Source organism: Leguminivora glycinivorella, chromosome 2 (genome assembly GCF_023078275.1).
Source record: "Leguminivora glycinivorella isolate SPB_JAAS2020 chromosome 2, LegGlyc_1.1, whole genome shotgun sequence".
NCBI lineage: Eukaryota > Metazoa > Arthropoda > Insecta > Lepidoptera > Tortricidae > Leguminivora > Leguminivora glycinivorella.
Window position 1 is genome coordinate 28,127,274 of NC_062972.1, and position 144,179 is coordinate 28,271,452.

Sequence of the window (144,179 nt, forward strand, 5' to 3'; positions counted from 1 at the left end):
CGGTTAGTACAGAGTTGCACAGTAATATCTCGTCCACCGAGATACACTCCCCGTCTTTCTTAAACCGTATGAATTGAAGAGAGATAGGTATAGTGAGTTGTGGGCGGGATTCTATAGTCTGGTAGGTACCGGTCGCTCGTCCGGTCCGACGACGCCGGCGCAACGGAAGCGGAAGCAGGTGCGCGCATGCGCGAACGGTATACCATCAGATCCCTTTGCTTTTCTATTTAAAACCTTGTAGGAATATTATATTTGGGTTGGATATTGTATTTTGTGCACGCTCGAAAGCTGTAAGCCAAGGTATTAAATATAGATGCGGACAAAGTGCCAGAAATATGTATCCACAACCTTAACATACCTATACACTATGTAACATAATTGCCGAAGATAAATCCTACGGCTTATACATTACCTTCTATAGTACCTTTAATTTTCATGGTGTTTATTTTAAAAAAAGGAAGTGGTATTCGTAACCGCTATTCGATACCGGTTATGCTCTTAAATGGATCACCAGCATTAATGTTACATCCTGTATAATAAAATAAAAAAATATTGCCATAACTAAGAAGACTGTACAACTTATCTGAACATAAGATAAGAGCTCCATCAGAACATAAGATTGGTAGCAACAGTCAGCGCCAAAAGTAGTGGATCAAAAAACGCTTCAGAAGTTACTACCATTCTGTAACCGCTAAATAAAAAGAGATGTTTTTTAACTTTGTACTATACAAGGTGCTCGCGAGGAACCCATATAACTTTAACGGCATATTCTTGGTCACATTTTAAGACTAAAATGTCATATAAACTTTTCTAGATTTCGTCTAGTTTCAGAGTTATTGCCAATTTAAAAAAAACATTTCCGTATTCTCAGTAGAAAAGGTTTCTTAACGGCGCTGATGCGCAATTGTGGAGCATAGTCTCACAGTAGTCATTGATAGATGTCAAAATGTGACAAGAAAAACTTTCAAATAATTTGGTTTTTAGAAAAATAAATGAAGGAACTCATTTTAATTGCCAACTTTATGGATAAAAATTTTTTTTTATGTGAAAATACGTCCAAAAAAGTAAAAAAAAAACAAAAAAATTTTTTTTTTTGGCGAAAAATTTTAAAATTCATATAACATTTTTTCTTTCTTTTTGCCTCAGAAACGCGTGGTTCCAGTTATGCGGGTTCCTCGCGAGCACCTTGTATATAGTTATATCTGGAGTTACAGAAAACGAATAACAGGTATATTTATTCAAATTACCTTATTTTATTGTAAGTACAAAGTTCCATTAGAAACGTAGTAAATAATAAAGTGATTTCAAATTTGTAGGTTGTGCTGCCATCTAGTGTTGAGTAGACTAAACAGAGACTGTAGCACATTCTTTGTTGACATTGTTTGTTGATAGTTCCGCTACTGTTCAACAGATGGCGCTTATAACAATATATATTTTTATTGTACGTCTAACATTATTATTTGGTTTATGATAGAAAATGGTGTAATAATTGTACACCATAAAAATTAATAATAATAAACACGATGAAGGACAAGCTTGTGCTGGAAAAACTAGAAGAAATTAGATAGGGAAAAGTGCCTGCTGTTAGCCAAAAAGTAGGTATTAGGAAGGGGTGGGAAAGGTAAGTAAAAAACTGCGTTTTATTACATAAGTAGGTATCAGATGTAGTTAGATTGCCTTCGTATTGTTACGGAAACGTACGAACGTGTAATGCTATTTCAGTCAGTCTCAGTACAAGATGTACTGACATTGACTGAACTAGCAAGACAAATGCGAACGTTTCCGAAGGAGACCCTTTATGCACCCACATAATAAACACCGTTAGAACCACATAGGTAACTAGTATATATTATTAAACTAACCGGGTTCTCCATATTGTACGTGAATCTCTGTTTATAAAATAATATTATACCATTACCCTACGCTACAATTTATAGCTTGGTTTGATTCAGAAACATTCGCTTGTGACTTGAAAAAAAATTGTAGGCAGCAAGTTTATGAAAGCGAATGCCGCGTGCCGTCTCACTTCTTCTTAAAACAGTTTCAGCAAAGCAGACTCTCCAATATTGAATGGGAAGGAAATATAAAGAAAACAAACAGTACCGTTCCGTATATGAAGATATTATATTTTCAAAGAACATGTATTTAATATTTTTCCCAGCAAATGTTCGGTCAATACAACGTGTGAAACAATACCAATGTTATTTATACCATTATATTCATGTAACAAGTAACTAATATAATTTAATTATTCTGGCTCTTCGGAGCCCAAACTACACACTTGATCGATATAAAATAGATCGCTCAAGCTGCAAAATTGCGTCGAATATTTAAAATAGAATCTTAAAATAACAATAACATATCTGTCTTAAAATCAACTCGCCGGTATTGCGACTAGTTTATATTAAGACACATTATTGAGTATTGTCTTAAAACATTTGAAACTTTTTCAACGAAACTTTGCAGCCAGCTATACAACCCACCTACCATACGATACGCACTACTCAGCGACTGTGTATAAAAAGCCAATATGTTGCAACACTATAATAGATCTGTGATGTAAATTAACAAGATAGTGTATACTTAGGTTAAGGAAGAAACGACAGCCTAGTCTTGAAACAGTCTTGGACCCAGTAAATTAAAATGGTTGATCGGAAAAATACTGCTCTTCTGTCTTAAGGCATTTGAATTCGAGCAAATTTATAGGAAATGGGGCGAAACAATTTAGTCAGATTTTCATTGAACTTCATGCTATATTTGTGTAAACACTGGGTTCAACAATACTTGTCAAGTGTATCACGTCACGCACCCGCTAAAGGTAATATTTTAAAAACTGAAACTTTGCTACTGATGAAAAGTTTCACCCGATGCCCTTTATTTTACCTGTAAATTACAACAAATAACTAGGGAAAAATAGCTATCATTTTAAAGAACAGTCAGTGTAGGTAGTTAATGTTTGGCGCAAATGCACAATGTTTTTGAATATGCCTTTCAATATAAAAATCATGACATTCATAGCATTTATTTTAATCAAAAGGCGCGTTGCGTGTAATGTGAATTGACAGACGTTAATATATTATTTTAGATTACTTTTATTTTAATGCTTAAAACTTCGATGTTTCAACTGGTGTCCGATATTCCAATATACGAGATCATAAAAACAATTGCTTAAAACAGCAATAAGCTCAATAAAGCAACAGTTTAACAAAGTTATATTTGAAGATGGTACAACGTTGAACATCTTCTAATTTTTTTTTACCACCTTCAAAAAAACTTTGCCTCGCGACATCAATTGATATAATAATTAATAAAAACAATTCACAAATTTGTTATCGTGTTCTGGTTTTTATATCACAAATACAATACTGTAAAGATATTATAAAAGCTCATAATAATTAATATTATAGGTAATTTAGGGTCCTTGGTGCATTTTGAGGGAGGGAGCGGAAAGTGCACTTTTCCAAGTGACATGTGATAAGAGAAACTTGTTTTCTATACAATGAGTTATGTTTCTTCAATTGCATATAGTATCTACAGATGGAGTGCGAAAAGGGTTTCCTTCGTATTATTCCGAAAACGTTCGTAGGTATTTGTCATGCTAATTCAGTCAATGTCAGTACAACTTCTACTGACACTGATAGAAATAGCATGACACGTTCGTATGTTTCCGTAACAATACGAAGCCAATTCTTTCCGCACTTCATCTCTGTATTCATAACCGAATATGTAATCCTTTTTAGGCCAGTTTTCACACGCATTATGCATTTTTTGGCCCATCAGAAGAAAATTCTTAGTAAAGTTACTGTTGCGATCTTCACCGGAGCACGAAGGACCATATTTCACCAAGTCGACTTATAAATACTGCAATTGGTGTATTAGCTGCCGTGTTCATCTTTGAACATCAAATTTATAACATTATTTTATATTTCACGCCTGCAATATTGATTGATTCTTTTCAAGCAACGTTAATACAATTTTTGGGATAGGTACTTACTCCAAATTACAAATTTGACTTTTTAATATAGAAGGGGTTTTTTTGAATTTACAACCAATTTTGACCAACCGATAGAACTCGTATTTTAGGCGATTCTAGGCCAAACTTAGGACTCTGAACTGAAACAAGGTAGGAACCAGACGTGACATTACCAACACTTTGCGTCTTACTCACTCTCCTAGTGAATTAGCGTGAACAGAGGTCTTCCCGCGAAATACGAACATCCAAATTTCGTTATCTACCATCCTACTATCCTTGAATATTCGAACAATGAAAAGGTAGATAATTAAATTTAAATTTCGCGGTAGAAACTCAGGGCAGAGTAGTTTATTGCTTACCTCGCTTAACGAAAAACATTTTTACACTTAGAATAAGGCAGTGCTTTGATTGACTTATCAGCGTGTGGCGATAGCATGTTGTTTGTCTCTCTCGCATTAGTTACAAACATATGTGAGTGAGAGGGATGCAGCATGCTATCGTCCCAGGTTTTCACAAAAATATTTTCAACATTCTCCCTAAGAGATTACATAATAATAAGAAGCTACGATCCGTCGTTAACGCAAATGTCAAAGATAATAATTTTGGTTGTCTGTAAAGTCTAACCAAAAAGAGTAGAAATTGAAAAGTGGCAACATTGTAGAGTCATCCCTTTCAAATCTATAGATGTGAGAAAACGGGACGACACTACGATGTTGCCACTTTTTAATTTCTTACTCTTTTTCGTCAGACTGTAATGGTTGCCAGCCAACGATGTCACTAAAACATGCTTGGTATCCTAAAATATAAGATGAGGTCATATCGCTAGGCCGATTCAAGTCTTGTCGTATCTTGCCCGAAGTAACCCATGTGCTAGATTATTTAGAAATCCAGTCATCTTCTTCTTACGCTAGAAAAATCATCTCTAAAGAAAGAGAACGAACGTTTAGTAGATTTTTTTGCTAATGGCATCGTTGGCTAGACACACACAATTTAGAATAAAATCAGTCAGTGGACATTATTTTCGAACAATTCTTTGACATTTCCGAAAACTATTGGAGTCTAATTTTGTATATTTATGATATGCAGACTGTCAGCATTTTGTCTTCAATTTGTGCATGATATGTTTTTATTTGTAAACCATTATTAAACCAAATCGTTGTTCAGTTGTATTGCAATATTTGATAACATTCTTCGGCACCGTCGCACTGTCGTTAATAATACACAATTTCGCTATAATTAAATAAAACCAGTTATTAACTATCCTAAGTTTTGAAAGTCTTCGATTCGCCTACATAATGCATTTAAATAGGTAAATAATTTGAACTATTATATTTGGAAACCATTGTACCTAATAAATACTATGGAGGCAGTAAAAACGGTAATATATTTTACTAATTAATAGGATAAAAATAGACACCGAGTGTGAAAATTTTACTAGAATAGGTACTGGTAAGATTTAAAATTATTGCTCTAAAGGTATACAATTCGTTAACAAGTGCATTAGGTAATTAATTATATAATTGTAAAATGATTTGGTTCGATTTATTAAAAAAATATCGTATATTTACTTTGAGACCTTGTGAAAGAAACCGTCAGACTATGAATAAAAAAAAAGAAATATTAAAAACTTATTTATTTACAGAAACAAAAACAGTTGGTCAGTTCAAGATTTAAACGCGTTCTGAGCAAGCGTTTTTGGGGCGTTTTTCAGGCTGAAGTGAAAAGCATGGTAAGGTAGCGGATGAGATGGGTGCGTGTGACTACGTTTGAAAACGTCTTTGAAAACTTAGCTTTGTGACGTCACAGCACGGTCGCCGGGATGTCCTCCTCCTGAAACACACACTGTCAAATTAATGGAACTAAAAATTTATTGATTGGTCTAAAGGCCCAATTCGAACTTTAATATCAGTCAAATTAGTTGTGTCAAAAATCACATATCGTTTCGTTTCGTTCGTATGTTTGAAGGAACTTTTTGACACTGACAGGAGGATATCATATCTTATTCACTTCTTAGAAGCTTTGTGATCCATTGAAATCTTATCAATTAAGGGTTGTCGCCTTGCATCAAATGAGGTAGTTCTAATTTGTATTATATATTATTAGAGATGAAATAGTAATGTCAAATCCAAGTTTTCCACCTCGAAAGCCCATGGGGTCATAATTAAATTCATGAAAATCCGTAAAATTTTATGACTTTTTCTGACTTTTGTTAAATTTTACCACCAAGAACTTTTTTAACGGCAAAAGTGGCTATGAACAATTTGATGTCTACTAAATTATCGTTATTATGAATATAATTTTGTCTTGGTAAGACATATATTTACTAAGATACGGCCATTCAAAGTTTTGCACAATTTCGACAAAAGGGAAAAGTAGTTAGAGCTGTTCGGAGGTGTATAATCTTTTTTAATCCATACTGAAGATGAATTTTTACGGAGTCCACAAGGCTTCATTTCTCGACCAAAGCTGGAACCACCAACTCCTCAGGTTCTGCTTAAAATTAACAATTTTCTGTACTTACAAAGAAGGTTGTACCAGCAGTTATGGTTGCGAGAAAGTAAGTGTCAACAGCTCACCTGTTTGCACCTACTGCAGTGGATAACTTTGCGGTAATGTACCAGGTCTGGTGTGTACCAATGTTGATAAACCACTCGTTGATGATCCACCGTCAGATGACGATTTTGACCTTCCTGATCAGTTGACAGAGACATACTACCTTGGTAAGATTTCTCTTAAAGGAGTGCTGTGGATTCGAAGGTCCAGTCTAGTTTATTTATCGTTAACTAAAAAAAAAAAAAAAAAAACTATGCTTATTTCACTAACTAACCCTACTTCATATTGCGAACCTTTGAGAAGCCGAATCTTCGAAACTATTTGGCGTACCAAGACCAAATTAGTCTCATTTAATTACAAATTTTGTCTACTTTAAATTGTGTACAGTGACTTTTGCCGTACCATGGGTACTTTGTTGAAAAAAATCACAAATGCTGAAATTTTTTAAGGTTTTTCGTGTATTTAATAATGACCCCATTGGCTTTCGAGGTGGAAAACTTAGATGCCGCATCACTATTGCATATACAACAATATGAAACACCAAATAGAACTACCTCATTTGATGCAAGGCTGAATGTACGATTTCAATGGATCATTGACCGAAGACGGCAGTAAGAAAATTTGTATCTAGAATTAATAGTCTAAATGGGTAATACTCGTATGTATGACAAGTTATGTTGCGCAGTGATTACCTGTATTGTATGCTATTTTTGTCATAAAACAAAAGATAACTTTTTTAAACGTTAAATTAGGTAGGTAAACAGCAGTTCCCGAAAAGTTTGTACATTTGGATCACGTCTTTGATTTTGATAAAAATTGGTAGGCTGATAGAGTCCATGATGCTGAGCAAGATCCACTAGGTTTCCCAAAATGTCCTAGGTAGTTTGTATGAAACTTTCCTTTTTTGTTACAGAAAATGAATAGAAATCTGGTAACAAAAAAGGAAGGTTTGAACACTTTGAACCAATTTTATCAAAATCAAAGACGTGTTTAAAATTGCAAACGGGACTTAATCGCGTATTTACTATGTTTTAAACACTATGTTTTAAACACTAACCTCCGACGTTTCAAGGACGGCATTGTCCCCGTGGTCTCGGAGCAGACTGGCTGAAGTTGACATCAACATCTTCTAGCTATACGAGTTTTTCGAACTACCCGCACCTGGTCCTGACTACCCACTTGAACAGTTTGTGCACTAGGGATGTCAGCTTGTCGACACACAACACTCACGATATTCGGATTTTCAACCCGCGATATTTGTTTCTTCTTGCATTTACTAATGACCGGGTTCCATGTGGATGAGATATTAAAACCTTCGTCTTGATTGAAATTTTTATACTTCTTAATTTCAATGGCTTCACGTATTTTTCTACTATAATACCCACGATCTGTAGAGAGAATTTTAGGGTTATGAAGCTCAATCCAATGGTTAGGCCCTGACTGTAGCAAGTGTTCAGCAACGTCAGACTTGTTCACCTGGCGATTTTTGACAGCTGCGATATGTTCCTTGACCCTTTCCGCTATGGTACGTTTCGTCTCACCAATGTAGGAACTACCACAACTGCAATCAATCCACCAGCCAGCATCTGCCAGCATTTTTACCTTATGTCAAAGGAGTAACGGATAAGGTTGGCACGGTACTAGACAGATACTCTATAAAAACGGTCTACACCCCTTTATCCAAAATTGCAGGGAGCCTGAGGTCCCCGAAGGACGTTATTCCGTACCAGTCACCGGGCGTTTATAAGATTGATTGCAGTTGTGGTAGTTCCTACATTGGTGAGACGAAACGTACCATAGCGGAAAGGGTCAAGGAACATATCGCAGCTGTCAAAAATCGCCAGGTGAACAAGTCTGCCGTTGCTGAACACTTGCTACAGTCAGGGCCTAACCATTGGATTGAGCTTCACAACCCTAAAATTCTCTCTACAGATCGTGGGTATTATAGTAGAAAAATACGTGAAGCCATTGAAATTAAGAAGTATAAAAATTTCAATCAAGACGAAGGTTTTAATATCTCATCCACATGGAACCCGGTCATTAGTAAATGCAAGAAGAAACAAATATCGCGGGTTGAAAATCCGAATATCGTGAGTGTTGTGTGTCGACAAGGTGACATCCCTAGTGCACAAACTGTTCAAGTGGGTAGTCAGGACCAGGTGCGGGTAGTTCGAAAAACTCGTACAGCTAGAAGATGTTGATGTCAACTTCAGCCAGTCTGCTCCGAGACCACGGGGACAATGCCGTCCTTGAAACGTCGGAGGTTAGTGTTTAAAACATAGTAAATACGCGATTAAGTCCCGTTTACAATTTTAAATATGTGTAAAAATCGTGAAAGTTTGAATCAGTGTTTATCAAAGACGTGATCCAAATGTACAAACTTTTTGGGAATTGCTATGGTAATTACTATGGTAAACAAAATGGGTATAATGTAGAGTCGGTCGCAATGAGTAGTCTAAAGCGTGTAAAATGATGATTATGATGGCGTTGATTATGATAACATTAATAACAGATTTGCTGATGGAACTTTCACAAAATTGCGTCAAAATTCTCAATATTTTTCAACTTGCACTTCTGTAATTCCAACACACAACACACACACAAACACACAAACTCCAAAATCAAGTATCACTGCAACTTGTCTAATCGTAGCACTTACCTTCGTAACGTTCATGGAAACTTTGGACGGACAGACAATCCCTGATATTAAAAATTTATAAATTACTGCCTGACGCTTCTCTGAGCTGTTTTGCCTGTCACTCTAATTACCGATTTATTTAAAGATATTCAAATGGTTTGAACCATTTCAGAGAGTATCAGTTCCACTCTCTGGTGTGCCTTAAGGCGTCTTGCGTAACTCATTTGCTCGCTAATTTTTTGAGCGTATTTTGAATACGTCATCAGTGTTATGGCATTTGCTAACTTATTAAAATGACGGGTTATGTGTTCGGTCTTATATCCGGAAGAATTATCAGCTGTTGTCGCTTTAATGTCAATAACTATAGAGACTAAGATAGAGAAAGGTGTGACATCGACCCTTGGCAAGGCGAGATGGTAAAAGGAAGCCAGGTAAATCCATCCCATTCTCAATCCTAAACCGTTTTTTAAACCGTGGACCCAAAGCACACCCAAAGTAACTATTACATTCTCGACGGGAATGAGTTCGTCAGCCAGCGCGAGGTCTGGCAGTACCTCGGCAACTAAGGTCGCCTGGTACATTGAGCCGTATACCTCCACTATAATCGGTCATATACCCCGAAGAATAGGAGAATTATAGTCAAGACCACAGATAGAGAAACACTGTGTATATCCTTGACAAGATGAAGAGACAGTTGAAAAGCCTTTCAATATGTCAGCGTCTGTCTGTCTCTGATTGCCTGTGTTCCGTAGTGGAAAGCCTAGAAGCTACTAAAACCCACTCGGCAAGCCAAACCGTTCTCTATACCGTGGAGCTAGTACCCAAAATATTACATTGTCGACGGCGATGAGCTCGTCGGCCAGCGCGAGGTCCGGCAGCGCGCTCTCCTCGGCGACTATGGGCGCCTGGTACATCGAACGCTTGCACCTCCACTATGCGTTCATTCTGAAAGAACCAAGAGAATTTTATAAGAACATGACTGACATGAGACAATCTTTTACACGGCATTTGTAAAATTACTAAGGTGTGAAATGTAATTATTAATGTCAAAGTATGACGTTCAATAATGATAATGATCCCGACATACAGATGGATGGATATGGTGAATCCAGGTAAAAGTAACGTGAGTTACGACTTCATTGGGTGTTTATTTGAACTACAGCTGCAAATGAAGGGATCTATGCATATAGGCATCAGGAAAGTAACACTTATTTAGAGATAGATTATCACTTGTACTTGCATCGTGACTAAATGGAACATGCCCTAAAATCGTGACTCTCGCCGCGGATTGACCCGATAGATTTACACCATCAGCTACATTTTAGCTTTTTTGGTATCAAATCCAAAAATGAATAAATTTAATGGATGTTGCCTTAATTTCAGAAAGAATAAGTCCTTTGAAAATGTGCTACTTTAACAGCCAGGTTGAGCTGGAGCGAGGTCAGAATGGTCCTCTGCACATTTGGGGTGCCTTATCACAAGCCAACAACTATTTATCAAATTCTTCTGTAACTTAAATTATGTGAACGAAATTACCTCAATCTTCAGCCTTTCCAGCAGCCTGTCTCGCTCGCTCTTGAGAGCATCGCATCGCTCCGTCTCGGCCTCGTTCAGCACCCCTTTCATCTCCATCTCCGCGATCTGGGAGTCTTTCTCACTTATTGCTCCTTTCAAAATGTCTTGACTGACAAAAAAAAATATTTCATTAACTTTACTTATTTATTTCGAATTCTCTGGTATTTGTTATATTACAGTGCACATTGTCAAACAAAGAAATGGAATTGGTAGAATAGGGATGATGACTACATAAAAAAATTGCATTCTGTTTAGTCCGTCACTTAGATCGTCCAAAAATACTGAACACATATTTTTCGCTTTTTCGAATTAATGAAAAAATACAAAGATATAGAGCATCAAAGTTCCGGAGTGGGGGCTTGTGACGTCACTTCTAAGTAAAAATTGTACCTAGGCGTGACGTCACGCGAAACTTCAAGGCACTGTACCGTCGTCATTTTTCGTTTACGAGAATAAAGAAAAAATACTTGTCTAAAATTCTTTGATAATCTAACTGACGGACTAATTCGTTTTTTTTAGTCGTCTCGCCTATTCACTTGTTTATCTAAATAAGTGTCTGGGAGAAGTAAAATATTTGCCATTGTCAGCAGCTGCAGCCGCAGTTGTGTGCATCTACTGCAGTGGTAGTTTTTGTCTAGGCTAGATATCCTCAGTTACATATTCTAGTTCTTTGTTTTAATTGCTTAAAAATATTTCAACCCCTTTGACAGAAAGTACGGAAGCCCGTGAAATGAAAATGTTCCAGGAATATAACAGTATTAATAATTTAAAAAAAATACAAAAAGGGTTTTGTATGATATTTTAAGACACTACTAAATTATGTGGTAAGGCATTGTAATGATACTTTTAACTTTGTTCCCTTACATGATATGTGCCAATTCACCAACAGCCACGTCCCGTCTCCTCTCGCAGTCTTGTAGGGAGTCCTCTAACTGCTTCAGCCTCCTCAGGACAGAGGAACACGTTCCACAGTTCATGACTGACGCGTTCTGGAGAGAGCGGATACGCTGTTCCATCTTTCTCATCTGAAATGATAGAAAATTTGGGTCATGCGAAGTTTCCATAAAATTCTAACGAAACTCGATTACTAAATATTATCAATTTCTTGGAAGGGAAGATTGTTTTCTCATTGGACAAAGCAGTGCAAGGTTTCATTATAAAGTTTTTGTTTTATTCAAAGAAAAATCATAAATTTGTTCAAAGGAAAGTTATGAGAATGGGAACGTTCAAAACTATAGTACTTACTTATCAAAAGATTTTTCTTCTTCACTTCTGTTATGAAAACTAAAACAAAAATGATTATTTCTTACCTTGTGTAAAGTTGCTATTCTCCTTTGTTCTTCCTCGTAGAAAACCTTTTCTCTTTCCGCTGCTATTGTAAAAGACTCCTTTAAAGCGTCTTCTAACTCCAATATTCTCTTATCTTTGAAATCAGCTGTCATTGTGCCAGATTTCTTATTTATAATCTTCTCTAGTTCAGTTATTCTTTCATCTTTGCTTCTCACTACGGCTAGGAGTTGTTCAAATTCGGCTATATTATTGTTTTCTCGAAGTGCTTCTTCTAGTATAGATATGCAACGTTGTTGTTCAATAATCTTCGAATTCTTCACAGCGATTTCCTTGGACAGGCTGCTGATTTTCCTGGCCAACTTAGGCATGCTCGGCTTCTCACTCGTTTCATCGTGAAGTATGTTTAAATCATTAAAACTCCTACTAAATCTGCACTTGTCTAGCCTATCCACTACCTTACCACTTTTCTGGAGCTCGAAAAAGCTTTTGCTCTTTTTAATTTTCGTTAGCTCCTGGCTATCTGATATTTTGAGTATCTCGGACAGAATAAGCGACGACTCGTTAAGCTCGATCTCTAGGTCGATTATTTTCATTTTGCCCTCTTCTATCTTAGAGCGCAGCTCGTCGGTGCTGGCGAGCGCATGCGCGAGCTCGCTCATGGCCGCCAGCTCGCTCTGCTTCGACCGGCTCAGTTCCTACCGTGTTTGGGGAAACGTCAGATGAAAAAAACAAAAAGAAATCAATAAACAGACCGTTTTTACTTCAACAACAAAATTCAACAATATAAACTCAAAAATAACTCGAGAAAAGTCAACATAGATTTTTTTATTTAAAGTTATTGATATTCCGCATAACAAGATTGAAAGCTGGGTAACATCGACTAGTGGACAACTTACTCGATCTATCTAAATACATGATTACTTAACAGTTTTACAATTGTTTTTTTTTTATCAATACTTAAAAAATAATTCCCGCTGAACACGATTATTAGATTTTCTTTAAACATCACTTAAAAATTATCGCTAAACTAATAATTATCTTATTTGTGTGCTGTTATTAGCCGCGCCGAGGGTACGGACTCGGCGTCGACCACGAGAGAGGAATATTATTATCTGAACACTTCATTATATACTCAATACCGATATCGATAACATTACTTAACACGAAATTGCGAGTGTAAAGCTTACTTGTGTTACTCGTTACCGAAAGACGTGGGTCGCTAACGGAACCGTCGGCGTCAAACAAATGAAACGAAAGAGCAAATAAATGAATGACAGTCTTGGTGCGAAGGACTAACTTAGAAAAAGCTTTTGAGGAAGCCAGCGGGTCCAGCCTGCATGAAACAAAGTTAGTCGGGTTAGTGGTTAGATTTGTTAGTACAGGGTTTGAGTCTGAGGCGGCATCCAAACTCAATGCTGGTAATGCCCTTAGAGTACAGAAGGGCATCTCGCTACTTATTTAGAACCAACATCTGAGTTCGAATTCCGCTCCTTCCTTTAGCCGTTTCACATAAATATTATAGAATAGTTTCATAACTTGTGATGTTTTTTCTGAGACCGAATGTAGAATGTTAAAGGGCTTGCAGGACTAGAGTTTCTTAAGTTGTAACATTGGCAAATATAGAAATGTTAATTAGTGTCAACAATTATGTTAGCACTTATGTTACTTATATTTTAATTGATTCTGAATGTAGACATTGAACAACAAAAGGACAAAGATTATAATTAAGACAATTGGACATGTAAAGATAGGAAAAAAAAATCAAAACACAACCTACCTCTTCTCTTTGTGCTTGCGCTTGCTGCTGACTTTTCAGTTTGGCTTGGAGGTTTCTTATAGACCTGGAATGTGATCAAATTCATTTTAGTAAATCAGAATACTTTCAGTGATATGAAGATTCGGTCATAGGCGTAGATAGTTTTTGGCATTGAAAAACCACAGTTAACAACGAATGCAGACAATAATTCTAAACATAAGGCAGGTGGAGAAACGGGCCGCCTTCTCTTTGCTCTGTTCGAGCTATTACTAAATAGTCTTCGCTATCTTTTATGTGTTTGTCGCATACGCTAAAACTTCCACTGAGTGTTTTTCATGGAATCCTTTTCATTTAATTACTGTTGCATTAAGAGTTTTAAATGATTCACGGTTAGTTTCATTAGACTTATATTCACCGGGATATGGACCGAGATTACCTATTTGATTTTTATTGAGGTCTCGATATTTCGATGCAGTTGCATGCATCATGATCAATTTATGGCGGAAAACTCCCCGTGATCATGATGCGGTCTATATCCTGGTCAATACAATTCTTACTGTTGCATGTCCATCATTTGCTTCTCCTTCTGCGCCTGCTTCTCCTAAGACATCTACACGAGCTGCAGCAGGCGCTCCGTCTCCGCGGAGAGCCGGTCCGTCTCCTCCTTGCTCTGTTCGAGCTGCTGTTTTATCGTCTCCACTTCCTACTGCAAGTTTGTCACTTAAGATAAAACTTACTGTTGCATCTCCATCATTTGCTTTTCCTTCTGCGACTCCTACACGAGCTGCAGCAGGCGCTCCGTCCCCGCGGAGAGAGGGGCCGCCTTCTACTTGCGCTCTTCTAGCTGCTTTTTAATTGTCTCCGCTTTCTACTGCAAGTTTGTCATGGAAGATAGGACTTACTGTTGCATCTCCATCATCTGCTTCTCCTTCTGTGCCTGCTTCTTCTGGGACATCTGCACGAGCTGCTGCAGGCGCTCCGTCTCCGCGGAGAGACGGTCCGTCTCCTCCTTGCTCTGTTTGAGCTGCTGTTTCATTGTCACTGCTTTCTACTGCAAGTTTGTCACTTAAGATAAAACTTACTGTTGCATTCCCATCATTTACTTCTCCTTCTGCGCCTGCTTCTCCTGAGACATCTGCACAAGCTGTAGCAGGCGCTCCGTCTCTGAGACAGGCCGCCTTCTCCTTGCTCTCTTTTAGCTGTTGTTTCATTGTCTCCGCTTCTACCTGCTAGCTTGTCATGGAAGATAAGACTTACTGTTGCATCTCCATCATTTGCTTCTCCTTCTGCGCCTGCTCCTCCTGCGACATCTGCACGAGCTGTAGCAGGCGCTCCGTCTCTGCAGAGAGACGGGCTGCCTCCTCCTTGCTTTGTTCGAGCTGTTGTTTCGCCATCTCCGCTTCCTTCTGAGTGTCTGTCAGCTTGCGGTTCAAGTCAGTTACCGCTGCCGTGCTGCCGCCAGCCTGAAATATTGTGTTGAAATTTTAGATTTGTAGTGTATGATTTCATTCTTACAGAAACAAGTTAAAAGGTATTTGCTGTAATATAATATAATTTATTTAATGTATGTACAATCAAAAGAGCTATTGTTCTAGTGTGGAATAGTTTGAAATTGTTTCTTGTTACAAGACTTCAACACTTTTTCTTGGCCATTTATAATTAAAAAAAAAACATATACTTGAGTAAATGTCTGAGTACAATTTTAGGCAATATTGCTTACCTTCCTCAAAGATGCTTCCATTTGGTCCATTTGCTCTTTCCTCTTCTTCAACTGCCGATCCAGTTCCGCCAACGACTTTTCTTTCTCTTCCACGTCTTTCCTCTTCGCTTCAACCGCTTTCCTGTGTTCTTCAAACTGTCTTCTCGCGTCTTCCAGCTTCTTAAATTCTTCTTGGAGCTGCCTCTTAGCTTGGGCTGTATCGTCCCCAGCTTTGGCGTTCTGAGCGCCAGCCGCCTGTAGCTTCTTGTTGGCTTCGTGGAGATCGAGCTGGAAATTTGAAGTTAAGGTGATTTTATGACTAACACTGAGTGCAAACCAAATGAGTGTTTGAACGTTAACAACTTTGAATTCATGATAACGCATTTATTATTAATGTGATGGTTCTTTAAAATATGCTCATTTAGTTTGTCTGCCAAATTACTCAACATAACAACACGAATTGCTTTAAAAACGGACACAATAAGTACATTTGATACTGCGTAGCAATTTCGTCACTTTCAAAAAGCTGTAAGAAAGTTCCAAAGTACAGTTGTAAATTTAAAGCCACACCTACAAGCAGAACTTTTTACAAATAATTGCAAAATATAAATTGTTCGCAGCAACAAAGTCAATGATAGAAATTAATTTTTAAAAATATCTTTAATTTGCAATGATGAACAATGATCGCATTTACACAAGACAGTAGCGAATGCTGAAAAAGAGAAAGATAACAATTTAGTTGTACACAAAGCTTTTGCGAATTGTTTGCACCCAACATAACAAGATTTTAAAATATAAACTAGAGTTCAAACATCTTCAATTGAGAGAATATTTACACAAGTTTGTCATACATAATCTACCAGTCTAGACTTCTAATTGTAATAATAATTCTAAAACGCTCAAATATGTTTAGTTGAGTGTTTTGAACCATGAAACTATTAGTGTTGAATGAATATTCTATTTCATTGCAAAGGTTTGTGCGCAATACTAGATAAAATGTAAGGTGCAACAATTTGCCAAACATTTACGATGTATCACCAACACTGCATGATATATCTAATAAAACATAAGTATGAGGAACATATAATGAGGAATGTTGGAGGATCCCAGCGGGCTGGGGCATGCTACTATACATACACATGACCGGCGATGATGAATTTAAAACAAAAATATGAAATCTACTCGAACTCCGGTGCAATGAAGCGACAACGCGACGCGAAACGGTTCAATCGAGTTTCTATTTATCTAAAACACGGTAAAAACACAGTCCATGAAATGTTACAAAATATTCTGCAGTACTACTTAGGTTTAGCGCCCATAATTTGTAGCACTTTTCTGTCATCAAAAGAGGTATCCAATTATTTTTTATAGACAAGTTAATCGTGTCACAAAACTGGTTAGGTACATATTTGTTTATTCTTAGACAAGAAAGAAGTAGAAAAGAAATTGAGAAATAGGTAATTAAAATGAACATTGTAACTAATGTGAAAATGTTCAAATCAGTAAAATTCTTACGTATTTATTCAACGCAGTAAGAGACGTGTCAAGTAAACAATAATATTTTAAGTTGTAACATGTAATGTTTTATCAAGGATTATTTATATAGGATTTACAATATTTACATACTTCATACTAAATATCGTACTTCGATTTTTTAGCGCCACCTATTAAATACCCACTATCATAATTACACTGATGATATCATGATTTTAAAATAAAGAAATATGTCATTTGTTCTTGTAAAATATAAAAGCACGCAAAAATATTTTGGGAAAATATGATTTTGGCCACTTCCAGGCTGCGAACAGCGCCATCTAGTTTTAAGCCTAAAAGGCCCATACATTTCAGGGGTACGCTTTTTTGTATGGGCTTTGTCAGTCCAGTATTAAATCGTTCTTGGTTTTACCAAATAGATCCTCCACGTTACGTTACGAAAAATATTTAAACAGTTCAAGGACTATGTATACCGTCATACTCATAGCTAAACTCTATAATTTTATTACAAATCCATCAAATTATCTTTTGTCGCCTTGGAAACTCGATTCAACCAGATGCCGTAACAGCCGCTCGTCGCCAGGCGATCCTCCAACTGACCTGCGTCTTCTCGAGCTCTTGGACCAGCATTTCAAGCTGCGCCTGACAGCGCTCGCGCTCGACGGCCACGGCGCGCGCCTCCGCCTGCGACGCCTCCAGCTGCGCGCGCACGTCGCCACCGCCGGCGCGCTGCAGCTGCGCGAGCTGCTGCTGCTGCGCCTGGAACTGTTTCTCTATCGACTGTAAACGCTGTTGACATTCCGCTAACGCCTTCTCCGCCGCGATAGCCTTGGTCTTCTCCTGTTCGACGGCAGCTCTCCACTTATCGACTTCTCCCGCCTTCTGAGCTTGTTTCTCGGCCGCTTCTGCTCGCTGTCTGATCGTATCCCTCTCTTTACTGACAGCCTGTACCTGCTGCTGTAGTTTAGCGATCTCACGCTCTCTGCCCTCTAGGACGGATTTGGTACCGCGCTCTTGGTCCTGCGCCATCTTTCTCTGTTCCTCCTTCAGTCTGCGGACTTCTTCGCGCTGCTTTTGTAGCTCCGCTTCCGAAGCATTTAGCTCGCGTTGGAAGTTTACGAGCATGTCTTGAGACTTTTCTAATTGGGCTACAAGTTGGTCGCGCTCGATAGTCAACTGCTTCGTGTCCGCTTCTAATTTAACTATCTGCTTTTCAATAGCGTCCGCCTGTTTATCTCTCTGCTCTAATATAGAGGCCATCTTTTCTCTGTCCCGGACAGACTGCGCTAATTCTTGCTGGAGTTTTACTAGAGTTTCTTGCGTTCGGTGATCCAGAGTTCGCTGTTGTTGTTCAACGTTACGCCTTGTGTTCTGGATCTCGACTCGAAGGGCATCCCTCTCTTGTTCGATCTGCCTCATCTCCAATATAGTTCGTTCGAGGCGTTCATGCATGCGGCCTAACTCATTTGTCATCCTCTCGTATTCAACTCTTGTAGACTCATTCGTTTCCTGATATTTCGCAAGATGTATCTGCGACTTTTCTAGTTCCTTCGCTAAACGACCGGCTTCCATTTCTGTGGAATCTCTTGCTTGGATGGCCTTTTCAAGTTTGTCTCGGAGACGTTCAATCTCGAGTCGGTCCTCAGTCCTAGCCTTGTCTCCAGCTACGGCCTGGAGCTTCATCCTTTCGATCTGCTGCAGTTCACCTTTGAGTCGCTCGTTATCTTTGTCGAGCTGATCCGATCGTAGCTTAAGTTTCTCACATCTATCCCGGAACTTTTCGCACTCAATATGAGCGCGTTCAAGTTCTGTCCTTTGCTTCTCTAACGCCGCACTTAGCTTCGTCACTTCGGTCTTGGATAGTTCTAGTTGTATATTCGACTCGTGCAACTTTGTCTCTGCTTGCTCCTTTTCGGCTTGTAGACGCTGGATTTCGACTTGAGCCGCGTCGAAACGTTCGCGTTGCTTATCCAACTCAGCTTGCACTCGCGTTAACTCGTTGGTCCACTTGTCCTGTTCGAATTGGTATTTACCTCGCATGCCTTCGGTGCGTTCGAGCTCCGAGCGAAGCCGGGTGACTTCCTCCTCGGCCTTGCGGGCGCGCTCCAGGTCTAGCGTGGTCTTCTCTAACCGCACGCGAAGCCGCTCCAGCTCCATCTTAGTTCTCTCATGTTCTTCCTTCGTGTCATGGTATTTCCCGTACCGTGCCGCATACCGCTCGGCCTCTTCTTTTGCGCCAGAAGCGTCCTGTTTGACTTTGTCTAATTCAGCCTGCACTCTTCGAAGTTCCGAGGACACTTTGTCATGCTTGTCGTACATCTTTTCGAGCTCTATTTGCACTCTTGCCATTTCTTCCTGCGTTTTCTCATTGGAAGCCTGCGCCTTGCCGCACTGAGTCATCGCGCGGTCGTATTCGAATTGCAAACGTTCACTATCACCGACAAGCTTCTCCTTTTCCGCTTGGAGCCTTCGGAGCTCTATCTGCGATTTCTCGTACCGCTCTCGTACCATTTCTATATCGACACTTAGCCTGTCCATGTCCTCCTTTGCCTTTTCTTCCTGTTCTTTGGTCCTGCCCAGTTGTAAAGAAGCTCGGTCGTACATTTCCTGTAATCTCGACAGCTCGTCTTGGAGCTTTCTCTGATCGTCCCTCGATTTGGTGGACATGTGTAAGTGTTTTTCCAGTTCGAGTTCCAATCTGTCTTTATCAGCTTCGAGAATGTCTATCTTGTTCTGGAGTCTGTAGATTTCGTTCTGTGATCTGAAATAGAACAGTTGGCATTATAAAGTGGTATTTGGGGTTGGGGTTGTTAGCACGGTCACAGGACAGACATCGCCACCAACACAAGACGACATTGAACAGATAGTACCTATCATACTTTTCTAGCATTTTCTCGTACTCCTTGTGGGCGGTCTCTTTCTCCTCGATGGTCTTCTGCGTGGAGTACAGCGCCTTGTCGAGCTTCTCCTTGAGGATCTCGGTCTCTGTGAGGGCACCGTCGCGCTCCATCTGAAACCGAGCAAATCAATATTATAATTCCAAAATGTTTATTATATGATAATCTTTTTAAATATCATGAGTCATGAGAGACTTACATGGATCTGAAACCTAACGTTTTTTGTACCTACTGTGAATGCAGCATCTTTTTTTTACGTTTCTATTAACATGTACAGTACTTTGGCAGAACTTTACTCTCTTGTCTTTCGACCTATATGTATACCCTTATAGGCCACCAGTTGTCGCTGTAAGCTGCCTACAGCGTCACAATTTATCAACCAAGATCTTTCAGGATTTAGACACCACTGGAAGCACGGGACAGTGAACTTTCCACCAAGCTTCAATATCCCTTACCGTAAGCTTCTGATGCTGCTGATGCGCCTTCTCCCATCTCTCTCTAAGTACATCCAGCTCAGTAGCAGCGCTATCTCTGTCCCTCGCGGCCCGATTGGCTGCGGCCGCGGCGGCCTCGGCGCGTTCTCGGCAGCTCGCCGCTTCTGCTAGTGCGGCGTCCCGCTCTTTCTGGATACGGGCTACTAGGGCCTGAAAGAGATGAAGGTATGTTTAGAATTATGCGGGAATTGGTGCTGTAGTATTGAAAGAGAAACTGAGTAGTAGGAACGAGAGGCGATACGCTACAGAACCAGATCTCGTACGTGTCTAGTTACAGTAGGTAGGTACATACAGAGATACCGTATGGGTTCAATAAAAGCGTACAAAAAGTACGAAGGCTGGCGTTTCGTGGCAATTACCTAAAAATCTAATATAAAAGAGCCGTAGGAAATTTAATCAAGGAAAACTGAAGCCGCGGCATAGCGCTTGGCAGCCTGCCACGGTATTGGACGAAATCAATGTAATGCCTGTATTTACTGACCATCGGTGCCATGAACAAAAAATAAGTTAGTAGCTAGATGCTAAATAAGTTTTTTTATGTAGATATAATTAATTTATAATCGATTTTAAGTGTTGCGAAATCTTATCCGGAACAAAATTAAGTTTAATATGTGTACCTATAGAAAGTTAATACTTTCTAATAGTACATTAAATGTATAAAAATATGAAAAAAATATCATAACCTTCCATTACGGATTGTGTAGGTATTAATAAGTACCCAAGGAAACTAGGATTTTTTTAAAGACACGACACACGTACACAGGTCGAACGCGATAAAATAACATTTTTACCTTTTATCCAACGTTTCGACGTTTTTATCGGGTTCGACCCGTGTGTGTCTTTAAAAAACGTGTACAAAACGCGAGAACTAACAATAAAGTGTTATATGAAACTAGGAAATGTTTGTTTTTAATCTCTTTATTTACATGAACATATTTACACCAGACGCTTCGCGATTTCTGTGAACAACTTGTTCGCGCTGGGACCCCATGGACCTAGAGTTTCTACGCCAAAGGGTACAAAAAGGTATTCTTTGCCAAAACTTTTGTATTTATTACGTTTCAAAATTTCGGCAATTTATGTTTTATGTCTAAGTATTTAGTTGGGAAAACGCTCTTACACTTTAACTCTAAATTAGAACTTGAAGCTGCAACTTTAAGGACCTCGAACTTTAGAGTTAGAACTTTTAATAGTTAGACATAGGCTCTTACTACTTTAGTACAATACAAACACTTCTGGCAGGCAAGTACGGTCGCACCTATAAGTACAAATAGTGCGATAGGGACGGCCATATTTTGTCATTTATCGCGCGACCATGCTTGCCTGCCTGCTGGACATATGTAGGTACCTAAACGTGAAGTACTTTCAGCTTTCAAGGTTCATCAGTGTCAATTTTATCAATGTTTTATCAGTCTTCATTGGCCGTTTTAAAGAAAATACGATTTAACTCGCACATTTTTACTGTGTCATAAAAAAATGTACACGTGGCTTTAGTAACACATAAAGTACATGAGTGTAGTGAAACCATTTTAATAATATAAGATGACTTAAGAAATAATAACATTATTGAACATTATTTTCCGACTCATTATAACACACAGAAGTAGGAAGCGTAAGCGACATAAGGTCTATTTCAAAAGCATGTCAAAAGCCTATTTTAGGTGTGTCAGTTTCGTCAGTTTCATGACTTTGACGTACCTGCTTGACGCTTTATTCCATAAAGATTATAGGTATTCTCTTTGTCATTTTTGGTATGTGGTATTATGCAAAACTCAAATTGTCCATGGCTAAGAAGTATACCGACTTTTTATAATTGCTGGTCACATACCAATAAAAATTAAAAACATTTAAAGAAAGCTGTCACTTGTATGTTTATAGTTCTTTAATATAGCTTTGTATAAATGTACGTGCAAAAAATACTCAATATTTTCGAGTCAATTTTTATATTTTAGTGCTAAATTATTATTATTTTTAGCAAATTAAAGTGTGGAAATGTCACAAAGACCGAAACGGCCCATGACAGCGTATTTATTGTTTCTGAAAAGTGTAAGAGAACAGATCAAAGCAGATAACCCTGGCATCAAAGTCACTGAAATCGCCAGGATCGGAGGGCGCATGTGGAAAAATCTGGAAGACAAAACTGTGTGGAAAGAGAGAGCTGCAGAAGTATGTATCTTGCTGTATTTTACTAACCGAACTAACAGTGCAATCTCGATAATCTGGGACATATCCGGGATATCGATACTAATATTATAAATTGTGGGCTGCAAGATACAGGCCTAGCCTAGTTTGCAGTCCACCGGATAATGCCTGCGTGTAAAACTTTGTGTTTTTATTTAATTAATAAATTTACTTTACTTTAAATGGGAAAATGTGTGTGTCTGTTCGTTTGTCCGTCTTTCACGGAAAAACGGAGCGACGAATTGACGTGATTTTTTAAGTGGAGATAGTTGAAGGGATGGAGGGTTCTCATAAATTTTACGAGCCGATCTCGTCAGCTCGACGGGCATGTTTTGGATTAAAAGCTATACTGCATGCCCCGCTTGATAAATTCGTACCTACCTATATACCTCTGCCACACACTCGACGAGCGGCGTGTGAAGTAGCGAGGGAAGTAGGCAGAGGCATAGTGTGGCCGCGCTACTCGTCATGCCGCTCGTCATGCTCCTCGTCATGCCCACCGCTCCCTAATTTGTCGGTTTCAGTCGGTCAGTTCGGTCAAAGGGCCGGCAACAACCTAGTGTGATAATCGCGCGAGTAGGGCAGTGTGTGGCCGGAGAGGGCAACATCGCGGCAGCGCGAGGAGCATAGTGTGGCAAAGGTAATACACATATAACATAGGGAAGAGTGGGCGGTACAAGATCGCGTGCGCCCCGAAATGCGATGGACATGAAGTAATTATGTATATGCATATGGGTGACCCTTAAATCTGCGCGTGAGGCATGCTCATGCTACAATATAAAGAAGCATGGCGGGAAACCATTCATCCTTTAACCGCGCCGTAGTCCAATATATAGGACTATCAATATCCAGTTTATTTAGTTATTTAAACTTAATTGCGCAATATAAAAAATCGAGTACAAATGGTGAACTTAATGCCTAAAGACATTCTCTACCAGTCAACCAACAGGCTAATCAGAAAGAGTAGCGGGTGCAGGCTTTAAACGGTCCAGCAGCCAGTTAATTTCGCCGAAGTCTGATAAATAAGACAAATATTCGTACGACTTCGTACTGACGGCAGCGACATTGATATGTTATGAGCACGGCTCGTCGAAAAATTCAAAGCGGGTAAAAGGGTCAGGCCCCTAATGACCACCACAACTCAAGATTATACGACTATGACAGCCTATATTTGGTGTGTCTTTTACAGTTGAGGGAGAAGTATCTAAGGGATTTAGAAGAATATCACGCCAGGCGCGGTTACGGCGAGTGTCGCGCACACCGCGCGCGATCATCGTCTTCATCATACGATGATGAGGACACGGAATGACGTCTTCATCATCCACTGACGGGGACACGGAGTCTTCATCGACGGATGATGAACGCTGAGTGACCAAGTAAGAAGCTTTATATCGTACCTGTATTTTCTAAAATTGTTCGTTTTTAATGTTATGTGAGTTTAATCGTAATTATTAATTTTTAAATATAATTCGATTATTTTGGAACTCGTCTTTTGTGTTTTCGCGTATTACAGGCAATCGCTTTGCACATTTACGTACATACCTACTTTTACACAAATAGGGGACCAGTGACCCATTTCTCTAAACTGAAAGTTACAAGTTACAAGCGGAAGTCTCTTTCCAACTTGTCATATTAGACATTGACAAGCACTTGTAACTTGTAACTTTCAGCTTTGAGAAATGGGCCCCTCGGACATTTTTTGCAGCTGAAACATAACGATACAAATACGAAAAACAGGTAATTGGCAACGATACATAATATAAATTGACTTGAACATTGAAATTTATCTGCTCGCATATCATACAATGATATTGTATGACCCTTTAAATGTGGTAATATACTTTTTTTTTTTAATTTATTTATATCATTGAGAAAATACAAAAACCTTAAGAACTAAGATGCGCCACAGAAACTTGTAAGAAGTTTATGCGTGGTGCAAATGCATCACTCCGCTCAACTGCACAGACAATTAGTAGGTACATATTATAAGTTACGGTAAGTAAGTAATTGGTACAATGCCCCAAGGGCTTATTTTAGAATTAGGCCAGCTATTAAGTGTAATGCTTAGATTTAGTTTCTATACGTGTTGCATTTGATAAATAATAAATAAGATGTGGGTATGTATTACAATTTCAATAAAGTAATTTCACTTATGTTCGCTTAGGAAAACTTATATGATGATCGCTTTAGGAAGCAGATTGATTTACGATACGAGGTTGAGTCATACACAGGGACCGCAACTTTGGTGCCGATGACAGACGTATGACGTCAAGCTAAATACAGAGTGTTGCTATCTAGATTATATACACTTAATCAAATAACAACTTATAAGCCTCTTTAGTTTACTGATATTCAAACTTGAGTTAAGAGTTTTTCCACGTACTGGCCACGTATAAAAACATAACTGTCTTTGTCATGTTAAAACCGAGATTGTGGGAAATGACAACCAATTTCTGTTTAACTATTTTTCATTGGTAAAATATAACCGAAATATTATTGTTTCGCTATGGAACCGTATTTGCAGAAATTTCCTTTTCTGATTTTACAAAATGAAAAAATATACTGCTCCTGCTGTGACCAATATTTAAGAGGAAAAGCAAGTAATATAGATAAACATTTGAAAACAAAAAAGCATATAGAACGAGAAGAAGGAAAAATAAAACAACCTTTTGTTAATATGTTGTTTTATTTAAGTACACGAAGAATAATATTTTTTGTTACAATTACATTACTGTAAAAAAAGCCAATAAAAATAATATTTGCATCGTTTTTTAATGTTAACATTATTTTTTTATGCAAATACCAAGCAGTTCTCAATATCTCATTATTAAGAATTGAGGTATTGCAATGTTATTAAAAGAACATCCTATATCGGACTAAACGTCATAATGACGTCACCGGCACCAAAGTTGCGGTCCCTGGTCATACAATTTCACTCAACTATAAGAGATTGAGTCACACAACCCTCGTCAGGCACTGGTCCCACCAAAAGCGAGTAAGCGATGAGCTATCGGCGATAGAAACGAACAAAATACAGTCGCTCCCGTGTAAATAGAAAACCGGTCCAAGAGCGTGTCGGGCCACGCTCAGTGTAGGGTTCCGTAGTTTCCCGTATTTTTTTCAAAAACTGTTCAGCCTATCAAGTTGAAAATAATTTTCCTAGAAAGTGTATATAAAGATTTACTTTTGTGATTTTTTTCATATTTTTTAAATTATGGTTCAAAAGTTAGAGGGGGGACACACATTTTTTTTTACTTTAGGAGCGATTATTTCCGAAAATATGAGCATTATCAAAAAATGGTTTTAGTAAACCCCTATTCATTTTTAAATACCTATCCAACAATATACCACACGTTAGGGTTGAAATGAAAAAAAAAAGTCACTCCCCACTTTACGTGAACCCTAATAAAAACATTTTTTTCCACTTTTTATTTTTGCACTTGGTCGGCGTGATTAATATACATATTGGTACTAAATTTCAGATTTCTAGTGCTAACGGATATTGAGATTATCCGCGGACGGACGGACGGACGGACGGACAGACAGACATGGCGAAACTATAAGGGTTCCTAGTTGACTACGGAACCCTAAAAAGACAGCGAGTGATTTATAGATCATCGCTCGGCGACGAACAATAACGCCGTGTCTTGCGTGGGCGACGGTCGCGCGACCGTCTCTGTCGCGTCTCATCGCATCGTCTACTTCCATATCGAAAAGGTTTGATTTCGTATGCGTCGCATCGCCGTCGCGCGACCATCGCGCGACCGTCGCCCACGCAAGCCACGGCGTAACTCGCTCGCGCTATCATCGCGTCTCGGGAACGACTATCTTTTATTCGTTTAACTATCGCTGATAGCACATGCCTTATTCGCTTTTGGTGGAACCACTGCCTCAATCTCGCTATGTCCTGTGAAAGCTATTTAAAACTAGCCGTTTCATTCACATCAATAATCCAGCAAACTGAAGGAAGGTTTTCAAACCGGAATCGTAACTATCTGGCTAGGAATCAAAAATAGCCGGAGCTCTTCCAGCCCGTTCAATATTCACGTAGATCAATGACCCAGATCCGTCTAACTTCGGTCTAGACCGCGCGCTGAATTTTACATCATCGTATTTGTACCTTTTTATGTATAGGGTTGTAAAAAAACGGTTTTTTTGACTTGCAAAAAACATGAAAAAAAACCGTGAAAAAAAAACAGTTTTTTTTCTGGATATGTTTTTTTAAAGTACCTCAAAAAAAGTAGTTAATACTTTTATACGGTTTTTTAGACTTAATGTTAACTATTAAACGAATTTAATCAAATAACTTTAATTTCTGGTCTTATAAATGAACATTTACGAAATCTGTAGTTTGTAGTTATCACTCCTTACTGTTGGCCACCACCGTTCCACGATACACGCTATCGATTCCCCAATAAACGTTTAGTGCGAATTAAAATGTACATTGGCAACTTGAAACACGTTACAACTCACGAAACGACGTAAGGCCTATGTAGACCTATGTAGTTACCAAATTTTTCTTCTTCTACATATGCAATAGGTACGCGTCTTTGTTGAAGATTGTATTGATTAATAGGTATGTAGTTAAAATTTTCAAACTCTTCTACATAAGACGTACGTCTTTGTTGAAGGTATTATTGCTTAATAATTAAATAAATATCTGGGTACAGATGCTAGTGCTCGGTTTCTATTCGTATTATATCACGTCTTTAGATAAAAATGCTCTTCAGTCAATATCAAAACTTAATTTCTGGCCGGGATTCGAAACCCTAACACCTGCGATGTTCGCTACTTTTTCGTAACATTAGACCGACTTTTTACGACTGAGCTACGCTCAGCCGATGCAACTATTCAAAATTAACGACCATATTTTGAGTTTACTAACGCGAAAGAAAAACGCATGAATCGGTATATATATATAAATAAATAAATAAATATACAAAGATTTGCTCGTTTAAAGGTATAAGATAATTTTAAAACTCTTGCTCTGTCTTATTGAACTATTCCGCTTACATACATACATACAATCACGCCTGTATCCCATAAAGGGGTAGGCAAAGCATATGAATCTATTCAAGTTACAGTGCCACCCTTGGCAATTAAGGGTTTGAAAGAAAACGAAAATATGACATGACTGAAAATGTGAACTATTCTATATAATAGAGTACCTAATCACATTTTTGTAAGCCGAACCTACTTAATTCATCGAGTAATAGTTTTTGATATGCCATATAATGGATAGACGAACATCGAAATATACGCTTTACTTTTTTCATTTTGGCTAAGGAAACCTAAAGACCTAACTCATACCAATAACTCAAAGTCTAGTCTTAGTCTAGCCACCGTCGGCTTCAGACAGCAAGTCGCCAGTCTATCTCAATACTAAAACGACCATCATACCTTACAACAGACGTCACATATGCCCTTTTAGTTGTGAAGATTGTGTTTATGTTGTCCTAAATACGCCGAAATAGGTCTCGAGTTTGGCAGAAGCAAGGACGTCGTTAATGTGGAAAAATAAAATTTATTGTAGTTATCCGGAAGAGAGAAATAAGTAAGAGATACCTAAAGTCGCCGTCAATAGAACTTGTGAACAATGTAAACAAATCTTGTAGTCAAAATGTCTTTAATTTTCATTCTAACTCATCAGATACTGGCTAAATCCATGTGTTATTTAATCAATTCATATCACATTATGATCCTCAACCTTTAAAGTAATAAAATTGTGATAGAATATTGATATTTTATAGAATGGTTTGTTTACATTGTTGACAATTTCTATTGACGGCGATTTTACGCTAGAGAGCGTGAACTATTGGCCACCACTTGTCTACGCCACTGCTCTGAACTGATTTATAGGCCAGTTGTCACTCATGCAGTGAGTGACCCCCACTCTGGACCTCTGGTTGGCCATAAAAAATGGCCACGTGACTCCCCCTGGGGCTTGGGATGACCCCCCCTGAGTACGAAACTGGATCCGTCCTTGCTTTCTCGTGACTGCTTGTAGCATGTGCGCCGATGCTTGAATGAATTCTTTCAGATATCGGTCTGATGTCTGTGTACGTTTGAATTTGATTGTTAGACGAAATCTAATACGTACAGTACACACTTCAAACGTTGTCGACGATTTGACCTGTAAAATTGAACCATGGGAGTAAAATTTTTAATACTTTTAGAAAGAGTCAGAGTTTTAAAGTAGTAAAAGGCCACAGTATTTAAGTAGCTTCAAACTACTTCAAAGAGTCTTCTACTCAGTCATAACTCCCGTGCGTGTGACACATTGGCGTCCATTCTGGCTTTTATTCCGCTATAAAGGAAGACACCCCTTTATGCTCTTAGTGCTTTTAGCGACGTGGTTATGTCTGTGTCACCAATTCGTGTGAATTTAATTTAAAGTGGGGCTCTGGTTTAAAATGTTACCTAACTAGGTTCTGCTGTAATATGGAGTTCCGAAAATGTTAAAACACGTAGCGTAGATGGGAAAAGTTTGTAAATACAAATAGACGCATTGTAGTTGAACAAACTGAACGGGAAATTTCTAACCGTGTAAACAGGATTCAGCGAAAAATTGTATCAGCAAAAATTGCTACGATTTTGCCGTCTGAAAAAGTTTCTTATCGAATAGCTGGCTTTTCTCTTTCTATTATTGAATCTGGAATACAGATTGAGACTCTGGCCTCATCGAGCTGGGACTGTAGGGATTGTTTCTCCCTGTCTACTTGTAGGTGAAAGACAGAGACAAAACAGACAAGACAGAGAGCTCAACAAGGGTGAGGTGTGCTGGTGACGGAAGGACTTACGGAACTAATTTGTTCCGTCTATTGTTCTTCGAGTCATCAGCAACCCGAACCCTCCTTAGAGCTTGTACACTCCTTTTTGCTGTGTAGGTACTTAACACAGAAAAAAGGAATGTAGGTACAAGTTTCTAATGGGTCGGCAACGCGCATGTGACACTCCTTGAGTTGCAGGCGTCCATAGGTTACGGTGACCGCTTTCCATCAGGCGGACCGTATGCTTGTTTGCCACTGACGTAGTATAAAAAAAACTTACTTGTGCCTTGTCATTCTTGTCTCTGAAGTGGTCGCAGTCTAGTTGTGCGATGTCTCGTTCCTTGTGCTACCACTTGTTTGCTTCTCTTTCTACCTGTAGGTGGAAGATAGAGACGGAACTTACTTGTGCCTTGTCGTTCTTGTCTCTGAAGCGCTCGCAGTCCAGTTGTGCGGTGTCTCGTTCCTTCTGCAGGCGAGCGGCCTGGCCAAGTGCCTTGTCCAGCTGGGATTGTAGGGACTCGAAGTCGTACGATTGCTTCTCTCTGTCCACTTGGAGCTGAAATAGAAGAATATATTTAGATTTTGGTTGATATGGTGAAAATATTTTTCTATTACGGTAGTTCCTGTGTGATTATGCAGTTCTAGGTTTAGTACCGATTTGTAATTCTTATGAAATGAACCATAAGACCCTACGACGCCAAAAACGTGCAAGAGTTCATGGCGTACGTCGTCAATATGCGCGTGGCGTTTGCTTGTAGGCACCGAAGATCTTAGCGTATGACTGAAGTTTTTGGCGTTGAAATACCTATTCTGAATTATTTACCTTAATCAATGTCAACAGTCGGTCTTAAGTTATGCTTTGTTGATTGTGCTTTCTTTGATAATGACTGATTTTGCGTTCTTAAGTTTAAAGATACCTTTCTGAGTTCAGCATTGGCCTTATCCAGCTTCTCCTGCAGCTTGTCGATCTCGGAGTGCGCGTTGTCCAGCGAGGCCTGCAGCTTATCCTGCTGCAGCTGCGCTTTGCCCAGGGTCGCCTGAGGGCGCTCCAGCTCTTCCCTGGCTTTATCCAGCTCTGCGATTGTCTTGAGTAGACAGCTGATGCTAAATAAAATAGGAAGAGTCAGGAGACAACGTTTGATACCTTTCTGAGCTCATTGGTATTATCCAGTTTCCATATCCAGGACCACAGTCGCTTGATTTTCGCTCCAGCTCTCTTCCCTGGCTTTGTCAAGTTATGCGATGTTTTCCTCTCTCAAAATGGAGAAAACAAAACAAGATTGCATGCTGGATGTGATAAGACAGTTTAAGAGATAATTGTTGATACCTTTCTGAGTTCAGCATTGGCCTTATCCAGCTTCTCTTGCAGCTTGTCGATCTCGGAGTGCGCATTGTCCAGCGAGGCCTGCAGCTTGTCCTGCTGCAGCTGCGCCTTGCCCAGGGTCGCCTGAGTGCGCTCCAGCTCTTCCCTGGCTTTATCTAGTTCTGCGACGGCCTTGTCTCGCTCGGAGTGCAGACGACTGATGCTGGATTGCACGCTGAATGAAACAAAATGGATTAGGAAACGAGTTGGTGGATTTTATCTTAAATTGGCGGATTTTTTCCAAATATATCCTTTTTCGATGTTGTTTAAGTCACTCCAGTCAATCAGATTTTTTGCACATTATAATAACAATCAACAATGAGTCCACCCTTTGAACGCCATGAATATTGTAGGTATGCACGCCATGTGCGTCATTTGACGTCTTTGGCGTACAAGGGTTTTAATAAGTTTGTGCATCGCTTCTTATCAGTAGATATTCTAACGATTGTCAAGAGTGATTTAAAAGAATATAAAGTGCTTATTAGAACTGAAGTGTTGAATTAAGTAACTACTTATGAAAAGGGAATGGTTTTGGAGTCTATTTTGTTACGTATTTACAAACTGCTGACTTTAAAATGACACCACTAGGAGTTACTATATAAATTACTAAATACAGGATGGTATCACAGTATATTTTCGCATGACGTGTAAAGCTGACGCTACACCATGGAGTGTAGATAATGTAAATGTGTTCCTCAGGCACTGGTCCCTCCGCGAACTAGTAAGCTATAAGCTATCGGCTATAAAAGCGAACAAAAGATAAGCACTCCCGTGCAAATAAAAGAGACACCGCTATATTAATTGCTCAGCGCTGGGCGAGTAACTATAAGTATAAATATCGCCGTGTCTCTTTTATTTACGCGGGAGTGATTACCTTTTGTTCGTTTTTATAGCCGATAGCTCATAGCTTACTAGCTGGCGGTGGGACCAGTGCCTCAATCTACCTACTGTGTTGAAAGCTATACTTATGTACTAAATAGATATTTCCTAAATAAATACTACTTAATATCTTCCCTTTGAGATGTCTACACGTCAGTTGTTTTTAAATGTAGGTATAATTTGTTTCGAGAGAAATCAATGTGATAACGTGATATTTTTGCTTTACCATGGTGGCGTATGGTAGTGACGTTATCGCATACACGACGTAAGGCGTTCAAAGGGTTACATTTTAAATGAGGAGTATCTTTCCAAAAGGCTTGTTTTGTATGAATTATATTATAAGTTCTTTTGAAAATATATTTCTCATATAATGTACATACTCGTAACTAACGCGTAGACGTATTTATATTATTCAAAAAATCAAATATTCGCGAGTGCTGAGTAGTAATTGTAAAAGTAAAGCTAGATGAAAACGGAACCTTAAACAGGTATTTGGTATAATATGTAGGAAATCAGGGATCGGATCTTTAAACTACCTACCGTAAAAAGTTTAGCGGATGGAGTCTACATTGTCTATAACTAAGTTACGTTGTATTTTATCTACGTGCCAAATAAAGTGAGCATTTTATTACTAATACCAAAAGCGTTAATTAAATACTTTAAATAAGCTAACCGTTTCGGTTGGATGATGGATATATATTTTGAAAACAGTCCTATAGTAAATACCTACGGTAAATATGATGATCATATTAATATCTACTAAATGTTGTCTCCAACACGCTTTATTAATCCTCAAGATAAGTAATTTAAAAAGTGCACACTCCTGTCTCCCCATTAAATCACTGCACATCGAATATAATACACGGAAAACGCAAAAATGCATTGTGTGTTTTCTTTGATGAAAAATTTATAAAAATGGGCGCTGTGGAAAGAAGCACATTTTAAATGACTTATCTCGTACTATGAAAAATTCGATCCTAAAGCATAAGCATAAAATAAATAAGGCTTTGGCGGAGACAAAGGCCTTACTAGTATTCGCTGCAGAGTGCTGGCTTAAACGGAGTGGTCCCACTACGATCAAATGCTTTGTTAGAATATTGATCCTAAGTCCTAACCCTCTAGAGGGATTTTGAACTAAAACTTTGGTGCTACGTATAGTAGTTCACCATTCGAACGCCAAGAACCGTGTGGCGTTACGCCTATGGCGTCAGGAACGCTTGAATGTTGTGGCGTATATTGTCAAAATATTATTTATGGTTATTAGGACGGTGTGTGCATGAAAATGTAGTCAGGGTGCATGGCGATCGAAGGGTTTATATTATAGTTAAATGAGCACATAAGTGTTAGTCTAATGTTATTGTAGATTAAAGGCAAAAAAAAACTATTATTTATTGTTAATTTTACTACAACTTTCTAATTATTATTTATTAATAATAATTAAGTAGTAATATCGTCTACTAATCCTACAAAATTTGTAAGCTAAAATGGAAAGAAAAAGCTAAAAATAGTAATAAATATTTTATCAATGATATCGCATAATTTGATTCGATTGAATTCAAAACGGTGTTTGGAATCGGCCTATAGTCTAAATGATTCTTATTGAGTAATAGGTATTAACTTTAACACCATTATAGGATTAACGAACAGCAGTCAAAGGTTAAAAATATAGGTGTTTAGAACGTTACGTTAGTCGGAATAATTAGCTAAAATAGATTCTGCAATTTTATTGTTGTTACTGTGTCCTCAAACCTAGTTTAACGTAGTTAAAGCAGAAAAAGTGTCAACAGGTTTAAGGAAAATCCACATATTCGTTGGTGAATCACATAAGGCGTAGTATTAAAAACCAAACTCGAACCCAAAATGAAACAATAGTTTCAAATAAAGGTAAAAGCTGACGGGAGGTGTTCGCACTCCATTACGAGTTGTAGGCGACATGAATTTCGGGATTCCCGCGGGGGTAGTGGGGGTAACCTACTATTAGTCACGTAAGCCTACACCCCTGTGTGGAGCTACTATTTGACTGGTTATTTGAGGAAGTCGGGTTGCGTTTGGGTAAACAATATTATTAACACTGCTATGTCGCATTTGATTCGTGCAAATAAAGTTATCTACCGATCTATTGTAATCATTCATAGAATACTGTATTTGAACAAGAGCCTAACTAGTTTTCTGCTATATAAACAAAAACTATTTGACTTTTTATTTGAGAATAGTCCGGTTCTATTTCGGTAAACAAAATTATTACACGAAGCGAAGTCACGTTTGATTTGTTTTGTTTTTGAAAATTACGTAACTAGTTTTCTATCTCATGAACAAAAAAACAAGATTAAACTAGACTCATGTGTAATCTCAAACTTCCGTAATATCGTAATTACAGACCATTCTTCTTAACAATACTACTGTTACTGTCTTATGTTTAGAAAATGAATACATTTGCTGAAATGAGCTCCCGCAAAACCGCCCATTTCCTCTACATGTACGCGCTAAATATTTATGCTGATCTACGCATAAAATAAGATGTGAAACGCTTAACTTAATAGCCTATTACAAAACGGCACGCAAAATTAAAATACAAATATAACTCACCGGTCATATTCCTCTTTCAAGCTGTCCTGTTCCGTTTGTGCATTTTCCAGCTTGGCTTTGAGACGGTACACTTCACCCTGACTCTTTTCAAGCTTATCTTGGAGCCCAGAAGCCTCTGAATGTGCTCTTTCAGCATCCGCTTGAGTCACTCTCAGTTCCGCAAGAGTACGCCTCAGCTCTGCGGCGTGCTTGTCAGCCTTCTCTTGCACTCTATCTAGCTCTTGAGATGTTGTCAGTGTGCTTCTGCCGAAAGTAGTCTGCGAGCGCTCGAGTTCGTGTTTCAGTCGTTCGTTTTCAAGCTCAAGTCTGGCCAGGCGTTGTTTCGCCGCTTCCCAGTCAGCCCCAGACCTTCCCACTTCACTGGCCGCTTTGTCCAGCTCAGCTTTAGACTTCCCTAGTTCTGACTGAGAGCTTTCTAGTTTAGCTTCGAGTCTGTCCTTCTCGGCTTGGGCTCTCTCGAGTCTGGCTCCTAACTTTTCGACCTCACTTTCTAGAGCGTGGAGTTTCATTTTGTAATCAGCTATCTCTCTCTCATGAAGCTCTCGCTCCTCGTTCTTCTCGTGTTCGGCTCTGTCTCGTTGCTCGCGAAGTTGTTGTATTTGTTTTTCTTTATCGCCTATGACTTCTTCGAGCGAGGAGAGGGCACCTTCGGAGGAGCAGTGATGCGCTTGCATTGCGTTAAGCCTAGCTCTGGCCATGTCTACTTGATTATCTTTTTCTTTCAGCAAGTCTTCAAGGTTTTCGATCTGAAAATATGTTTTATATGAAATTTGTGTCGAATATTTGATGCTCAGCGTAAATAGCCAATAAGAATAAGCACTGGTTGGGCCTTTGATGTGCCTCATATTGAGAATATCCTTTATAGTTAATATGCCTTTATATGACATTTTCATTGAAAAACATAAAGAACAACAAAAATTAAATACAATAAAAAAAACATACCTTCAAATAAAACAAGCACAGGACTTCACAGGATACAAAACTAAAAAAACCAACGTAAAAAGGAACTCTAGCATAAAATAAAAATTTGCTAAGTAAAGGAAATATCTTCAGAGAGATAATTTTTATGATAAAACCTAAAAATTGGTCTATTGGATAAAATACTTTCATAATTTGGACGATTACAATTGGTAAAAACTTCTTGAGATTGGTATTGTCTTATCAGAATAAGGAATCTCTGTCTATATTGATCTTGCGCAAAAGTTTATGAATCTAGAGGTATTTTAGCCTGAATGCCTGAGTATATAATATTACTGAGAGATGATAAGATACTCGTCAAGTAAAGTTACCGATAAATATAGATTTAAAAAACTTTTTGTTGAGCAACGATGTTGTAATCACGGTTTTGTTGAATGTATCTTGCACAATACAAACATACATCTCTTGTATCCCATAAAGGATAGGTACTTAGGTAGGCAGAGCATCCTACTTAATTTCCAGTGCAACGGTATTTTGCTCAATATTGTTTTGTTAAGGTAATTAGCATTTTTTTGTTTTTACCCAAGTAAAAGTTTTATATACTTAAATATTACTTCCCTCTTCTTTTTGTATATTAGCCGACAATATTTGTTCAAAAAGCGATCCCTAATTGCTAAAACGTTTACTTGGAGTTAGTTCCACAATGCTATTCGTCATCGTAATTGGACTTTAGACATGTTATGTATTGCTAATGAGGCACGATATACACAGTGCTCATGACTAAACCGCATGTTTTAATAGAGTAACTATTGTTCCTGACCCCATTATAAGAATATTTTATATAAACTTTTCTAGATTTCGTCTAGTTTCAGAGTTAATGTTGTCAAAAATATTTATTTTGTTTCTCAGTACAAAAGGTGTAGATGCCATTATTGACAATAGTCTCATTATTCTCATTAATTAATAGATGTCAAAAAGTAAGAATTAAAAAATGAGGTTTTTCTACTCGTCAACTTTAATCTGTCAATTAGGACACCACAGACTAAACTATAAGTGCTGACTTTTCAGAGTTGGATAGTCTTTCTTTGACACTTAGTCAACTATAATATTTCATTACAGTTCAGTTCACTTTAGTTAACTGTAATAATTTCAAAACTAGAACTTCATACAAGTTCTATACTAATTTGTGATACCTGGCAAATTTTTCTGCATCTGAAACACATTTCTTTATCTATCGCGTTGTCGACCAATCGGAGACAGTTATTACAAACAATTAGTTGCCAGGAAATTTTATGTTGCTACAACGGTGAACGACGCTATTAACATTCTTTTTAACTTGAATAATAAATACTTAAATAAATAAATAAAATATATATAATTAAATAAATAAGTAAATAAAATAAATAATGATAATAGAATGGTGATATTGTTCGTCCATTGATGATGAAGATGATGACTCATAGAAAAAGTATTGTATACAATAGTGATATAATTAAGATGTTCACTCTCGCACCGTACTAATTTAGGCCACTCAGCTGATGTGTGCTCAGCAAGCTTCATAGCCTAAACATGGTACTCGACTGAAAAGCTCTGTATTATATCACGATAGTATAAAATACTATTTTAGAAAAAAAAACGTTAAAACTCTTTTTAGGTGCTAATTTAACAACATTTACTTTAAATACATTCAACAATAGTAAAATAAAATACATTTTTTTTCTCACCATGTTCTATAACTAAACAATTATTCGGTTTCCTGATAAGTACCGTGTATATCGCGCGAGTAAACACCGTGAAAATTTGGCGTGTACAGTCGAGTTCATAAATATGTGTACGTTTCTTCACCTTAACTCGTTGCCATAAGGTGAAGAAATGTACACATAGTGTCCAGGGTTGCGATATATCGATAACGCACTGCGGCACCGACACGCTACATCAGAGTCAGAGGGCTTTGCGGGACTGGCCCCGTAGCCGAATGGCATTTCTCCGACGCCAAACGAAAGCGATACGCCGCTGGCTCTGTCGCGCCAATACGCAAGCGCGATAGAGATAGATATCTACTAGCGCTTCGTTTCGTGAGCGTTTCGTGAGCGATTGTGCCATTCGGCTAGCCACCCTGTTGTGGCTTGTGGCTGTTTATCGTTTGTCGTTTGTCGCTGTGGATAGTGGATAAGCCACTCGCGTATAAAATTTTACTATACATATAGGTACCTACATGCGCGCTATGCGCGCTGGTGGCCTAGTGGTAAGAGCGTGCGACTTTCGATTCGTAGGTCGCGGGTTCGAACCCCGGCTCGTACCAATGAGTTTTTCGGAACTTATGTGCGAAATGTCATTTGATATTTGCCAGTCGCTTTTCGGTGAAGGAAAACATCGTGAGGAAACCGGACTAATTCCAATAAGGCCTAGTTGCCCTTCGGGTTGGAAGGTCAGATGTCAGTTGCTTTCGTAAAATTAGTGCCTACGCCAAATCTTGGAATTAGTTGTTAGAGCGGACGCCAGGCTCCCATGAGCCGTGGAAAATGCCGGGATAACGCAAGGAGGATGATGATGACATATAGGTACCTAGTATTAAATATAGACACGTAATGTAAAATACGCTATAATGGACGGTGACGCCATTATGGACAAAAAAAATACAAATCCCTATAAATAATTTCCTAAAATTAGTTACTAAAAACTGACGGCATCCATACTAATATTATAAATGGGAAAGTGTGTGTCTGTTTGTCCGTCTTTCACGGAAAAACGGAGTGACGAATTGACGTGATTTTTTATGTGGAGATAGTAGAAGGGATGGAGAGTGACATAGGCTACCTTTTGTCTCTTTCTAACGAGAGCGAAGCCGCGTGCAAAAGCTAGTTGTACCATAAACAAGAGTCATAAAGCTGCTTAATTTTGAAGTTTCATTTAATTCGGTTATTTCTGAAGGATTTGGCGGCAAGATAAAAGTCATCTGTTTGCTGGAAAAAATATCAGGACATTCAGGACGAATTCTTAGCAATATATTGCTAAGAGAGTTGAAGTTGATATAAAAAAAATAAATAAATAAATCGGTGTAAACTTGAATGAGTTTTACTTACTGCATTTAACCATGAGATAAGGTATAAAACATACTAGTTTGTTACTCCAAAGATATAAAGAAATAGTACAGTGTTATTTTGCGAGTGTTCATAACTGGAACCGGAAAACTAATGATGAACAAGGAACAATTTACGAAACTAAAATTTACAAGAAACAACCCTATGTTAAAATAACGCAAACTAATTTTATTTGGGGTAGGGTAAAGGCACCCAGTAGTCAGCCTCAAATCGAAAATTCTATTTTCAAAGCCGTCTAATTTGATCTCCAATAGACCGATTTGAATGATTCATGTTTTTATAGTTCAAGAATTTAATTAAGTTTAATTTTTGAAAAGAATAAATAAACCTTAACTTATTGTTCGTTTTAGAAATATTTCGTTAAATATAATAAAAGGGCGTTTTTGCCAGTACTCAGCCCCCTGAGCACCAATATACAGCCTACTAAGTATCCAGTTCCCAGCCCTCGGCTGAATAGTGGGTTCTGTGTTCCGTGACCTCAGTACCCAGTGGTCAACCATGGGCTGACTACTGGATATTTTATGTATGTCAAGCAAATATAGTTAGAAGTGCATAAATATTTAAGGGTCTTTGATTTATACACTTACGTACCATTTGAAAACAAAAAGAAGTCTTAAATCCTATAGTCAGCCGGGGAGGCTGACTTCTGGAATTGTGACATATTTCCTTGAACCCAGAGGTCAGCCGCAGCCGCTCGGCTGACTATTAGATTTTGTGTAAAAAAGTAGTTCCCAATAACCAGCCCCCTTAAAAATCTGGTTTTCACATACATTTTTATTATTTTTTTACTTTATTCAGATAGTTTAAGTATTAATTAAGCGAAAAAGTTCTTCCTCTTTAACCAAGAAATCATAATTTGGCTGCTAACTTCTTAGCAAAATACCATGTGATGTGACATTCTAAAAAAAAAATGGCGAAAGCATATAATGCTTCATGTCAGAAGACTGCACCTCTTTGAAACTTTTTTGTGCTTAATTCTTGAAATCAATTGTAAATCTTGAGATATTTTTCAATTACCATTTAATCAATCTATGATTTTATCAAATTTTCATACGAATTTGACAAAAACTTTGATAATTACAGCCCGAAATGTACAAAAAAGGCTGACCACTGGCGCACGGCTGGGCACTGGTGCTTTTACCCTATATAAAATTGACTCATTGAGTATCAGTAGGCTTTAAAAGTAAAATTTTAAACTTATTTCACTGTCCATAACGGGGGATCCATTACTGGAGACCTGGTGTCCATGACTGGAGAATAAACACCTCGTTTTAATTTGTTAACTATGAGGAAACCAATAGTAGTATCTATTCTGCAATACGCTTGAAATATAAAAGAAGCATAGGACATTCAAGTTTTATTTTAACACGCTTAGCGGTAGACATTTTACATGAATCAGTGAAATATCAAAAATAGGCAAAATTTTATCTTAAACTGTCCATGATTGGGTCCGTTACCTTACAGAGTGCCAAAATTACCTATGTATACGCTACTTAGCGCGTGGCAATTAGACTTGCACCCTATTGCACGACCTGTACCCTTTTTAACATAAAGTCAGCCATGAAAGAAAGAAGATTAAATGTCAGACCACATTGAGCAAGCTTTTGTAATAATATCTGATTAGTGATTATCCACCTGATCAAACGCCTTTTGAAAATCAAAGTATGCTACGTCGACCTGTTATGCGATCCCAGACTATTTGAAATACGGTCAACTGGGGTGACTTTAAAACGCAGGGGCTACTTTGAAAATTTAGTTTTAAAGTCATACTGTAAGTAAATTCGGGATTTTCTATGGTACATTTTCAAGAATATTTATTGATCTAACTAGTTATATGAACAGTTTCAGTAAATAATGAATAATGTTAATTTTAAAGCCGTTCAAAGACCATCAAAGTAACCCAAAAATTTCCTAAAGTCACCCCGGTTGACGGTATACGTAGTGATTAGTCGACATGTTTATGCGATACCAGACGATTTGAAATAAACGTATCATCAGGATGATCGTGGTTGATTCTTGCGGTGACAAACCATGTTGTTCATCACAGAAATCTCCCTTCAGCTGATTGAATAGCCTTGCATATACACGGTGTAACATGTTACATGAGCAAACCGAATAATTTTAATAGAGTATTCCTCATCATATTAGAAGAGTAAAATGTCATATAAACTTTTCTGGATTTCCCCTACTTTCAGAGTTATACGCATTAAAAAAATAACAATTACTTTATTATTTCTCAGAACAAAGCGCTTCAGATACCTTACCAAATAAACATAATAGGGATGACGACTACATAAAAAAATGGCATTCTGTTTAGTCCGTCAGTTAGATCGTCTAAAAATACTTAACACATATTTTTCGCTTTTTCTAATTAATTAAAAATACAAAGATAGAGCATCAAAGTTCCGGAGTGGGGGCTTGTGACGTCACTTCTAAGTAAAATTTGTGCCTAGGCGTGACGTCACGCGAAACTTCAACGCACTGTACCGTCGTAATTTTTCGTTTACGAGAAAAAAGAATTAATACGTGTCTAAAATTATTTGATAATCTAACTGACGGACTAATTAGTTTTTTTTAGTCGTCTCGCCTATTGAAACAGGCACTTCATCTGTAAGCGCTCCCCATTGCTCCATAGAGGGAAACAGCCCTAATGAAACATATTAATCAAGGTCCGCTGACTGCAACCGCACTGCATAAGCATAATGTTATGCACCGTCGTTTGATGTCACTCGCCCGACACAGGGCATATGCATACGTACGCATATGCATATGGCGTCGGAGAGGCGGCGACGAACGATTAGTGATAAGTGTTTTTATCGCGGGCGAGGTTTTTAAATTGTCATTGGCAATACGAATTGCATGTGAATAACGATTATGTTATTAGCAACATGGTTTTTGTTCCCACGGTGTTATAAAACAAAATAGTCTAATTAAGTTCAAATAATTCTAATATCTATTGTTGAATGTTTTATTTTCTCTTTGTGTTGGTATCATCCTTTATGCCGAAATAATATCGATGTTAAAAACAAATAAGTATGAGCGTATATTTATTAAGTTAGTTCAAATATTAAAGAACAAAAATATGGTTTGCTAAACGTAAATAAGGGATAAAACAAAAAAAAACACAAATAAATATACGGAGCTGACGGCATCAATATACAAAATATAGATACATATAACGCCTTATTTTTATATATGATATTAAGCGCTGCTAACACCATGTACTAGCCATCATCCTCTCAAACACCAATCAGAACCATGTCATTCTTACATTGTGCAATTTAAAATTTTGGACGCGAATAGTCATAAAATTTAATATGGATTTCTAAATAAGTGTTTGGCTCAAATATATTGACAATATCACGGATCTCCAGGTCCTTAGTTAATTTAGGTACAATGAGCGCAAAAACATTGCACGTTATGATTGTCACAATCACAAGACAAATCATCTGCATCAAAACATCTGCATTTCACAAACAGATTTTCAATTAGTCAGAACTCAGAATTACTTTTCTAATAGGTACACTACTTTGAGATCCTTCAGATTACTTCATCACAGTCATCACACCATCACCCTTTCATTTCGCATTCCTATCACCGCAGCAGCACAGTATAATTAAGTACTTTTGTACAGTATGGCCACTCTCGTTCTCCCATCACCGGTTGCCAAAAACGCGACCAGTCGACCTGTCATATCTCACTCATACAAGAATGATACGCGTTCTCCTACACGAGCTTAGAGTGTGTGCGTAGGAACGCGCTTCTTTCATATATTTGATCGCCATTGTCTGAGGTGTGACAGCAGCAAAGTACCTTTCGCTGCAGTACGTTGATCTTCCTGTCCTTGATCTCGGAGTGATCGCGCAGCTCAGCCAGCTCATGCGCAGCGGACAACGCGGCTGCTGTCTTCTTTTCCACCAGGCGGCTCTTCTCGTCTAGGCGCGCTTTTAGCTCTTCTACCTATGAACACATTACGGGTTTCAATATACATATTTAGTAGTAGTAGTAGTAAAACACTTTATTGTACCAGAAAATAATACAACACACAAGAAAAAGAGCCTATCACTAGTACAAAGGCGAACTTATCCCTTTGAGGGATCTCTTCCAGATTTACAGATGGAAGAAGTTTTTATAGGTTCTATCTTGAATATTTCGAGATTAAGGAGAGTTGTTATGTTAGGGTTCCGCCGACCTAAAATGTCTTGTAAAAATCGCGTAACGCGTAATCGCGGTTTCATACTATTTAACGAGCGATTTTTGGTCGTCTAGAGCCCATCCCGCGTCGATAGGTTTGGGAAAGCCCTTATAGGCGCTCTGACTGACTATATACCTAGTTCGTCGGTGACTCGTCAGTTAAAAGAAACAGTGACAGTAGTCAGTAGGCTCTTTTAACTATTAGTCCAAAGGTATCGAAAGCAATGTTTATATTTTTTGAATCCACCCTTTTAATTTCCAACGAAAAAATATTAGTTACTGTTTTTTGCCATACCTTTGGCTTATATTCAGGACAGTTCGTATAATCTAACACTAAGGTAACTCTTATGGCTCTATGCGGGCAGTGCTCGTAGCTTACCTACTGCTAGACCATTCAATATGGAGATGTGTCGAATAATCTACTCGTAGATATTTTATGTAATAAATCCATTAGTGAACTAGGAACTTAGGCGTTCCTTTTTTCATCAAAAAGTGAATCACAACGATTTTATTTCTTTTAGTGATATTAAAAAATCTTTTTTTTTGTCGTTCGGTCACCTTAATTGCCACATATAAAGGTCATGTGACAGATAAGTGCACAAGTGGAGGACGGATTGCACAAGGAAATTTTAAGCCTATGTAACCGATATCACTTGAGTTCATATATAATATTAGTTCATTTTGCTCACAAGCACTACAAAGTCCGTCCAACATTATGTTAATTTAGCAACCTTGATGCCTTGGCAACTTTTCTCAAAATTTTCAACGCCTAGCCTCTAAGGCGTGACCTAACCTAATTTAACCTATTTTTTATAAAACTAAACTCTTATAGGGACTTCTTTATGTACTTAAACTACATGACTAATACTATTTGAGCGAAATACTTCATTCGTGCAAATATATGACCCTCCTCAAGATAACTTTTACGTCTCAAAATATATGCCCATATATTTTGACTCGGCAACACATCAGTTGCTTAGGAACAATTTGCGTTGCGGGTCAACTTTTGCCTTCTACCATATTAAAATTTGGAAGAAACTTGTCACATAGCGACACCTAGGTTGTGACAAAGTTTAGAAAAAAAGCTTGACAAGAGAGGTTTAAGACCGTTTGAAATAAAGTTTCTCGCTCTTGTCTGTACGACTTGGCTGTGACACATTTGGTACACACTTGCAGTGCATGACCAGGAGAAGGACTAGCCAAACTAATCGAACTGATCATAAAGTTACTTTGATACCCTATAAATACTCGATAAATGTTTGAAGATGTATTCTAGTAAACCGCAGTAAAATTTGTTTTAAAGCAATAATTCATAACGCCAGTTTTGCTAGTCCTTTTAAACTAAATAATTTTGGAACATGTGTTGTTTGGTGTCTCCAATCCTCGCAAAGTGCCTCGGCGTAAGCTAAAGTTCAACATTCTCACGTCAGTCTGCAACATGGTGTAGTGCTCCTCCTTGGCGCAGAGCGACTCCTTGAGGACGGCGATGTGGCGCTGGTAGTCCTGGTGCTGCTCCTCCAGCGCCTTCATCTTGGCCGCCATCGCCAGGATCTCCTGGTCGCGCCGCTGGATCTCCAGCCGGAACTCATCCAACTAGTTGATCATCCACCCCAAATTCGTCATAGAATCCATCAACAACATTAGTACATACAAAACAATAAAAATCTATCTACTGAGGCAAAAGTGATGGCAGAAATGATACTGATGTTAATCTACTAATACTGATCAGAAACGGTTAGTGATGTTAGATCGATGGTAAGCGGCGCAAGCTTCACGCGCGCGTGGAAGACTCGGATTAATAAAGTACCTCATACGCTCGTATCGACATGCATTACACTTTAACTCTAACATTGTAAATTTAATATCGCACCGGTCACTCGATTAGGAAGGCGGACTGCTGGAAAACTTTCTTTTCTAAAGTACAAATGGAACGCATGAAGGTAGAAAGCTTTCCAGGTCCTCAGGCGGAGGCCTGGAGGTAGATGCTCGGGCGCTTACGTTGTGATACATTTATCTACCGTGAGACACGATGACATGAGCTACATGAGATGTCGGGTCGTGAGAGGTTCTATTGCGGGTGGCCGGGACCAAGCGACGGACGATGACGCTCCAACACCGAAAGCACAACATGATTAAATGATAATCTCAGGGATCGCACAGAACATTTACTCGAAGGTCTCATTCGATGCATTCGACCACAACAGTCTTTATTTTTTAATAACAGTCTTTCACTAAATTGCCAAATTTGGTGTCAACGTAATCGATCTCACATTTTGCCTAACCATACATTACGTACATCTATAATATCAATATCGCATCTAAGGCCCTAGTCTTAACAAAAATAATTTTAATCGATTAGATTTTATTCAAGAATATAATTCGTCTTATTTTAATAAAAATAGCTTTAACAACGAACAAGTCTTTACATAAAAATATAACGGTTCAACACAGTCGTCGGCGGCGACTCGGCTAAGTTCGTTAAAGCGAGAAATTGACACGTTTCGATCGCAGTCACAGCGTAGTGGCGCTATAGTAGGGCGAGCGGCGCGCGAACGCCGACGCCGAGGAGGCGGCGCCGCCGAGGCGCGCGGCCAGGCCGAGCGCCGGCGGCGGCGCCGGGCGCAGGCGCGGCGTCAGCGCGGGCAGCGGCGCCGGCGGCGCGCTAGTACGCCCGTCCTTCATCACCCGCACGTCGTTCAGCAGAAAACTTACTTGGCGCTTGAACGGAGGCTCGACTTTATCGTACAGCGAGGCGTGCGAGGGCGCGAGCGAGGGCGGCGGCGGCGAGCCGAGCGCGGCCAGCTCGCTCTCGAGCAGCGCGACCTGTCGCTCGAGGGTGGCGATGCGCGCCTCTTTGGTCTCGAGCACGGCGGTGAGCGTGGCGCCGGCGCTGCCGCCGGGCAGCCCGGCCGCCGCCAGCGCGCGCTCCAGCTGCGCCTGCAGCGCCCGCAGCGTGTCCGCCGTCGCCTTGAGCTCCTGCCGGCAGCCGTAGACGGTCAGCCGCCGCCGCCGCGCTGCAAGCTCCGCGGCCCGCTGGGGCTGCGCCGGGCCGCCGAGCGATCCGGGACGCAGCCCCAACGGTAGGCGGCTCGGACACATTTTATCGCTTCTAATAATGATTGCTCAAACTGAATGCCCAATCAAAATTACACGAGACGGTCTTCTAAGGTTCATGTGGCGGGAACAATGAGCTGCTAAACATGCAATGTCGTGGTTCAGTTGTGTTCGTGTCGCTTTCTTTTGTGTTATGGCCGAATTCATAGGTAATTAAATTTTTCTGATTTTGAAAATTGTTTTTGTATCGTCGAGGTGTCTGGACGGGGTCGTGTGCACGGGGACAAGCTGGACAGTGTCACAGAAAGGCTTTGAAAAGTGGAGAGTGAAGAGAAAGCAAAGATTGAATGAAGCCACGGAGTGGACGAACTGAAAGGCGTCGCGACACATTGGCGAGTCAAATGAATGAAATGAAACTATCAAGAGCAATTCTAACAGAAACTGTGACGTTGATAAAGGTATCACAAAATAAAACGCCCATGTGATTTAAAATACTAACGTACACAAATAAGAAAGCAGAGTGACGTGCATAATTTACTTGGTAACTGACAAACGGTAATAGATTCTTAAAGTTAAAGAGCAACCTTCCCAAGGTACTGTATAAATGGAAGAAGAGAAATGAATCAAGGAACATTCACGGCGTCCTTCCAATGACTGAAAAAGTTCGTGTTGTAAAATTGTACTTATCATTCTCTGTTTTCCTTTTCAACCTTTGGAACACGGATCTCTAATCTCTACTGCTTGGCCAGGACTAATTGCAGGAAGGCGGCAGCAATCTCGGTTATGCTAGAATTTCGCATCTACTCAACTAAAGAACATCACGCATAATGTCATATTCCAATATCTACACAGTGACGCTTTACTTAGCGCACAATGTCAGAATAAGATAAAATAGTCTTTGTGGCATTTTGTCATATGAGAAAAAATACTGATCAACCAGTATTTGAGCACTTGAGATACTAAAGCCCACCATCTTGCTAAGTCCACGCCAAGCGGTCCCACCGTGAGATTTCCTGGACAACATTGGAAAGCTTACGAAGGCATGCTACATTCAGAAGGCTCTGATAATCACCTGCTTCTGTGCCATGGCCTGCATCTGTTGGAACATCTGCCGCTCTTCTTCTTTACCTGAAAGTTGGAGCGGGTTATATGCAGCTCGGTAAAGGAGACTACTGGCCTATTCACCACAGTGAAACTGACAATTCTGTGCCTATTTCTGGCTTGATAAGTAAGTAAATCAGCATCAATATGACTTTGTTGAACAGGCAATAAACGGTGAAGTGTCACTGTCGGGGACAACTGTTATTGTGGTAAAACAGGCCATAGGACGAAAAGCAAACGCACAAGGCAAGTTATGCGTCGTATTTAGTCTTTTAGCCAATAGTTCTTTAAACAAAGTAAGATCACAGTAAATATAAGATCCATGTTTATGGTTATTTTTAGCAAATATTACTTACAACAGTAATAAAAGACATCAAAATAGATTATACTTATAACAGCTTTGTTTGCGAACATTTGCATACCATAATATTCACCCTTGCCTCCTGGAACCAGTCCAATGAATTCCTTTAACCTCCCGTGCCAACAACTGCATACTTATCCCTTTTATTGTTGTTCGTTCGGGAATCTTTCATCCTGGCTTTTGTTCAGTAAAATTACTACATACTAGTGTGTGTAAATAAGAGCTACCTACATCAAGCCTGTGTTTTGTGTATCGTGAGCATTGAATCCAGTGAGATAACAAGAAAAAAACTGTTGAAGCATTTTGTGTTATTTTTTCTATAAATTTACAAAGGACGCATACATTATCAGAATGGCTGTGTCGATTATTTTAATTTAGGTACTCTATAGGATTTATTGTTCACCCAAAATTAACAATGCTGAAATATTTAGAGTGCATGTGAAAACATAAGCTTGAGCATGGGGATAAAATGTGTTGATTATAGTGTAATTCTACGAAGAACAATTGTTTCATCAATATTTACTTTACTAAGTTTTTTTCTTCAACTACACTTTTAAGAAACACTTCTACTACACGAGTATGTTCATGGTACATTTATGTATAAACATCGAAACTAAATACACAACTACACATAAATATCTAAGACCCATAAATCCCACTATGTACCAAATACTAGTTTGGGACTTCGTGCGTTTTAGCAGGGTGTAACTATAGTCCAGATTTTCATGGGGGTTCTAAAAATAGCGTTATGCATCGCCGTTGTGGCACGTGCAACACCCTAGCACAGACTGACAGAATAACAACTTCATACAACAGTCATAGAGGTTCCACTAACTACTAGTAATGTGAGTGGCATTTACATGGCGGCCCTGCCAAAATTAAAAAAAAATATAATAACTACAAATTGATTGACATTGTGTATAGTTCCCATATCGTGTATAGGCCGAAGTGCTCAAAAATATATAAGATACTAGATTTTTCCCGCGTCTTCGCTCGCGCTAGAAAGAGAAAAAAAGTAGCCTATGTCACTCTCCATCCCTTCAACTATCTCCACTTAAAAAATCACGACAATTTATCGCACCGGTTTGCCGTGAAAGGCGGTCAAACAAACAGACATACACACTTTCCTATTTATAATATTAGTAAGTGAGTACGTATTGATTTACGCAGTCTTAACGCCTTCACAATAAAGGCGTTTTTTTTTTAAATATTTAGCAGATCCCATATACCTGATGGTGATGTGAAAAACTTTTTTCAAAGGGAAATCGCCAGGCGAGTTTTTCAAACATTACTTACATTACTCAAAAACCCAACAGTGACGCAAGAGGCAGTTCCCGATATACCTAATACTTTAGCTTCGCACATAATGTAGTGGAATTCTCAAGAAAGTTATACAAATCTATTCTCTACTCAGTCAGTGACACGTGGCTACCCGTGCGTGCTAGTTACTCATTCCTTAGTAAACAAGGGCGTGTACCGTGTAAGAACGTACCCATCCCCTTGTTCTGCAGCATTTCTAGAAGCTTCTTTATGCTCTCGTCTCGCGCTTGGAGCGTTTGCTTCTGCGTTTCGATCCTTAGCTCGAGTTCCTGGTGAAGAAATTAGAATAATCATAAATGCATTTGAATGAATAATAATATATGGAAAATAAGAATTGGAACTGGTTAAGAGTTGAAGTTCAAATGATTTATTGGAAAAGCAAAACTGTAATGATTCAGTAATGTTTTAAGCGAAAAAGGTTATTATCAAAGCGCATAGAGGTAGTTCTAAACTCTAAACTACCTGATATCGATGTTTTTTTTTTAAATAAACAGGCAGTAATTGATCGATCTTTTCGTTGGATGCGTTCCATATTATTTTAAATGGCACAATGGCACATCCGAGAACGGAAACGCGATTGCTGGAGGGCCTTCTGCACCAACATCGAGACCAACTCTCAGGCTGCCAGGGTAAAAAACATTCTCTCCAGCGACCCCGCCAGAAATGTAGGCTCCCTGAGGAAAACTGATAACAGCTACACGACTACCGACAGTGAGACTTGCAAGCTGTTACTCGACACACACTTCCCCGACTGCTCCGTCACGGAGGAGACTTCATGGGAAGGGGCGGACAGGCAAAGGTTAGTACAACCAACTGCAGCCGCCATGGACACTGCCACTAGAGCCGTAACACTGGAAAAGGTACTATGGGCAATAAACAGTTTCTCTCCATACAAGGCGGCTGGGCTAGACGGCATCTTCCCGGGACTCCTCCAGTGGGGTAAGGACATCATCGCGCCGCACCTAATAGTAATCTACAGAGCCTGCCTAATTCAAGGTTACATCCCTGTGAAATGGAGAGAAGTAAAAGTGGTATTCATACCCAAACCAGGTAAGAACGATTATACGCAACCAAAGGCATATAGGCCAATAAGCCTGACATCCTTCCTACTAAAAACAATGGAAAGGCTCTGCGATCGCGATCTCAGAGACGGGGCACTGCTGCGTAATCCTCTTCACCACCAACAACACGCCTATTCCTCAGGCAAATCAACGGAATCTGCACTACATAGTGTGATATCACCAATAGAAGATGCTCTATCAACTAAATCATCAGCACTTGTAGCCTTCATCGACGTAGAAGGGGCTTTCGACAAGACGCAATTCAACAGCATAAGCCAAGCACTGCTAAACCATGGCGCTGACAAGACCATATCCTCATGGATTGACAGCATGCTAAGGAACAGAGCAGTGCAGGTAAACGTGAATAGCAACACAAGGGCCATTGTATCCAGAGGCTGCCCGCAGGGAGGGGTAATCTCGCCACTCTTGTGGAACCTCGTGGTTGACAGCCTCATTAGAGCGCTCAACGAGGCCGGCTATTATACCGTGGGCTATGCAGACGATGTAGCTATCCTCATTAGAGGGAAGTTCGAGCCAGTCCTATGCGACCTAATGCAGGGCGCGCTCAAAATCGTCGAACAATGGTGCTCGGAGCAGGGACTATCCGTAAATCCATCCAAGACTGAATTAGTACTGTTCACGAAAAAGCGTAGTATAAGGAACCTTCAGTTACCTAAGCTCCAGGGAGTGACACTAGCACTTACCAGAGAGGTAAAGTATTTAGGTGTCACACTGGATGACAAACTGCTATGGAATAAACATCTTGAAAATAAACTAGATAAAGCCCGCATCACATTCTGGCAGTGCAAGAGACTTCTGGGTAAGACCTGGGGCCTTCACCCAAGAATCACCATGTGGTTATATACTGCAGTGATACGGCCTATTCTTGCATACGGCGCTGTGGTTTGGTGGCCTAGAACCAAACTCACCACAGCGAGGAATAAACTGCAGCGTTTCCAAAGGCTAGCAAGCATTGCTACCACGGGCTGCATGCGAACTACACCCTCAGAGGCCCTGGAGGTCCTTTTAGGACTACCGCCCCTGGACCTATTCATACAGCAAGAGGCGGCCTCCGCGGCGGTGAGGCTTAAATCACTCAACCTCTGGGGTGCATCGAACGGGGCTCACACCATGATCCTTAGGAACGCCATTGACTACCAACCACTAATGATGGCTCCTAATGACAGGGTACCCAAAGTATACGTCTTCAACAGAAAATACAACATACAACTTGTTGAGGAGGAAAACGATTGGTCGAGAATACACGAACTACGCATATACACCGACGGTTCTAAAACCAAGACAGGGTCGGGTGCGGGCGTGTATTCTCCCGAAATAAACACGCATATCTCAACAGCCTTAGGCGAATATAGCTCCATCTACCAATGTGAATGCTTCGCCATTATACAGGCTGCCAACGCAGTGGCTAAGCGACGTATCACAAACCAAGAGATACGCATCGTGTCTGACAGCGCTGCAGTACTGCGAGCCCTAGATAGTAAGACCATTCAGTCCGGGCTCATACTAGAGTGCCACCGAGCATTGGAGGTGATAGGGTCAAACAACCTAGTCACGCTACAATGGATAAAGGGGCACAGCGGCTCTCTAGGGAACGACGCAGCAGACGAGCTGGCCAGAAAAGGTTCGGACCGGAAAGCGACTGGGCCAATCCCGATGCTTCCCTTACCGTTTGGTCAACTCAGGTCATGGATGCGTCAAAAAACCAGAACACAACACGCTGAACAATGGGCAAACACCAGTACCTGTAGACATTCCCGGGAAGTAGTGCCACACCCGGATACGCGCTTAACAAAGCGCCTACTAACTCTGAATAGAGCATCGCTACGAATAATCGTAGGCAACATTACTGGACACTGCCCACTTAACAAACATTTACATGTTATAGGTAAGACCGACAGCCCTCTATGTCGAGGATGCCTGTCGGCCGAAGAAACGGTCGCCCACGTCATCCTGGAATGCGAGGGAGTGAACACACAACGGGCTCAAATCCTCAAAACGACGAGGTCACTCCGAGAAGCCTGTGGAGACACCAGGAGGATCCTGCGCTTCTGGGCGGAGTTAGGCTGGCTAGACCCCTAGCTGGCAAATACAGCACGCACAATGGCCTCTATCTTTGAGGCTAAGTGCGGAAACCGGAGCCCATAACCATAACCATAACCATAACCATGGCACAGTCGGTAGGATTCAGAACAAATGTTATTGTTCTTGCTTTACTAATTTATAATAGTGCCGTTCATTCTCTGCTGCATACAGATCTTTCAGATGTTAGAGTTTTGACGGTTGAGTAGTTGAAATTGATAAAAAAAAATTGTCTTCTTCGCTTTGATGGTGTCCCGCAATATGGCTAATCTCCCTCTGCAGGTGTTCGTTCTCGGATAACAAGGCTTCCAGCTATTGTTGTACTTCAATCTCCAGCTGTAGCATCTAAAGCGAGAGCTACAGAACTATACTCATCCCGCTCACCTTGATAGTATCCCTCAGTATGGCTATTTCCCTCTGCAGGTGTTCGTTCTCGGCGAACAGGGCTTCCAGCTGTTGTTGCAGTTCTGGCGCCGGTTGACGCATGCGCAGTCGGAGCTCCTCTTCTAGTTGGCGGACTAGCATGGCTTGTTTCTGCAACAAAAACTACAGAGGTCAATATATGAAAGAAAAAGAACAATTTCATTCTTAAGTTATAACCTTCTTATGAGAAAGGAATAAGGCATTGGGAAGGTAAAGTCGTTTAATTTTAGTGATAAGAAGACTTTTCAGGCTCTAAAATAATTAATTATAAGCATTTCCCATGCTTGTAAATTATAAGTGGCCAAAACTAGAACGGTTTGAATAAAGAAACATACCATATAAACAAAAGTCAAACGAAAGTAAGTACTTGAAACTTGAGCCAGTATTGAAATAAAGTTAGAACCTAACTTAAACTAGTGGGCTTTCATGTGAAAAATAGTGAAATCGCAACTGAGCACTTAATCACATCGTGTGTGGTATCAAATTAAAGGGCTTATCGAGTAGTTTACAAATATATAACATATTATAGGACTTTTCCTACTTGGTCTAACAAAATATGAGAAAATGTCCAGATATGCTCGTTTTCAAAAAAATTCCAAAAATATATAATAGAAATTTATAATCACTAAAGCATAAGAGCAATTTTATTAAACGTTGCAGATTATTTTTGTACAAAAATAACTTCGATGTGATATAGATTTTCAAAGAAATTGTCACTTAATTTTAGGTATATTCTGAAAAAAAAAAAATTCGTCTTAGCCTTGTTTACTCTTTTTCAAAACCATACCTAATAAAAATGTAGTCTGAAAAGATTGTAGTACAGGATATACGTGATGATATAAATTTACTGGCTTCAGTATTCAAATTGTCCAAATTTTACAAATAAGATCGACTAATTCAACGCTATACGCGGGTTCTTCTAAACGTAAATTAGAGAAAAAATCATAATTAATTTAGTGATCTGGTTTTCATAAACCGTTGAATTGAAACTTCAATTAAATATCCTATCAGATAACGGAAAGTGTATTATTTCACCGACTAAAACTATCAATTTTACATTATTTGACGTTTTTTCTTGAAAGCACCCTTAATCCGAAGTTAAATGTTTTCCAATTGTGAATGAAATAGCGATATAATAGCGATATGGCTCTTTAAGAAACCTAATATTCCAAGACAACATCGATAGGGCAAAGATTGATGTCCACCATTAGCCAGGAGCGGCATTCCAAGTTTTAGAAATCTTAATTTGATTTGATATTGATTTTTCCCTTTGACCACCAAAAGGCATATTCGGATTTTTATTGTTGGATCCGTATTAGCAAAGAGGATCGAGTATTATAGAGAGTTACTGTCGAAGTAAAATGTGTAATCACAGTGCATATACTGCCGTCTCTTGACACAGGCTTAAAACTTTTGAAACTCAGTTTTGACAATTTGGTCCATATTCTTAGCTCGATATGTGTTAAAATGTCATATATTAATATTCGCGCCATCTAGCTGAACGTACACCAAAGGTGTAATGCCATCTAGGCCACCGTACCTTTTTCTGTATGGTACGTTTTTTTCTTAGACTTTATCTGTCTATACGGAGTTATATATATATCTTTGGTCGTACAGTCAACCAATTGGAACCCTAGGTCACTGTAGAACTATGTCATAGTGACGTTATAAATCAGATTGCAAGAAATCTCTTACTGCAGTCACTTCGACTCTTATTGCAGTCAATTGACTGTACCTGCCGAATCAAGTTGATATGCTTCTAAGTTGGTATGCCACTCCATATTGCCATTTGTATCGCATTAGGCCCGGAGCAATACCTATTGCCAGGACAAATATACTTTAAACGCCTTTAATGTTTAGATATTTAGGAGTTGAGGTCCGGGGGGCCGATTTTTTAATCTCGGCCATTCGATTTCGTGAAATTCGTTCTATAATATCTCCACTACTAGCGATTTAAATTCTACTAACAGAATCGAAAATGAGTGGTCATTACCAACTAGTTTTTAAATTACTAGCCATCCTTTTTCATTACGTCGTTTTTCACAGACTTTCGAACAGCGAATACGTGCGTTCGAAATTCAATAATCGATCCCCTGTACGAAAGAATGTCTTCATGACGATAGGAGGATACTCTTTTCGAAGGCCTAAGTAGTTTAAAAAAGTAAGATGAACAGTTTGCTAAACACATGGCGCTGATACGAATAAAAGAAGGTGAATTCGACGAATAAGAATTTCACCCCCTTTCTTCCCGTGGGTGTCGTGAAAGTCGACTGTGGGTTATGGGTTAAATTGTGGCGTAGGTGAGAGGCTGGCAACCTGTCACTGCAATGTCACAATTTGGATATCTTTCAACCCCTTTTTGCCAAGTGTGGCCCTGAAACTTAGTAGTTCATGTGCTCTGCCTACCCCTTTGTGGGATACAAGCGTGATTATGTGAATGTAATTATGTATGAATTAGACGACCGATCTGGATCAGTCGGTAGTGACCCTGCCTGCTGAGCCGCGGTCCTGGTTCGAATTCCGGTAAGGGCATTTTATTTGTGTGATGAGCACAGATATTTGTTCCTGAGTCATGGATGTTTTCTTTGTATATAAGTATGTATTTATCTAAGTATTTAAGTATGTATATCGTCGCTTAGCACCCATAGTATAAGATATGCTTAGTTTGGGGCTAAGTTGATCTGTGTAAGGTGTCCCCCCAATATTATTTATTCATTTAATTCGTTTGCATTGCATGCATGTTGTACTATTTTCACCAATTATTAACTACTAACTTTTGCCCACGGCTTCGCTCGCGTTAGAAAGAGACAAAAAGTAGCCTATATCACTTTCCATCCCTTTAGCTATACCCTCTTAAAAAATCACGTCATTTCGTCGCTCCGTTTTGACGTGAAAGATGGACAAACAAACAGACACACACACTTTCACATTTATAATATTAGTATGGATAGTATGGATTATTTTGATACAGGTGTGTACTTGTGTAGGTACATATGTGCCAACTTAATGTACTACTTTTGGTTGCTATTCATATTGAATATACATATACAATACACCTACTGATGTTGTAATTTTTACTCCACGCACAATGAAACGAGTTCATCTAAAATAATTCCAACTAGACTAGAGTTCTTTAAAAAACTTATAGAAAAAAATATATGGGTGAAGCTAAGATTATATCTATAAAAGTGGACCACTCATTGCATGTGACAGATGTTTAAATCGATTTTTAAAATAGATTGAACTCGATTCTAGTTCGAACGAACTATCAACGTAGTGAGACTGTCGTTGTGACATTGCGGACGTAGGTAGGTACAGTGAGCTGAAAAAGTGCATGGCAAAATATTCGCCACGCTCTTTTGCAGCGTACATTTACCTACTTACATGAAAATACTTGGATAAGTTTTGTATCTGTTCAGTTTTGCGTCAGTAGTTCAGTACATCTAGAAGTAGGTACAAACGAAATGCATAAGAACTTGATATGCAATATTATTTAAGTAGGTAGGTATTAATGAGCCATTAGGGTAGGGTAGGTAAATTAACGAATCGCGCTGTTAATAATCGCCCAATAGATGATAATATTATATGTCACCAATGTGATAAAGTTGCAGTCAATAAAATTTGTGAACAATGTAAACAAACCTTGTAGTCAAAATGTCTTTAATTTCCATTATAACTCATCAGATACTGGCTAAATCCATGTGTTATTTCATCAATTCATCTCACATTATGATCCTCAACCTTTAAAATAATAAAATTGTGCTAAGATATTGATATTTTATATAATGGTTTGTTTACATTGTTGACAATTTCTATTGACAGCTATTTTTTTTTAGATACCTACATCATTTCATTTAGGAAGCAATTAATTATTTTAATAATCGTTAATCACTTATTTTATTATCTACTTTTCACAGTTTCCAACCGACAAAAACAGGCTTTTCCACCATTCTAGTCATGAAGGAATTACAAAAGAGAGATTTAATTATTATCCATTTTTTTCTATTTTTCCCTGAAACCATCCAAAGAACATTAAAAGATAATCGAGTAATCCGAAACCAAGTCGATTGTTCTCATTCTCACCTTCAGCCACAACCTTTTGTTCAGAATGCTTCAAAAACAAGAAAGAAGCAAATACAAAGGATTACTCAGGGAGGGCTACCATGAAGTACAGTCAACAACAAAGCTGTGAATACAAAGTGCCAAAAATATGTATACTTTATTGCCTGTACATATTAATGTGTTTATACAGCTATGTTGTTGACTGTACTAACTTACCGCCGGTTTAAGTTGAGAGAGAGAGGGACGGAGTTATATGACTGGTATAGCTGTGTATTGTATGAACAATTTAGCAAAACACTTTTCAAATTACACATGTTTATGTACCTATTTATGAACATTTTTGTAACTGTTAAAAGTGAGCTTTGTTTTTAATTAATGATTGTTCTGTTTCTCACTGGTTACGAATTGTAATAAATAAAGCTTTATACCTAGGTTACAACTTTTTCACTACTTAATCACATTCACTCGTAAACTAGTTTACGGTATGTCTCTATTAGAAATAGCCGAACTATTGGTATGTATATCAAAATGTTAATTATAGTTGATTCGTTACTGCTAGCGCCATCTATGCTCCCAATGTATAAAACTTATTGAGTACCGTTACTTGTCAAATAAATCAGTCTGTTGCGAATATTCACGGTGTTTTATTAGGTTATGGGCGTTTCCTAGTTTTTATCAGTTATTTTAGTGTAAAATAGATAAAAAGTGAAAGTTTATTCGCGGTAACATGACTACGAACTATATTGCCAGTGTGCCTAAGTTGAAAGGCAGGGACAATTATGACGAGTGGAGTTTTGCGGCTGAGAACTTGTTGGTGCTAGAAGGGATGGAAGGTTACATCAAACCGTCAAAAACCTTCGAAGTTAAACCAGTTGAAGACGCAAAAACGAAGGCAAAGTTAATTTTAACTATTGATCCTGGATTGTACGTGCATATCAAGAACACACAGAGCTCAGCGGAATTATGGACTAAATTGAAGACCATGTTTGACGACTCTGGTTTCTCAAGAAAAATAACCTTGCTTCGACATTTGATAAATATCAGACTTGAAAACTGTGACTCGATGTCTACCTATGTCACACAAATGGTCGAAACAGCGCAAAGGTTAAACGGCACAGGATTTACGATCACCGATGAGTGGGTAGGATCATTACTATTAGCTGGTTTGTCCGACCGTTATTCACCCATGATTATGGCAATCGAACATTCGGGTATTTCGATAACTGCAGATGTCATCAAGTCAAAGTTACTTGACATGGAAGTAACGAAAGATTCTGAGGTTGGCAGCAGTGCGGCATTCGTAGCGAGAAGCAAATGTCACTCTGGCAACACTAAGCCAAAGAACTATGGCGGGAGTGGCGGCTTGTCAATGTCAAATAAGAAGACAGTGACAGATACAACAACAAAAGAAGTGATTTGCTACAAATGTAAGTCCAGCGGACATTATCGAAATCAGTGTCCTACGTTGAAGAAAAATGCTAGTAAATGCGTATTTAGTGTTGTTTTCCTTAGCGGGAAGTTCAGTAAGGAAGATTTTTACGTAGACTCCGGCGCGAGCGCGCATTTAGTGGTGAACAAAGACTGGGTGAAAAATGCAAACTTTACGCCTTGTTTACCAGAAATCATTGTTGCAAATGAAGAAACAGTGCCTGTTGTTTGTTCTGGAGACGTGGAAATTGTTTCCGATTTGAAATGTCAAATAACAGTGAAGGATGTGCTATGCGTGCCTAGTTTGACAACAAACTTGTTATCAGTGAGCGAGCTTATCAAAAATGGCAACAGAATTAATTTTGATGAGAAACATTGTTACATTAGTAACAGAAACGACGAGTTAGTTGCTATAGCCGATTTGATTAACGGTGTTTACAAGTTGCGACTTCAGAAACAGAGTTGTTTGTTGGCAGCACCAGCAGTTACTGGAGAGCTTTGGCACAAACGTTTGGCTCATATTAACAGCCAAGATTTAAATAAAATGAAAAACGGCATTGTTGATGGTGTGTCTTATGAAGGATCTTTAGACATAACCAAGGCACAATGTGAAACCTGTTGTGAAGGAAAGCAAACAAGGTTACCTTTTACACATGTTGGTACCAGAAGCACAGAGGCTTGTCATAGAATACATAGTGACCTGTGTGGACCCATGGAGGTTAATTCTTTAAATGGCAGTAGGTATTTTATGCTATTTATCGATGACTACAGTAGAATGACTTTTATATATTTTCTGAAGCAAAAAAGTGAAGCTTTTAGCAAATTCAAGGAATTTAAAGTACTAGTAGAGAACCAGCAAGGCAAGAAAATTAAGATATTTCACACGGATCAAGGTTTGGAGTACTGCAACCGTGAGTTTGGAACTTATCTCAAGAATGCGGGCATCATACATCAGACCACAAATAGCTACACACCAGAACAAAATTCAATTCCAGAACGGTCTAATCGCAGTATCGTAGAGAAAGCTAGATGTCTCTTATATGATGCAAAGCTCGACAAGAGATTTTGGGCAGAGGCGGCCAGCACCGCAGTTTATCTGAAAAACAGGTCCATTGTGTCGGGATTGGATAAAACTCCGTTTGAATTGTGGTATGGTTCAAAACCTGATTTAAGCCATATAAGACTGTTTGGTAGTAAGGCGATGGTTCATATCCCAAAAGAAAAGCGCTTGAAGTGGGACAAGAAAGCAGCAAAACACATATTAGTGGGATATGGAGAGACAGTGAAGGGTTACAGATTGTACAATCCCTCGAAGAAAACCATTATTACCAGCAGAGATGTCATTGTGATGGAAGGTGAAATGGATGGGAGCGACACTGGTGAGGACTTGGCTCTTTGGATACCTAATGAAGAGGCGCAGACAAGCAGTGTGGAGGAGAAGAGCAGCGTTTCAGTGGGGGATATGCATCCTAATGTTCCAGATGAGGAGCATTCTGAACTCTCTTCAGATTCTTCAGTATACGCTGATGGTAATGAGACTTTGACTGAGCCAACGTCAAGTGAGGAGCCAGAACCAACAGTCCAGTACATCGACACCAGAACCGAGAAGCAAGCGTGTCAGAAAGCAGCCTGATAGGTATGGCTTTGGCAACATGTGTCTTCCCAGTACTGTTCCAGCTTCAGAGGAGATCACATACTCAGAGGCTCTTGAGGGGCCAGAGAAGGAGCAGTGGAGACGCGCCATATCTGACGAACTGCAGTCGTTCGAGGACAATGATGCGTGGGAGCTTGTCGAGAACCCCGGTAATGTGTCGGTAGTGAAGTGTCGGTGGGTCTTTAATAAAAAAAGTGATGTGGACAATAATGTGCGTTATCGTGCAAGGCTCGTGGCCAAGGGCTTTACGCAAAAGCCTGGTGTTGACTATACAGACACTTTTTCTCCTGTTGTGCGTCATTCAACTTTGAGATTGTTATTTGCTCTTAGTGTAAAGTTAGGAATGAGTATAACGCATTTAGATGTTACTACAGCTTTCTTAAATGGTTTTCTCAAAGAAAACATATACATGTCAATTCCTGAAGGTTTTGCAAACAAAAGTGGGGGAAAAGTGTTAAAACTTAAGAGAGCTATTTACGGGTTAAAGCAGTCTTCTCTAGCCTGGTATGAGAGGGTTAAAGATTGTCTTTGTAAATTGGGCTTTAAAAACAGTCAGTATGAACCGTGTTTGTTTGCAAAAACTACTGGGAAAGTTAAGATAATTGTCGGGCTCTATGTAGATGATTTTCTGATTTTTTCAAACAGTGATAGTGAAACTGAAAAATTGAAAAATGTTTTAAGTTCACAGTTTAAGTTAAAGGACCTAGGCCCTGTAAGACAGTATCTTGGCATGAGAATAAATTTAAATAAAAATAAAGATGTAATAACTGTAGATCAAGAACATTATATTGAACAGTTAGTATGTAAATTTCAGATGTCAGAATGTAAACTGCAAACTACTCCTATTGAGCCTAAGTTAAATTTGGAAAAAGCTGAAGGAAGTTTACCTAATGTGCCTTACCAAAAGTTAATAGGAAGTTTGATGTACTTGCGGTCTTAACAAGGCCAGACATAGCATATGCGGTAAGCTATCTAAGCCAATTTAATAATTGTTATACCAGTGAACATTATAATTATGCAAAACGAATTTTAAGATACTTACAGTGTACAAAAACCTATTGTTTGAGGTACAGTAATAATAATTGTGATTTGCAAGGTTTTGTAGACAGTGACTGGGCAAGTGATGCTATAGACAGGAAGTCTTATACTGGTTTCTGTTTTGTTATGTCTGGATCAGCTGTTTCTTGGCAAAGCAGAAAGCAGAAGACTGTTAGCCTTTCAAGTACAGAATCGGAGTACACAGCTTTGTCAGAAGCTTCTAGAGAAGCTGTTTACTTAAGAAACTTATTACATGAAATTATAGGTGAATATCATATAATTAATTTAAATTGTGATAATCAGAGTGCTTTGAAATTAGCATCTAGTTGTCAAAGTCACAATAGATCAAAACATATAGATGTACGCTATCACTATATTAGAGATGTTGTTAAGTGTAACTATGTGAATATTAAGTATATACCTACAGAGGAAATGCCTGCTGACGTACTTACCAAAGGTTTGTGTTCTGTTAAACACTACAAGTTCATGAAAATGATTGGTATTGTTCCTTTGTAGATTTATTTCATTTACCCAATTATGTATGGGATTTTTGTAGTTGAGTTTTTTTTTGTTTGGATGTGTATCCATGTATAAGAATTTAGCTTATTTTGATAAGTGGGGGTATTGGTATGTATATCAAAATGTTAATTATAGTTGATTCGTTACTGCTAGCGCCATCTATGCTCCCAATGTATAAAACTTATTGAGTACCGTTACTTGTCAAATAAATCAGTCTGTTGCGAATATTCACGGTGTTTTATTACGAACAAATGTTACACAGAAAAGTGCACCCATTTGAGGGCAGCACCCGTCGTGCACCCAATAACAAGTCAAGAAGTTGACTGACCCCGCCGACCCGTCAACAAATATCACTAGTACAGTCGCCAACAAATATATCCGAGCTGCCAAAGCTCTCACAAATATCGGAAGACGCCCCTATAGGGAACTTCACACCAAATTTCAAGCTTTTGGATCCCCCCCTTCCTATGTCACGCATTTTTATATCTCTTTAACCCAGATAGTCAAGTTCGTTACTTCCTTTTTTCGCACTTGTATCGTAATGTATACGATAAAATATAAGAAAAACATGTTATTTTTAAGACTCATTTCTATTGAATAATTCGGATAGAAATATAATTATAAAGGAAATGAGTTGACCGTGACGTCACTCGACATGATTCCATATTAATTCCATATTAGCAAGTAGTTCAAATTCGTTTTGACAGTTCTTAAAAACAAGCTGATTTGACTATAAGGAAAGTCGCCTATTGTCAAGAAGTAGTGAGTGGATCGATATTTGTGAGAGTTTTGGCAGCTCCAATATAATTGATGGCGACTGTGCGAATACATTGTTTTAATTAGACCACAGACCACCTCAACTACTACACGGAGCATTCAAGCCAACTCTGTCTGCTTGTTTGTCCGTATTTCACGGCAAAATGGAGCAATGAATTGACGTGATTTTTTTTAGGGGAGATAGTTGAAGGCATGGAGAGTGACATAGGCTACTTTTTGTCTCTTTCTAACGCGAGCGAAGCCGCGGGCAAAAGCTAGTATCTTATATATTTTTGAGCACTTCGGCCTATACACGATATGGGAACTGTACACAATGTCAATAAATTTATAGTTATTACATTTTTTTAATTTTGGCAGGGTCGCCATGTAAATGCCACTCGCATTACTAGTAGTGGAACCTCTATGACTGTTGTATAAAGTTGTTACTCTGACAATTTTTGAATTTAACGCGAGCGAAGCCGCGGGCAAAACCTAGTAATATATATGTGTAGTCTGTGAGTTAGACGAAAGTAATGAGATCTCCTAGACAGGCGTTATATGAAACCTTGAACTAAAAGAAAATAAATAGCTTGCATTCTGACATCACCGAGACAGTACAGACGAGCGCAAAAGTGTTCATTAAACACTTTTATTACGGTTGACATGTTGTATCTGTACGAGACTAAACCATTTTTCATATAATTTATTATATGAGAGAATATGGAATAGATTTTGTGCGAAAATCTGGAATGGCGGAATCAAAATCGGGAGAGAGATTAGAATAGTGTGGTGACGGGTTAAGAATTTCACCACCTTCTTTCTTCCCGTGGGTGTCGTAGAAGTCGACTGTGGGATACGGGTTACATTGTGGCGTAGGCGAAAGGCTGGCATCCTGTCACTGCAATGTCACAATTTGGATTTCTTTCAACCCCTTATTTGCCAAGAGTGGCACTGAAACTTAGTAGTTCATGTGCTCTGCCTTCCCCTTTATGGGATACAGACGTGATTATATGTATGTATGTAGATTAGAATAGAACGAATAGAATAAAATGTACCGTAGGTACAACTCTAAATAAAATGGCCTTATGTCTCAAGTCTCAATCCAATACGAATTTTGTTGATTGCACAGCCTTAAGATAAATATAGGCACAAGGAAACATACATAATACATAAATACAATGTGAATTTCCTAGGGCAAATTACATATTTTCTTCGTATTACTTCGTTGACAGGAGCCGGATATCCTTATCCGCCTTTATATGGGTCATATATGTATAAAATAGGGAACTTGACTGTAGTTAAAATAAAATATTATTTTATACCATACACGAAGTAAAGCATCAGATAATTGTAAGAAAAACATGGACAGGAGTTATTTTTCAATCCAATTTCTATTTAATAAGTCTGGTAGAAATATATAAAGTAACTGAGTTGACCGTGACGTCACTCAATTCGATTTCATATAAAGTCCATATTAACAATTCGTTCAAATTCGTTTTGACAGTTCTTAAAAAGAAGCTGATTTGACTAGGAGGCAAATAGCCTATTAGCTTAGGCTGTAATGTTGGTGAAGTAGTTCTATGTACTGTAGAAAAAATAAAACTTAAATATTGTGTTAAAAAACGATACGAAAGTGTCAAAACACCTAACATGTGTGAGCAATGTTAAGTGCATGTTGATAATAGCGAGGTATTGTAAGTATTAATAAATTTACTCCTAAACTCTTTTAACTAGTTTTTTTCTTGTTTAAGGTGTAGCGGGGCAAATCTCGACTGGGGGGCAAATGTAACTGGTCCATTTTTTTCGATATTTTACAATGTTTGCATTATTAAATAGAGTGTCCACCGGTTATATGGTAGGCGTGTTCAGTGGATACATGTAGAACTCAACATCATAGTGTAGTAATGGAAAAAATAGATTAGTTACAATTGTCCCTCAGTCGAGATTTGCCCCGCTGTACCTTACTTTATTTTTATAATTTTATTAGACTTTTCTTCGCCACTGTACGTACAGCCACGCACGGCTACAATCTGCAGATGAGGTCATTCAAATAAACATATCAGCACTCAGCTGACAGTTTGACCATTCGTGAACCATATTACAACTGCATAAGGTCTACTGTGAACTGTGCTATAGTTGGTGTAAGTATGCGATATCAATTACGTTATCTGTTACAAGTGGTTGTTTAATGCTGATCCGGTTTCATGCTAAATGCAAGGTGGGATTATAATAATATGTATAATCATAGATTAAATATAAGAAGATGACTATCCCATAGATTAAAATGCGGCCGCCTAAGAAAGCGCATAAACTATACCACACATAGATGGCGCCACAAAAAAATGTTTTGCAGCTTACCTGATGTTTTGACTGTATCATCTGACCAGCGTTTATGTGGTTTCTTCTTGAGTCGTTTTCCTAGTGGTCCTGTCCATTCAGTCATAATTTTTGTCCACCTTTTGTCCGTACATCTTGACACATAATTATCCTGCCCATTTCCATTTTAGACGAAATGTTTGTTTTAGGGCATCCACAAGTGTGGTTTTATGTCACTATAAGGAACAATATACACCGTGTTTTTTGGTTTCCGTTAAATTCGATACGCAGTTAGGTTCATCATCAGGAACCACGCTGTATATAGCTTTTTGTTAAATTCGAAAAAAAAAATGTTTCTTGACATACATAATAAGTGTGGGGGGACCTTTATCATAACATTAAAGTAATTGTCAAGTGTTTGACGGCACATGTCAAAACAAATAACATTAGGAAGTGGTAAGGGATAATATGCCACACACGTGTTCAGTAATTAAATTTATTTTTTTAATAATTCGATAACCGTAAGAGATAAAACGCTAGTTTGTTAGAGAAATTGATTGTATTTGAACTAAATAATCTTCCCTTAAAGTTAACGGAATTCAATAAAAACACGGTGTATAAAATAGTAATGCCAACTACGCGCAACCCTATTGTTGGGCTAATGCTATAATCCGTCATGTCAGCCGCTTTGTTTATTGGTACCCTTTTGGACGCTTTCGGTTTACCACGTCAGATGAATCTTACTATTAAAGCTTTGTACTATTGTATGTAGCCGTATAGAAGCTGCATACAAAACGGTTTCCAACATGTTACACTAGATGGCGCTGCACCTAACGCAAACTGTACAATGAGCTGCGAAATTGGATGGAGAATTAATGAATTAATTGATTGATAAATTCGCCATGCACTTTTGTAGCTCACTGTACTTATAATATACTTATAGCACATTCTTTCTAGACGTTGACCTGGAATAATATTTTTATGTCTTGTATTTTTTTAATAAAGTTACCAACAGCATTCATAATGAAGAAGTAATTAATTATAAATTCTTTGAAAACAACCCCGTAAATTATAGTGAAAGAATGTCTTATTACTTGTTATGGAGCCAGTAAATTGCCCCTTCGTAGCGGGTGCTACGGTATGTCTACGGCGTAGCGTCGTAGCATGTTATCCAAGGTCTAAACATGCACAAAAAACCATAGCTAAAGTAAAATAAGATCCTAGACTACGGTTATTGCTGTCCCTTTCTTTTCACTGTGTTAGAAAGAAATGCAAATAGATTTGACAAGGCAATTATAAGATATAAGAATTAGGTAGGTAGGTAGACTAGGTAGGTAGGTAGAACTTAGTAGAAGTGACAGAGAAATAATATCTTTTTCCCCTCACTAGCTCGGAAACACGTGTTTTGTCCAGCGGGTAAAAACGCATTTTATCCACTAGTGGGTAAAGTAATTTGACCTTGAATAAAGTCAAATTAACTGCTTTAAAATTGATAAAAGTAGGTGAATCTAGTAATAATGATGATTTACCACCCGTAGACCTACTGGAAGCAGTGATAAACGCATTTTTTGCGTTGTAGTTTCCTCGCTATAGTGAGGGGAAAAGTTTCGTGTTACACTCGGGTGCAAATGTATTTTACTTCTCGTGTGTTAAAAAACTCGCAAGTTCAGGATTCTATTCTCGAACCACTCGCTTCGCTCGTGGTTCAACTATAGAATCCTTTCACTTGCTCGTTTTTCAATTCCACACTCGGCGTTAAAATACAACTTTGCCCCCTTGTATAACAAATAACTATTTCATCACACCCGCACTTTAAATGTGCTATTGCACGCAGGCGGAGCGTGAGTTATAGAAAAATCGTTCTCCCAAGGGAATAATGAAATTTCTTGTACCGTACTTAACTTTTTTACATCTATTTACATATTTTTTACATTGCGAGTGTGATGAAAAACATTGTGTGTAACTCGGGGAGTATGAATATTACTAATTCGAGTTTTTAAATCGCTCCGGCAAGCCGTCGCGATTTAACTTACTCTCGTTAGTAATATTCAACTTCCTCCCCTTGTTGCACAATGTACTATTGTACTATTTTGTTTTATGAAAATTACGGCTTTTCATTTCTTTACTGTGCAATAATGACATGGCGGTGATACTATTCAAGAATCGTGAAAAAATAAACACATAGGTATGTTCCTCTATCTACTATATCTATATCTACCTAAATCTTAACCCCCTCAGTCCTCGTGTACCTACAAAATTTTGTACAAATTTATTTTGAACTTTTATTGAGTAACAAAAGGTTTTCATATTCTAAAACAAAACAAACAAATACTTCCAGTTTATCAAAACTTACAAGTCTACAAGTTCACAAGTTACACATTACAAGCAAATTTTTACAAGTAATTACGTGTAAATTGTGTTTATCAAAAAGTAATTACAAGATTTGTAAAATTTTCTTTTCATTGACAGACTGTGACTGTGCACAGTCACAGACTCACAGTACGGTTCTCCTCCTGAGTCAAGTGTGTAATTTTACAAATGAGATTACTGTACGATGTACGATTCACTTACAAATCTTATTGCGTATTTATGTCTCAAACAGTGATAAGATAAGATAGAAACGGTGACTATTTATACAAAATGACCCATTTCACTGTAACCGTTTTGTACTAATAATCGTTTCATGAATAACCAATTACCATACCTACATTAAAAATCACAGTCCAATTTTCTCTTACATGGAGTCATGCCACATGCAATTAAATAATCGATGCGGGCGCGATCAAGCCGCGCGCTTACGGCATTTAATATGCATTACAAATTAGTCTGTGTAATGACTTCAGCAGTTAGGGGCAATCGGGAAATGGTGTAATGGGGACACTTATGGGGGGTTATTCAGACCTTATATTACTGCTGACTGCTTTTAATAGTTCTAAATAACTTCAGAAAAAAAAGATACTTAAGCTTAAGATGGCCCCGGTCAGCAATTTGTTTTATAAGGGGGCAAAGTTGGTTTTGAACCGCATGTGCCAGGCTAGTAGACTCGTATCGAATTTAGCACATCAAGTTATTGTTTTCTGTTCTGTAGTATTTGACTTAAGAAATCAATATTTATAGATTGCGGGCATTAAAAGTGCGTGATGACTGCGTATTTTTAATTAAAGATGTGTGTATGTTTTTTTTAAATTATGGACTCCGAAAACAGTGTTGGCCAATGGAGTGACGTCACATAATTCAGATCAACTATGGAAATTAGAGGTAGTAATCTGATCTCCATAAAAGCAACCTCTATTGTATTAAAATTCATAGTGGTTGACGGGTGTGACAATGTGAAATATTTTTTTCTAAATATACTGACGTCATGTCATAGATATTCTATAGATTAATATGGCTGATGTTGTTTTTGCCTGATCACGTAAAAGTAAACTTTAAATAATTTTTTTGCGGGTTTTTAATTCGTAATAAAATATGTTACTATTTTTTTTGGTTTAATTAGACAGTAATTAATAATATAAGACATACTTTGAAAAAGGGTCAAGTAGCCTATTGTACTATTGGACCGCAAACGAAGCGAGTGATCGGAGTGATTCAGAACGTGCAATTATGTCTTACTAGCTTTTGCCCGTGGCTTCGCTCGCGTTAGAAAGATACAAGTAGCCTATGTCACTCTCCATCCCTTCAACTATCTCCACATAAAAAATCATGTCAATTCGGCGCTCCGTTTTGCTGTGAAAGACAGACAAACAAACAGACACACACACTTTCCCATTTAAAATATTAGTATGGATTCAAATCTTAGAAGCATTAAGCATTACTCGAATTCGACAGTTGGTATGGATAACTTGTCTCGTCCAAATGTTATTCTATGCATAACCAATAGTTCAGAAGACGTATCCTAAAATAGAAATTGACTTGTGAAATTGGATGATGTTGTGTCAGAACCATTCTTCGTTCTGTCAAAACTGCTTTATGCTTTCCATGTACAGTCAACCAAATGGAACCCAAGGCCACTCTACAACCATGTCAAAATGACAAGCAGTAAGAGATTTTTTTACAATCTGATTTATAACGTTACTATGACATAGTTCTACAGTGGCCTAGGGTTCCAATTGGTCGACTGTACAAAAAGAAATAAATAGTCATGAGTCATGAGACACTCTGTGTCGCTTCCAAACATCGTTTTTTCTAAGTGATATAACTTGATGTTAATAATCCATATGTTTTTTTAAATATAAACATATGGATTTTTCCTTTTTTATTGTGGAACGTACCACTTTATAAATCGCAAATTATAAATGCAGACATCAATCGCAATGAAAAAATCAACAGAACAGTTGGTAACGCATTGGACCGGCAATCCAAGGATGTGGGTTCGAGTCCCACGTTGGCCAGAGTCGATCACTGTTGATTTTTTCATTGCGATTGATGTCTGCATTTATAATTTGTGATATAACTTGTTTAAAATTATCCATACTAATATTATAATTAGTAATAGGAAAGTGTGTGTGTCTGTTTGTTTGCCCGTCTTTCACGGCAAAACGGAGCGACGAATTGACGTGATTTTTAAGTGGAGATAGTTGAAGGGATGTAAATTGACATAGGCTACATTCTGTCTCTTTATAACGCGAGCGAAGCCCCGGGCAAAAGCTAGTATTATATATATCGTTGTCTGAGTACCCACAACACAAGCCTTTTTGAGCTTACCGTGGGACTCAGTCAATCTGTGTAAGAATGTCCTATAATATCTATTTTATATTTATTTATTTAATGTCACAAGTTGAAAACAGACTTCCACTTTTAGTTTTGTGAAATGTCTGTTTTAACTCACCTAAGTCTGCTTTTTTTCGTTTTTCATTCATAATTACGAGAATACACTACGTTTATAAACCAGCATTTGAACCTCTGCGCAAATTATGGACTAAAAGCCCAGAGCCACCAGACCCTCCTCAAGGATGAAACTTTGGGATAGTGTAGAGTTCGTCTCGACGTTTAATGTCTAGGTAATATCCACCTAGTTCAGGCCATCGGCCATTTTTTTGCCATAAGGTTTTTTTAAACACTAAAACTTTCCTTAAATTCTCAAGGCTGACTTTTATATATGTGTTAGAAAATACTTATAATCAAATGGTCATCATTTCCTAACCATTTACGCCGGCCGTAACTTGAGAAATTGGGGTAAGTTACAAAGACTTTCAGGCGTCTGCTAAAAGTTACGGCCGGCCGAAATGGTTAAGAATAGATGATTATCAAATCCTTACAGTCTTTTCTATTACATATTTTAAGGAATCAGGGGCAGATTTTAGAACGAAAACAAAGATAAACAACAAATCACATTTTTCTTTTATTCATTTTTAAAACATGAAAGGACACGAAAGGAACAAATCGCATACAATTAGCTCGCATAAATACCTAACGACACAAAATCGAAAATGGCACAGTAAGTACAAAATAGCTCGCAAACACGACGGCGGCCGAAGGCAAAATGTATTGAGCAACGGTTTTCAACGGTTTTTATGAACTATGATAGTCGCGGTAGCAGGGATAGGCTTGGTGTTGCCAACAGTATTATAAAAATCAGGCTTGAAAATTTAAGGAAAGTTAGTGTTTAAAAAAACCTTATAGCAAATAATAGGGCCGACGGGCTCAGGTAATATGCAGACATTAAACGTCGATACGAACTCTACATTATCCCAAAGTTTCATCTTGGAGCAAATGAGGAAGGTCTGGCGGCTCTGGGCTCTTATTCCATTATAAATGCGCGCTATTTCAGTCCGGTTCATTTCAACTCCCGGGCGGTTTAAGTTGCCCGGTAAAACGTTCGTCCGGACAACATTTACATTCTGAACTTAACACGGCGAGCACTGATTATTGTGCAAACTAGCACACAGGAGCACAGTGTACTGGTAGGAACTTAGTCTTTAGAGGATAAAAAAGATGAGGACACGTTTGCAATGAATGAAGACTATTTTATATACTCTGTCAAACAAGTCTGTCAGTAAATAAGAACAAAGAAAAGGGCAGTATCAATCTTTTTCTCTGCACCCAAACCAGAAATAGACTTGATTTTAAAGTATATCTCCTTTTCTCCATAAAGCCTGACTATAAATACGGCTATTGTCAAGAGGGCAGTTCAATATAGTATACCAAAGAGGATTGAGTATTTTAGAGACTTACTGTCAAAGTAAAATGTAAATAATCACAGTGCATAGACTGCCATCTCTCGACACAGGCTTAAAACTTTTTAACGTCAGATTTGACAATGTGGCCCATATTCTTAGCTTGATATGTGTTAAAATGTCAAATATGAATATTAGCGCCATCTAGCCGAGCGTCCCCCAAAGGTGCAACGCCCTCTAGGCCAGGGTACCTTTTTCTCTGTGGCTTTGAAGTACGTTTTTTTCTTACACTTTATCCGTCTATACGGAGTTACATATGTCTTTAATTCCGCAAAATGGCGCATAGTCATATATTTCTATATATCATACCTAGTTTTTTAAATTTCTGGTCGAGTCTGTTGAGTATTTTTAACCGCAACTGAAAAGGACTCTGCACGGGAAGCATGGTCGCGCGATAGACGATAAAATAGAGGCTCCCTATCGCACTTACAAATAGTGCGATAGGGACGGCGAATTTTATCGTCTTTCGCGCGACCATGCTGCCCGTGCAGGTCTCCGAATACCTAAATGATCTATTCCATGGTGATTCCATCTAATCACTTTAAATACACACACTTAATTAATTTCCAAATTGCAAACCCTAAGAGCGGTTTCACATTAACCGATCCAATATCGGGTGTTAAGACCGATCCTATATAATGAAGGCGCCATCTTTGACCCTTCCTATCCCATCTACATCCGATATCGGATCGTGTGAAATGAAAACGCTGTAACACATCGCAGCCTGATCCGTAACGTAATTGTAAGCACTAAAGTGACAGCTGATTACCCCTCCCTCCCCCTCCCAACCCCTCTAGTAGCCGAGATAGTATCGATTTTACTAACTCTCGTACCACACAACACAAACCAAAATCAACCCTACCTTCTCAAAAACATAGTCCAAATTCAAAGTTCATGTTACGTTTAGATAAAATTGTTAGTTTGAGTAATGGAGCAGATACCGTCGGTAAGTGGATTAAGGTCGGTATTTGATTGGGGATAGCTTTAGGGTTTAAATTTAGTGCCCAGCCTAGCCGAAGTGGCAATAGTGTGCACTACAGTGGCAATCGAAACGCAGTTTGACCCTATCGCGCCACTAAAGAAGAGGGATAAGAAGAGCTAGGCTACGAAGCATAAGCGATTGTGACGTTGGCTAGGTACTCAGGTTAACTGATATGTGATATTTTATTTTCACGGCATAAATAAGGGAAATAGAGTTGGGATAGGTTTAAGCGCGGATTCTAGGTTTATTTCATCTGATTGGCGATATGGAAGATTTTTATTGAGAGAAAAATAAAGTGATTTCTAATGAAAATTGACCGAAATGTGATGTCATGTTTACATAGATTTATATAATTGTAGGGCGTGTTAACGTGAATAAGTACTCCTAATTTCATAGACTTGAATGATAAGCATGAAACATCCATTTCGAGTGGTTATCAACCTGGAAGGTATTCTTTGACATACTTGTGCACAATAAGTACACATGCACATAAGTGCGGTACACATTCATTCATGCCAATTTTTACTAACCTACGTTAGAATCACCCGCGAATTTGTTTACCTTCGCTCGAAACAGTAAGACAGAGAGGCAAATAGACGATTTTTGCCGCCCTCTATACTGCCAGCACGCATTGCGTCGCCCCAGTCGCTCAGTTAGGACAAGGACTAACCTCATTGTTTGACCCATTTCGCCGAGACATCTTTTTTTTTCAAGTTTGACTTCGAGCAATTTGGCCGGTTGCCGGGGCGAGAATGAACTGAGATTGTACAATTGAACTAACTAAAGTCTGTTGTACTAGAGTGTAAATACAATTAAGTTTTTGTGTTTGACCTACTTTGTTGTTTGTTGCTGGATTAGTGGTTGAATCTAACCACGTTCCATCTTCGCGAGGAAAACTCTCTTCCGTTTCTTTTTTTACACTTCTTTTAGGAAATATCTTACAACACTTTTTTTATATAAAAATATCTTCAGTATATGTAAAGATACTGTATGTTCACGGCTTGTTCAATATTACTTAGTTAATCTTGCAGTCTATAAGTATCTGGATATACCAACTAGACTTCTATAGGAATTTTAATTTTGAATGTACAAATCTCATAATAATTCAATATTAGGTATTTACCTAAACATCAATATTCAATAGCTCAAATTATGAATGTCAAGTTTTCACCGATCTCATTTTTGCGATTTTGTTTCATTTTAATGAACAATTGCCTAACGCTATCATTCAAGAAATTGCGTAGGTGTATATTTGTAGGTTTTCTAAACAAAAATGAATTTGAAAGATTACAGCGTCTCTTTTATCTTCAGAAATTATCTTGCGCGTTCATCTTCTACTTGTTTTTGAATAGGCAGCCACGATAAATACGGTTTTATTTCTATTCTACATTTAGTTGAAGTAAAAAGGAAAATTATTTTCTGTAAATCAATTCAAAAGCCCATCTAAAAAAACAGGTTAATGAAAATAACAAAGGTAGCAAACATGTATACGTACGGCTCGCTTAATAGGGCAAGCGGTGGCCGTAGCTTGTTACTTCAATAGAGGTGTTAGGCACAGGCGCGTTTCTTGACCCTTTAAATACCGTACACTCTATTTTCGAAGATCCCTATCCCTGCCTAGAAAAACGAAACTTTATCAAAGTTGCAATTACTAAGCAGGGGACCGATTTTTGAGTCTCACGGCGTTCGAATTCAGAAAATTGTCACTGAAAATAATAGGCAATTCACCGTTTTCAACCGGTATTTTAGTGACAAAGAGACTCAAAAATCGGCCCCCAGATGGTGAAATTCTCCTATATGTATATTTTGATTACACCCTCCGTAGATATTTCTTTAATACATAATACCCACGTTCCAGACACGAGCAATGAACGGCATACATCGCAACCCGCAAAAGGTCGGCAGCCACCGATACGAAACTAAAAGCACGTATCACACTATACTTTCTACAGAGATACGGCCTTTTAAACTCAGATGATAGTACATTTCGACATTCCTACGCGAATTATCTAATAAAATAGAGCGCTTTCCGAGAATTTGTTTTACACGCCCTTACAGATATGTATTTGTAATGCTTGTTCTTGGTGAGGTTCACGCACGCACTTCAACACTTAAGGTTTCTTTTCTTTAGCGATTTTTTTCATAGATAGGGAGGTGCCTACTGTTATACGAACTAATTTTAACCCCTAGAACGAAATAACCACTGATTGTTATTGAGTCCTGAGAAGAAAATATGTTTTTGTTACCCCTCATCTAACGACAATATAGTCAGCGCAACCTATAGATGACACATATATTTGATAGCCATATCTTTAAGCAAAATTGATCTGTCTAGTCTAAGTATAAGTAAACAATGAGCATCAGTACCATAAAAAATAAAGGTGAACCAACCTACAAATATAAAATTGTCTAAGAAATCATAACCACTTAAATTTTATTCTCCTAAAGTTCAAATAGGTAGGTGCTCTATAAAACTTTTTTATCTCGAGAAACAGCGGCTATTAAACTCGGTCCGCCATTTTGAATCTTTGACAGTTTGATCCTATTTGAGTATTCGGGGCACATTAAAACTTTGAGGACGACTGCTCCGTTTGCTAAAGGACGATTATTAGATTTTTTATTCTATGGAACCGATTTTTAGGGTTCCGTAGTCAACTATAGTTTCGCCATGTCTGTCTGTCCGTCCGTCCGTCCGTCCGTCCGTCCGTCCGTCCGTCCGTCCGTCCGCGGATAATCTCAGTAACCGTTAGCACTAGAAAGCTGAAATTTGGTACCAATATGTATATCAATAACGCTAACAAAGTGCAAAAATAAAAAATGGAAAAAAATGTTTTATTAGGGTACCCCCCCTACATGTAAAGTGGGGGCTGATATTTTTTTCATTCCAACCCCAACGTGTGATATATTGTTGGATAGGTATTTAAAAATGAGTAAGGGTTTACAAAATCGTTTTTTGATAATATTAATATTTTCGGAAATAATCGCTCCTAAAGGAAAAAAATGTGCGTCCCCCCCCCTCTAACTTTTGAACCATATGTTTGAAAAATATGAAAAAAATCATAAAAGTAGAACTTTATAAAGACTTTCTAGGAAAATTATTTTGAACTTGATAGGTTCAGTAGTTTTTGAGAAAAATACGGAAAACTACGGAACCCTACACTGAGCGTGGCCCGACACGCTCTTGGCCGGTTTTTTGAATCTCGAACGTATGAATTCGCCGTTCGAAAGTCGTAGCATTATATTACGTCGTTTTCCACAGACTTTCGAACGGCGAATTCATGCATTCGAGATTCAAAAATCGGTCCCTATATCACTAATGAAATGGGTGTAAACTTGTATACATGTACAAAAGTCGTGTGTGAGTGTAATAACAGCGCAATGCAATTACTGGTTAAGTTTTAGAATATACAACCACAACAAAATGTATACCTACTTATATTTCTGCTCTCAACTCAATCCTTATTTGAAATCATGATTTATGGTAAAAAATACTCACAAGAATAATGTTGAAATCTTTAAGTTAAGTAAGTTAGTTTAGTAGTTTTTAAGGTAAGTTTGTGATTATCTGGCAAAACATATAAATTCCTGCCGTTTTTTTAATTTATTGGACAATTTTCTCTCAAGTGCGAAACCCAAACTCATTTCATTAAAAGTTCAAACATTACAATTTTGTGTCAATTTTCTTCGGGTCACTGTTTGCCTGTCCAAGCCTGCCCTTTTCAAGTGGTTCAACATTTCCCTACCTATTTGAATACTGCTTGCATAACATTTGTTTAAATACGTCTGGCATAAAGGATTCGCATCCGGGTCATAATATTTTTTTTTCAAAAACTGCGCTTGTATTTGTCGCTTAATCAGGACAAGGGTTGTTTGGTTCAGCTACCCGCCGCAGGATGGCGCCAGGGGTCTTTCATTGATCCGGTCCGCCGAAAATAACGCGAACGTAATAACTGGTTACGCAACGAATCGATGTGTTTTTAACTTGGATGTTTTGTGGATTGTTTTGATTTTTTTTCAGAGTTAACAACAACAAGCATGAACGTAGTTCATTTAATTTCATAGGTAGTCGTCATTTACTTACAAATAACTCTAAGGGCCAGTTGCATCAACCACATTTGACAGACACATCATCGTCACGCAGCAGACGTCTATGGAACTTCCCATACAATAAAATTTAACGAACGCTTTAACGGTGACGGCCGATTTGGTGCAAACGACCCTAAATCTGTGCTACTCAGGCGACTGCATAGACCATAATATGGTACATATACAGCGGGATACCCCCATTTGCCAGAATTTCATTTGCCATAATTTTATTTGCCATCCTATTCAACAATCATAATATTGTTTCTCATAACATCTTATGCCATAATCATTGTTTACTATATTAATCTAGTGCCAGAAACTTTGTTTCCCATAAAGTCAGTTTCCATAATGTCATTTGTCAGAATCATCGAAATCTGTAATTACCACATTCCATACCATCATTTGTCATACAAATTAGCGTCCAGAAAAGTCAATTTCCATAATGTGCTTTGGCAGAATCGAAAACTACTATAATAGGTACTAGAAGGACTAGAGAATGAAACTGCTATCAGAAAGTAGGTTAGGTTAGGTTAGAACTGTGACCCCTGGAAAATGAAACTGCTATCAGAAAGTAGGTTAGGTTAGGTTAGAACTGTGAACCTCTGGAAAAGGAAACTGCTTTGAAAAGTAGGTTAGGTTAGGTTAGAACTGTGACCCCCCGGAAAATGAAAATACTATCAGACAGTAGGTTAGGTTAGGTTAGAACTGCGACCCCCTGGAAAATGAAACTGCTATCAGAAAGTAGGTTAGGTTAGGTTAGAACTGTGACCCCCTGGAGAATGAAACTGCTGGAAAAGTAGGTTAGGTTAGGTTAGAACTGTGACCCCTGGAAAATGAAACTGCTATCAGAAAGTAGGTTAGGTTAGGTAATAATATGGGCAACAATTAATATGGCAATAATTGCTTATGGCGTTTGAATATTCTATGAAACCATATTATTGCACTTAATAATATGGCTAACAAATAGTATGGCATTGTATGATTATGGAAGGTAATATTCGGATAAACAACGAGTATGTCATATGATTTTTATGGTAAACAAATCATTCGGGCAAATGAAATTCAGGCAAGTTAGATTCGGGCAAATGAATATTATGTTAAATGACTGTCGGGCAAACAATAGACAACCATATACAGCATATACTAAATTATGTTATTTGTACATATTATGTAAAAATAACATAATTTAGTATCACACTCACGATTTCTAAGTTGTGTAGATTTCTTGTGCAAGTATTGAATAAAACACAATAATTGTTATTTGTATGGACAGCGAACCACATTAATATAAATCTAAAAAAACCGGCCAAGAGCGTGTCGGACCACGCTCAGTGTAGGGTTCCGTAGTTTTTCGTATTTTTCTCAAAAACTACTGAACCTATCAAGTTCAAAACAATTTTTCTAGAAAGTCTGTATAAAGTTCTACTTTGTGATTTTTTTCATATTTTTTAAACATATGGTTCAAAAGTTAGAGGGGGGGCACACTTTTTTTTCCTTTAGGAGCGATTATTTCCGATAATATTAATATTATCAAAAAATGATTTTAGTAAACCCTTATTCATTTTTTAAATACCTATCCAACAATATATCACACGTTGGGGTTGGAATGAAAAATAAATCAGTCCCCACTTTACAGTTAGGGGGGGGGGGTACCCTAACTAAACATTTTCACTTTTTATTTTATCACTTTGTCGGCGTGATTGATATACATATTGGTACCAAATTTCAGCTTTGCCAACGGTTACTGAGATTATCCGCGGACGGACGGACGGACGGACGGATAGACAGATATGGCGAAACTATAAGGGTTCCTAGTTGACTACGGAACCCTAAAAATAGGTCGAATATTGTTTTAAGGACATAAGGATGTCGTGGTGGTAATCCCCTTCATCCCCTTGCACAATCATGTGCTAGCCCTGCTAGAAATCTCATTTAAATGTGAATGCCGAGTTTGCGATACATTTGAATGTCAATCGTAGAATCATACGCTTTACGTATCGTTACGGGCAGATATAACCTCGTACGGCGACTTTACGCCGACTAATTCGATTTTACGACATTCAATATCGATATATTTTGCGAAGCGATATCCAATACCAAAGACATATGTAACTCCGTATAGACGGATAAAGTCTAAGAAAAAAACGTACGTCAAAGCCATAGCGAAAAAGGTACGGTGGCCTAGATGGCGTTAGACCTTTGGGGAACGCTCGGCTAGATGGCGCTGATATTAATAGTTGACATTTTGACACATATCAAGCTAACAATATGGGCCAAATTGTCAAAATTGAGTTTCAAAAGTTTTAAGCTTGTGTCGAGAGATGGCAGTCTATGCACTGTGATTACACATTTTACTTTGACGGTAACTCTCTATGATACTCGATCCTCTTTGCCAATACGTAACGGTTTCGGTGTGATACCATATTATTTTAATTCCGTTTTCACATTATCTGATCCGATATCGGCCGCCGGAAGGATTTCAATGGTCGCGCGACGTCGATGCGACGCATACGAAATCAAACCTTATCGATATGGAAGTATGAGACGCGACGGCGGCGACGGTCGCGCGTAGAGATGGGTAACTACCCAGGTAAATACCCGACGGTGGGTATTTACCGGGTAAATACCCGATATTTACCTACCCGCGGGTAAATACGCGGGTATTTTCATTTTTCTTCCAAATTCGACGTTTTTAAATAGTGTTTGGGCTAAAATAGATTAATTTAAGTCAGTCTTTGTAATTGTTCACATAATGTTTATTCAAATTGGGAATGAATAGGTTGCTATGAGATAAAATGTGATTTTAGTGTATCACCCCAACTATAAAAATCGTGTAAAATATCAATTTCTGACATACCGAAATAATTTCAAATGCTTTTAGTATAAATTATAAGTCTGATAAATTAAAACTATAAATAAAAATATGTGAATAAAAATATTTTAAAAATCTCTTTTTGAAGCTCATAACTCATACATAGTGTGTTTTATGACAAAAATGCATATAAACTTTTTTGTAGGAAATTGTGTCTACTTTAGTTCGTACATACAATACTTTTCGATATTAATGATAGTTTCCATGAAATATAAAAAATACATTTTACCCCCCCTAACCCCACCATGACCCCCTCCAACCAGTACTAGGAAGTTTTTCTTTATCGTATAAATACGACTATTTAATACAATCTAAAAAGCACACATAAAACATTTTTTTTTATTATTTTTGAAAATATACATTAAAACTTCTGTAAACTTAATTGTATATTTGACTGAACAGTTTCGTTTTAAATTATGGATAATAATTACAATCACTAACTTAGTATTTATCTCCATTTTAACACAAATCAGCATGTCCAACATGAAATGAATCTACCCGTCGATTTGGGTAGATACGGGTAAATACCGGGTAGATAGGTATTTACCGGGTAAATACCTGGGTGGGTAGATTGGGTATTTACCCACGACCCATCTCTAGTCGCGCGACCGTCGCCCACGCAAGACACGGCGTTAGTGTGTTTCATAATTCATAATTCATTTATTGCTTTTATGGGTTTTACAAGCTTTTGTAATACATATTTAGGTTCCAGCATAAACCCCGTTGGGGCACAGCAATGTAAGCACTTACAGACTAGGACTTAAAAACTAGCACACAGTAAAACATTAAAACGTATTATTAAGATACTCCTTTATATTATAAAATGAGTTTTCAATCAGAAACTTCTTGAGTTTCGAATAGAATATTGACTCTTTCTCTATCTGTTTGAGTTCTAAAGGAATGTTGTTGTACACTGTTACTGCCATATGATACGGGCCAGAATTCACTATTTTTAAGTTTGTAAAAGTACTAGCTAGTTTATTTCTTTTCCTTAGGTTTTGATTTCTAGGAAAGTTGTCTCGTGTACGCTCAAATAATTGATTTTGTTTTTTAACAAACTTACACAATTCGAAAATATACAATGAGGTTAGTGTTAAAATGTTCATTTTTAGGGTTCCGTAGCCAAAATGGCAAAAACGGAACCCTTATAGTTTCGTCATGTCCGTCTGTCCGTCTGTCCGTCTGTCCGTCTGTCCGTCTGTCACAGCCGATTTACTCGGAAACTATAAGTACTACAGTGATGAAATTTGATGGGAATATGTGTTGTATGAACCGCTACAAAATTATGACACTAAATAGTAAAAAAAGAATTGGGGTGGGGCCCCCATACATGTAACTGAGGGATGAAAATTTTTTTTTTCGATGTACATACCCGTGTGGGGTATCAATGGAAAGGTCTTTTAAAATGATATAAAGTTTTCTAAAAAACATTTTTCTTAAAGTGAACGGTTTTTGAGATATCAGCTCTCAAAGTCGTAAAAAGTATGTCCCCCCCCTCTATTTTTATAACTACGGGGTATAAAATTCTAAAAAAAATAGAGGTGATGCATGCTAATTAACTCTTTCAACGATTTTTGGTTTGATCAAAGTATCTCTTATAGTTTTTGAGATAGGTTGATTTAACTGTAATTTTGGCAGGTGTATAAATTGACATAATAAGTTTATTATATTTGCTGCTACGGAACCCTTTGTGCGCGAGCCCGACTCGCACTTGGCCGGTTTTTTTGAAATAAGGTAGGCAACTCTCTTCTTCATTTATATTTGCTAATATTCTTATGCACCTTTTTTGTAACAAGAATAGTGACTCTACATTTGTGCTATTCCCCCATAGGATTCCTTCCTTTTTTTTGGGATGTCGATGCTACATCCGATTTCGGATCGGATAATGTGGAAACGCATTAACGATACATGGGCCATTGTTTATCAGTTGGCTAGAGCGATTGTGCCGGTGTCAAAAAACATTGCCATTTCGAATCTTGCATTGAATTTTACAATTTCCATTTCCGAGTTTACAAAATGACAGGTTATATTTAGTTATTTGATACCTGGTTGTTAAGAATTAAAGCTCTAGTAGTTTGTTTATTGGTGGAGCCACGTAGTCTCTAACGATAAGCAGTTATGTGTTAGAAAGAGACAACAATAAACGTTCCTATATCTGTGTCTCCTTCAGGCTGTAAAGCTGGCGTCCACACTTCTGCATCGCAAGCATTAAACTAATCGCATTGAAATGGATCCGTTTTAGGCATCGCGTCCACTGTAATGGTATCTATCGGTTTTGCACATTGGCCGCTTCAAATGGAAATATGCCATACCTAGAGATGGGCAGGAGACGTTAATGGTTATAAATAAAAACAAGTCAAACTTACATCTCATATTGGGGCCATTTTTAGGGTTCCGTAGCCAAAATGGCAAAAACGGAACCCTTATAGTTTCGTCATGTCCGTCTGTCCGTCTGTCCGTCTGTCCGTCTGTCCGTCTGTCACAGCCGATTTACTCGGAAACTATAAGTACTACAGTGATGAAATTTGATGGGAATATGTGTTGTATGAACCGCTACAAAATTATGACACTAAATAGTAAAAAAAAGAATTGGGGGTGGGGCCCCCCATACATGTAACTGAGGGATGAAAATTTTTTTTTCGATGTACATACCCGTGTGGGGTATCAATGGAAAGGTCTTTTAAAATGATATAAAGTTTTCTAAAAAACATTTTTCTTAAAGTGAACGGTTTTTGAGATATCAGCTCTCAAAGTCGTAAAAAGTATGTCCCCCCCCCTCTATTTTTATAACTACGGGGTATAAAATTCTAAAAAAAATAGAGGTGATGCATGCTAATTAACTCTTTCAACGATTTTTGGTTTGATCAAAGTATCTCTTATAGTTTTTGAGATAGGTTGATTTAACTGTAATTTTGGCAGGTGTATAAATTGACATAATAAGTTTATTATATTTGCTGCTACGGAACCCTTTGTGCGCGAGCCCGACTCGCACTTGGCCGGTTTTTTTTCAAAGTTGTCCACCCCACTTTTTTGGATTTGCAATTTTTTATGTGGTTTCCACTCAGAATCGCGAGCTCTTTCAATCCTAATACCTACGAAAAAAAAAGTGTCCCAAGGTTTTTTCCCGTTCCGTTCCAATTTTTCATACATTTTATAGGGCGGTAACGGAATGAAAGGCTTGAAAAATGTATGGAAATCTTGGGATTTTTTTTCTCTCATCAGCTCAGGTTCGAAAGACCTCGCGATTCTGAGTATGAGTCGCGTAAATATACACATGTTACAAAAAAAGGGGTAGGTACAACTTTGAAAAAAAAATGCCCATTTCAGTCTAAACAAGTTACTTTATTCCAATTTAAATAAGTTATTAATCAAAGTACTAAGGTACTATGATTTATTATGGATTTCCGCAAAGTAACGCCTAATTCCATAAATTAAGTTATATGTACGTAGGTAATATCTATTGGGTTGGTAAGAAAGTAATGAGCGATCGATAGAATTCCACATAAAATTTTTGAGAGAGTTCTAGAATCTTCTATGGTCGAAAGTATATAAAGGGCGAGTCGCACAGTTTCTCGTCAGCCATTCACTAGCTGTCGCCGAGCTAATATAAGGAAGAAAATGGACGAATTAAAAGTGCATGTAAGGCATTGCTTACTATATGAATTTCAGTCTGGCCATTCAGCCGCCGAAGCAGTGCGTAATATATGTCAGCGTGTTGCTCCTGAAGTTGTGTCTGAGGCCACGGCGAAACGATGGTTCCAGCGGTTTCGTAGTGGCGACTTTTCATTATCAGATCAACCTAAGTCTGGTCGACCGGTGAAGATTGATGTAGCCAAATTAAAAACCTTAATTGAAGGAGATCCGAGGCTAACGAGTCGTACTCTTGCTACCGAGTTAGGCTGCTCTCATGTCACCATAGAAACACATTTACACGAGTTGGGAAAAAACTACAAATACAGTGTTTGGATACCGCACGAACTTGATAGACATCAACTAAACTGCCGTGTCGATATCTGCATACAACTTCTGTCTTTTCGCCGCACATTCAACTGGTTGGACCATCTTATCACTGGAGATGAAAAATGGGTCTTATATATAAATCACACACGCAAACGTCAGTGGCTAGCTCCAAACGAAAAAGGAATAGAGGCACCAAAAACAGAGCCTCACCCGAAAAAAGTTATGCTGTCCGTTTGGTGGGATATTCATGGTATTATTCACTGGGAACTCCTACCAAGTGGAATGACTGTTACCGCATCAGTATACTGTAATCAGCTTGAAAATTTAAACCAAAAAATCTGTCAGAATCGTCCACAGCATGCTAAAGTTTTTTCTTACACGACAATGCTCGCCCACACATTGCAAAAGTGACTCGGCTAAAGCTATTGGAGCTAGGTTGGAAAGTGATACCTCATCCACCGTACTCTCCAGACTTGGCACCTACGGATTACGCATTGTTCAGATCGCTAAGCAATGCCTTGAATGAAAAAAAGTTCGATGATCAAGCCCATCTACGACAGTACATAGCTGAGTTTTTTGAATCTAAACCTAAGAACTTCTTCGCCGATGCTATTCATTCTTTACCAGAACGATGGAGACAAGTAGTAGATAACGAAGGCCGTTATATTTTTGATAAATGATTAAAATAATAAATTAAATAAAAATTACAATATTGGTTATGATTCGCTCATTACTTTCTTACCAACCCAATACAATACATAAGAACCTATAACCACAAAATTACAATTTAAAAAAAAACCCTCGAGATATTGGACAGATTTTCATGAAACATGGCTAAAAACACTCCCGACTAATTCAGCTTTCAAACAAAAAAAACTCGGTTCAAATCTCGGTTAAATCGGTTCATTCGTTCGGGAGCTACAATTCCACAGACAGACACACAGACAGACAGAAAGACATACAGACAGACACGTCAAACTTATAAGTCTTATAACACCCCGTCGTTTTTGCGTCGGAGGTTAAAAATGCTGAACATTATACTGTTCAGGGTGGCTAGCCGAATGGCACAAACGCTCACGAAACGCTCATGAAACGAAGCGCTAGTAGATATCTATCTCTATCGCGCTTGCGTATTGGCGCGACAGAGCCAGCGGCGTATCGCTTTCGTTTGGCGTCGGAGAAATGCCATTCGGCTACGGGGCCAGTTGTATAAATTAAATACACTAACAGCGCATAATTCTTAGCCATTCGTATGTTTTATTTTCTTCCAATAAAGTTGAAAAATGGAAAGTTGTTGGTGGAACCAACTTGACAGGGCGTTAAATATAATTGTGTTGCTATCGATCGGAAATAAAAAGTAATTGTGATCGTCCCATAATCAATTTAACTGCGTTCGTGTCGGTTTTATATCCTTTGTTTATTTTAACTGTTTAATTGGTAACCTAATTATATAAATACGACGCGGATAAACGCAGGTGCAGTTGGCGATTATAATAAATGGCTTTTTATTAAAAGTTCTAATAATTGTTCGCCGCTTGTGCCTTTAGATACACATGCCTAGTTAAATACACCTACTGTTAAAGCATTTGTATTTTACGAAAATGTTTAAACTTTTATAAGCTCTCACTTTGTGTTCTACAGCTTTAAGTTCCGTTTTGTACTTTCAATATAAAACAGTAAAGAAGAGTGTAAATACAATAAATACAATTTAATTCGAAAGCGGGGGGCTGATTTTTGAATCTCAGCCATTCGATTTCGTAAAATTCGTTCAATAATATCTCCACTACTAGCGATTTAAATTCTAATAAAAAAATTACTAGATTTACTAGCCGTCCTTTTTCAAAAATAGCATTACGTCGTTTTACTCGTTTTACACAGACTTTCGAACGGCGAATTCGAGCTTTCGAAATTCAAAAATCGATCCCCAGAACTTTAAGTAAGCAGAAATTACATACGGATTACCATTATCTTGCATATTTTTTTTGTCATATTTTACCTTCGCATAACAACGATTGGCAGAATCCTCTTTTCGGAGAACATTGAGGTATAATGTACTAGAGAGGACACGGCGAACAAAAAGTTTGCGCCACGAACATAAGTCCAGTGGACTTATGTTGCCTCAGTCAGTCTCTGCGCGTGGTGGGAGGAGGTTGTCACTGACTGCACACAAATAAAATGAAAAAATGCCTTCCTGTGCTATAAGATACTGTTGAAGTTATACGAGAAAATCTAATAAAAGTGACTGTGTCACATTTCATCGGTTAGTAGACAAGCTATTTTGATCTAACTTAATTTAAGTAATTATTATAATGAAGGGACGGGCTCCTTAAACGCGATGCTATGGATGCGATGAATCGCGCAGACATGACATGTAGGTAATAAGGTATAATAATTGTGATCATATTCTGTTTTCAATATATAATATAAAAATATTTATTTCAATTTATAGTTTTGAATATTACACGGTTCTAATACGAATTTTAGTCGATAATATTATACAATAAGCATGATTTTGAATTATTTCTGAATTATAATTCTCATTATTGACGAAAAATAGTGACACCAAAACTGAAATAGTATTTAATGCAACCGGTGTTTAAGGGAGGTAAAACAAGGTGAATGGCGCGATTATTATTCTGAGTGACAGAAACTTACAAAACTAATTTTATTCAAAGGAAATTAAAATTTATGAAAAAAACAATTACTTATTTTTATTTCACTGAGTAGAAATTAAATATAACACAATGTATAATAGTGCTAAAAGTAAACTACTTAGTATTTCACACGCAAAGTATAAAACAAAGGTCTACAACTCTACACTAAAAGTGTCGCGTCTAGGTGGTCAAGTCTTACTCTATGACACGGTTCGCTTCACGCGCATGCGCCTCGCGCTGCCGTCGCTGCCGGTCGGCGCACAGAATATGTTCGAGTTGTCATTTCTAGTACGTAGTACATAGTAGTTCAATGTCGGAGAACGACTTTTTGCATAAATTTCTTGGCATACTGTCATTTTGCAGAATTATTTAAGGCAGAGTAATACAATGGCATAATGGTAAATTGTATAATAGTCGTATAATCGATTAATTGTTTTGTCGAAAATTGTGTCGCATTTTATTGACTTGGCATACTCTCATTTCGCACAATTCTCTTAGGCAGAATAATACATCGGCATAATGTTGATGCGCAGAATATTTATTTTTTAAACTTAAAAAGGTTTCCTGGTTTACTCACTGTCAACCTAACACGCTCCTCCTCGCTTCGCTCGTCGTCGCACCTAAACCGACTCTGTGACATATAAGATTTCCGTGTCGTGTGAGTATTTTGTCTAGATGGGGGTTCTAACCTAATGTACATTTCTGGCAACATGACAAAATAAATTCGGCGGAACGTCTATTCGGTGCAAAATTACAGACAGAAACATGAGTATTATGCGACATAAAATGCTGCAAAATTAAAGTCGACGATATTAGCAGTATGCTATTACGAATTCGGTGAAATGTAATGTATACTATATACAATTCTGCTATATTAAAATCGACAATATTAGTATTCTGCTATCCAGAATTCTATTCTGCCAAATGAATGATATGCGATATGACAGTTATGCTATTTGTACAATTATGCAACAGTATCATTCGGGTATTAATGTTTCTGCGAAAGCTGCTATGCCAAATGTATTTCGGACAATCGATATTCTGCAAGATAAAGGGAACCCATTACATACACCTACTTTATTTCGTTTTGTTTATTCGTTATACAGTTATTCGATATGTACTTGCTTACTCAGACGTAACGTGTTATGACTGGTTCTCCATTTAGGTAGTTGTTTGTTTACAAATTTAATTTTTGAAGCATACCTACAAAAGTACTGAAAAACTGTTGCTGAATGAACCCTGAAATTAAATGAAAGTAATGAAACCTATGTTTTAGTTTTTGGGCAAGTGTCGGTGTTTTCTATGCCATGTCACAGACCAACCCCTATAGACATCCATTACAAGACGACTCGCGGTCGCCAGCCTTCCTAGTATTTGCACTGATATAAGCGCGGGCGCTCGCCGTGCCCGATCAGTATCGACCAAGTAACAGACCCGAAAGCAGCGCGTGTTTTTCGCACTAAAAAATTGGAAAAGGGTATTTTGATGCCTTAAAGATGTCCACCTGTAGTGTGAAATGGTGTGGAAAGGTAACAAGAAGCTCAAATTTAAAAACAGACGGCATTACATTCCACAAATAAGTCATATTTATAATTTATTCAGAGCCGGCATAGGTCAACTTACATTGGCCACTTACGCGTCAGTAGAGGGACAGTCATACTTCTGTCCCTTTTCTTCTGGCGCGACTGCCCGCCGTCCTTGAAACGGCCAATCACAGCGCGCTTAACACATTCCCCGCCCGCTCCTCGCACCCCAAACACTGGTGACTCGTATCGCGAACAAAATATACAAGATTGCTACTCTATAGGAGGTTCTCTGTGTGCCATGTACATATTTTTAATTTAGATAAGTACGTAAATAATCTTGTCTTTGACATAATTTTCCAATGAACAAGGAAATGATCGCTCAGGTATGTCTATCCATACTAATATTATAAATGGGGAAGTGTGTGTGTGTCTGTTTGTTTGTCCGTCTTTTACGGCAAAACGGAGCGACGAATTGACGTCATTTTTTAAGTGAAGATAGTTGAAGGGATGGAGAGTGACATAGGCTACTTTTTGTCTCTTTCTAACGCGAGCGAAGCCGCAAAAGCTAGTAATCTATATTCTGCTTATCTAAATATAATAAGCATCAAAATATTAAGTTTTTACTTATTCCTGTTGTTTAAGTATTATATATACCGTCATTTTATTGTGACGCATTTTATTGTGACGCCTGCCGCTCTAAAGATAAATGCAGGCCATTTCTGGAAGCCGGTATTAATTCGAGCACGTCGCTTCGCGGGTGAAATATTTGAAATAGCTCGAATTTATAACAGCTTGCGATACTTTATCCGTGCAAATCACGAGACGGTATTTATATAAACTATTTAGGAGCAATTAAAATACCTCTAATACGTAAGTAAATACCTCTACCATTTTAGTATAATTTAAGCCTCATTTGGTATGAGAAGGGCAATTATCGAGACGTTTTGGAAACAGTATATCTAAGTAACATCAATTATATTTAAGGGCCCGTATTCCGTCTGTGTGCCTGTTTCGAAGTCTAGGATGTCTAATTTACTGAATTGTAGGTGTACCTGTTCAAAGATAAGAACTAAGCAGTTCAAGTATCAAGGATACGTCCCGAAAATAAAGTATTAATATATAAAGTATTGGGTATAATAAATAAAGTATTGGGTATCAAAGATAATTGCAGATGAAAATGGTAAAGGACCCATCTAAACACATTTTTGTGTTTCGATGCATATTGATCTATATTAATCAATTTCTGGACAAAAAGCCAACAGAGTTTGATTAATGACAGGATAGAATAAACGTTAAATCAATCTGCCAAATATTGAGGACTAAAGGTTCAGGGAATTTTGTAATTTTGTTTATTGTTTACTTAAAGCAAACTCGAAATATTGTTCCTCGTTTTTAGGTGCATGTATTTTTTAGGAACCTACCTATCGTAAAAAAATTAATTAAATTATGCATCAGACAAATATTTTTCCAGGTTTTAGCAGTGAGTTCAAAATAATCAATGCGTTTTTGGATGTTTTATGTTCATTATTTGTTTGTGTACAAAACAACTGAACTTCATTACCTAAGTAAATTCATTGCACCCGTGAACCGCCGCGTAATACTTTGATAGCCCGTAATAAAATAAAACTTTTACGGTATGAATTACATTATTCACTGCTTTAAAGTATTATACTTGGCTAGACAGATTAGGTTATATTTCAGAAAATAACTGCGGTGCGTTATTTATGCACCGCTTGTATTCAACAATATTACTTTAAAGGTTCGAAAACAATCATTTCTGGAATTTTAGAGTTTAAATAATAAGTACATAAATTAATTTACATTATTAAACTCTGGTTCTTGAATCGTAACATATAGCTCACTTTTACCTATTACCTCCATCTCCTCTCCCTCGTGTTATAAATATGTTTGCATGTTTTTATTTAGAGAACTTCTTATTTGGTTGCCCTGAAAACCAGCGCCATGGCTAACTTAGTCATCGTCATACGAGTATTATTATGCTGTGGCAACCATTTTGGTGTATAAAATGTTAATAAACTAAGATGTAATACTCGTAGGTTGAGTTTTAATTTATATTTTTTATACACCAAATAAACGTTTCTTTCTTTCTTTCTTTCTTTCAGTGAGCAGCAAAAGTGCATTTTGAATGTATCAATGAATTCATTCATAATTTCTCCTTCCTACTATGTAATACTTTTTTAAAACAGATTGAAGCTTAGGTAAATGTTCCAACAAGTTCTGTACGTCTAGTTATCTTCTCGTTATTCCGACTTACAATAATATGACAATCTTTTGGAAAAAAAGCTCGTTTTCTAGTAAAAAGTGTATGTTTCGTAAATCGTTACTTAACAGAAACCCACAAACCAGTCCACAAAATGTTTTCCCACTCAGTTGAGGAAATGATATGATGGAATGAATATGGAGAACTATTATATGGGTGATGGACTGATGGATGATACTGATAATATTCCGTAATGAGTAGAGAAATGGGTGAAATGGGTCACATTATTAAAAGAGTTACGAAATGATCCATTCAGCTGTTTTTTAAATAGCCGATAAAACTAATGTTTGGAAACGCTTAAAAATTACACAAATATTAGCTTCGCATCAGAAACTACCGTCATGCCGCTATATCTGTCACCGCTCTTTGTAGTGCCGTGTATATGCGTCCAGGTTTCATCACAACAGGTGGCCGCAATGCCGCATCCGCTACTAGTAGTAGTTTATAATAGTTTATACTACCGGTTATAAATATAAGGCACATATTTTTTATTTGTATTTTTTTTTCAAGTATTGAACGCGGTGTTCATCCAAACTTTTCGAAAAAAAAGGCGCTCCTACCTTTAGTAGGTACCTATTAATATACCCGTAAGATATGCAGAAGACCCCTAAGGGTCACTTGCACCACCGAAATTTTTATGGAATTTTATATGGAATTTGACAGTTGACAGCCCACTAACCTTGAGTTAAGCGCGTGGTGCAAGTGGCCCTAAGAAAAACTGCATTTTCTTTGGTCGTGTTTACATGCGACCCGCACACATTCACAGCTCGATTAGAGTGTTGAAGCGCCGATTTTTTAATGTCGACCTTTCAATTTTATGAATTTCGTTCAATAATATCTCCAATCGGTAGTAACGATTTTAATTTTATTAACAGAATCCAAAACGAGTGGTCATTACCACTAGATTTCAAATTACTAGCCGTCCTTTTTCAAAAATAGCAATTCATCGTTTCCCACAGACTTTCGTACGGCGAATTCGTCCGTTCAAAATTCAAAAATCGGTCCCCAGATGAGTATGCGTGAGTGTGAAATCGCCTTGCCATGAAGGAACATTGTTTATAGTCTGTCGGCTCTGTTTAAATCATCTTTATGATTCAAATTTGCAAATTGCAGTGCGAAGTTCAGCAGTAGCAGCTGCGAATCGCGGCTTCAATTAAACAGAAGTGACGGTCCGAGTGAATGATACTTCAGCCGGGACATTTTAATTGTAACTTTTATTCTACATTCAATACAAGAATACTTGTGTGCTCTGATACTAATAGGCACAGTTTTTGGTAGCTTAAAATACAATGTCCACTGTTTTCGACAACTCGTAATCCTTATTAGAAAGATATATGAAATATAACAACTTGTTCTTCTTCTTGGTGTAAAGGGATCAAGTTAAACTAAAATGTTTGCCAATGCTTTGCCATTTCATGTCCTTGAGAAGCAGCCCTTAGATATTTTAACATCGACCAGTGCTTACTGGTCGATGTTAAAATATCTAAGGGCTGCTTGCTAGGCTTCTAGCACATGATTGCCGCGAGAGTATGTCGCCGCGAGATAGATCACACGTCTTCTCTAATTGTAATAATGACATAAGGACAGGGTAGTCTATCTCGTGGCGACAAATTCTCGCGGCAATGATGTGCTAGGCCTACTGATATGACTAAACTCGTTGTCTTTGCCTCTGTAAGTCTAGTGGAACTACTGTGAATCATTTAAAACTAACTTGTCTAATTTTACATGATATGAAATATAAGAAAAGACTTAACTGAAATTAAATTTCACGGATTTAGAAAACAACTGGGCCTTAATTCGGGAGTTGGGCCGTATTGACCCTAGAGTCAAATGATTCGGATCAGTGAGGTTAAAGGTGCGACCCTAACCTCACGGTCGGTTTCGAGTGACTATGGCAATGCAAAGGTTTTCTGATGTTTATGTACGATAGCAAATTATGATACATAAAAAACAATACACTCTTTTTTTGGACAGTTACGTAATAATAATCCCACCAACTTTATATGTTGCAATGATATCGGATAACAACCAAATAAAATCGTATACTTACACAAAACCTTAAAATTACTATTGTGACATAAGATGCAATATGCTGCACGTATCGAATCTTCTCCTACTTACGCAATACTTCCTTACGACCGACAATACGACCTTCAAATCTTCAAGAAAAGAGCATACACCCATCTTAAAGGCCGGCAACGCACCTCCAACACCTCCGGTGTTTCGGGTGTCCATGGGCGGCGGTGATCGCTTACCATCAGGCGACCTGTCTGCTCGTTTGCCTCCTATCCCATAAAAAAAAACTTCCATCAATTTAGCAGGATATAATGCGAAGTTACGTCATCTCATTACACATTAATCACAACTGACATCACAAAAATAGTCCACGAACCGAGGAAATCTCATTTCTAGATTCCTCTGACATTTGAATATATCTTTAGGCGACTCGCACATTTAATGTTATCTGCCATTATTAAGCGGAGCGACAAAATTAATAATGTATGCAAAATTGCAAATACACTAATCAGTTTGTCAATAAATGTTGGTAGCCGTGTCACTTCGAGTACCAGCAGTACAGTATCGTTATGCTTTCAGTGTGTGGACTGCGTTACTAGTGCGTAGTGCTCATCGGCGAAAATGCTGTGGGATCACGTAAATTAATTTAAATAAAAGAAAAACTCGGACAAAACCAATACAATAGATACATCGGTATTGTATTGTATAGTACCTACTTACTTAAGAGCCAAAACTTGTAAGTACTGAATGTTTATGACCTCCATTCTCCTCTATTTTACGTCACTGTCTTTTATTTCTCATATTCTCTTTCCGCTGAAAATTCCTTATCTACACGTAGGTACACATAATACCTTTTAAATCGGACGGACTGTAGAAATGAAACATTGCAAACCAATATCTTTAACATTCATAGTGTTCCACAAGATAAAGCTGATTGCTAGAAGGTAGTGAGAGAGCTTTTCGTAATATCTTATCTCCTAGTATCCACTCCCGCTAATATTAGAGCTCTATGAATATCTTGAACGTGCTAGTATAAAATGGGATTTGGCCCCGTTTAGAAATTTATTTTCCGTATGCGGCTTTTGGAACAGAAGCGTTTGTTCTAAATTCTTCGCGTAGTGCATTGTAAAGTTAAAAATAGAAATTCGGTGAGAGGTGATGAGACTTTCTACCAAATTGTTTTTTTTTTTTCTATTTGTAGGTTACACTAAGCTATTTCATACATGTATATTTATAAAACGAACAGAGAAGGGTATCGTTCATTGAGCATTATCATGTCGAGCACTGGTACTTTTACCTTAGTCTTAATATTTTTTGTTCACTGTATCATGCGCCGCTCAGGACCAGGGTACGTAACATCAAATGCACAAACGCTCACGATAATATTTCGTAGCTATCTATCTCTATCGCTCTTGCGTATGGGTGCGACAGAGCTAGACTGCATTTCTGTCGGCGTCTGGCGTCGACGATTGCCATTCGGCTACGCCAGCAGTCCGTGACTTGGCCATTTTATCGCAAAACAACTGTAATTTACAACACAAACACTACAATGTGAACTAATCTTCTGACCAGATAAAAACTGGTCACGTTTCCTTTAATCTTGTGTTTCCCAGTAATTGCCTGTAGTGTCACCGGTTTCAATTTCACTACGGGCCTTATTTTATTGAATTACTCGTACATTTGTCGGACGGGCGCGCCCGGGGGATCTCGACCTTTCTAACGTCACATTTTTTCCGCAATGTTGGCAGTTTGCTATCCTTGGATGTTCCACTTAAACAGAGTAGAGTGCTCGGACAAACCAGCTTAACAAAGACGTATGAAATTTTCAAAAACTATACTTGTCTCGTTTTCGTGCTTTGCTGCTTCAGTCACCTTGTCAGCAGAAAAGTCGCTAATTAATTTTTTCGTGCATATTACTTATTTATTATTTATTTAATTTGCAGTTATCGAGTTAGTGGGAGTATAAAAAGTTGTAAAATATTACCTGCATAAAAATAAGGCCCGGTTATTTAACGTAACTTACAGTTACAGTAAATGTTTTTATCGACCATCCGCTAGTTAGCTTTAACAAAATTTCATATTTAAGCCTGCAATATATATTCGAAATGAATTTAGTAGCCTAAATACTCTTCATCGGTAAGCAAAGAGAATGTGGCTGGACGCCAAACGCCAATACAATTTCTTGCAATGTAAACTTTGCTCCGGAACGTAGACAAAGGAACAAATGGACGCGCGTTTCCGAAACATGTTTATTAAGATGATACCGATGTTTTTGGAAGCGTTCAATATGTTTTTTTGCTACGTATTTATTAATCACCTCGCTTGTTTATTGAATGTCGATAATCGTACTTAAAGACATTTTTAAAGCACTCAGTACTCAGTATATAAGTTTTCTTGTCCTAAAATTTAAATTATCTTAAACATTGACACATCTAGAGTCATACTGAGAAAAATTGGCAACGACTTTTTGTTTATGAAAATGTTATTTTAATCGTCAAACTTCGATAAAATTATGAGGTTTACTTAACCCATTCACAGGCGAGATTATAATGGTTGTCAACTTAGCTTGGTCTTGGTCTCTTTTTTTGAACTTCGACTAGGTCATTTACAATTCTACGCTTGCAATATAAATGAGTTCCATATTCATTTCTCTTGATTGTAAAAGACCGAACAATCGAACTCAAGAGCAATCGAACTAAGAGGAAAGTAAACGAGATCATTTAACTCGACCGATTCTCATCAATATCAATGAATTAGATCTCAAGTATCGCACCACACTTAAATAGTTTTAAAATAGACCTGAAGTTCTTACAATAGGATTTATGGACAAATGATCAGTGTTGATGATAGTGTGGGTGTAAACGCTACAAATCAAGACGCTGACGCTGTACGCTGTCGGATACATCAAAGCGGCTAAGATTCCCAAAAATATCTAAATACTCAGTACCACCTTGACATTACAGGCGTATCAGATATTTGTAAGCATCTTGACCGCTTCGATATATTTAATGGCGACTGTTTATTAAATTAGTGTTATGTGTGCTAGTAAACACCATGTCGGCGATCAAAATAACTATTAAGGCGATGATGAAGCGTACATTCCAGTACGCCGATTACTTATTAGATAGAGCACAGTCATGAAATAGACACACATTGGCGCTCGGACCCATTATAATTTCAAAAGTAATTGAAATAACAAATCACAGCAAAATGAACATTGGCTGCTTGCTATTAGGTAGGTATTATTTACAAACCTAACTTTATAAATGTCAGATTTATTTATATCGTCGTATGCTGTCATCTCTACATACGTAAACTGATTATTCTTCACTTTATTCAGTCTGGTCATACTAGTTCTTATAATTAAAGAACAGAATGGTTATAGTTATAACAAAGTATTTCTTTAGCTACCGAGAATTTTACAAATTGACGCGGTAATAGCATTGCATATGTCCACAACGTCAGTTTAGTAGCATCTAATTCTGGATACTCTATGACTCCAGCAGTTTAAAAATAGCATGGAATAAGTGGCCGCATAATTAGGACGGGTAGAGACAAGATGGTAAACTAGTCTGTTTACTATGCGGACATTGGGGACATGAAAAACGGACTTTTGATGAAAACTTCACTGAATATCTGGGAGTTATTGCTATCTGATGTTTATTAGCCGTTGTTAAATATTATTATTATTATTGTGAGCCTATTGTGTCCCACTGCTGGGCAAAGGCCTCCCCCTTCTTTCTCCATTCTTCTCGATCTTGAGCTAAAACTGGCTGTTAAATATGTCAATTAAATATAATTTTAGGTTAAAATAACATAGAATGAATGGGTGTATAATTAGGACAGCCAAAACAAGACGATAAATTAGTCATGTGGCGCAATGTTTACGAATCGGACAGACGGGACATGACAACGAATGCTTGGACTGGAAAAAAACTATATGTATGTCCTCTTCCGCTATCCAATTCATGATTATTTCTCCACGATGGTTTATTATGATAGTTGTTTGAACTTGTCAATGAGCCCTTAATTAATATTAGTGTTAAAGTAAAGACAAAACCTGTAGATTTTGAAAATTAAAAAAAGAAAAGTTTAAATTAATATTATTCGTATAACCTAATCATCAAACAACGTTGGCACAGGATCAGAAAAGTGACGTAAAAGTCGTGCAAGTAAAGCATTTCTACTTGGCTTTCAGACCTCATGAATATTTATCACGTGCACGCATGAAGATAATATGAACTAGGTCACATGGGTGACAAGATAAAAAATAAGGCTAAGAGCATTTTCCTCGATAATCTGTCGATTGCTACTTGGGAAATTGGATCAACTTTGTTGATTCTAGAAAAAACTTGTCAATTTTTTTTATGCGCAAAAGTTTTCGGACTTTCTGCAAACTTTTGGTTTCTGAGTTATCCCAAACTGTGGTGGTGAATTCTGTGTTTTTGCTTCATCATGCTTCCAAATCGGAAAGTAGGCATTCAGCAAAGTATTTGCACCAAATTGGGATGAAAATGTATGGCAGGCATACGTCTTTGGCGTATACCCTTTGACTTTACCTTTCTCAAGTCGGTAGTTATTATTTCTCAGTCTTGAATACAGTCTAAACTGGCTATAATGTTATTCAAATGAGACCTTCAAGGCCACAAACCTTGGCACACGGGTCAAAAGCCTCTAATCAATGCATGCAAAAGCATAGCACACTAAAGTGCAGCGATCAACAGGTTCCTGTCACTGGCTTCATGGCTTGGCGCCAAATCTGACAGGCGCGACCGCGGCTGCCAATCTAACGACCATAAGATTATGGTAGTGGAGTTGGCACTTGCCGTTTGGTTTTGACAGATGAAACGAAACAGCGACTGGGCCGTATAAATATACTAACATTTTAACTTTTAAATCATGCTATTTTGCTGTTAACTGTACATGCAGTTTCCTCGTACTTGTCCGTATAATATGTAATAATTTTCACCGTAATTTGATTTGGCCCGCTGAGACATGTAAATGTAACATGTAAAATGGAATGATACATTTTTCTTACCACTCGCCACATCTCGCTCGCACGAAAGTGAATGATGTCACAATAGATTCGGCTATTTAGCCTTACAACTAAAAGTTCAAATTATATTGTCGTTTTGTACTCTCAAACAAATATAAAAATATTCGGGCTGCCCGAATTTTACTAATTTTACAAGGCAAAACCTGTCTTATCTAATGTTGCACGTATTCGAACAAAACAAAGTCTTTACTTCAATTTCGTAGAAATTTAATTTGAAAATAACTGGCAAACATAACATGGTGCCGCATTTTAAATAAAGCCCGGGCCAACATCTTGGCTTAATTGAGCACAATTGAGCGCCGGTCCGTAATGGTTCCGGCGGCAGCCAACTCCGCTCAATTACGGCAGGGCAGGTGAGAGTCATTCTCACTATAAGGTGCAGTGAAATTTAATATTGGATGCAATATTGCGAAGAAAAAAAAAATATTGAGAAAATATAATGTTTGAATTGTGCTCCGCTCCACTACGGCAGGTGAGAATCATTCTCACTATAAGGTGCAGTGAAATATTGGATGCAATGTTGCGAAGAAAAAAAAATATTGAGAAAATATAATGTTTGAATTGTGCTCCGCTCCACTACGGCAGGTGAGAGTCATTCTCACTATTATTCTTACGTGCAGTGAAATATAGGATGCAATGCCATGTTGCGTGCTCGTCCTTCAATATTGGAGATAATATAAGATTTTTTTTTAATTTGCGTATGGTTCTGCTAGGTACTTTAAAAAGGCGCTTGTGTCTAATTTATGACTACTTCTTTATTAATTTCAGCAATTTAAATAAAATAAAAGCTTGTGAAAAATGTTGAAATCGTCAATCCTTGTATTTCACCGGTAGATATGATTAGCCGGTCAACATTTTTATTGTAGGTATATCTGATTTTTATTTATACCTACCGTGTTGAATTGAAATAGACCCCGAAACTTTACACAGAAAATTAATAGAGTCAATCTTTGAAGTAACAATCGATAGATTATAGAGAAAAATGTTCCTAGCCTTTTTTTTTATCACATTACCAATGTGACCTAGTTCATATTATCTTCGTGCGTGATAAATATTCATGAGGTCTGAAAGCCAAGTAGAAATGCTTTACTTGCACGACTTTACGTCACACTTCTGATTCTGTGCCAACGTTGTTTGACGATTAAGCTATGATTAATATTGAAATAAGCTTGCTTAAGCCAAGAAAAGGGATTAAGTTGCCAAAGTGTGCCTCGGAATATTATAGGATTACCACTGAAAATATGCTAAGATTCCATCCATACTAATATTATAAATGGGAAAGTGTGTGTGTCTGTTTGTTTCTCCGTCTTTCACGACAAAACGGAGCGACGAATTGAAGTGATTTTTTAAGTGGAGATAGTTCAGGGGATGGACAGTGACATAGGCTACTTTTTGTCTCTTTTTAACCCCCCACTTCCCTAAACTGGGGTGTGGAAATCTGTATGGAGTATTCAGCAATTTTCGTATTTAACGCGAGCGAAGCCGCGGGCAAAAGCTAGTAAACCATGATTCAGAAAAGGAAAATGAAAATCTGCGCCCGTTCCTTTTGGCATGCGTGAAAATTGTTTTTCACCACACCAACTGGTAAAGGCTTTCTTTGCTATTTCGAAAACAGATAGCAAAATTGCATTTTATCCACAAGGGGGCAAAATGGGGGCAAAGTAACTTCATACAAATTTTAACTCGATGTCTTAACCTGGCTGCTAGATTTTACCTATAAAATGATGATTTTGAATCATAAATATTGAAAAAATTGATGGATTTGATTTATTTTGATGTTTTATAGTCAGTATTTTGTTCGTGTTGGTGTGGTGACAAATTTTGTGTTTCACTCGGTGGCAAAGTTTGTTTAACCTTCGTGCCTTGATACCCTAGCTCGCAACGCTCAAGATTCCACTTTTTGAACCACTCGCTACGCTCGCGGTTCAATATTGGAATCTTTCGCTTGCTCAGGTATCAATATTGGCACCTGCGGTTAAACAACTACTTTGCCCCCTTGTAAAACAAGTTATTATTATTTATTATTATTTGGAGCCCGTCGTGTCCCACTGCTGGGCAAAGGCCTCCCCCCAATTTTTCCACTGATCTCTATCCAGTGCTATGTCTGACCATTCCTCCAAGAAGGAGTCCAGTTCATCCCTCCATCGCCGGCGGGGTCTGCCGGATCCCCGATCAGAGTTTTCGGGCTCCCACACTGTAGTGTGTTTGGCCCCCAACTCATTAGGCATTCGGCAGACGTGACCAGCCCAGTCCCATTTTAACTTGGCCGCCTTCCGAGCTACATCGGCGATTTGAGTTTTAGAGCGTAGCGTGGTGTTCTGGACTCGATCCACCAATTTGACACCTAGTATGCTACGCTCCATGGCTCGTTGGCAAACCCCGAGCTTGGACTTCTGAGCTTTAGTCAAAGACCAAGTCTGTGCACCGTAGGTCAGAATAGGGAGTATGCATTCCGTTTGAGTGTCATCGGAAGGTTACCTTTCATAAGATGTTTCATGGACCAATAGCTCCTCCAGGCGTTTTCAATTCGTCTTTCGATCTCTTTTTCTTGACGTGCCTGGAGGGAAACCAATTGGCCCAAATAAATGTACTCATTGACATATGCAACATGTTCTCCACTTACCTCTATCCTACGTGGTGTACTATTAGTCATTAGCTTGGTCTTTGACATATTCATCTTCAGTCCAATCTCGAGGCTTGCAGTGCTTAGTTCTTCAAGCATTTCTTGTAACTCGGAAGCTTGTAAAACAAATAACTATATCTTATTTTTTATGTATTTGCGCAAATATTCAGTCTTTATTTGTGTGTCAATAAATGTTTCCTTATTCTTATAATTAAAAAAAAAAGTGAGCTAACTGTATTATACCTAGACTTGTTTTGTTTATCTTTTATTCTACAGATATCAGTCTAATTACTTAAAACTTATGTTTATGAGTACTGAGTACTGGGCAAAGGGTTAAATCTAAAAAAATCACTCTATTTATATTACTCATATTCTACAATATTCTACAATATATTCTACAATAGTTATGTTGTGTATGATTAAAACCGTAACTTTTTAACGTTTCAAAGCTTTCCACAGTCACGCATGCCGTCCTAGCCGACGTGACAACCGACGCTACGTGGCGATCGAAACGCAATCTGGCTCTGTCCCGCCACTGCAGAAGAGCGATAGGAAGAGCTAGCTACGAAGCGTAAGCAATTGTAACGTTGGCTAGGCGTGGTCGGATCAATAAATTGCTCATTTGTTTGGTTCAACAATTTCTAAAGGAACAGCTATACCTGTTTCAAATGAAATGCAAAATATCATCTATTTCTTGTGCACTAGTGACGTGTTTCGCTTGTGTAAATAACTATGGGCTACACACACAAACGCCCTTTGCCCTAGTTTGAACAATTATTGGCTCCTTAAACAACGTCGTTTGGGAAAGGGGAACGTGGAACAAGTAACTAGTAGTAGTGATTGAAATAAATGATACTTGGTACCGTTATATCGAGAATCTAGAGATCTATATGGAATAGGAAGAATGTAAAATAATTAAGTAGGTATATCAATCATTTTTTTTTTAAACAAACGAAAACCTTGCCAATTTACTTATAGAACAAGGTTCAAATTCAAAATGGGAAATCTAACTATGGACCTTACAAAGTTTGGTGAAAATGTATAATTTCCAACTGCGATATTATCATAAAATGGAAATTAATTATGATTTACCTACGTGTTTAACTTTTTAACGAAAATGGTCTGAGAAATATTTCAGAATAAATTGAGCGCAGAAAATGTGTTACTTGTTAAGGTAAACTTTTCATAAATCTCAGCATGAAGCCTCATTTGAATATTTTATGTATACAGTATTCATGAAACATCTAGTATAAGAAATACACGGTTCCGGAGAAATAAAAAGCCAGACGGAGGATGAATACAACTTAATCTTGCTCTAGTTAATTTATTTTCAATTGCGAGTTCTATCTCGAGCAAAAATAACTTGTACAATCTTCGTTTTGTAAGAATATTCTTACAAACGGTTTATATGAATGAATAACATTTGCATTTTTAATAAATTAAGGTAAGCATATAAGGTAACAAAGCTATAAAACTAGCATAGTTTGACTAAATCCAAATATTTTAGCGAAAACGAAACTGAAAGGGCAAAATCTAAGGTATTTGTAGGTGCTTGGGCGAAACCGCAAATTAACCGAAATGATTGTAACATTACAGGTATTCCGGTGCAAATATTACCTTCTTCATGTCTCTAAATTTATGTTTAGTCACATTTAGTTAAGAAAGATAATAGAGGAATTAAAACCCATTGTTCTAAGAAGTGGCTTGAAGATGACGCATTCAGACGGGCGAGTGACGCGTGGCAAATGGGATTAGAAGGTGCAGGCGCTTAAGCAAAGACACATACGTACGAGTATCTACTGTAGGTGTACTTCAAAAAGAAGGATGTTCTAAGAGTTCCATCACTTATTTCTATTTCTTGATCAATAGGTGTAGCAAAAAATATGGTTGGGATTGGGATATCGGTCGATCTCGCACGGTCGCCTGATATCGCAAACGGTCTAGAACACAAAATTACCACTTTTTATATTATCACACAGGTAGATTTGCTTCGCTAGGTATCTGCAAATGGCCGAAGGCCGCTTCCGCGGGGTTCCTATTCTGTGCAAATTGGCCTTCGACTTGCTATCGCTTGATTGGCTATCGACGGAGCTTCCGCCGGGTTCCATCGATATCGCTTTAAAGTTAAGATTAAAACGAAGAAGTTAAGAAGAAAACGGAATAAATATTGTAGGCATGTTGCGTTCTGGACCGTTTGCGATATAAACGACCGCCTGCGATCGACCAATATCTTAATCCCAACAGTATTTCGCTACACCTATAGATCTAGAAATTGAAATGATTGAGGCTGTATCGAGTTCGAGTAGGAAAAAGTAAGTAAAAGAAAAATTGTTAAAATGCAAAAATATTTTCTTGGCCTTTTGTATAGAAAGGCCGACTTGATCATTTTCTCCCTAAATACCTACAAGGAACCTTTTGTCGACACTAACACACAGAGGGATACCAAATTTAAGATATTTTGTGTGTTATCGAGATATTTGCCAACTTCCATCCGATTCCCCATGCTCTTTGAAACAAAACTTCTCTACAACAGTACGTTATCGAAACTCCATTGGGCAAAACGAACCTCAGTCCATTTCGCTAAAGCTTAATATCCGAAAACATAATACGTGGTAAAGTTACAGTGATGTTTCATTCGGGAATTTCGGTCCCTTCGAGAGACGTTGACAAACTTTTAGGAGGTATTAAATCTGGTTAGAAGGGAGGTTCGACCCTTCAAATCTCTCTTTTGTAGAAAGTCGGACTTTCACAGGTAAAAACGGGAGTTATGCCTTTTTGTGTATGGAGTATGTACGTGCCTCATTTTATGGACAATCTCAATGGTAAATGAACTATACTGGAAAGATCAATCGGGTAATTTTGGATAGCTGCATACTTCACGATTAAGGATGTTTTAAAATTGACCCTTACCTTCGTCGATGTACGATTGAACGCGCGGGTAGGTAGACTGACTGAGATAAGATTGCCTTTTCTACTGAGAAATTTTGTGGGTAAAATTCTTAATTTATTTTTATTTTACATTTGGTAATTATTTGTGACGTTATCTGGGTAAAGGGACCTTATTGTCGATGGCGCTTACGTCCCGCGACGTCGTATTTGTACACGAACATCGCTCATAACGACGTAAGCGCCATCGACAATAAGGTCCCTTTACCCAGATAACGTCACATTTATTTAAGTGACCGGCGAATAATGAGCGGCGTTTAATCACAAGTGTTGTTTTATGAAACAAGCCAAAGGTGAGTTTCATAATAACATAACACGACTAAAACGGACCTAATTCCGTCGTATCGTATACATACGCAAACATACAAGTATGTAACATAATTTTTCGTACTAAAACGCAACAGACGCATACATTTTCCTTCCATCCCGGTATTCCCGGTTACAGGAAGCGTGAAAGAGGCCCATCTAGGGGTTAAGGGGTTAGAGAATCGTCTCAGAGGGTTGAGATGGAAAAACGGATAGTGTGACAATATTACAGTTACAATGTTATGTAGGCTTCAATATGTAGCAGAAAAACAAAGTGTAAGACAAGAAAACTCCATTGTAACACAGTAGGTAATGAGTTTTCAAACCCATTATTTGCTCAAAAAAATTGCATTCTGAAAATGCAAAAACACGAATATATATTGTACTAGCGCCCGCGGCTTCGCACGCGTTAGAAAGAAACAAAAAGTAGCCTATGTCACTCTCCATCCCATCAACTATCTCCGCTTAAAAAATCACGTCAATTCGTCGCTCCGTTTGGCCGTGAAAGACGGACAAACCCACAGACACACACACTTTCCCATTTATAATATTAGTATGGATTTTCCTTCCATCCCTGTTACAGGAAGCGTGAAAGAGGCCCATCTAAGGGTTAAGGGCTTGGAGGGTGCTCCTCTCAGGGGCGGGCGAGAGGAGAAACGGATAGTGACACTATCAACATTACAGTAAAGTTACAATGTTATAGAAGCTTATAAGTGTTAGAAAAAACAAGGAAATCGGATTTTATTTTTGTGGATTTTCTTAGGTATGTACTTTGTTTAAAAAGGGTTCTGAACTTCTTTATTTATTTGAACACGAATTCTTTCTGTAAAAATAGTGGGGATCCATTTAAGGTATAGGATTCGAGATCGTGTCCTCAGTAGGATAGGGCAAAAAAATCGATCTTTGTGTGCAAGACAGGCTCTGCCGACCGACATTTTTTTCGTAATCAGAAGACTACACTATATCTCTTTTTTTTATCTATTGTACTAGTGTAACGGTTGTAGTCCACCATTTATTTAGCATATAAGCAAACTACTTGGCATTTACTCAAAGATTAACTGGAAGAGATCTCTTAAAGGGATACGTTCGCCTTTGTACTTCACATCTATGCTATTGCTATTTGCAATGTATGCTATTTTTTATGTGTTTTTGTACAATAAAGAGTTACTACTACTACAAACTGTTAGTACCATTTCTCTGTCGTCTTGCAACAACGGACATGACTACATGAGTATGATAAATGGTATGTATCCTTAATATTGTATGCCAGAAAATAGGACATGATATAGGGTCTTATACAAAAATTCCCCCAGGATTCTCTCCGAATCGATGTCAAGCGTAGCATGCAAATGAGACGCTTAGTGGGGCGTTCCGCAAGGATGGATGCTTGGTCGCTTACTTTTTCCTTTACTCCGAACTTGGAATTCATCCTTTAGCGGTTCTTATTAGGTGGAACGGCTAGTTATACACATACATTACACACACATTGAAGATCGAACAAACGAATGTTTGGTGATGGATTGAGAACCTAACGGCCACAACTTGGAAGCTTCGGAACAGTATAAAGCAAACAAATAAAAACATAACAAAACTACTTAAAACTAAATACCTAACCTATAAATAAAAAAATTGGCCTAAATCTGCAGGGTTAGCACATGATTACCGCGAGAGTATGTCGCCGCGAGATAGACTACCCGTCCTTATGTCATTAATACAGTTAGAAGAAGACGTGTCATCTATCTCGCGGCGACATACTCTCGAGGCAATCATGTGCTAGGCCTACTGGATCCAAGACTTTCTGATTCATAGAAAAGTTGAAAAATGGACTGTTACATAGTGAAATAGATAGCGCCCGCCAGAAAGTATGCTTCCTAGCGGTGACATATTGATCATTGTTTTCTTGTAAATACGTGTAGTACATTTTTTTTTAAATAAGCGTATAATTTAGTACTATTCTCTTACATTTTTTAAGTGATTTGGATTCCGTACGATACAATGTCACCGCTAGAAAGTATGGCACTATTTTTTAAATATTTCTAATAAATTCTTCGGTTAGGAGATGAAATAGCAATATTTTAATAGATAAAAGATGTCCTAATTGGCGATGAAAAGTGATCAAGTTATTTAGTAGGTGCCAAGAAGAATTACTTAACGCCATGATGAGCGTAATAAATTAAGTAGTCTCTACACCACTTAATTAATAGACGCTGACGTTGCTGACGTACACCAAGCTGCCTAGCCAACGTGCTCTCTGTCTTGCTCAGGGCGAAACACAAAACAAAGCGTTTATGTGTCGTAGCGCAAGCGATTGCACTTTGACTATCACAAACATTTTGTTCTAAGATTTTGTTAATAATTTTAATATGTATTTTCTTAGTCATTCCAAGGTAAGTTGGCAGTGATTTTGACTAATTTTGTCCGCCTCGCCGTTGCAAATCTTATTTTAAACATCAAACTACAACGAAATTATGATGTTTACTTAACGTGCACAGACAGGGCTATCAAACTCGTTGCTAATTTAGCTTGGTCTAATCTAAATCTGCGTTTTCACTTAATATTGTGAACAGGTCCGAGCGAGCATTTGTCCGTTCGTGCGCAGATGAAAACACTTGACTTCCATACCTTTATCGCTACACGAACGAATGCTCGCTCAGAACTGTTGAGAACACTAAAACGCTGTTTAACGATGAATGACTGAACCCCTGTCAGAATTGAGTCGTGTTATAAACCATTTTCCCTTTACCTGATCCTCGCCAAAAATGCCCTGGCTAGTTTTATTTATCTTCCAGTGTGCGTTGCGCATGATATTCCCTTTCCGAGTAGAGAAGTGGCAACAAAGTACCAGTAAAAGTGTCTCGTGTGTAACGGTTTTGAAGGCTGCCTACATAAGGAACCAGATTTGGTGTATACTTAAATAATAAGACTAAATCAAATCTTTTAAAAATTGTCTTCTTCTAACAAACACAAAGTCAAAATGCGATTGTAAAGGTGGCAAGGTTTACCTAAATCAAGTATGAATAACCGTTTAAGACAGTTGGTGATGATGATTGTTAGGTTTGCGTTGTCTTCGAGACCAGTAGAATAACTTGAGGTATTGCCAAATACCTTACACAGTTATTTAAAGGAAGCTGGAAACATGGTTTAGAGGTTTTCTCCTCGCTAACTACTCGCATCAAAAACATCAGTTCCGTACCAATATTATGTGTGGTTGCATAAAAAATCGAAAAATGATGGTTCTAGTTTTGGCCACCAGGTTTTTAGTAAAAATATCGCTATTCTTGCAATAAGTACGTGACTGGGACAGGCACAACCAATGCGGTAACAGGATATTTATCTGTAATAGATATATTATCTGTTGTCTTACTAGGTATACGTAGAAGGGTGCGTCCCACGAGATATAACGGTAATATATATAATTTCATGTTACTAACATTCAGCAGCAATACTGAACGTTAGATATAACACTAACATCAATACTTTTGTAAGAAATAACGCTGAATTGCAATAATATTTGTTTTACATAACGTTTTTTAATATAACGTTTACATTACTTAATTTCAGTTTATATACCATACACTACGTATACCGTTCACCATGCATAACATTTCTTAATATAACGTTTACATTAGCTAATTTCAGTTTATATACCATACACTAAGTATACCGTCCACCATAAATAATATCAATTTATATACCATACCGTTCTCCATATATAACATTTAACTGTTGCTAAGAAAGTAGGTTTAGGTTAGGTTAGAACTGCGACCCCCACACAAAACTGTTGCCAAGAAAGTAGGTTTAGGTTAGGTTAGAACTGTGACCCCCATACCATACTGTTTCTAAGAAAGTAGGTTTAGGTTAGGTTAGAACTGCGACCCCCACACAAAACTGTTGCTAAGAAAGTAGGTCTAGGTTAGGTTAGAACTGCGACCCCCACACAAAACTGTTGCTAAGAAAGTAGGTTTAGGTTAGGTTAGAACTGCGACCCCCACACAAAACTGTTGCTAAGAAAGTAGGTTTAGGTTAGGTTAGAACTGCGACCCCCCACACAAAACTGTTGCTAAGAAATTAGGTTTAGGTTAGGTTAGAACTGCGACCCCCAGACAAAACTGTTGCTAAGAAAGTGGGTTAGGTTAGATTATTATGCATTTCAAATCTTAGACACAGAATGAACATTACGCCTTTTGATGTTAGACTAATTGAAAAATATATTTTATTAATATTAGATATCCTAAACGTTATAAACATAGATCTTAGATATTAACAACATTACATCTTTTGATGTTAGAATAAGTGATTAATATATGATAGAAATATTAGGTATCCCGAACGTTATATACATTAATTTTTATATACACTGATATTATAGAGAATAAACATTATTTACTTCGAAATTAGATGATTTGCTATTATCGATTCTGAGCATTATGTCCAGTGAACGTTATGCTGAAAAAGCTTATACAAAGTGAGCGTATATGTTATAAGTAATATTCGATACGTTCTTATATCTCGTATTACTTACCCTACGTAGAAGGCAATCTTGTCTGCAAACTGTCCTTTATTCAAACAACTGAAAACCGAAACGAACTGCTTCCGGGAGGTACTAGGACTACAGAAGTTTGAAAGGAACTAACCTGGTTTTCTTGATTGAGCAGTTTCAGTTGGTCGTTGATAAGGCTGTACTTCGCGCTCTCCTCCTTGCGTAGCGCCCGCTCCTTCTTCAGCTCGGGGCTCCAGAAGGTCTTTATGCTGTGCATGCTGGAGCCGAGCTTCTGGTTGGTCAATTCTAGCTCCTTCTTGAGGTTCCCCAGCTCCCGTTGGAGATCGGAATTCTGAGATTGCAGCTCTCCAAGGAAGAGAGGGGGAGGTTCGCGCCGGTAGTAGTCATCCTCGGGGGGCGGCGGCGGCGCGTAGGAGCGGTCGTAGTCGCGCTCCAGCGACTGGTAGCGGAGCGGGCGCGGGCGCGCGCGGTGGTGGGCGCCGGCGGAGGCGGAGCGCCCGCGCTCGTCCGGCGCTGGCGAGGGCTCATCGTCCCGGGCGAGGTAGGGGCTGCGCCGCGAGGGAGAGCGGTCCACTTGCGGCAGGCGGCCGCGCGCGCCGCCGGTCCACTCCGCCCGGCGCCACTCCTCCCGGCACGGCGGCCGCTCGTCCTCGGCGTATTCCCGAAGATACAGCTTGTCTTTTCACTGGGTCATCTGGACTGCGCGGCGGCGGCGCGGCCACTGACGCCCGGCCGCTGCGCCGGCCCATCGATCGGCGCAGCGCGCGTGCGCGGTGCTCCCACAACTCAGCGACTAGCGATTGATTCACAAGCGGTCTTATCTCGGGCAAGAAGCGGTACGGTAATTACTTATGATACAATACGCGGGCCGTGCGTAATCGCGCTGCGGTTACGAGGTGTAAGAAGTGTCGTCCGCGCTGGCGACCTTGTGGGCGGCCACTCGGAGTCCTCTCGTAAACTGACACCAACCCGAAATTATTGACTTGACCTGTTTAAAATTATGCTTAAGTAAATGGGTCATGCTCAGAATGTAAATTAAAGGGCAGGTCTCTAAGGAAAACAGTAGATAGATGTCTAATTTGTAGATACAGTTGCAACATTTTGTGGGTGTTTATTTTATTTTTAAGGATCACGCCCATCAATCCCAATGCATTTTGTAACTGAACGAAAAGCATTTTCTTAAACCCGTTAAATGTTTGCAACTTTTATGGGGCCAACTCCGAAATAACAAAAACTCTCCGGAAGGAAAATTCAACGTCTTCCAAGCATGATGTATGAAACAGACAATTTTTTTATTGATTTCGTGGTACTCTACATAACAGTACATGGTTATATTTGCTCAGTATGTTCTAAAACCGCAGCCTAAACATTAACACTTTCGAAACCGGGCTCTACGCGGCGCTACGACATTTTCGCTACATACGGGGAAACCCATGTAATCGGCTACGCTTCTACGAGCGGTGTGCCCGACAGTCGGGTTCTTGGTAGCGAAAGTGTTAACGGATTTGAGGTGAACGAATTCAGTTTCATACCATATCACATATAAGTACTACGGTAGTTACGTTCCTTGGCTACGAACGCTACGAGTCTACGGCCTTTGTCGTAGGCATACGCTACAATGTCGAGCCTGAGCGTTGTAGCTACCTCCTACAAAATATACTTAGGATCAAATCAAAATTATAGTGCTCCACACTAGCGGTTATAAATATTATATAACATGGTGTGACAGGGACAGCGCGCCATCCCCAGTGTTCAGCACCATTAAGAGCAAATTTTTACGTATCTTACACTCATAAAACTTGTCCCAAATGTATATTTAAACTCTCACTAAACGCTAATCAATATGTATGCTTTATAATAGTATGTTAGGCACAGCGAATGATATTCCGCTTTGTGTGGTAGGGCACGGCACAGCGGATATCATCTCGCTCGAATCTAGAGCAAAGCCCAACTGGGGAAGTGCCTCCGCCTTACAGGAGACCGCAGCCAAATAGCAATAGGCCCTACTCATAGTGTTGTGTTCCTGCCTGTGAGTATAAGGCTGCCAGAGCTCAACAAGGGTGTGGTGTGCTGGCGACGGAAGGACCTACGGAATAGGGAATGCAGAACCGGTACCAGTCCGAGAACCGGGACTGAGATTTTCGGTACTGGGAAAGAACCGGGAAATCCCGGTTCTTCGGTACTTTTCGGTACTGAGGGTTTACTAGTACCTTTGTTGTAAAATTATGAATACAACATAAAATGGAAGTCGTCAATAAGTTTTGCTACCTTAGGTCGACCGTATCCAACAATCTCTCGCTTGATGCAGAGATTGTTGGATACGTATTGGCCAAGCGGCGACCATGTTCGGGAGGCTACGTTCAAGAGTATGGTGCAACAAACATCTCATTATGTTTTATTATTATTAAGAGCCTGCGATGTCCCACTGCTGGGCAAAGGCCTCCCCCCGCTTTTTCCATTCCTCCCGGTTTTATGCAGTCCTCGGTCATTCTTTCAAAAAGGAGTCGACTTCTTTCTCTTGTCGCGCCTGGAAAGAAATTTGTTGGCCCAAGTAGATGTACTCCTGGCCATATGCAACCGATTTTCCGTTTATCTCAATCCTACATGCGGTGCTATTGTTGGTCATGAACTTGGTCTTCGACATGTTCATCTGAAGTCCAACCTCGAGGCTTGCGTCGCTGAGGTCTTGAAGCATTGATCGTAGTTCGGAGGCAGTTGAGGAGAACAGAACAATGTCGTCGGCAAATCGAAGATTAGCCTTCTACTTATTCCCGACGATAAGGCTCCGATCTCCCCAACTCGGCATAAGCTTCAGTTTTGGCGATAACGGATTTCCTTGCTTGACTCCTTTTTGAATAGAAAATGAGGGACTGTAGTTTTATGGCGGCTGTACTATTTTGATAAATGGTGGTTATGAGCTGAACCTGAATGTAACTGGGATCTATATCTTGATTGCGTAAAGCTGTGAAAATGGAATTGTGATGAAGACTGTCAAAAGCTTTAAAGTAGGTAATCGACAAATGCGATGTAAACTAGGATTTTGTATTCTTGGCATTTTTCGATAATTTGATTAAGGGCTTGTAGGTGGTCGGTGGTGGAGAGGCCTGGACGGAATACAGCCTGTTCGGGAGGTTGGTGCCGATCGAGTGTTCCCGAGATACGGTCTTCTATGATTTTAAGAAATATCTTGTACATATGGGAGACAAGACTGATAGGACGGTAGTTTCCTATATCAGACTTGTCTCCCTTCTTCTGAAGCAGAATGATGTTGGAGTGGCATATTTTTTGTGGGAAAAGTTTGAGTGGTTATTATAGTATTAAACAGTTTGGTGATATACGGGATCAAAGTATGTTCTCCTACTTTCAGTGCTTCGGTGGTGATTCCATCCCCGCCAGTGCTTTTCCCGTACTTCATTTTTTGAATAGCCATATGCTTCGTGTTCCGTAACTGGCGGGACAGCTTTGAAGCTTTCTTCTAAATCAGGCACAGACTGTGGGTGTGTGGGAGATTCGGAGTAAAGGGTTTTGTAGAATTTGGTGGCTGTTGTCAGAATTCTATTCCGGTCGCCTATTAGGACCAAAATTACAGTAGGTATACCAGACTGCGTTCTAAGCATACTTTCAAAAACCTGGATGACATATGCAAGAAATCATTACAGACCTCAACTAATTCTAAGCAAAGTTAGTTTGGTTTACCCTCTAAGTATAACTGGCGCCGTGGTTCCGATCATAGCCGATGAATACCGGCGGTCTAACGCGTTACTATTTTGATTACATTTGTGCAGCATTAAATGAATATTCCGTCGTTAACGTTCAAATTTTTGAAGTGATTAAATGCGTTTTAGTTTGTAATCTTTGTCCATTTTTCAGTACCGAAAAGTACCGAAGAACCGGGATTTTATAACATCAGTACCGGTACCCAAAGATTTCAAAAATCCCGGGATTTCCCGGTACTTTCGGTACCGGGAATTCCCGGGAGCATTCCCTACTACGGAACTAATCTGTTCCGCGGTGACCGCTTTCCATCAGGCGGACCGTATGCTTGTTTGTATAAAAAAAATTGTGTGTAAGTGCAATATGGACGAAGATTTTACGGGGACTGGCACGGGGCCTACGAGTAAGAAGTTTAATGCGATAAATTTTGCTTAAAACAACCAAATTCGGCAGTAATATTTAAAACGTTTAAAGATTACCTACAAGCAAATTTCGTCCTTAAGGTAAACGTCAAAGTGGGACGTTTCTCCGGTTGCCGACACAAGTATTGGCATAATCACGCATAACAATTATGTAGACACTTAAATATTAAGTAGGCGGCATATTCTGAACATCAAAGCAGTGAGCGTTCTGACTATCATAATTATATTCTGTGGGGTTAGTTCAATTGAGTTTTCTATTTAAAGCTAATAATGGCGAAAATCAATGTTACGCTACGCCAACTCATAGTTTAGTTTAGTTTATTGATCTCTCAATACAATTTTCATATTTAAAGTAAAAGAGTAGGTACAATAGCAATTACTTAGGCACGCCACAGACAGTCTGAAAAATTCATAATCTGAATTTGGATTTCTATGCAATCTGACACTGACAACTGACATCTGTCAATTTGAACTGACAGGTTGCATACAAATCCAAATTCAGATTATGAATTTTTCAGACTGTCTGTGGCGTGCCTTACTCGTATTGTATAGTGATCGTCGTAATGTACATGATGTAAACAATTCAATTTATAAAAACATTTTATAAACATTGATTACGCGTCTCAAATCAGTTTTATAACTAATAATTATATCATTAATTATTAAAATAAATTACTTAGTTACAGAATGAAATAAAAAATAATTGTACCATATGATAGTATTACACATACTAAATAAGTAATTTAACTAAAAATGTTTGCAAATATCCAAAAATACCTAACGTTCGTCTAAGACTAGTCTGCAGTGATTAATAGCCAATACCGTAATTAATCCTTGTAGTACAGACATTGTGTGCCGTCAGATCATTGCAGAGATATTTTTTTCTTGGTCTTGAGTCATGAGCAACTCATGAGATTTGCGATTTTGACAGCCTTACCTTTTAACAATAGTTAATTTGTTTTACAATGTGGCAAAGTTGTAGTTTAACCGCACGTGCAAATATTGATAACCGAGCAAGCGAAAGATTCCAATATTAAAAAATATAAAAAGTGGAATCTTAAGCGTTGCGAGGGTTGCAAGGCACGTATGTTAAACAAACTTTGCCACCGAACGAAACACAATTTTTTTCAGCACACCAACACGAACAAAATACTGACTATGAAACATCAAACTAAATCAAATCCCGCAATATATTCAATGTTTATGATTCAAAATAATTATTTGTGGGTAAATTCTACCAGCCAGCTCAAGGCATCAAAATAAAATTTGTATGAAATTACTTTGCACTCTTGTGGATAAAATGCAATTTTGCTATCCGTTTTCGAATATCCGTTGGGAGGCAAACAAGCAAACATCACACCAGATGATACCTACCATACCTACCAGATGATACCAGATGATGATGAAAGGTCTTTTATGTAGTTTCTCGTCATCAAACTACCCACCAAAAATAATGTCGAATTACTCGTTAAACCTCATTCTCCCTTTCTCCCTCCCTTTTATTAGTCATTTTCATGTACATCGTCTTTTTCCGCTAACAATTGCCCGAAAAGCCTTCCAAAATCCTTTTTCAGGACTCCATAGACGCGCCATTCACCTAGATCTATTTATAGCTTTTATTTTTATCTTACAGCGCTGCAGCGCTTTTCGGCAGCTAGGTCTACCACCCGTGACCTAATTCGGATTCCGTCCTTGTCTGGCTAACGGAGTTGGTATATCTCTGTCTCTGTCTGTAGTAAGGTCGACGTATGTCGGTCAGCTTGTAGCGATTGGGAAGTTTTAGGGATGAGGTTTGGTTTGTCGATAGGATTTGGGAGAGAATAGTTATGGATGATTGAGGGAATAGTTGGTTATTTGAACTTTGTGTCAAAGTAGGTGTGCGTGTGGATTGAGTGAGCACCTTCCGAAAAAAAAAATAATCTGATCATTTAGTAAAAGTTCTAAAACAATTGTAAAACGAATCTCTGAATTTGTAAAAAGATAAATCAAAAGATACAGTCATTAACATGTGCTCACTCAGTTCTCACAAACTACCAACGAAAACAGTGAATGTATTCATTTAACATATAATATTTATATACTAACATTTAGTAAAAAATATGCCAACCTACCTCTATAAATTTAGATCACCTAGTTACGTATTCAATTTTTTACAAATAGTTTCTTATGCTCACTCAATCCTCACACTTTTGAAAAGCCGAATTTTGATGAAAAACATAAGATTTAGACCGCTATTATATGTGTATAGTTTAGTAAAAGTGAAATGGGAATTTGTAAAATACAAAACGAACCACTAACGTGTCAGGTTTTTTATAATAAATTTTTGTAAGTGCTCACTCAGTCCACACGTTTTGAGAAAGTTAAAAATGACTAAAGAACTAGACATAATTATAATTATAAGAAACTAAGACTAAACATAAAAGCTAGCTAATGTCTAAAATAGGCCCTTGAGGCATTGTACCAAGGATGCTGGATACATTTCCTCGCCTGTATCGCAATGCTGATACGTTGTGCGAGGAAGTCGCCAGCTCTTTGGTCACCAGTTACCTCAACCAGACGCTTCGCGATTTCTGTGAACAACTTGTTCGCGCTGGGGCCCCATGGACCTAGAGTTTCTACGCCAAAAGGTACGTACAAAAATGTATTCTTTTCCAAGACTTTTGTATTTATTACGTTTCAAAATTTCGGCACTAGATTGGAACGTTCTACGCTGTTTATCGACAACTCGCGTTAATCGACAACTAGTGCCCCATCTCTACTCATCCTGCGGGTCCAATGAATGAAAGCACTGCCCGCGACACTACACCGTGGGCGCCACTGCCGCGCGTAACAATTGACAATGAAACGTCACTAAACTGCGCGATCGATCCATGGACGAGAAATGTAGATTTTATCGATATAATATCGTGAAGCTAATAATAGTGATATATAGGTACCTACCTAATTAAGGATTATCGGAGGCGCCACTAAAGTGTTGCTTACCAAAATCAAGTGAGAGCTCCGCTCCGTCACTCCGTGCTAATAATATTGGCCACCAACCAAAAAAATATGTGTACCTTTTCTTTACTTGCTATAGAAATCAATTTCCAATTCATTATTGTGATTTTTCCATTTTTGTTTGTAATGATGATGAAAAGTATTGTGGTCTCCGATTTCAGACAATATTAACGGCGGTCTGACCTAGCGAGTAGTGACCCTGCCTGCTAAGTACCCACATTAAAAGCCTACTTGAGCTTACCGTGGAGCTTAGTCAATCTGTATAAAGCCCCACGGACCGATTCATCGTTTCGATCGATCGGACAGATATCGTGAACGATCGGCCGCATCGAAAGCGCCAGCCACACATGAGGTGACCGATTGTTTACGATATCGTTATTCGTAAACGACCCCCCCCCCCCCCGTTACTCGCACGAGACAGAATAATAAAATCAGTAGGTAAGTCTGAGATAAAAATAGACTTCGGTGGCCTTGCCCCCTTGGGCACACATTTTCGATCGCACGGGATTTTGTTACGCTTTGCGATATCGTATGCGATCAAGTTAGTACGTTGCTTCTGGAAAGTTATGTATGAAAATAATGGCATAATTAATGGAAGATTTTTTTTGATTGGGATATGTACATTATAGGCCGAAGTTATTTTTCATCAACCCTCCCCATCTCTCCCCCCTCTGCGTCACCCCTCTTCCCCCCCTTAAATAGCCGAAAATGCGGTTTTTCGTTATTTCTGACAAAACCATTGCAGATACAGAAAAAGCGTGTAGGAACAAAGTAATCCTTAATAAATTTACTACAAATCATTCATTGACACTTTGGTTCTAGCACTTATAGTTTTCGCGTGATCCATCACGAAAGTTGGTCCTTTGCTGCAATTTTCTTTAGTGAATGTTAAGTTTTCTCCCAAATTGCTTACGAAATCTGTTTGATATTACTAAAATATTATAAACTGAAAATGAATTTCAGGGGGTAAAACCACTACCATGGGTGGAACTTGAACACACGGCATCTGGATTGAAACTCCAGGGCTCTACCAACAGCTACCAAAAGCTCATCCCCAGTCATCGATATACTATATGGATCAATGGTACTCCTAGCGACTACTACCGTGAAAATATTACGTCTTAAATAGTTACTGGAATTCCAAGACATATTGGAAATTCCACCCATGGTAGTGATTTTTCCCCCTTAATTTTATTTTAGTCATGGGTTTTAGTCATATCAAACAAATTTCGACGATTTCGTAAGCATTTTGGGCGAAAACTTAACATTCATTAAAGAAAATTGCAGCAAAGGACCAACTTTCGTGACGGATCACGCGAAATCTATAAGTGCTAGAACCAAAGTGTTAATGAATGATTTGTAGTAAATTTATTAAGGATTACTTCGTTCCTACGCGCTTTTCCTGTATCTTCAACAGTTTTGTCAGAAATCGAGAAAAACCGCATTTTCGGCACTTTAAGGGAGGGTAGAGGGGTGACGCAGAGGGGGGAGGAGTGGGGAGGGTTGATGAAAAATAACTTCAGTCTATAACGTACATATTTCAATTTAAAAAAACCTTCCATTAATTATGCCGTAATTTTAGCTAATTTCCCCCTACTAAGTATGTCGTTAACGATATTGACATACACTGTCGGTCGTTTCGGCTTAATATTTTATTTCTAACAAGTCGGTCGGTCAAACAAGTTTGTTTTTGCCGCCCTTTTTACTTAAAAAGTGTGACGGTTTTTAACATGTCTGGAACTCTGGAATAGCGTAGCATGTTATGCATTACGTCAATTACAAGATTTACGAAAGTTTATCATTTAACACTTTCTCTAATCTTTTCTCTATGACATGCACATAAGGTGCAAATTTCATTGATCATTTATGTTTAGGTTTATGACCCAATTCGTATCTACAGGAACGTGACAGGAACACAATCTGTCTTCTAGCTGTCATTGTCACTGTCAAATTCGTACGTATAAAATTTGAGGTTACAAATTGCTTTACGTAAAAATATAAATTAAATCTGTATACGAAATGCCGCTGCCACCAGCTAGTGGAACTGGTCGGTACTTTGCCAAAGCAGCAAAATCCATACGTTTGGTCCGACATGGCTGCACTAACAGGCCGTTCTTTCATATTTCCGTAACTCATGTAAGTGTACATTATTGGTTTCTTCATATCACTTGGAATGTGTATTATTTCCATTTGTTGGAAAGTTATTTTAGATATAATCAAAAAGCAGCAGTAACTTATCTACAGCAATTGAAATTATAAATAAAATGATTGTTTCGTTTTAGCGCAAAAGGACAACTACACAGCCAGTGATTGAACAACTAGGATCCTTTGATCCAATGTCAAATGTATACAATGAGAAATTAGTAGCCCTGAATCTGGAAAGACTGAAGTATTGGCTTGGTAAGGGGGCTCACGTTACGCCACCAGTAGCAGAGCTATTAGGTAAGTTCTGGTTCTGCTTTTCATTCGTTTAAAAGGTGCAAATAGGATTAGACTAATTTGGGACTCCTATAGGTGCCAACATTTTCGGCTAAAGAACGCGTAAGTATATAATTCCCAAAATACATAACCAGTAAGGCCCCACCATAGAGGAATGTAATAGTAAACAATAATTTAAAACAATGCCACATGAGAAACTATTAGAGTTATACTATGATAGTAATATTTGTAACAATTAGTAAGTAGTAAATAGTATAGCTACATAGAAATGAATGGTTGCGTAACTACGACACTGCGTACCGGAATGCGATGTAGTGCAACTATATTAATACACTTTATAAAGCTATCATTAGAGTGCAAACTTGCACACGTCACAGTATAAGGATAAATCAGTAGTTAATCTCCGGCAGCGGCGACGCGGTCGTTACTACCGCGCAAGGTCACGCAGGGTTGTACCTGTGCTACTGTCCTACTCGTAGTAACTGTGTATGGCGCTATGCTAGTACCAACGCTCTTTCTACCTTTTTATCTAATAAAGATTCAAGTACGTGTTTGTTTCTTAAATACTGACGAAATCGTATTTACATAAAATGTTTGAATAGATGTTTGCACAATATTTAAGTAGGTACCAAACTTTCGAGCTAGATAGATCGCAGCATCTACCTAAATGTCGTTACAGATAAATCCTTATTGATTTTAATGTGTCATTCTAGCTTTAAATCTCACTTTTACGCCATTTACGTAAGCAATAATGTACCTAACACTGCAAAAATATAACAACCACTTACTTTTCTGGGTGTCTAGGAATTCTAAAGAACATTCTGACATTTCCGCATTTTGAGAACTTTTCTCCATACACCCATAAGCACTACAGTAACGAAAATATGTCTTCGGTGCTGACGTCATTTTCTCCCGAACTCAACACGTCAACACAGCGCGCGAACGCGGCCCCGACTGTCCAGCCCAATACTTACCAGTTTCGCATGTATTCGGTGCATATGGAGAGTAGTTTTCGACACACCGCGCGGAGTGAAGTTTGTTAGGAGAGTTATTACTGCTTTATACTGTGCACACGTAAAGAATGGGCCGAGCCGCGGCGGCACAGTATAAAGCAGTAATAACTCTCCTAACAAACTTCACTCCGCGCGGTGTGTCGAAAACTACTCTCCATATGCACCGAATACATGCGAAACTGGTAAGTATTGGGCTGGACAGTCGGGGCCGCGTTCGCGCGCTGTGTTGACGTGTTGAGTTCGGGAGAAAATGACGTCAGCACCGAAGACATATTTTCGTTACTGTAGTGCTTATGGGTGTATGGAGAAAAGTTCTCAAAATGCGGAAATGTCAGAATGTTCTTTAGAATTCCTAGACACCCAGAAAAGTAAGTGGTTGTTATATTTTTGCAGTGTTAGGTACATTATTGCTTACGTAAATGGCGTAAAAGTGAGATTTAAAGCTAGAATGACACATTAAAATCAATAAGGATTTATCTGTAACGACATTTAGGTAGATGCTGCGATCTATCTAGCTCGAAAGTTTGGTACCTACTTAAATATTGTGCAAACATCTATTCAAACATTTTATGTAAATACGATTTCGTCAGTATTTAAGAAACAAACACGTACTTGAATCTTTATTAGATAAAAAGGTAGAAAGAGCGTTGGTACTAGCATAGCGCCATACACAGTTACTACGAGTAGGACAGTAGCACAGGTACAACCCTGCGTGACCTTGCGCGGTAGTAACGACCGCGTCGCCGCTGCCGGAGATTAACTACTGATTTATCCTTATACTGTGGCGGCGGTGTAGTGGGTGCGCACGTGCGCAGCAATGTCCGCTTATAGTTAGGTAGTATGTAAGTTATTTAGTTAAGTGCGTAGAATAAGAAATATGTATATGATATACGAGCACTTTATCCGCCAATCAACTGTCCGCAGTTTGTCGGAATTGTTTCTTGTAAAATAGTTGTAAGGTTCTTGTTATAAATAAAATAAAATAAAAATTATATCCAAATTGAAGTTTTAGTTTAACTCAACTACATCTAGAATTTCCATCATAAAAACAATTTCTTTTTTGGTACCAATTGAGTGTAAAGTAGTTCTAATGTGTAACTGTGAACATGAACTCTCACAGACTTATTTATACATTTATAAGCATTCACTGGATAGACGGGGGCAATTTAGAGTTTGATTTACTTTTTACTGGTAAAACCCGATAAATTGAGATAGTTCGAATTTAAAAAACCAGTGTGCTCAATTTATTGGATTTCACCAGTAAACCCTCAAATAGTGCAAAGGCTAATGAAAGGATATTATCTCCAAATGAAATAAATACAAATAAATTAAATAACATTGTAGGCATATATGCTTTTCATTTGGATTTACACCATTTTAATGTTTAAATTATCCCTGTCTGTCCGGTCTATGTTTATAATGTTGATATTAACAATCTTTAAATTAACATGTATTAAATGGATACCTACTGACGATATATCAGCAGCGGCTGGTCCATGCAAGCCGATTCCCACCGCTTGCCTACGGCACTGGTCCCACCGCGAGCTAGTAAGCTATGAGCTATCGGCTATAAAAACGAACAAAAGATAATCACTCCCTCGTAAATAAAAGAGACACGGCGATGTTTATAGTTACTCGCCCAGCGGTGAGCTATTAATATCGCCGTGTCTCTTTTATTTGCACGGGACTGCTTATCTTTGCTCGTTTTTATAGCCGATATAGCTCATAGCTTAATAGCTCGCGGTGGGACCAGTGCCTAAAATTGATTACTAGTTAAGTACCTTAATGTTAAGGTAGGTTTCTTTTCAGTGTTGCCTAGGAGAAATTTTCACCAGCCGCCACTGCAATATATGTGTAACTGCAGCCTAGACTTACAACTTGATTCCAGGTTTATCTGGCTTCTTCCCAATCCACCCTCGCTCCTACATGACTGCGTGGCGGAACCGAGAAGCGGAGGAGTTGGCGCAGCAACAGGAAGCTGAGAAGGCGGCCAGTGCTCCTGCTACCTCTTAGATAGTTTTATTTAGCTTGTTAGTTTAATAAATAGTGTAAATATAATTTGTTTTTTCATTGTCTGCTTGCCTTATAGAATCACCAATTTATGAGTGTGTTTAGTAAAACGTCCCACCTTGTCAGTTACCATTAAGGCGAGATTTACTTGTATCTTTATATAAATAAACTGACAAAATGGCTTTATACCGTGTGATACTATACAGCACGACCACGGATGATTTTATTAATTCTGTTGCGGTACAAATTCACGAAAAAAATTGTACTTTTTTGTACCTGCGTTTAAAAAAAATGTACCTTTATGGTTTTGGAGTTTCGACATAGGGGCCGTGGTCGTGCTAGGTAGGTACTCCCTGGCACGACCACACTATATTTAATGAGTTTTTCAATTTCTGTTGTAGTACAAATTCACGAAAAAAATGTACTTTTTTGTACTTACCTTTTTAATAGTATTTTATGCAACAGGCGTTTAAATGAGGTCAAAAAAGACGAGTGGCGTGGGTAACAATTTGAGGCGAAGCCGAAAATTGTTATTAAGACGCCACGAGTATTTTTTGACTCAGTTAAACACCGTTGCATACAATACTTTTTCTACGACCTTTGAATAGTTTTCTAGAATAACTTTCGTGAAATTCGCACTGTTTCCTACAAGTATTTTGACTTGTCCTCTGCAATGTTTCTCCACTCAGCCTGTCGCTCGCACCCCCCGCGCCGCCGCCCGCCCCCGGCCGGCGCCCCGCGGCCCGCTATATCCCTTAACGGCTACCTAACAATGCTGTAAGAGCTATATCGTATGCGTGGGTACGCGGGGCGCCGGCCGGGGGCGGGCATCTTTTATGTAGGGTTTTAACGATCTATGCACGACACGGTAAATGACGAATAACAACACGGGAGTAGAAAAAAAAATAACCGCATGGTTTCGGAGTTTTGACATGGGTTGTGGTCGTGCTAGATAAGTACTTCCTGGCACGACCACACTATATTTATGTTTAATTTGATGGTCAAATGAATGTTAAACAAATGTTTAGAAATTGTACCTACTTTGTAAATTACTTCATAAACTTAGTGTGGTCGTGCCAGGTAGTACCTATCCTAGCACGACCACAACCCATGTCGTAACTCCGAAACCATGCGGGTTTTTTTTAAAAAAAAAAGGTAAGTACAAAAAAAGTACATTTTTTTTCGTGAATTTGTACAACAGAAATTTTAAAAAATCATTAAATATAGTGTGGTCGTGCCAGGGAGTACCTACCTAGCACGACCACGGCCCCTATGTCGAAACTCCGAAACCATAAAGGTACATTTTTTTTAAACGTAAGTACAAAAAAGTACATATTTTTTCGTGATTTGTACCGCAACAGAATTAGTAAAATCATCCGTGGTCGTGCTGTATAGTATCACACTTTATACCAATCGACAAAGTGAGACGTTTTCCCGTGCACACTCACATTTGATGGCAGGTTGACTTGCAATTCTGATGAGAAATACTTCGTAGATGACCAGCCTGGCTCAGTTGGTGATGACCCTGCCTGCTAAGCCGCGGTCATGGGTTCTAATCCCGGCATTTATTTGTGTGATGAGCACATATATTTGTTCCTGAGTCATGGATGTTTTCTATCTATATAAGTAGGTATGTATTTATCTATTTAAGTATGTATATCGTCGCTTAGTACAAGCTTTGCTTAGTTTGGGGCTAAGTTGATGTGTAAGGTGTCTCCAATATTTATATTTTATTTATAACAAATGTTGTCTTTAGAAGCTTACATGGGATCTGAGACATTTCTTACTGCTAAGTGCTAGGGGTGGAAAAAATAAAACCTCAAATTATAAATGAACTCGTTTTTATTACGTGAAAAATGACAGGACTAAAACTCTTCCCTCCCAAGTGCATACAATAAAATTACATTTTGACAGCCAAATCATCAAAGGCACACTAACAAGGTGTTTGATCACAAGCTAATGTGAGAAACTGTTAACTTTTATAACATCAATGGCAAAATATAACTCCTAAGCTATAACTTCCAACTAGAACAACAATACAATGTAAATGCTTGCTATAAATTTTATACAAAATGTAGAAAAATTGTTTTGTATAGTTTGCTGTCAAATGTGGAAATTTGCGTAACCTAAAACACGTCATCTGTAACGAAAGAGAAATTTGTTCTCTACTAACATTCCTTGAGCAAAAATTTTAGGTATACAACAGGAAAACTTAAATCAATTCCATTAAGAGATCTAGAAACGGTAAAAAATATGCCTTTGATTACCATTAATATTACTATCAAGATCTTACAGGCAAAAAGAAAAGATTAAACTAAAGATTTATTTAGGCACTAAATAAAAGTTACAAATAGAAGAAAGTTACGATCGTAAAAAAAAATCCTTAACTACTTTATATTACACGGTTTCCTTAACAAAATGGAAAATAAACCAATTACAATTGAGTAGTCAAATCGGATAACAGATATTTCAATATAAAAAACTGGTGTTTTTCTTTTTTTTTCGAAGCCGTGATCGTCAACTTTCTGGTGAATTGACCCTTACTTGGACAGTGGCACTATGTTTGCCGAGTTAATAAAAAAGCACCTACACAGAATTATATTTTAGGAAGTTTGCGTTCAGATACGCAAGCAGTTTTGCGAAAAGAACCCATCCTCTGAAAACTGTCTTTTACAGAAAATCTAAATTCTATCGACATTTTTCAACGGATCGGATTCTTTTCCTTAAATGGCGTCAAATTTTCTGCACAGCTGACAGTCGCCGCTGTCAGTAAGTAAAAATAGTAATGAATTTGAAAGTAAGTTTGCTTTACATACATTTAGACATATTAAATGGCGTGATTGTGCTTGCAAGCTCGGCAGAAGCGGGTGCATGATATTTGTACTTTTGCTCCCGAGAACTATGTCACCGGTTAGTTGGTCTTCCCGATGGAATCTTTGACGACGCGGCTGGCTGGAAATAAAAAATAGAACATTAATATGTTTAATTTTTTTAAATTAATTAGGGTAACTTGCCAGTAGCTGACCCTCTTCCAATAAATAACCTTGCACTAAAATGAACTTTGTGTAGTGGTAATCTGAATATATTTTAGAGTAGTGGTCAGTTACTGCGAGGTAGCCAGTAATAAAAAATATATTTAAAAACCGGCCAAGTGCGAGTCGGGCTCGCGCACAAAGGGTTCCGTAGCAGCAAATATAATAAACCAATAACTTAACCAAAATTACAGTTAAATCAACCTATCTCAAAAACTATAAGAGATACTTTGATCAAACCAAAAATCGTTGAAAGAGTTAATTAGCATGCATCACCTCTATTTTTTTTAGAATTTTATACCCCGTAGTTATAAAAATAGAGGGGGGGGGACATACTTTTTACGACTTTGAGAGCTGATATCTCAAAAACCGTTCACTTTAAGAAAAATGTTTTTTAGAAAACTTTATATCATTTTAAAAGACCTTTCCATTGATACCCCACACGGGTATGTACATCGAAAAAAAAAATTTTCATCCCTCAGTTACATGTATGGGGGCCCCACCCCAATTCTTTTTTTTTTACTATTTAGTGTCATAATTTTGTAGCGGTTCATACAACACATATTCCCATCAAATTTCATCACTGTAGTACTTATAGTTTCCGAGTAAATCGGCTGTGACAGACGGACAGACGGACAGACGGACAGACGGACATGACGAAACTATAAGGGTTCCGTTTTTGCCATTTTGGCTACGGAACCCTAAAAATGAATTGTTGTAATGATAATTCAGTTTTAGTATAGAGTGGCCAGTTATTGGACAATGGCGAGTAACTGGCAATTTGCCCTAACTCTCTTGTGTAACCCTTACCACCCAAGAGTTATAATATCAACCGCTTGTAGGCTGCACCGATAGCATGGTTGCGCGATAAAGATAAAACATCAGGCCGTCGCTGACGTCACGGCCTGATGTTATATCATTTATCGCGCGACCATGATTGCCTCAGATTACCTGCCTGGTTATGATAATGATAAACATCAGGTGTCGTTTCCAAGCAAAGTCTTACTTTGTTGCTTCTAAAACTACATATCTTGCTTTATGATGAAAGAATGAGCTTCACTGAACAAGTTATATGTATGAACCAATATTTTATGGTTAGCTACAAAGTGGAACCTTGGACTAGACATCGACACATAATGTTACACCACAGTATTAATACGGGCATAGATGGATGTGGCATTTATGGAAAGCAATATTATGTAGATTCTCTAAAGGCATGTTTTCACCAAATCATAATTTTGGATTTTTTGAACAATTTTTCATGCCTTAAGTGTACAACAGAGGCTGTTTTGACCACCACGCCACCACGTACAGAAAAGGGCAAATAATGAAGAACTTTTATTTATGTATTTGATTCTAAAGAGTGTATAAGTGTGATATGTTGTCGGCGCGGTGTTTGTTTCAATGTAAACCTACCCAAATAATTAAAAACAAACGTCCTCATTAAAATCTTTCTGCTATATGGATAATAGGTCCTCAAATCTGCCAAGCAAGCATTACTATCATGCGCAGATTTTATTAGTGCCGTTGGTAAGAATAAATCATAAGTAGGGCTAAAGTAAAAATTATAATTATAAGATGTTTGTTCACAAATACGTGAACACGTGTATATTTTTTATTGTCAAAGAGCACAAGTACGTGTTCAGATATTTATGAGCGGTTTGACCGCTCCGATTATTCCTATGGGGACAATACTTACAGTTAAACTTCTGGCAGAAAATAATTATTTAACGCGTTAGTCCAAGAGTTAGTGCAAGACACACAATCACAATGCATTAAATGTTATAATTATTCTACAATTAAATTGATGACATTTTATTCTACAGTAGATGTGATGATACACAAGTTATTATGGATTTTACACGAGGCTATGTTATACTTAAAGACTTATGCTACGTGTATGTATGTTACAATAAAAAGCTTGTTTCTAGTGTTAAATATTTTCTAGTATTTTGAAATCATGGTCGCGTGTTAGTTCTTATTATTTTCGACCAGATAGTTTATTAAGCAAATCTAAAAAGCAACTTTATTCCAATATATCCACTTACCATTGGATTTTGTATGAATTTTACTGCATTAGTCCATTTTACCTAAAACCAGGTATCATTGTTAATATCGGACCTTGATTACTTTCAAGTTTATAGGGATTTTACAAAATAATTATGAGCAAACATAAACAAATTAAATAGCTAATTGTCTAATAAAACAATGCATATCATTTTCAAAAAGGTGAAACAATATATTATCCTATAAATGACAGACTGAACTCAAAAGAGTGCAATGTCGGGCAAGATTTCGTATTCATATCAACTAAGGCAGAAGTAGATAATCACTTGGGATCATAATTATAAAATAAACAATTGAAATCATTAAGCAAAACAAAAAGAAATTCATCTATAAAATGAATGCGCTTTTAAAACCCCACGCCAGCGATGCGTCGTCAAAAATGCACGAATGAAGATCGATATATTGTCGGTAGCCGCGCGCCCCATTTGACTTTTACATAGGTATTATTATAGGTAAAAACACCATTACATGGTCATTAAACGAAATCTTGCTCAACTGCAAATTTAATCTATTAGTGTAGTCTATAAATATTAGTAGGTAAACTGGGTGTCGTCTATGGTACAACTACATCTACGCGACAAAACAAAAAAAAACATACAGGCATAAAGTCTTGGGGGGGTTACATAAGTTTTCGCTTGAGATTATCCAATTTCATTTCAGTGTCATGCACCAACTTTTGGACTTCAGTTTCGTATGCGTCATTTTTGAAGTCAGACAGTTTTCTAGGTGGACTTTTCGCTGCGATGGGTTTCGATAGGCGCTTTTTCTCTGTGCAATCGATGACATCATTTTAAGGATATAAATAAGGATAAAAAGTATGAGAAGTGGGCAAAGGTAAATTTAATAGTGTAGGTAGCAACTTCGGGTGTTTCACATTTTGATAACAGTACGAGTATAAATATGTTTTAATGTAGATCAGGTAAGTACGGTCACGGACTTTAATTGTTGATCCACTTCTAGCTCATTTTATACTGAACATCTCATAGTTAAGCATAGTTAAGCTATGACGAAGCCCAGTATAAAATGAGCTAGAAGTGGATCAACAATTAAAGTCCGTGTCCGTACCAGAATTATTTAATTATCTAACTATTCATTTTCATTGTCCTATCAGACTTATTTCTCCAAAACATAGACGGTTTTTTGTCTCAAATGCCTTCTTAGACACGCAGGATGATATATTTAAATTATTTAAAGTCACGAAGTCAATTATAAACAGTATTTATAAACGCTCACTAAAGTTATCAAGCAGATAAAATTCGTTTGTCCTTTTCTATCTCACCAGTACGTCGGAAAGGGACAAACGAACTTTATCGGCTTGATAACTTTAGTGAGCGTTTATGAGTAAGGGGGTACGTATGTACCTATTTGAACTGCTTTCGCTGTGTTGTTGTTTTTGACCTAAATCCCTATGAAAGTGCGTATTAGCTGTTTACAAAATAAGACCAGTGGTTGGACACTGTCCCGGTCGGAAGATTGCGGCTTGCATTATTACGTGACAATTATTAGGTCGGTTGACATGACGTCCCTTTGCGAGAGATACCAAAATTAAGAGAATTACTTGATTTTTGATAACCCTATAAACAGTCGAAGGGATAGTGCATTGCATTACAAAAGAGTAACATAATTCGAAGTGCCCTTTCTGTGCGTAAGTACTATTATTTATTCCGTGATTGTTAAGACATAGAAGACCATAGACAAAACCCTCACTGGAAGCGGAACCGGAAAGGTGCTGTACCTTGTGTTTAATCAGAATGGAGGTTTTTCAATTGTTTGTTGAACGCGTCGAAAGTTTTGTCCATGTTTTTGTTTAAGTTCCTTACAATGTCGTGAAGTTCTGAAAATCAAAATTAATCTTGCATTTATTTTTACGGCATATCTTATTGTATCTATGAAAGTGATAGAAGTTTGAAATTTATTTTCAATCTTATGTGTGTTATCCTTCTAGGTAGATCGAAATTAGGCTATGTAAACTACCATTAATATAGTAATTACTACTATAACATGTCCGTCTACGCGTTATTTACTTCGCCATACAAATGAATGAACAAATTGCACCAAAACCCATTACATAAAGGACTATGACATTATGTGTCTGTCTAGTAAAGGGTCCCACTTTGTCGCTTCGCTTACCATAATGACGAGATTTGCCTGTAGTTACAAATGAAGTTCGCACAGCACATGAAACTGTTCGAGTTTCATTGCTACCCTTATCGATTAAGGGGTTGAAAGAAAACGAAATTATGACATTGTAGTGGCAGGTTGTGAGGTTTCCAGCCCTTCGCCCACATCACAATGGAACTCATATTCCACAGTCGACTTCTACGACACCCAAGGAAGGAACGACACGAATAACCCGTCAAAGCGTTCTTCTAAAACGACAAAGTGTGACATTTTGCTTAGAAACGACACATATTTCCGTGTAAATGTATGGAGACAGGACCGTCACAAAGACCACCACCGTGCAGAAGTACCTATACCTTTAATCTTTATGCAGTTCGTCTATTTTTTTGGTAATCGCCGCAAAGGCTTTATCTACTTTCTTATTTACGGCGTTCGCAACTGAAAATTAAAGTTACGATTACATAATTATGGCATAATCATGATTCATATAAAAGATAAATCGGTTAGTTGCTATAAACAACTTAGTCCCTGCAAGCAATGAGGAACTGTTTATAAAAAACATACGTTAATCGCAGTAGATAAATAAAAAATGTTTAATATTACATGGGTCATTTTTATGTGCCAAGCGAGATGAAAGTCAGTTGAACAAGAGCTATGATCGATAAGAATTTCTAGAAAATAAATTTATAGCAGTATCTTCCTCTTACTAATTGCTTTAGTAATTATGATTATTCTCCGAAGTGTAACATAATGTGTATGAATTATTAATTTACCTTCACAATACTATAATTATAAGATTGGATTTGATTGAATTGGTGGAACCAGACACCGTTCTAACGAGCGAGAATGAACGCTCACTCATGCGTTAAGAAAGTTTAGTGATCTCCACTGCTGAGCAAAACTAAACTTTTAAATTAATATGAGATTTTTTGTTTTTAGACAACAGATTTTTCCTGTACAAGTTTGAAATTTTGTCAGGATTTTAGCAATCTTTTCAGGCGATTCCTCCAAATTTTATGACTATCTACTACTAGAAAATGATCATATCCATAACCCTTTGAGTTGCAGGCGTTCATAAGTTACGGTGACCGCTTTCCATCAGGCGGACCGTATGCTTGTTTGCCACCGACGTAGTATAAAAAAACATTAAAAAAAAACAACTACAAAGACGATCGACAACATATCTTCCTATTCAGTCAACATCAAAATTGGTGTATTTCGATGCCTTAATATGTTCGCTGTGAACGCCCATGATTTTTAAAGACAAAATACGCCGATCGCGCCTGCGTCAGCTTATACTACATTCTAGTAACCCGGTCACCCGCTGGACATGAGCGAGTTAGCAGTCGCCCCTGTGATAGACTAAACGCACGCGGCAAGCGTCAGCGGCTATAGTCCAAAACGATTCCATAGAATTTTATATATTTTGTTCGGTGGCGATTGGAGGTATGGCTCCCCGCCGCCGCGTCGCTTCTGTCTCTAGTCCAGTATGATCATAACGCGTGATATGGGCTATCACGTCGATTTCGCACTAATAAATACCTCTGCCACACACTCGACGAGCGGCGTGGGAAGTAGGCAAAGCATAGTGTGCCGCGCTACTCGTCATGCCCACCGCTCCTAATTTTATCGGTTTTTTAGCGCAAGTAGAGTAAGTGTGTCGCCGGATAGGGCAACATCGCGGCAGCGCGAGGAGCATAGTGTGGCAGAGGCATTACAGCGCGAAAAGGACGCACTGGCGCAATAGGCTATATCACACTAGTGTGCTAAGCCCGCAAGTCACAGAGATGTCTCTTGGGCCCATATGCCTTATGAACGAAAAGACAATGGTTAATAAGTACCTGCGCTGGCAGCGGCGTCGATCTGCGTGTGGTGCTTCTGGTAGTAGGGGCGGATGATGCGGTGGTACAGGATGAGTGAGCCGTTCAAGTCTCCGGGCAGGTAGCACCATATGATGAAGATGCACTGTGGATTGAAACATGATTTGTGAAACTAAAAACCTTAGAAATAAACATATCGAGCGAGGAAAAGCATTTACGTTTAAATAGACGCTATATTTACTTATGTATCTGTCTAGTTTTAATGCAGAGTTACTCAGCAAATGTAGATTAGCATGACCATTATGACCATCAACCATATATTCTTTCTTTATACCAGTCCACAACAAGCAAAATGAAAGACAGTCAGCAGTGACTATCACAGAGAACAATACAGCGAGGATTTACTGGTGAAACCCGATAAATCGAGATAATTTGTCCTTGAAATAACAACATTGTGGAAATTACACATAGTTCGAATTTCAAAAACCACTTGCTCTACTCATCGGGTTTCACCAGTAAACCCTGGACAGGAATGTAGCACCAAAGTGCAGAACACTGTCTAGACAATAAAACTAAGTGGTTTTGATTTAAGAGACCTTGGCCGCTTCCGATGCAATATTAAAATAAATTGAGGAATGCAACTGACTCTTGTAAAATGTAAATTATAAAAATGAAGGTGATTTACAAAATGCAAACTCTAATTTTGTAGATTTTAAATTCTTGGTATAGACATTATACGTCAATGATAGCAATTAATTAAATTAATTTGACTGAGCCCAGGCTCTCATGTCATGAGTCGTGGGCCGTGGCGAATGCCGGGATAACGCGAGGATGGTGATGACCAAAGATCGGACAGTTGGGCTGGGCGTCATTTGTATGACGTTTTCGGAATAATTAACCTTATGTTGGTAGAATGAGGCCCAGTTGTCCGATCTCTGATGATGACTGACGCATTATCGCAATAGATAAATATGTAGGTAGGTAAGTAAAGATATATGCTCGATTGTAGTGTAACTGACGCAAATGAGTAGTTTTTCGATCAAAAGACTGAATTCATAATGAAGTAACGGCCTCGCGGAGTCGCGGAGCCGTGTGAAGTAAGCGTAGCCAAGGTGCCGTTTACGCCGTAGTCGGGAATGAAACGAATCTCTGTCCCACTGACTATCAATTTGCTAGACTACAGTTCGCCGGTAGGCAGTTATCGTCCGGCAATGACCCTGTGGCTGTTATGGTGAAAGATGCTCCATAAACGGAGATGTGATAAAAATACATTAACGTTTCGTCCACTATGGTGTAAACGATTAACACCTTGACTAGACAGACACAGATCATCACTACCTACACTGCATAACGTTTATACCTCATCAATATCTACATCATTTGTTGCGAGTTACGTAACTTATTTGGTATTAGGATGTAGTACCTACGTGAACTACGTACCTGTGTCAGCTCACCTTAATCTTTAAGGCTATAGTAGTATTTTCATATTACAGTCGAGTTCATAAATATGTGTACATTTCTTCACCTTAATTCTTTGCAATATTAGGTGAAAAAATGTACACATATTTATGAACTCGACTGTACAACAGGACGACCAAGATTGAGTAGTTGAACCTGTTCTTAAACTAACGTTATAAGAAAAACGTTAAAATGGCGACTAAATTGTACCTAATTGTCATGGCACATGGCATACGAAGTCCGCCTATCCGAATAAATTATTTATTCACTACAAAAAAAATGCAACCAGACGACCCATGGACATCACGGTCACAGTATAAGGACGACTCAATAGTTACTCTCTGGCAGCGGCGACGCGAAAGGTACCACGTGGTTGAACAAAATTACTACTTATAAATGTTACTCGACATCGTCCAAAGTAAGATGTTGTTATTTAATACTATTAACCATAAGTATTAGTATAATAATACCACATTAAATCAGTCAGAAAACACAAAAAACATCATTATGCATGTTAGGCCGTTTTCACACGTTTATCCGATCCGATATCGGATGTCGGAAGGATTTTGTGGAAAAAATCCGAGATGGCGCCTGTAATGTATCTGGAGGATATCGGTCCGACATCCGATATCGGATCGTTAGGGTTATGTTTTAATATACAGGGTAAAGTGAAAACGCACTAATTCTTATCCACGTTTATCCAAATCCGCTTGCATGTGTCTCGTACGTACCTATACACAACGCGCTTGTATGCACCCCGCGCGGCGTACCATACGTTTGTAGAAGAGTTTGAAAATAATAAGCAAGTCACACGGTATTTTAGTGACCATTCAAAAATATTTTGACAATCACTCCAAAACCTACCCTGTGTCGAAGTTATCGGAATACCAAAAAGTGCGTATATAGCGACATACTTATACCTACCCTGTGTCGAAGTTATCGGAATACCAAAACGATATCTAAAAATATATTGATTTAATACTTATCAGACTATACGATACGCTCTACTCGTATTCATAATAACCATTGTTCAAATGCAAAACGGCTATTTATTATACTAATGGCCGAACTAACAAATGTAATGTACTCGTTAAGATAATTTAACAATTTACGACTCCTATATAAAATAGATAAATTCTAGAATAGGTATCTTATTTCATAAATCTAAAAGAATTATTTTATCTTGTGTGAGTAATACTGATAATTTTATGTCTGGAATAGATAAGGGTGGGCAAAGTATCTAGAAAGTATAGATAGAGGATTAAACGAGGTGGCAAAGAGGTGAATGGCCCGCTTCATAGCAAGTGGACAATGTAGTCTAGTGGCACTAAAAACTCCAACTATAACCAACTAGCTTTTGCCCGCGGCTTCGCTCGCGTTAGAAAGAGACAAAAAGTAGCCTATGTCACTCCCCATCCTTTCAACTATCTCCAAAAATCAAAACAATTCGTCGCTCCGTTTTACCGTGAAGGACGGACAAACAAACAGACACACACACTTTCCCATTTATAGTATTAGTATGGAAGTATGGATTGAATTTAGTGTAATTATCAATATAAATGAAATGAAATATTTATTTTAACATAACGATTTACAGAAAATTAGTTCTATGGTCCCACACTAGGCGAAGCCTGTCCCGTGGAAACCAAGCAAGCAAGCAATAAAGTTACATGTAATAATGATGTTTAAAACCTATTCTTAGTTTCATATTAAAACTGATTGCATTCATATTTGTGTCGCTTAACTTCAAACCTGGGTAAATCCATTCTGCTTTAAGGTTGAATATATAAAGAATTCAATATGATCTGAAAGATAATCAACCTTATAGCTGAATGGATTTACCCAATTTTGAAATTAAGCAACACAATTAAAAGTACCTAGATATAAAACATGGTAGGTCAACAAGGAAACAATGAGGTATAGAACCAACCGGGAAGTTTATCTATTGCAATGTATGATGTATGCAATAATGGACTTGACCAATAACTGACCTTTGTTCTTGAAACTAATGACATCATTCACAGGTGAAGAATGACAAAGACTAAAACTTCGTATAGACGGCCAAACTCTAAGAAAAAAACGTACCTCAAAGCCATACAGAAAAAGGTACGGTGGCCAAGATGGCGTTACACCTTTGGGGAACGCTCGGCTAGATGGCGCTAATATTAATATTTGACATTTTAACACATATCAAGCTAAGAATATGAGCCAAATTGTCAAAACTGAGGTTCAAAAGTTTTAAGCTTGTGTCACAAGATGGCAGTCTATGCACTGTGATTACACATTTTACTTTGACAGTAACTCTCTATAATACTCAATCCTCTTTAATAATGATAATGTCAGTGTATTTGTGATTATAATGTTAACAGTGTGTTATAAATATCGCAAGTATCATATTATTACATTCAGTCAGTGATAAGACTTTTTTACCGAGACAGTATGTGCACAATGTATTTTTATCTTTCTGATGTATACTTGTATGAAAACAATTGAATTCATGAACATACAACTAGGGTCATCTAAAGAGGTATACAGAAATGAGATTTTCCTCCTTAAAAATGATAATTTCTAAAAAGGCTGTTGTTGGGGAGACAAAATAGTTATCTATTTAAGAAATACTTTACTGACACTTAATGGACGGTCACCAAATCCTCAAACACACCCATATTTGTCGTATTTATTAACCTGTTGTCTATTTCTGTCAAAAAATTGTCATAAAATAATTAACTTTCATATAAAAATAAAAAGTCCAACGCCTTATGTTAGCATCCTTATCAAACACAGCCAAAGGGTTTAATAATTTATAACATACAAATAAGACTCAAAACGGGTCATTCAATTGATTTACAATTAGTTGACAATGTTGACATATTTACTCATCTTTCACTTATTGGGATGAAAACATTTAATCAATTAAATACTATTTTAAGTTTGATTGATTGTTGATAGTTGGCCACCTGCCACTATCATAGTTATTAATTGAGTCTGATATGGTCTACTTCTTATGCCTAGTAACTAACTAACTTTATAAAAAATGAAATAGGGGGTTGTATGACAGGATAGTAGTATGGTAGTTGTGAAAGCAACATGTGATTGACAATCTGCCTGCTTTTGGTCATCCCTAATCTTGTCATGGTAGTAATGTTTAAAAATTAAGTATGTGATATATTATGGTTAATTTTATTATAAGTTTAAATCATTGTACTGTCATAATAAGCTGTAGTACTGATTGTCTTAAAACAACAGGAAAATGTAATGCATAGGAATGTACAAATTATTAAAGAACATGGTAAACTGGATTTGATGTTGTTTAAAATTTGTAGACATATGCAATAGGTATAATTAAGTTTGTTGCACAATCTTTGAAATAATAAATTTAGCAACAAAGTGATGAGTAATGTAATTAGTGACATATGGAAATGTACTGACCTTTATTAACCAATAGAGCGGGAACCATCCCACGATGAAGTCGGAAAAGTATTCGACGACCGAGAAGCACGCGTACACCACCCAGTATGTCAGCCACTTCGTGTCGTCATCCTTCGCAGGGGACTCCAGAGCCCGCATTGACATGTAGGCCGGGTACACGAAACCAATCGAGTTGCATATCAGTTCAGCGCCGAATCCAAACACTAAATATAAACCGGTGAACGCCACCAGACCTGCCAACACAAAAGAACGTCAAAACCCGCTAAGGATATAAATAAACGCTAAGGAAAAATAGGCTCACCGACGAAAAGGTACAGTCTGTTCACGCCGGTTTTCGATTCCATTTGGTCGAAAAACTTGGTCCATGGCTTGCTTTTGTCGTTCAGCTGGCGTTCTACGGCTTCCCTGTACTCTAACAATTTGGCACTCATGGTTGGAATATGGTGTGAGGCGTTGATGAGATAAAACCGGCAGACAGTCCACGGCCACGACTCGTTGACAAGTAATGGCTGACGCTAACTTTTTTTATAATGTTGCCATGAGACAATAATATGTAGCTTTAGTAGTTTCATTTAGAGAGAAATATAATACGGTTATATTTTTGTTGTGGTAAATAAAAATAAAATATACATAAATGGAACAGTTTAACGCTTAACGTGTATTGATTATGCATAGTATAGAAAATTATGGATCTATTAACATGAAATAGTTTTAGCCAATTATTTTTAGTGGTAACATTTCACATACTGTCAGTATTTGACAGCTGATATGGTAGAAAGTTAAAAATCGCCGTCATCGCATCGCTCTAACGCGAACGCGTCGCGATTAGCGACAAATACATCCAGAAATCAACGCATACTGCAGAAGTATCGCCTTTGCTGTGCAATACTAACATGGCAGATACATCAGATAAAAATAAAATATTAAGAGAACAAATAATTGAAACAATAAGACAGCATCCAGTTCTTTACGACAGTAAAGTTCAATGCAGAAAAGAATTAAGAGAGGCATTATGGGAAGAAATTGCTGATACTTTCGACCTAGATGGTAAGGCTTTTTTTATTTATTTTCTTATAATATTTTGTACAAATAGGTTATTAAAACGCCTTTGTAATAGTTTTAGATTATTGTAGGTACGTATTATTTAGGTAGTAAAGTACTTTAGTAATTAACATTAATGTTCTAGAGAGTGACCATTGGTAGACTTTATTTACTCGCTAATTAGGATTACAAATTGTCAAGATATTAGGTTTTCTGTTTAGGTACTACTAATTAACTATAGGCATTTACCATAACCAGAGATCGGATTTTTGCGCGTCATCTCATACTAAAAGTCATTAAAATGACGTAAGTCATTAAGAATGTCGCAAATCCATCCGATCTCTGACCATAACATAACGTAATGATGGGGTTGGCCGGTCTAAGTATTTTACAGATGGCGCCAGCGTATGTTTTATCGGTTATGATGTTGATGATGTACTAATTATGTGAATATTATGTTTACTTTTTGGAAATTTAAGACACATATCATGGAATTAAAATCTTTGCTAGCGCGCCTGGTGCAACTTTATTCAATTACTTATTTACCAATGTTGAACAGTAGAGATCGTAACGTACAACTTATAGTTGAGTAAATTTGACTAGAAACGACATCTCTACTAAATAACAAAAATTGGTTTGGATGTGTTCCTCGTTGTCTCCAGATTACGAATGTTTTATAGGTGGGGGGACGGGTCGAAATAAAGGAGGGTGGGTTGGCATTGGCAGCATGCCAAGTCCTATGGGACCAATTTGTTCGTATAAGGTATCATTTGAAAGCGAAGCGCAAGGGCACAACCTACCCCTCACAGTTAAGCGCCCTCCACACTCGCGCGCGTATGGAGGACGCTTTAGGTAAAATAAGGATGGGCGCCCACGGGCGACAAAGTTGCTCGGCCACTTACGTATTTTCAAAAACGTATAACTCCGTATAGACAGATAAAGTCTAAGAAAAAAACGTACCTCAGTAACATACAGAAAAAAGAACGGTGGCCTAGGTGCTAGGTGGTATTACACCTTTGGGGTTCGCTCAACTAGATGGCGCTAATATTAATATTTGACATTTTAATTTTTAACACATATCAAGCTAATAATATGGGTCAAATTGTCACAACTGAAGTTCAAAAGTTTTAAGCCTGTGTCAAGAGATGGCAGTCTATGCACTGTGATTACACATTTTACTTAGACAGTAACTCTCTATAATACATCGAGTATTTGTATGAAAAGTTGCGTCGCTTCGTGAGCGCACTTTCATAATAGCCCATGGTCGCGACAAAAAAGTCGTTGCCAAAAGTTGACCGTGTGCGCGCTCTCTAAGTGGCTTGGCCGTTTCGTTACTACAAGAACTATTGTTAAACGTATTAAACAGTGGGCATATTTTAATACGGCAGCGAAATGGCCAAGCCGCATATTTTACCTAACGTGTAGCGTTTGTGAAGTTGGAGTTAGTAGAGTTAGAAGCTTGGCTCTACATGAGATCTGACTACTTTTTGAGAGATCAGCCGGGACCCGGCTTTTAAACCCGGGACCGCGATGTTTGTGACGTCATAGTTAACCCCCCCACAGCCTGAGAATGCGGCAAGTCATTTTTTCGTAGTCAGTAAAGTCTACCCATCACAACGATACCACTTGTCAGCAGTATACTCTCCAGTCACATCAACTTTTTCCGAGACCCTCTGGCCGCTCTACTACTAACTTAACATAAAACAACTGTATATATTTGAAAATGTGAAATTTTTAGTCGAGCAGGAATCGCTAAGTACCATGTTGTATGTAGAAATATGTGTGTTCAGCATTTTCGCAGAAACCCTGCTACCTTTCTAGTGGGTTTAGGGTCTTCTCCTCAATTTCTAGCTGTGGTGGCAAATATTAGGCAGGCTGTTAGAATGCTACGTTGCCGCCGCCGACGCGCGACGTGGCATACATTCAGCTTCTAGGCCTAAAAATGATTTAGCGTAAGTATAGAGGGTGAGATGACACTGGACTCCCTGGAGCTAACTGTACCTACTTACTCGTTGAGCGACATTACATTTTAACCATTCTCCCGTTATTATGTCGTTCATGTACTTTTGCTTTTGTTTCAGTTCAAATTCTGAAAGTAAAATGGAAAAACCTCAGAGATTGTTACAAGAAACATATAAGAGCGCAGACTGATGACTCTAAAGCACTTTCATCATACAAATATTGGCAGTGGTCTAAGTATATGGAATTCTTAAGGCCGCATATACGTTCATATGCAGAAGTCAGTTACCCTACCGATGATAATTTTGAAGCGAGAGGATATTCTGAAAATTTTCTGAATGTTAAGCTGGAAGATGCGGATAACACGAACTTTGGGTCAGATTCTGAAGCTACTGTATGTAAACAACCTGCAAAAAGTAAAGAAAAACGTGTTACAAATTTCGAATCAGATTCAGATCCTTTAGAATGTGTAATAGAACAACCTAATTGGAAAAAGAGACGAATTAATGCCGATCCAAATGAAAATCTTAGCAAAATTCAAAGTAACCTGTATAAAAATGTGCATGAATTCGACGACGTGGAACTGATATTTTTAGGGTATGCAAAGACTGTTAAGAAAATGCCATTGAAAAGGCAGATAAATATAAAGATGAAGATTGCGAAGATAATGATGGAAGAAGAATTAAAATCCTTAGATGATGAGGCAACATGATTCCAAACTTATTAGATAGTAAATACATGTAAAAGAGAGAAAGTATTTAAGTATTTAGTGCGTATCTAAGCAACAGGGAATAGGTACATTTTAGTTTGGAATTTAGGTATGTGTGGTATAGAATACGTAGGATGGCTGTGAGCCTAACTATAATTATTATAATAACTTATTAATGTAACAACACACATAACATAATCTATGTTATAATAAAAATATTATACTTTGAATGAAAGACTGAAATATTATTAATTTGTTAGTAGGTCAAACTCTCATATAAATAAATATTGATCCATATGCATCTTGCATATTTTTCCTAACACCTTTTTGCAATAAGAATACCTACTCAAGAACCTGTTAATTAATAGGTAGGTACTATGACATATTTATATTTAGTATTGACTGAACTGAGACTGTTTGGGTTCAATAAGGTTAGGTTAACACATCTTATCATGCAGGACAAAATACAAACTTAAATGATAATAGAACAATCGTCAGCAAAAAGGACCATCTTCTGACCAAGCATACCTACCTAGATTTATATTGACTATCTTTTTCATCGTTTCGTATTATTGCACCATTCACTATTTTATCTACTTTTCAAGATTTTTTTGAAAGGATAGACCAGGTAGGTATTCATATTTTCCAATTTAAATGAAACACACATTATTTATAACACAAATCATATTTTGTTCAATCTTAAAAAACTTATACATTACATATCACATCGTTTTTTATGCAGCTGTTTTACACAGTAAATAATGTAACGCTGAAACAGTGCTTTAAGTGCTAACTTAGTACATTATATAAAATAGTGCTCTAGCCGTGCTTTCACAAAAATAATGTTCTTATCGTACAGTAGCAGGAACTTATTTTTAAGCAATTGACTAGAACAGATATAGAAGCTGTAATAGTTGTTCGAAAATGAAATTATGAACAAATAATATAACTTATTATAAAAAGCAAGTTGTATAACATACATAACAACGAATTTAAACAAAAATAATTAAATTTTCTGTGTCTGTCATTTTTACACATTCGAGCGAAGGACAGTCATAAAACGAAAACTTGTTGATTTTTATTTCGCAGTAGATTATCTGAATCTGACATCTTTGATTTATAGTGCTAGTTTTAAACGGTGGGTGCAAGATTTTAATATGTTTCAATATTCATATAGATTTGAAATATTTCACGTCAGTAACAATTAAATAATTATTAATAAAATACACATATAACCACATAGGTATTTAAGTATTATACAGATAAGTAGCTCAAGATTATGAGATTCGCACATATGTACTATAATTGAAGAAAGAGAGGAGATAGCAGGTACCAAATTGTACTATAATAAGACATTCAGCTAGTATAGATAGAAAATTACAAATTTGTCTCTAGATAGATTTCGAAATATATGACAATATTAAACATCTGTGCTAATGTATTGTAAGATAAAATTTCACATAGCGTCTACTACCAATTAAAGTTACACAGTTTTAAGCAAAATTACTATGTAAAAGAATCTAGTTGATTACCAATTATTAGATTTTTTCTACTAGAACGCCACATCTTACCCCGGTCCTTCAAATGCGTACCAGTCTTACATTTGTTCTGCTTTTCTTTTAATACGTCATAATGCCTTATATTTTTGAGGTTCAGTCTTCACACACAAACATGCTTCTGAAAAACCGAGGTTATCATGAAATAGAGTCAGACCTTCCTAAATTGACAATGTTTTGATAGGATAGACATTGTAAGTATTAAATTTGTTAACGTCATGTTATCATATATAAGTTTGTAAATTTTTAATTTTAATGTACCTACAGTTTGTGATACTTATCAACATCGTTATCAGCTTACCTTAGTCTGACTCTAGATGCTTACGTTTAATTAATACACAGCCCTAAGCATTCGGAAGTAACAATGTCGAAGTAATCGCGAAGGTCGCATTCGTGACATAATCAGGGCCCGTAACTTTCATGCCGATGACATAAATTTGACGTCACGCTGCATATAGGTGATTCAAGAGTTTTATTTAATAATTATTCATTAATCATCAATCATGGGTCAAAACTAATCTATTTATACGTGAAATAATTAATACCTACTTGATACAGTTATGAAAAGTAAAATTTTTTTTTTGTTTATTTTTTATACATTATTTGTTTATTTTACATTGTTTTTTGTTACCATATCTTATACTTTTAAACGAGCAATTCTTGTATATTTATTTATTTATTTATTTATTTATTTATTTATTTATATCGTCGCCGTAGAGCGAAAAGTCACCAAATCGTTGATTGGTCATTTTGAGTTATGAGCGTTTAAAGAAAAAAATAATTAAAATAATTTTTACTGAAATTATCTTCAGATGAAATTGTGGTTTTATATCTGTTTATTAATTGGAAACTGCTATTCTTTGGGCTCAAAATGGATTTATATTATTCACACTTACGATTTAGGAGCTATAGGCGATAATTAATTTTTGCCCTTAAATATTACACCTTAATTATGACTTAGTGATTTTTTGAACGAAGTTAATGATTATTTGGACACATTTTAGTGTGTTTAGACTTAACTAAGTAGAGTTAGTTGAATTATGACTGCTGTGATAGAGTGAAAATACGTGTTAGTTAAAAACTAGGGCAAACCTTGGCTTATTGGTGGTACGTAGTTATTCGGTGATATCTGGTTATTATCTCGATTTGTGGGCACAGTGAGGAGATAAAACCTATAAAATCATTACGAATTAAATCGGAACATCCGACAGCAGTTGATGGCGGTGATTTTATAGGTTTTATCTCCTCACTCACACAAATCGAGATAATAACCAGATATCACCGAATAACTATGTATCACCAATAAGCCAAGGTTTGCCCTACTTACTATATATATTTTTTTGGATTCTGCTTAATATTTTAGGAACAAATTAAATCACGTCATTTCAAATTTTGCAAACAATTTATTAAAATAAAATAAACATCAAATCAAATTAAAATGGTCTCTAATTATATTAAAATCATCATTAGAAAATCCATAAAAATTAACATGGTCTTCCTAAAATAGCTTTCTTTACGCATCACAGTCACTCTTCGTCCTCGTCATCTGTTTATGTGACATTAGGCTCACACAATCTGTCAATAACTGTCTTATTGGTCGGCAGACTTTGGTACCATGAACGAAGCTCTCGAGGAATAACTCCCTTAGTGCATAAATTTAAGAGATCTTTTTTTTCGCCTCAGATATAGGCAATGCCTGTGGATATGCCTTTGGAATGGGATAGTCTTTTATCTTATTGATCCAGTCCTCGGCGTCGTCATGGTTGTCTGGTTCATCAGGTACACGCCCCTTGAGCCTCTTTGTGCGTCTCAGCGGCTTTGGCGGGCCACCGTAAATCTGTTGGACATTAAATTCAGAGTAGGGGCCCTCATGGCTGTAGCGAAATTTGACTACACGAGGACGCTGCTTCTCAAATCTGAGACACTTAAAATTTAAGCCACGCCAATTTGTTGCCATGTGTCGTGTGTCGTATTTCTAACGAAAGCTTCATTCAACGCCCTGACATCGAGCATTTCGTCGTGAAGTAACTCTTTTACGACGTATGGTGGAGCATTCGTACCTTTATCAAAATGACAACACTAACAACCAATAATGAAAGCCGCTAGAAATTTCATGTCGTTCTCACTATGACTAGGTACCTACAGTCACCGGCAGTAGTATCTTCCGACAATAAGGCCGCAAAAATATGTGACGCGCTCTTATTTGTAGGGTTAGAAGAGCGAGTCACATATTTTTGCCGCCTTCATGTAGGAAGATACTATTGCCGGTGACTGTACGAAGTGTAGAAGGAATTGAATTTCGTAACCGTATATTACTTGAATGCACAATTAACTTAGCACGTTTCATACTTAATCTCGGTACACGCAATTGTTATGAAGCAAATTATTATGCTTTTTTACATACTATAAGTACAACAACCATTACATGTTTATTCAATTATTTACTCAAATATAATAATGCTCGATGTCAGGGCGTTGAATGAAGCTTTCGTTAGAAATACGACACACGACACTGATGGCAAGAAATTGGCGTGGCTTAAATTTAAGTGTCTCAGATTTGAGAAGCAGCGTCCTCGTGTAGTCAAATTTCGCTACAGCCATGAGGGCCCCTACTCTGAATTTAATGTCCAACAGATTTACGGTGGCCCGCGAAAGCCGCTGAGACGCACAAAGAGGCGCAAGGGGCGTGTACCTGATGAACCAGACAACCATGACGACGCCGAGGACTGGATCAATAAGATAAAAGACTATCCCATTCCAAAGGCATATCCACAGGCATTGCCTATAGGCATTGGCTATAGATATATCTGAGGCGAAAAAAAAAGATCTCTTAAATTTATGCACTAAGGGAGTTATTCCTCGAGAGCTTCATTCATGGTACCAAAGTCTGCCGACCAATAAGACAGTTATTGACAGATTGTGTGAGCCTGATGTCACAGAAACAGATGACGAGGACGAAGAGTGACTGTGATGCGTAAAGAAAGCTATTTTAGGAAGACCATGTTAATTTTTATGGATTTTCTAATGATGATTTTAATATAATTAGAGGCCATTTTAATTTGATTTGATGTTTATTTTATTTTAATAAGGGGGCGTCCATTAATCGCGTCATACTGCATAGGGGGGGAGGGGGTCATAAAAAAATCACCAAATATCACCATGGGGGGTGGGGGGGTTAGGAACATATCACGTGTATTTTTTTGTTACACTAACGTAAAGAAAAAAACATTTCTGAGCTATTTTTATATCAACTTTTACAGTAAGAACTTGCGTTGTGCAGTGCAAAGAGAACAGAATAGAAATATAATATAATTTATTCGTGAACATAGTCAAGATTAATTAGTTAATTACACATTACAACACAAACAGAAAGGAATGAAGTGCCACGAAATGGCCTCATCTCAGCGTGTTGCTGGTAACTTCCAGCGCTGATCTTCCGATGAGACCATCAAGTGAGAAAAAAAGAGCTGTGTGCAGTCGGTTATTTTTAATTCTCAAAGATTTTTTTAGTTTGCCAAGAGTGTTTAATTTTTCTTATTTGCCAACAGTGGCCCTGAAGCTTAAGTAGTTTCATGTGCTCTGCCTACCCCTTTATTGGATACAGGCGTGATTGTATGTATGTACGTATAAGGGCCATTTTTTTTCAATGTTGTCCACCCCACTTTTTTTGTAACATGGGTATTTTTTACGCGATTCATATTCAGAATCGCGAGGTCTTTTTGATCGTAATAGGAGAAAAAACCGGCCAAGAGCGTGTCGGGCCACGCTCAGTGTAGGGTTCCGTAGTTTTACGTATTTTTCTCAAAAACTACTGAACCTATTAAGTTCAAAATAATTTTCCTAGAAAGTCTTTATAAAGTTCTACTTTTGTGATTTTTTTCATATTTTTTAAACATATGGTTCAAAAGTTAGAGGGGGTTGTGTCCCCCACATTTTTTTCCTTTAGGAGCGATTATTTCCGAAAATATTAATATTATCAAAAAACGATTTTAGTAAACCCTTATTCATTTTTAAATACCTATCCAACAATATATTACACGTTGGGATTGGAATGAAAACGGACGGACGGACAGATAGACATGGCGAAACTATAAGCTACCATCCACACTCATAAGACGCATGTCTTGCGGCGCGCAACGGACGTCTTCACCACGCCGCCTGAATGTAATTCAAAAAAAAACGTCTCCTCAGTACATTTTGTATAGGAAGGACGTAAGTCACGTAAGACGCGCCCCCAGGCGGCGGGGCGCGGACGTCCGTTCCGCACCTCAGGACATGCGTCTCTTAAGTGTGGCCTGTCCCTGAGGGTTCCTAGTTGACTACGGAACCCTAAAAATGTCCCAAGATTTCCTTTTTTTTAGACCTTCCAGTCCGTTACCGCCATACAAAATAATCGATGGAATCAGGCGTTACTTTGCGGAAATCCATGTTAATCGTAAACTAGAACGTTCCTTTGCTAATCCGCGAATTGATAACGTGCAAGTCAATCAGTGTTAATTAACCTGTTGTACTTACTTGCGTATTTTTACATGCAATTAATTTTCCCACCCTCCCACCGCAAAAATAAAAATAAATACGCAAATAAATACAACAACCCACCACCAAAAATACAAAACTCGACACGTGTTTCGCCTCTCTACGAGGCATCCTCAGGAGCTGATGTTGACGGTCCGAAGTTCCGCAACTGACTGATCGTCTCCGTGTGTTTCTGGTCGACCCCCTCCTGGGGGGAAGATCTTGGCCTTTCCATCTCACTTTGAGATTCTTGGCGGCGTTGTTTTGCCGCCCGCTACTGCGGGCGCTTCTCTAGTTGCCTTCTAGGCTTGGCTTCAGCGATGGGCCGCCGGCGAAGCCGGCGGGCCATCTGTGGCTGACTGGCGGTGGCCTGTCAGCAGTGTTGCGGGGGGGCGGCGAGTGCTCCTTCTCGGCGTCCTCCCTGGCGTGCTACCGGGTCCGGTGGGCGTGCGTGGTTCGTTGGCGGGCGACGAGTCTCCAATCTCGGCGCCCAGGCCCGTCTTCTCCTTGGAGTCGGCGGGGGCGGGTGCGGGTGTCCTTTGGGCTGCTGCGTGGGTCGTTGTTTTGAGGCGACGAATCTCCAACTTCGTCGCCCCGGTTTGTCGGCTCCGCGGGCCGACAGTCGACGACTGGTGTTGTCTGGTGGGCGTGCGTGGAGCGGCGCGGTGCTCTGCCGGCGGGAAGTCAGGCGCGGTGGCGTTTTTGTTGCGGCGACTCGGGGTGGGTAGTTGAGAAAGCAGGTTTCTCTTCTACCCTCCCCTTTGTCTTTGCAAGGCTGCCGTGTACCACCGCTCTTTTGGTACGCTTTTGGCGTGCTGCTGTATTTTTTGTACGGCAGCCTTGCATCCGGGGTTCGTGGGGTCGCGGCCGTTGGTCCGGGGCCCGCGCTGGGGCCTTGGTGATTGGCGCGACGATGTGCTGGTCGGCGGGCGCGGCCCCCGGGTTGGGGGCCACGGGGCTGGCCGGAGCTGCGGTGGGGCCCTTGGAAGGGTCCTCGGTCGGCTGCGGCGCGGCGTGGCGTGTGGTCGGTGTGGCCGCGGGTCCGGGGTCCGCTGTCGCGGGCGCGGCGGGCGCGCGGTCGGTGTCTGTGGGGTCTGTGGTGGCCACAGCCTCCGGGTTGGGGGCCGTGGGGCTGGCCGGTGCGTCGGCGGGGCCCTTGGAGGGGCCTGCGGTCTGCTGCGGCGTGGGGTTTTCTGGCGGTCGTGGCCGTAGGCTGGGGTAGCGTGCGGGTGCGACGCGCGGTGGTGGGCCGACGCTTTGAAGAACCTCCAAAAACGTGGGCTGGTTGGCTAGGGCGGGTGTGCGCGCGATGCGCGGGGGGGGGGCCAACGCTCCGGAGGATCTCCTCAAGCGTCGGCGGCTGCTTGGCTGGGGCTGGTGGTTTACCCAGCAGTTCCAGCGCTTTGGCGAAGCTGGACTCTGGATTGGCCTCCGCTCTGCGAAGGGCCGCGTGGTCTTCTGGCCGGAGCTCCACGTCCTCGCCGCGGAAGTGTCCCTTGAGCCTAAGCATCATATCCCTTGCCTGAGTCGACACTGGCGACCTGGGCGGGGACCCGGCTTTACCCGAGCCGTCGGCCAGGATACGATCACGATCCTGGTGACTGCACGGGGGCGGCCGGAAAGGGACTTCCCGCGGGGTCGTAGAGACGTCCGGGGTCGGTGTGACGGTGGGCCGCGGCGCTGGGTGGCCGGCGGCGGGTTCGTGGCTCGGTGGTTTTCTTGCGGGTACGCCGAGAAACTCGCGTTTCGGACTACCCACCCTAACCAGCGGGTCGGGGGGGGTCGTCGGGTTCGGCGTACCTGCTGCGGGTAGATGACCCATCGCGTTTTTCGAAGTACCCACCCTGCCCGAGGGGGCGGGGGGGCACCTCGGCGCGCGTCGGGTCATTCGTGCGCAGTCGGGCTTCGGATGTGGGCGGTGACACAGTCGCGACGCTTCATCGCCTCTCAGCGCCTAGCATCTAGACCTCTATCCGGTTGCCCAGATTAAGGTCCAGAGCCGGGGCGATCGGCGACGGCTTCAGCGGTCTGCGGGCAGTCCCCTCCGGCGCGAGCCGGGGTCAATCCGGCGAAGATTTTCAAAGAAAATCGCGCAGGATCGTCAGGAGCAGGAGAAGTGGTGCGTCCGAGCGACAGGAGTGTCGGTGGCTGTCCTTATCGTCTCCAGAATGGTCGGCCATATTTATAATTTGTCAACCCCCCCTACCAAGCAAGTTAGATGGAGAAATTCGTAATAACGGCGATGACGCAACATTCAACTGCTCATTAAGGATCAACCCCCTATTGTTGTACCTAATTATTTCCAACTGATCCAAAACCCCTAAACGCAGCCCTTTCT

The 144,179-nt window shown here is 38.4% G+C and overlaps 5 protein-coding genes across 13 annotated transcripts; 2 read left to right on the forward strand and 3 right to left on the reverse strand.

The window, feature by feature from the left end:
- Window positions 1–2,100: 2,100 nt before the first annotated feature.
- LOC125242214 (plectin) lies at window positions 2,101–105,926 on the reverse strand. Of its 4 annotated transcripts, none has more exons than XM_048150940.1 (20): window positions 105,673–105,926; window positions 51,743–51,892; window positions 48,355–48,466; window positions 46,488–46,543; window positions 43,787–43,954; window positions 41,981–42,127; window positions 34,149–34,894; window positions 30,648–30,858; window positions 29,724–29,876; window positions 20,331–20,519; window positions 19,858–19,988; window positions 17,579–19,739; window positions 15,506–15,772; window positions 15,043–15,248; window positions 13,807–13,870; window positions 12,050–12,724; window positions 11,604–11,764; window positions 10,701–10,848; window positions 9,986–10,109; window positions 2,101–5,803 (listed from the first exon to the last, which is right to left on the reverse strand). In XM_048150940.1, the coding sequence occupies exons 1-20, from the start codon at window positions 105,793–105,795 to the stop codon at window positions 5,760–5,762; spliced, it is 6,036 nt and encodes a 2,011-aa protein (XP_048006897.1). In that variant the 5' UTR covers window positions 105,796–105,926; the 3' UTR covers window positions 2,101–5,759. The 4 variants fall into 4 exon arrangements, with proteins under 4 accessions (XP_048006897.1, XP_048006898.1, XP_048006901.1 ...); XM_048150941.1 differs by having other exon boundaries at window positions 9,998–10,109; window positions 19,849–19,988; XM_048150943.1 differs by lacking the exons at window positions 2,101–5,803; window positions 9,986–10,109; window positions 10,701–10,848; window positions 11,604–11,764; window positions 12,050–12,724 and adding an exon at window positions 12,769–13,362 and having other exon boundaries at window positions 19,849–19,988.
- An 8,690-nt stretch (window positions 105,927–114,616) lies between these two features.
- LOC125242234 (probable 28S ribosomal protein S16, mitochondrial) lies at window positions 114,617–118,182 on the forward strand. Its single transcript, XM_048150969.1, has 3 exons — window positions 114,617–114,808; window positions 114,955–115,114; window positions 118,013–118,182. The coding sequence occupies exons 1-3, from the start codon at window positions 114,692–114,694 to the stop codon at window positions 118,135–118,137; spliced, it is 402 nt and encodes a 133-aa protein (XP_048006926.1). The 5' UTR covers window positions 114,617–114,691; the 3' UTR covers window positions 118,138–118,182.
- Window positions 118,183–119,958: 1,776 nt separating this feature from the next.
- On the reverse strand, window positions 119,959–132,570 carry LOC125237741 (receptor expression-enhancing protein 6). Of its 6 annotated transcripts, none has more exons than XM_048144914.1 (6): window positions 132,363–132,569; window positions 132,062–132,294; window positions 127,196–127,319; window positions 124,969–125,067; window positions 123,215–123,256; window positions 119,959–121,086 (listed from the first exon to the last, which is right to left on the reverse strand). In XM_048144914.1, the coding sequence occupies exons 1-4, from the start codon at window positions 132,490–132,492 to the stop codon at window positions 124,976–124,978; spliced, it is 579 nt and encodes a 192-aa protein (XP_048000871.1). In that variant the 5' UTR covers window positions 132,493–132,569; the 3' UTR covers window positions 119,959–121,086; window positions 123,215–123,256; window positions 124,969–124,975. The 6 variants fall into 6 exon arrangements, with proteins under 6 accessions (XP_048000871.1, XP_048000892.1, XP_048000878.1 ...); XM_048144935.1 differs by lacking the exon at window positions 124,969–125,067 and adding an exon at window positions 125,711–125,792; XM_048144921.1 differs by lacking the exon at window positions 123,215–123,256 and having other exon boundaries at window positions 132,363–132,570.
- A 195-nt stretch (window positions 132,571–132,765) lies between these two features.
- On the forward strand, window positions 132,766–135,887 carry LOC125237734. The gene is made up of 2 exons (XM_048144904.1): window positions 132,766–133,108; window positions 135,184–135,887. Exons 1-2 carry the CDS (start codon window positions 132,955–132,957, stop codon window positions 135,771–135,773), a joined length of 744 nt encoding a protein of 247 aa, XP_048000861.1. The 5' UTR covers window positions 132,766–132,954; the 3' UTR covers window positions 135,774–135,887.
- Window positions 135,888–142,214: 6,327 nt separating this feature from the next.
- LOC125239228 (proline-rich protein 2-like) lies at window positions 142,215–143,663 on the reverse strand. The gene has a single exon (XM_048146762.1). The coding sequence runs from the start codon at window positions 143,661–143,663 to the stop codon at window positions 142,215–142,217; it is 1,449 nt and encodes a 482-aa protein (XP_048002719.1).
- Window positions 143,664–144,179: the final 516 nt, after the last annotated feature.

Coding starts and splice junctions, on each gene's coding strand:
- LOC125242234 (XM_048150969.1), top strand. CDS start 114,692: ATGCCGCTGCCACCAGCTAGTGGAACTGGTCGGTACTTTGCCAAAGCA. Junction 114,809..114,954: donor TTCATATTTCCGTAACTCAT/GTAAGTGTACAT, acceptor GTTTCGTTTTAG/CGCAAAAGGACAACTACACA. Junction 115,115..118,012: donor ACCAGTAGCAGAGCTATTAG/GTAAGTTCTGGT, acceptor ACTTGATTCCAG/GTTTATCTGGCTTCTTCCCA.
- LOC125239228 (XM_048146762.1), bottom strand. CDS start 143,663: ATGGGTCATCTACCCGCAGCAGGTACGCCGAACCCGACGACCCCCCCC.
- LOC125242214 (XM_048150940.1), bottom strand. CDS start 105,795: ATGCACAGCATAAAGACCTTCTGGAGCCCCGAGCTGAAGAAGGAGCGG. Junction 51,893..105,672: donor TGCTCAATCAAGAAAACCAG/GTTAGTTCCTTT, acceptor TTTTTGTTGCAG/AAACAAGCCATGCTAGTCCG. Junction 46,544..48,354: donor GATGGGTACGTTCTTACACG/GTACACGCCCTT, acceptor TCCAACTTTCAG/GTAAAGAAGAAGAGCGGCAG.
- LOC125237734 (XM_048144904.1), top strand. CDS start 132,955: ATGGCAGATACATCAGATAAAAATAAAATATTAAGAGAACAAATAATT. Junction 133,109..135,183: donor TGATACTTTCGACCTAGATG/GTAAGGCTTTTT, acceptor CTTTTGTTTCAG/TTCAAATTCTGAAAGTAAAA.
- LOC125237741 (XM_048144921.1), bottom strand. CDS start 132,492: ATGAGTGCCAAATTGTTAGAGTACAGGGAAGCCGTAGAACGCCAGCTG. Junction 132,295..132,362: donor CAGACTGTACCTTTTCGTCG/GTGAGCCTATTT, acceptor TTGTGTTGGCAG/GTCTGGTGGCGTTCACCGGT. Junction 125,068..127,195: donor CGACGCCGCTGCCAGCGCAG/GTACTTATTAAC, acceptor TTTGATTTTCAG/AACTTCACGACATTGTAAGG.